We start from the raw sequence: 121,896 nt of genomic DNA on the forward strand, positions 1-121,896 counted from the left end.
TGCTATATTATGTCATCCAGGACATTAATGATAGTTAAAAAAATTTTTTTTCCTCTGAATTTTGCCTGTTTTCTCTAGATATCATTTCTTCTTGTTTGTTGGTTTTGGTCTCTGCCTTTTATGTTACAGACTCAAATTTAGTGGACTTCTTATTTATTTTGGCCACACCACATAGCATGTGGGATCTTAATTCACAGACCATGGATCAAACCTGTACCCCCTGCAGTGGAAGCGTGGAGTCCAAACCACTGGACCGCCAGGGAGTTCCCTAGTGGTCCTTAAAATGTTACTGGAAGCTTTCTGTGTATGGGCAGCCTTGTCACTTGTGGGCTTCACTGAAGGGGGATCTTGCTGGGCCGTTCACGTGAATACCACCAGTCAGGGTGTCTAGATCTTTTCTCCCCACGATGTCCTGCCTGGGGGTCTAAGTCTCACTGCAAACGGTCTAATGGCTGAGTAGAGTGGGCTCTGAGGGTCCACTGTTAAGGATATGAGTTTTTCTGGATGTGGTTTTGAGTACAGCATCTCTGCCCTCAGTTGGGCCGTGTTGAGGGGCCATCACCAGCAGCATGGGAGTGGGGAAGGGGTCTGGTCTTATTCTTAGTCCTCCCTCACTTCCACTTTTGGAGATTCCCAAAGTCTCTAGTTTCAGAGACTTTCATGGTGTGAAGTGTGTACTTCATGGGATCCCTAACTTCAGAATAAACGTTCAGATTTTAGGAGTCCACCAGATCAGTTTCCTCTTGTCCGTTGGTCCATCTGCTTTGCAGCTTCTACAATTTTGTTACTTTTATCTCTTTTTCCTCCTGTTTCTCAAGTATGTTTGTGCCATTTAGATTCCCTTTTCCTTACTATAGCGGTGCATTCATTCTTTCATTCTAGACACTATTCTAACATCTTGACATTATATCAGTTCTAACTCATTTAATCCTCACAATAGTAGTACTATCCCCATTTTACAGATGAGGGAAGTTAAATAAAGCACAGAGCAGTTGAGTTTCTTGCTAAGAGTACATATGTGGTCAAGCCAGAATTCTTGTTCCAAGCCACTGAGCATCACATGAAAGTTATGTTTCTTGTTAAGATTTCTTTTCATTTTAGTTTTTGCTATTCCCGTCTCTTTTAGTGTTCATATGAATATAACTCCCACAAACCAGGGGAAGATGGGCATTCCTCATTCGAGAGTCCCCCAGACTCTCTAGGTTTTGTATTAGTTCAGGATTGTTCCTGGTTTTGATCACTGGAAGGTCAGTAAAGGACCCATTCCCTGATGGTGCTGCCATGTCCTGTCACTGCCAAAAGCCAGTAGTTCCTGCATCCCCGTAGTGTCCCTGAGCCCTAAGCTGTAGGAGCTCCTTCAGTTCTCACCTGGCTATTTTCCCGAGGCTTGCCTATAGCCCCCATGTGGTTCAAGAGACGATCCCATCCTCCCACCCATTACCTGCAGGCAAGGCCTGGCTTTTATCTCCCATTCCCCAACAGACACACACAGCCGAGGGGCAAACTGCACAGCTAGGCTAAGGTAATCCTAATAGTTCTCAACTCGTTCCTCAAACTGTGAGTTATTCAATCTTGAATATCTCATCTGGCAAGTTGCAATTCCAGGCAACCCTTCCCCTCCAGAAAATCTCTCCTCTTTACTAAAGGATGCAATATGGCTAATTATACACCTAACCTACATGGATCTAGCCCCTTTGCCAGCTGGTTGCCTTTCTGTCCCTTAAATTAAGGATTTTCACATCCAGGGAGGTCTAGAGTCCCATCACTTTGGCTTAACAGTTAACTACTTCTCCAGGCTTAACAGTTGCTAAATCCCTTTAGTATTGGCCCCTGGCTTCTCATGTGCTATCTTGGTTTCACCTACATCAACCGAGGATACAAAACTCAGCCTCATCACCATTTTCTACAAGAACTTCAACCACATCAAGCACGTCACAATTTCTGTGGTCTTTCCTGAAGACCATGTCTGAGAGTGCTGTAGGGCTGAGGGCCTCATGCACGGCGTACAGCGTCCTATTGTCTCTTCACCCCCCTGCCCCTGCTCTTCTCTTCTCCTACCTCTCCCCCTCCCTCCCTTCTACTGCTCAGTCATTTCTTGCTAGTTACGGTCCTTTAGCCCGCATTGCAGAACATTGCAATTATTCAGTTGTCCAGCTGCCCTCCCCAGGCAGCTGCTGTGCCTGGGAGAAAGCAGAATCCATCCCCCACCTTCTCCAGAGGTGGACTTAAGCCAACCAGCATATACTAATGGCTGTCATTGGTTCAGAGATGGTGCATGGCCCAGTTCCAGCCAACAAGATGAGAGGGATTCTGACATGAAACTCTAGGAAAGAAACTTTTTAGCTCCTCTGTGGGAGGTACCTTGAGAAGCTCTCTCTTGTGTTGACTGTGAATGGGGAAATATGTAGCCTGGAAACAAGCGGAAGCCATATTGTGAGCGTGCTGAAAGCCAGGCATGGGATGATTCACACCAGGTCTTTGGTTATATTGGGCTTCCCTTGTGGCTCAGCTGGTAAAGAATCTGCCTTCAATGAGAGAGACCTGGGTTCAATTCCTGGGTTGGGAAGATCCCCTGGAGAAGGGAAAGGCTACCCACTCCAGTATTCTGGCCTAGAGAATTCCATGGGCTATACAGTCCTTGGGGTCACAAAGAGTCGGACACGACTGAGCAATTTTCACTTTCACTTTTGGTTATATCACTGAGTTGGGTCAGCTTCACTGAAAACTCACTGGACTCCCTGCCAGTGAATGCTCTTTATTTTAAAGCCAATCTGAGGTTTTGTTTTTGTTTTTGTTTTTTTCTGTTAATGTGACTTTACTTCTCTCTTCCTTCTTATTTGCCCCAGATCCAGTTTTCTGGGTTCAGCTTCTAACACAAGTGGGCTTGTCAAAGACATGGCTCATAGTAAAGTTGGTTATCCTTATAGAGAATTCATCAACTAGTTGCTTCTTATTCATCAACCAGCTGCTTTTAAATCTAAAGACAGTGCAAAAGTTTAGGCTGCATCGTCTCATTCAAGTTCTGTTTCAAGGACAATGTTTGTATTCTTGCCCTTTGGTGACTAAAGGTCCCATCTTGGAGATCTTCCCTCAAGTAAAGGGAGATGGAGCTTCAGATGATCAATGACTTTATTCCAGAAACTGAAACTGCAGGCAACCCATAACAGGCTATTCTCTAAGTGACATTTTTTAAATGTAGCTTCTCTTAGTTGGGCCCCCTGCTATATCCTTCCTACTTTACACACACACACACACACACACCCCTTTCTTTAGAAACTGGGTCTAGAAGCAGTAACTATTATCAGCTAAATTGCATATATTCCTGTTTTTTTTTTTTAATTGAAGTATAGTTGATTTACAATGTTATGTTAGTTTCAGGTATACAGCACAGTGATTCAGTTATGTGTGTGTATGTATTTGTGTGTGTGTGTGTATATATATATGTGTATATATATATATATATATAAATTCTTTTTCAGATTCTTTTCCCTTATAGTTTACTGTAAAACATTGAGTATAGTTCCCTGTGTTATACAGTAGGTCCTTGTGGTTTCAGTTCAGTTCAGTCGCTCAGTTGTGTCCGACTCTTTGCAACCCCTTTGAACGGCAGAACACCAGGCTTCCCTGTCTGTCACCAACTCCCGAAGTCCACCCAAACCCATGTCCATTGAGTCAGTGATGACATCCAGCCATCTCATCCTCTGTCGTCCCCTTCTCCTGCCCTCAATCTTTCCCAGCATCAGGGTCTTTTCAAATGAGTCAGCTCTTCACATCAGGTGGCCAAAGTATTGGAGTTTCAGTTTCAACATCAGTCCTACCAATGAACACCCAGGACTGATCTCTTTTAGGACAGACTGGTTGGATCTCCTTGCAGTCCAAGGGATTCCCAAGAGTCTTCTCCAACACCACAGTTCAAAAGCATCAATTCGTTGGCGCTCAGCTTTCTTTATAGTCCAACTCTCACATCCATATATGACCACTGGAAAAACCATGCCTTGACTAGACAGACCTTTGTTGGCAAAGTAGTGTCTCTCTCTGCTTTTTAATATGCTGTCTAGGTTGGTCATAACTTTCCTTCCAAGGAGTAAGCATCTTTTAATTTCATGGCTGCAATCACCATCTGCAGTGATTTTGGAGCCCAGAAAAATAAAGTCAGCCACTGTTTCCACTGTTTCCCCATCTATTTGCCATTAAGTGATGGGACCAGATACCATGGTCTTAGTTTTCTGAATGTTAAGCTTGAAGCCAACTTTTTCACTCTCCTCTTTCACTTTCATCAAGAGGCTCTTTAGTTCTTCTTCGCTTTCTGCCACGAGGGTGGTGTCATCTGCATATCTGAGGTTATTGATATTTCTCCCGGCCATCTTGATTCCAGCTTGTGTTTCATCCAGCCCAGCATTTCTCATGATGTACTCTGCATATAAGTTAAATAAGCAGGGGGACAATATACAGCCTTGATGTACTCCTTTTCCTATTTGGAACCAGTCTGTTGTTCCATGTCCAGTTCTAACTGTTGCTTCCTGACCTGCATACAGGTTTCTCAAGAGGCAGGTCAGGTGGTCTGGTATTCCCATCTATTTCAGAATTTTCCACAGTTTATTGTGATCCACATAGTCAAAGGCTTTGGCATAGTCAATAAAGCAGAAATAAATATTTTTCTGGAACTCTCTTGCTTTTTTGATGATCCGGCGGATGTTGGCAATTTGATCTCTGGTTCCTCTGCCTTTTCTAAAGCCAGCTTGAACATCTGGAAGTTCACGTTTCACGTGTTGCTGAAGCCTGGCTTGGGTGGTTTATCTATTTTACATACAGTAATGTGTACGTGTTAATCTCAAACTCCTAATTTGTCCTTCCTCCTGTCTTTTCTCTTTGGTAACCATAAATTTGTTTTCAGTGTCTGTGGGTCTATTTATGTTTTGTGAGTTCATTTGTATCTTTTTTTTTTAGATTCTATATATAAGTCATATCATAGGATATTTGTCTTTCTTTGTCTGGCGTACTTCACTTAGTATGATAATCTCTAGGTCCATCCATATTCCTGCAAATGGCATTATTTCTTTCTATTTGGCTGAGTAATATTCCATTGTGTGTGTGTATACACTACATCTTCTTTATCCATTCATCTGTTGATGGACAGTTAGGTTGCTTGCGTGTCTTGGCTATTGTAGATATTGCTGCAATGAATATTGGAGTGTGTGTGTCTTTTCCAATTAGAATTTTCTCTAGATATAGGCCCAGGGGTGGGATTGCAGGATTAAATGGTATTAGTAACTCTATTTTTAGTTTTTTAAAGAACTTTCATATTGTTTTCATGGTGGCTGTACCAATTAACATTCCCACCAATAGTGTAGGAGGGTTCCTTTTTCTTCACACCCTCTCCAGCGTTTGTTATGTGTAGACTTTTTGATGATAGCCATTGTGACTGGAGGGAGGTGATACCTCATTGTAGTTTGGATTTGGATTAGTCTAATTATTAGTGATGTTGAGCATCTTTTCATGTGCCTGCTGGCCATCTGTATGTATTCTTTGGAGAAATGTCTATTTTCATCTTTTTTTTCTATTTTTTCACTGGGTTATTTATTTATTGATTGATTTTGAGCTGTATGAGCTGTTTGTATATTTTGGAAACTAATCCCTTGTCAGGTGCAACATTTGCATTTTCTCCCATTCTGTAGGCTATCTTTTCATTTTTTTACATAGTTTCCTTTGCTATGCAAAAGATTTTAAGGTTAATTTGGTCATTTGTTTATTTTTATTTTTACCTCCATTACTCTGTCTAGGAGATGGATCCAAAAAGATATTGCTGGGATTTATATCAAAGAGTGTTCTGTCTATGCTTGACTCTAGGAGTTTTATAGTATCCAGTCTTAACATTTAGGTCTTTAAACCATTTTGAATTTATTTTTGTATGTTGTGTGAGAGAATGTTCTAATTTCATTCTTTTACATGGAACTATTCAGTTTTCCCAGTACCACTTATTGAAGAGACTGTCTTTTCTTCATTGTACATTCCTGCTTGCCTTGTTATAGACTAATTGACCGCAGATGCGTGTTTATGTCTGGAATGTCTATCCTGTTCCATTGGTCTGTGCTTCTGTTTTCATGCCAGTATGATACTGTTTTGATTACTGTTGCTTTCAGTATAATCTGAAATCAGGGAGCCTGATTCTTTCAACTCTGCTTTTCTTTTTCAAGATTGCTTTGGCTACTCAGGTAAAAAAAAGAGAATATTGCATACACTCTTTACTTTGTTTGAAGTCACTTTTTCTGTCTTTTTGGAGTATATATACAGATTTCACTGAGGCTTACTTTCTCCAATTCTAGGAGTTTCTCAGCACTCCCACATTGGTTTCTCATATTTAACTTAGGGAAAATATTTTAGGAGGTAAAAAGAAAACTAGAAAATAGCCAAAAGTGTTGGAGAGCACCTGTATGAATTCTGAATAAAAATTAATCAGTTTCAAACAAACATGGTTCAAAGCAGTAATGATCCCAAGGAGGTAGAATTTTCAGAGCATAGAGGAGGCGGGAGATAGGAAATGGAAGTCATCCATTCAATTTTAACAAATTAAGATTTTTTTTTTTTTTTCTGATGGCAGATATCCAAAGTCAATCTTTTTTGGGGTGAGGGAAAGGAAGGAATTGGGTGTAAAGGACTATACTAATATTGATTAAAATTAGGTCACTTTTTTAACCCCCAATTTCTTTTATTCATTAAGCGATAATTATTTGTTGATTTCCTACTACAGACTAGACGCATGTTGGGGATTTAGTGGAGAGCAAGCCTACTTCCCTGGCAGCTTACAATGTACAGACTAGTGACCAAAGAAAAAGCTCTGGCTGTTGTCCCCTGCAGCTCTGCTGGCTGTCAGCACACACCGTCTCTGTACCAACCCTGTTACCAGACACTGCCCTTGGGATGAGGGTCGCCAGACTTGCTACCACCAAAACTGCCAGGTCCTGAGACAAATATTTCCACTAAGTCAATCCCTGAATGTCAGCCAAGGCCACAGGCCCAGAGCCACAAAGTCAGAGGCCCCATCTGAAAGGAACTATGTTTTAGGCCCAGGAGAATTGGAATGAGTCACTTTTTCCTTGGATGGGAGTGATTTTAACTTCATTTGATCACCTTTCCCCCCTCCTCAACTCTTTTATCTTTAAAATTTGACTTTACTAAAACAAGACTATATATTATCAGATCTAAAAGGACCCCATAGATTGTGGAAGCTCTTAGGTATGGAAGGATAGGGAGTCTGCCCCTGATTTTGTGTTAGTTTTGCTGAGCATGATGCATGGGCTCAAAGATATGAGGTGATGATGAAGCTGAGTGTGGGACAGGAGGATAACCTGAATGAGTTGGGTGCAGTCTTCAAGCTTAAAGCACTGGCTGAGGCTGTGGCTGAAGGAAGCCTACAACTACCAGGCAAAGGATTAATTATTATTTCATTGATGAAAAAGAGTTGAGATTTAAGATTTATGAGAATGATAAGCAAATATGCTTGCAGATGTGATAAGAAAAAATTATCACTAATCAACTAATTCATATTAACTTTTTATTACCACAAAAGTAAATCTTCCTTTATAGAAAATATTAAAAAGAAATATTAAGAAGATAGAAATTACTCATAATCCTATCACCAAGTGATCATCACTATTACCATAGTGATGTATTCAGTATTTGCAAATCGTTTTTTTTTTTTTTTTCAAAATAAGATTCTATCCTGCATATTCTTTTGTAACTTGTGTGTTTTCATGTCCTGGCCTTCAATGGCATCCTTTTTGGTGGTTATGTTGTATATTCTATAGTGTGGACTTGTGACTGTTGTTCAGTCACTAAATCATGTCCAGCGTTTTGTGACCCCATGGACTATAGCATGCAGGCTTCTCTGTCCTTCACTATCTCCCAGAGTTTGCTCAGATTCATGTCCATTGAGTAGGTGATGCTATCCAACCATCTTATCCTCTATTGCCTCCTTCTCCTTTTGCTGTCAATCTTTTCCAGCATCAGGGTCTTTTCCAGTGAGTCAGCTCTTCATACCAGGTGGCCAGAGTATTGAAGCTTCAGCTTCCGTGTCAATGAATATTCAGCATTCCAATGAATATTCATGGTTGATCTCCTTTTGGATGGACTGGTTGGATCTCCTTGCTGTTCAAGGGGCTCTCAAGATTCTTCTCCTACATCACAGTTCGAAAGCATCAGTTCTTCAGCACTCAGCCTTGTTTATGGTCTAACTCTTACATCCGTACATGACTACTGGAAAAACCATAGCTTTGACTATAGGGACCTTAGTCAACAAATGATGTCTCTGTTTTTTAATACTCTGTCTAGATTTGTTATAGTTTTCCTTCCAAGGAGCAAGCCTCTTCATGATACATTAACTTAATCTCTTTTTATTGGTCACTGAGGTTGTTTCCTGTTTAACCTCACTACAAAGAGCAGTTTTGCTTTTCATTTCCAAAGATTCCTGCTTGTATAGTTTAAACAGATTTCTGGCCCTGTGGAAGGCAGAGCTTTGAATTGAAGAAGTGGCAGTTTGGGGAAACCAAGAAATCTGAGTCTACAAATTGTTTCTCTTGTCTGACTAACCAAGTTAACCATTTGCCTCAACTTCCCCTCTGGCAAATGTGATCATGAGGCTCATGCCTTCCATAATGCTGAATTTCTCAAATTCTCAGGAACATTTAGGGAAAAGTCTGCTTTGAAAGAGGTGAATAATGTGGAAGTCATGGGGCCTCTTGAGTATGGAAATCGGGAGTCCTTTTGTTACTTCAGGGATGGAATCTTGGCCTTTAAAACTTCTCTGTTCTTTCTCCATGCGCTCTCCCCCACTGTCACCATCCCAAATTGACAGTTCAAAGCTCTAGTTTATCAGATCTTATTCTCATGAAAGAGAGGGTGCTTTTTCCCCGTTAGTAGTCATGGCCATAGCCACAACCACAACTGAATTCACGTCCAATCCAAAGTATTAGTCTGTCCCAGCCCAGCAGGTAAAGCAATTCATCAGGCTGTAGAACGTCAGGACCATAAGAGACCACAAAGGTGTTCTAGTCTCCTACTCCCATCCCTACATTATAGAGGGTGATTTGCCCAATGTTATTTGGTTAATGGCAGAACTGAAACAAGGAGCAGTGCCAGGAGGCTGTGTGACCAGATGACTAAGTACTATGTCTTTGGGACAAACAGCCTGGGTCAGTCTTGTATCTAACACTTCTGAGCTATGTACTTGAGGAACTTATTTAAAATCCTCAAGTCTCAGTTTCCTTATCTGTAAAATGGGGGTGATATGCATAATACTTACTTCATAGGGTTGTTGTAAATGAGATAACATATGAAAAGGACTGATACATAATATTTCCCCAGTAAAGGTTGGTTATTATTATGATAACAAGGGTTGTGTTTTCTATAGCACTGATGCCGTTGTCCAGGACACAGTCCTAGCCCTTTACCTGATTCTTGTGTTGGAACCACAGCTCTTCACCAGCAGCTGACAGAGGAGGATTACTCTTCAGATAGAGGCTACTCTAAGTAGGTTTGTGCTTTGGAGGCCCTAAAATTAGCCTGCTCCCTCTGGATACTTCTTGCTTACCACAAATCCAGTAGCATTTGTATGGAAACAATGGAGCATGCTGCCTGTGGTCTGAGACAGAAATGTAACCACAGCACTAAAGAAAATTGACAACATTGCACAGCCTAAGCATCCTGATCGTAGCCCAGGGATGCAGCCCAGGGATGCAGCCCAGGGATGCAGCCCAGGGATGTAGCCCAGGGATGTAGCCCAGGGATGCAGCCCAGGGATGCAGCCCGGGATGCAGCCCAGGGATGCAGCCCAGGGATGCAGCCCAGGGATGTAGCCCAGGGATGTAGCCCAGGGATGCAGCCCAGGGATGCAGCCCGGGATGCAGCCCAGGGATGCAGCCCAGGGATGCAGCCCAGGGATGCAGCCCGGGATGCAGCCCGGGATGCAGCCCGGGATGCAGCCCAGGGATGTAGCCCAGGGATGTAGCCCAAGACCTGGAGATACATTAGCTCAGAAGGGCCCCTTTTCTTCCCACTGACCCCTGAGCTTGTCTGCAACCATCCTACCAAATTTCTTTTCTCTTATGTGTTTGACTTAAATTTTTCTTGGAATTAAAGACATGAACTTAATTACTTAAGACCTATAGTCAGGGTGGCATAAAGAAAGAAATCCCAGTAAAATTACTGATTTTTTAAAATCTAGCTGCCATTTATCTAGTTTTTTAAAGCAAGTCAAGTTTAGTTAATTTCTATTTTAAGCCTCATTATGTGATTTACCACAATGGTGTGGTCACTCACCTAGAGCCAAACATCCTGGAATTTGAAGTCAAGTGGGCCTTAGAAAGCATCACTACGAACAAAGCTAGAGGAGGTGATGGAATTTCAGTTTTTAGCTATTTCAAATCCTGAAAGATGATGCTTTGAAAGTGCTGCACTCAATATGCCAGCTAATTTGGAAAACTCAGCAGTGGCCTCAGAACTGGAAAAGGTCAGTTTTCATTCCAATCACAAAGAAAGGCAATGCCAAAGAATGCTCAAACTACCGCACAATTGCACTCATCTCACATGCTAGTAAAGTAATGCTCAAAATTCTCCAAGCCAGGCTTCAGCAATACGTGAACTGTGAACTTCCAGATGTTCAAGCTGGTTTTAGAAAAGGCAGAGGAACCAGAGATCAAATTGCCAACATCCGCTGGATCATCAAAAAAGCAAGAGAGTTCCAGAAAAATATTTATTTCTGCTTTATTGACTATGCCAAAGCCTTTGACTGTGTGGATCACAATAAATTGGAAAATTCTGAAATAGATGGGAATACCAGACCACCTGACCTGCCTCTTGAGAAACCTATATGCAGGTCAGAAACCAACAGTTAGAACTGGACATGGAATAACAGACTGGTTCCAAATTGGGAAAGGAGTATGTCAAGGCTGTATATTGTCCCCCTGCTTATTTAACTTATATGCAGAGTACATCATGAGAAATGCTGGGCTGGATGAAGCACAAGCTGGAATCAAGATGGCCAGGAGAAATATCAATAACCTCAGATATGCAGATGACACCACCCTCGTGGCAGAAAGCGAAGAAGAACTAAAGAGCCTCTTGATGAAAGTGAAAGAGGAGAGTGAAAAAGTTGGCTTCAAGCTTAACATTCAGAAAACTAAGACCATGGTATCTGGTCCCATCACTTCATGGGAAATAGATGGGGAAACAGTGGAAATAGTGACAGACTTTATTTTTCTGGGCTCCAAAATCACTGCAGACGGTGATTGCAGCCACGAAATTAAAAGACGCTTACTCCTTGGAAGGAAAGTTATGACTAACCTAGATAGCATAATAAAGCAGAGACATTACTTTGCCAACAAAGGTCTGTCTGGTCAAGGCTATGGTTTTTCCAGTGGTCATGTATGGATGTGAGAGTTGGACTGTGAAGAAAGCTGAGTGCAGAAAAATTGATGCTTTTGAACTGTGGTGTTGGAGAAGACTCTTGAGAGTCCCTTGGACTGCAAGGAGATCCAAACAGTCCATCCTAAAGGAGATCAGTCCTGGGTGTTCATTGGAAAGACTGATGCTGAAGCTGAAACTCCAATACTTTGGCCACCTCATGTGAAGAGTTGACTCACTGGGAAAGACCCTGATGCTGGGAGGGATTGGGGGCAGGAGGAGAAGGGGACAACAGAGGATGAGATGGCTGGATGGCATCATTGACTCGATGGACATGAGTTTGGGTGAACTCTGGGAGTTGGTGATGGACAGGGAGGCCTGGCACGCTGCAATTCATGGGGTCGCAAAGAGTTGGACACGACTGAGCGACTGAACTGAACTGAACTGATGCAATTTACCTTTGATGCCAATGCCTATATCCCAGACACCCTTGACTTAAGGACAGTTCTTGTGGGCCCCAAGGACCAGAATCACAAACCCTCACAGAGATGGGTAGGACAACTGAAAATTCCTTTATTTAAGGCGGATCCTGCCAAGCCTTTTTCTTCTTTTACTGGATTTGGGAAATAGTCTCGATTATTTAGGAAAATTTTATTTGACTTCTCTGAAGAACCATTTTAAAGTGAAGACTGGTCATCTCAGGCCAACATACTTTGCTGAGTGTAATGTAGGATTATGTTCAAGGCCATGGGCATAAAATACTACCACTGCTGGCCAAACGGAGATCATCCATTGGGTTCTGTTTTCTTTCCTCCTCCTCTTCCTCTTCCCCTACTCTTCCTTCTCCCCCTTCAATGAAATAAACTTGCATTAAATGAGCAAAATGAAAGACTACCAAACTTGCATTTTCCCACACAAAGCAAAACAACAAAATTACATGATTAAGTAAACTAAAGTGGTGAATCTACTTCTTGCTCAATAAGTACAATGCTTTGATTTCAGAAACATTTAACTTTTTTCTATGTTTATAATCTAAGGAGGGAGATTTCTTATTTCTTTCTTATGGGACTCTGGATATATAGTCAGAAAAACCTCAAGTTGTAATTTCAATTTTTCACTCTCAGTAACTGTCCAAGTTGTGGCCTAAATCTTAATTAGCCCTGGTTGATGTTTGGCCCTGGCTAAATTTGCTTGCCACTCACCCCCAGTAGTAAGCCTATGGGTGGTCACATATTAAATGAATGTTTCATTTTGTAGGAAATACTTGGGAATAAAACATCAGGATGGGATGAAAGAGGTAGGCAATGGGGAGCCTTCCTCCACTTAACAAAGAAAAGAAGAAAAAGTCCCTTTACCAGTATAAATTGATTTGCCACAGAGAATACAATAGGGCATGGAGGGTGAATAGCAACCCTTCTCCTATGTGAGGACCATTCCACCCCATGAGGTCCCTATCATGTTTATGAGTGTAAATCATATTTATACTTCTACATTTACACACAGGTCCAGGGCCCAGGTCAGTGCCCTGTTTAAAAGAACTAACCAAATGTGTTGTATGCAGCTGTATACATATGACCATGGTGTGCTCACCTGTGTAGGCACACTCTTCTGGCAAATGCAGTCTCCTAAACAATGATGTCATTAGAATAATTCTTTTTGTTTTATTTGTCCAAGGTCAAACATTCACTCTTTCAGATCACCGGTATCTTATAAGCCCGGTGCTGGCTCACGCTGCTGCAGGACTGGGACAAAGAGATGATGTTACAGTCTGGTTTCCATGGCAACAGAGGAGGGGTAATGAAAACCGAAATGTTGGAAACACCCATTCTGACAATTGTAACATAATTCAGGTTATTACAAGGATGTAACTACTAAAGAAGCAGAAGTGTCATTACCTTGCAGCTTGTGTTGGCAAAAAAGCTACACTGCACATTTCTCTAGTTGGGCTGCTAAGAGGAAGGAAACCACACACACACACACACACACACACACACACACACACACACACTCGCGCGCCTCATTTTCTGCATGTAAAATGTGTGTGTTCTTTAAAAGCCAGTGGTTGGCTGGTTTTCCGGACATGATGTGGTTGAAGCTGTCATCGTAATGGAAATTCATTGCTGTAGCTATGGTAAATCGAGTTTTCTGCCTGTGCTGAATGCATTAGTCTAATGAGATGTTTGCAGCCGGAGAGCAGGGCTGCTGGAGACTAACTATGAGCTACTAACACACGGGTGGAAGATTAGCTTTTGCAACACTCGGTTTGCATGTACTGAAAGTCATCTGTCTTCTGAGTCAACATTCCCGGCCTGGTAAAGAACCTGATCAGGGCTCTGGTGCACGAACTGTAGGTAAGGGAGATGCACAGTCGGTGGGTGTGCCGCTGACATGGGATCCTTCTCTTTTCACTGTCAGCGTGACAGGTTACCTGTTTCAGATCTCCTGGGTTGCATGTCTACCTTTATGACAAGCACAAGCATCCTGCACTGAAACTGCTGAGGCTGGCAGGTAAACTTTAGTTCCTCCTACTCAAAATACAGTGATTTCTTGGCCAGATCTCAGAGGGGGAAATGTGGTATAGAATTATATAGTTTATCCATTTGGTGTGCATACACTACTTTTACTATGCATTTGAATATGAGAGTTACTGTTTTTCCCAAATGTGAACTCAGATAATTGGTTCGCTTTTTTTTTTTGGCATGGTTATTTCACTTTTTTTGTTTTTTAATTATAAAAAATTACAGTATGTCTCGGGATAAAATATATTAGCCTAAAATTTAATGTTTATAGTCAATATGTTGTGAACACGCAAGAGTGGTTTTTAACATTGAATTTTGTTTTTTGTATCTCAGATGGAATATTTCATACGCCTTTGTGTTGGTTTTTCCTAATCTACCAGGCTAGATGAGGATACTATTTATTGCTAGTTGCTGGTGTTGGTTAGTTTTGGCAAAAAAAAAAAAAAACAAAAATACCCAGGTGATTGTGGAGTGTCAGGAACAGTTTACCCAAGTTCAAATACAGAGTCACCTCCTTCCCAGGTGGGGCTTTTTGTGACTTGAATCCAGCAGCATGAAGCTCTCTATCCAGGTTGCTTGCTGAACAGGACAGGACAGTGAATGAGGGTGAGGTGCCAGCTGCAAGGGAATCATTTGATTGATGGTTCAGGTGCAAAGTCAAAAGTTCTTTCCACTACCTGTCACAGTTTAGGAGAAGAGTTTCTGGGTTCTACAATGATACTCAAGAGGGTCGAGACAATCAGTAGCTTCCTGAGAAAGTGGCTTTGGGGTTAGTTTCAGAAATTGTGGTATTTGAGAAAGTAACCCAGTCACTTCAGAATCCACACATTTGTTGTATACTTTGTTTTTCTTCTTTTTCAGAGGAACCATTTTTGAAAACTGAGAAACATAGTTCTTTTTTTCCTCACGACTTTTTTTTTTTTTTAAATAGGCTATTTGGAGTGAAAGCATAAAATAACTTTGAAGGAATTTACAGTGTGGAAAAGTAAACTACCTAGGGTGTAATATTTCTGTGCAGCAATTTTTTGTGGTGTTGTTTGGTAAAACTAGCCTGAAAAAATGAAGCGGGTATTTGAGCAATAGCACTCGGTGAAGATTACCTAGCAAAGCAGTAGTGAATTGTCTAAACTCAAATAAAATGTGAATGTAGAACCTTCGGTTTTAGGGAAGTTGTTTGGTGACTTCACAGTCTCTATCTTTCAAACATATTTGTGACAGATATTTTAAAAAATATGAATGTACTTTCTTTATCTCTGTAAGTTGTGTATGTGGAGAGGCTATGTATTATTTTGGTAAATTTATGCCTGCTTGATTTGTGGAATTATAAGAAAAGTGAAAATTCCACAAACACCCAGTTCTTTTGTGTTTAACATGTTTAAATTTCTTCCCTGTGCCAGTTAAATTACTTTTATTTTGCTGCCAGCGCCCACTGCCCAAAACAACAACAATAACCGAAACCTAACAAGTAAATGAACAATAATAGAAAGAAAACAAGAATAAATTGCTTTCGGTCATTTATTTGCTTTTGGTGGTGTGTTTTTGAGGCAAGTGAAAACCAGCAGAAGCAGTTTCACTTTCTATAGTTCTCGGTTTCTGGGGTTTGGGGTCGCAGGGGCTCTTCCAGCAGCAGGTAATACAAGCAGTCAAGCTGCTAGAACACAAGTCAGCCCCAGGTACTGTCTCTGCTCTGAAACTTTTGTACTGAAAATTCAAAAAATAATGACTTTTTAAATGTGACATAATGTTTCCTTATAAAAATTCAAGCGATGCCCAAAAGTACAAAGATAGGATTTCTGTTTTTTTAATTTTAAACCTTAATTGATGTGAAAAATCAAAAGCAGAAACCTCTCATATTGTGGCGGCTTTTATGTATTTTTAAACCTCAATTTTGGACCTTAAACATTTCAACAAGTTTAAGGAAACATTGCTGAAGTGCCCTTTAAACAAGGGATATCCAGAGAGAAATCATCTTTATGCACACGTGGGGAGTTAGATTTTACAGGGTTTGGTAGGTTTGTTTACAGTCTGGCGCGGTGGGCGGACATATCACACATGTTCACTCGTTCCTGAAGACGCTTTAGAGCGAACGCGGGTCGGGCAGAGGTGAGGCGGGGCTCAGAACTGGCACCCTGGGGCCCCGGGCAGAGCTCCGCGGGTTGAGGTTCCTCCCGAGGCTTTACCCCTGGAAGCCGCAGCGTCACCCCGATGCCAGGTGGCTTACCCCGATCCACCCGTCCCGGAGAGAGCAGGAGACGACACCGCCTGGGAACTTAAGAGCCCAGACACCTCCAGTTTCATTCCCTGAGGCTTCTCCTTCACTGAGCCTCTGCCTTTATCTGGGGATGGTGTGGGAGAGAAAAGAAGAGAGATGAGGAAAGACTCTTTTCCATCAAATTATCGAAGGGCATACAATTTGGTCTGATATTTTGGAGATGAAGTTTGTAAAAGCAGTCCCTTTTGGTGTGAGCACATGTGCTTCTTCATTTCTGTGGGCAAATCTGACATTTCTAGGAGAGAACTTTGTGTGAGTGCCCCCTGGACATCTTACTTCTTAATCCTGCAATCTCTCAAAAGGCTTTTTTAAGATTTACACGATTTTAATGCTTTTGCTGCTTTCAAAGGCAGACAGGTGAGGAGAGGCAAGGGGGATTAAAAACAGCCACTGGGAGAAAAATCAAATGGTTTGGTACCTATATAATGTAACAGAAGCCACCAGTGTCTAGTAAATTACTCTAAATTTTAATTAATGAGTCACAAAAGCCACACCATAAGCTTTAAAAATTACCCCTTTATCAATAAGGTGATAATTAACTTTCTCTGGAATTAGCAATTCTCTCAGCCCCGGGCAGTATGCAGCCTAGTAAATTCTCTGGAAACTTGCCAATTTTTAACAATTGGTCTTTTGGCAGACTTACTGGATTTTAATTCAAATGTCTATTGTGACATTTTCTAACGTGATTCAGAGACCATTAGGATCACCCAAATTGTGGTAAAATTTCTGAAGTTTGAAACAGTGGCTCAGAGTGTTTGGATTGCCTTTGCATCTGTCGCTTTGTCGTTCTTCATTTTCCTTTTCTACCTTTCCCTGGCGGCCCACCACCCCCACCCCCAACCCTGAAAGAAAACCTCTGCATTTGCAAGAACGCCACAAGCCTCTGCTGCAAATCTCTGCTAGAATCTCTGCTGTAAATCTATGTGGTGAAGCCTGCGTTTGTTGGTACGTACAGACCAAGTTCAAGTGTTTGGCTGTGAGCCCACGTGGTTCTAAGTGTTTTTCATTGTTGTTGCGTTCATCTCGGTTTCAGTTCTGGCAAGGGTTCGTCCCTCAGTATGTCTGCAAACTCTCACCCGCGGTTTGTCCGATGCCGAGATTGACTGAGACTGATGAGAGAGCTGCAGGCCGTTTTAGATGCGCTCAGGGCTGTTTGCAGTCTGGCTTATTCTGAGCTATGTGGGTTAACGTCTGAGGACGCAGAGGAGTCCTGAGCAGCCTGCTCTACGACGAACCCTCCCCCACCACACACTCCCGGGGCTGCTGGTCACTTGCGGGTGGCATTCAGGGGCAGCCTGAGGAGGGACGCTACTATCCAGCCACAGAGGCTGGAAGGCAAGTGGTGATGGGTGTAGATTGCTCCTTCCAGGAGTCAGACCTCTCTCTTCACCCTCTGGGTTCTTTAAACGTTAGCATCGGTGGGTTGTTACTTCTCTCAGTCAAGAGGGCTGGATGGATAGGACGGGATGCTGGAGACAAAGCTTCCTGCTGGGTTAAGCGGGCAGTTCTGACGCAGGCAAGAACATTCCTCCGTTGGCAGGGTGGGGAATGGAGAGGAACAACCAGCAGAATTTGTGCATTCTGGAATAAATCAGCATTTTTCAATCTGAAGAGGCACTTTGCCACCACTGAGATAAAACACCTCTTGCTTCTTGCAGTGATTACTTCGTGGACTACTATTTTAGCCCAGAAAGGAATTTATTACCCAGTGGCAATTCTCACTTTGCATTAAGCTGAAAAGTCATTCCATCGAGTCTGTGTGACACCCTGGGAAACCGGAGTATATTCTGAGATCCACAACGGGGGTTTCCCTGGGATTGCTGTCGTTACTGTTTGACCAGTTGTGATTTATAGAAAATTGTAGAAATGCTTCTTTACCATCCCACCAGCTCAGACACGTTCTCCCTGAATTTTTATTTGTGTGTGGCAGGTGTGCATTTCTTTGCAGTCATCAGCTGCATTTATTGATCACGTAAGTGGAAGCTGGTCCCAGTGTTGCTGCTTTTTTTTTTTCCCTTCATGTTAGTACTTTTTAGGAAAGATTGCACCCTCCTTTGAGCCCTCTGGGGAAGGGGTTGGGCTGAGGAGTGGTGGCCTTCCTGTCTCCGTAGGGCATTCAGCACAGAAGCAGAGGAGTGAAGTTGGCTGGTGTGAGAAAATTAATGAGCCAGGGAAAAATAATGTCATCGCTATACTTTGAAAGGTGGTGATGTTGTCTGGTTAGCTCCATGACTGTGACTCAACTTTTGGGAGCTGAATCTTTGGTAACAAAAGCCTTTGCCCTTTTTGTCACTCTGTGCTGACCATTCTAGAGCAAAAGCCCCAATTCTTTCAAAGCAGAAACATATGGCTGAAATTCATTCTAATGAAATAGACAGCCTTTCATCAAGACGGGCACTGAACTTGGGAGCAAATGCTGATCTGGGCAAAGCAGAGGACTATACGGGTTGGGTCCTAGTCCATCCCAGGGAAAATAGCACTGAACCAAGGTAAAAACCAGGGGAGAGAGCCTGTTTCATCCCTCTTCTAACGAGGATTTGATCATTACCCTCTCTTCCTGTCTCCCTTGGCACAGTTCAGAAAGGATTCAGTAAGAGCCGACAGTAGCTCATGGCTGTCAGCTCACAGAGCTTATGGGTCGTTCGTTTTCTTTGGGAAGGAAAGATTTTCTATGTTCCCTTTCACATTTGTCCACAAGTCATCCTGAGACATGGTTGTTCTGATGAGAAAACCAGGGTGGAACGCCAAGGAGTGTGTTTTTCCCTGGTGTCCTGAGCCAGGCCTTGAGCCCTCTTGCTGGACTGACGTTAACACTCAGTGGCCATGTGTCGGGGTCTGCCTTGAATGCAGCCTTTGAGCAGACCTGGGGCTGGCATCAGGATTTGAATCCTGTTTTGACAGAGTTTTGGTAAAAGAAAAAAGCAAGAATTGAGAAAAACCCAAGGTACAAAACAACTTTGGGGCATTCATGCTTTTTGTTTTGGAGCTGGTAGTTGGAGGTTGTGTTACTTAACTCCTTTGGGTCTAACCATTTCTGAACTGTTACAAGCCAGTAGGAATCATTCTCATTCTTTGTGGCCTTCCAGAAAAGAGACTGACCTCTTCTCTTCACAGCCATTAGGATTTAGTGCCCTCACTGTTGGGAAATTATGGTGATGTCACGATTTAATCAAACCATTAGCTTTTAAGTTATGCTCTTTATCCTAAAGTGAATAACTCCTAAATTCACTTTATCCTAAAGTGAATAATAAAATGTTGGGTGAGGCATTGGATTTCTTGATCAGGAAAGAACTCCACTGTCAGAATGCAATTCTATCATTTTTCAGTCCGGAGAAACCTGTGGTCACTGGCGTGATTCATGCTGTTGCCATTATTGTCTGTGCTGGGGGGCTTTGCTCTGAGATTTGGGGGTCAACAGCCATCTATGCGTTCCCACTTCTATTGAGCATTTCCCCTTACAGATGCCAAAAGATACTCCAGCACATTTGATTTCACCACTTTACAATCTCATTTGCAAAGGTGCTTCAAGTGGAAAGCTGTAGAAAGCTTTAAATTTTGGTGCACATAATTATAAAGCATAGGAACAGTGGGGAAAAAAAAATCCATCTGGCTCTAATGCCTGAAATCATCACCTACAGTGTGAAAATATAGCCCTTGTATTGAGTGTTTGTAGTGTAATTAATACTAAGTATTTAGCATAAATAATAAGAGCAGACTGTAAGGTGAGACTGTGTTGGTGCCTAATGTGGAAATAGTTAATTGGTCCCACAGTGAGAGGCTGTACAACTGTTTTGTGTTAATGAGACCAAGTGAATATAAACTCCCTCCATGGAATCGAAGTTAGAAACTGAAGTTGGGGTGCAATGTGTGTGGTGGTGTGTGGGGGCCAAAGGTACACGATGCTTTAAATGGACTGGTCCTTTGTTTCTATTGCCCTCCTTTTAGTTATGAAGTCATTTGGCATGAAGCCAGTAAAGAATAAAGTACCTAAAATTCTCTGATAGCAGAGTAAAGAAAAAGTACATTCAGAAAAGTTTGTCTTTTACACACATTTCCCTGGAAGCAGCCCAAATCTGCTAGGATCAAGTGTGGAGAAATTGAGTTCCTACTAGTTGGCTTGTGATCAGAGTAGTATAGGATAAACTGGAAGTACAGTCATTGAGGGGCTTCCCGGGTAGCTCAGCTGGTAAAGAATCTGCCTGCAATGTAGGAGACCCCAGTTGGATTCCTGGGTTGGGAAGTTCCACCAGAGAAGGGATAGGCTATCGACTCCACTTCTTGGGCTCCCCTGGTGGCTTAGACAGTAAAGAATCCGCCTGCAATGCGGGAGACCTGGGTTCAATCCCTGGGCTGGGAAGATCCCCTGGAGGAGGGCATGGCAACCCACTCCAGTATTCTTACCTGGAGAATCCCCATGGACAGAAGAGCCTGGCGGGCTACAGTCCATGGGGTCACAAAGAGTCAGACACAACTAAGCGACTAAGCACAGCACAGTCATCTAAAAAAAAAATCTGTTTCTCTTAGGCCACTGCATTTATGACTGTACTTGACATTTTCAAGCCCAAGAAAAAATATTTCCATGGGACCAAAACTTAGCTGGTCTTTGTAGATTTCCAACAGTGGACAGGGTGGTTTAGGTGGCTTCCTGGACAAAGTTAAGCAGTGCCCAGCTGTCCTTTTGTTGAGATTTCATATATTCTGCTTGTGCACTTGCTAGATTTGGGACAGGATAAGAAGAATTTACACTGAGAATGTGGATCCACTTAAGTCTTGGACCATTTTCCAGCCAGCTCACCCCTCAGTGGAAGCCGGAAGGTTAAAATAATAGCCTAAATAATGATCTTAAGGGAAAAACATCTGACATTTGAAGGGAAGAGTTAAAAGTGAAAACATATACTCTGAGAAGTGGTGTCTAAGTGATCACCAGATTCTTTGATTGAATGGGTTTGAAGGTCTCCCTCCCAGGGCAAGCCTCAGTCTCTCCCCAGTATTTCAGAAGCTGTTGGGAAGGTTACTTGGGTTAAGGTACATAAAGTTCAAAGGAGACAGTATATGGAAATGGGCATTATAAACTGTAAAGTGCAGTACAAATGGTAATGTTCTTAGCCTCCTTAATCAATGGAAATTGATCAGAGGCCAGGAAAGAAATTCAGGCAAAGCTTTATTGGGGCCCCTCCTGCAGCAGGAGGGAGCGAGGACAAGTAACAGGTTCCCTTGCTCCCTTGCTTACTCCCTGAGGAAGGGTGAGCTGGTTGCTTATATGGGGTGAGCTGTAGGGGGTGTGTCCAGGGGTTGGGCACAGTGGGGTTTGCCCATCCCTTTGGTGATGTTGTGTGCAGGGGCCATGCATAGCACCCTGCTTTTGCTTCCAGCAGCTTTCTTTTGCTTCCCACTTTTAAGAAGGGGCAGTTGGATTTTTGGTTTTCCTATCTCATTGTCCATAATTTGCCTCAACTGCATGTGCACATAGCTATTTTTAGTCCCATGTAATTTCTTTGTCTTTTGTTGCTCCAGGAGACATTTGTCCAGGTGCAAGCATGAAGCAAAGGGTGCCAGGTCCCAGCCTATCCCAGTAATAAATGCCTGTTTCCATTTATTGAGCACCATATGCTCATGGGTGTTGAGAAAAGCATGAAGCATGCTTTATCTCATCTGTTTGATTTCACACAGTAAGTCAGTATGGGAGGGGCTGTTTTTACCTCCATTACACAGATAAGGAAACCGAGGCTTAACTTGTTATGGGTCACATGGCCCTGTGAGCCTTGCCTTCAGTTTTGAAAAGGTGATGAAGCATCCGTGTCTCTCCACCTGTGAGGGTGAAGAGAAAGAGTTCTTCCGTGCCTCAGTGCCAGCTGCTCCTGCTGAGCCTGGCTGGGCTGCTCCTAGGTCCAGCAGGTTCCAAAAAGGAAATGATTCCCTGGTGTTTCCACTTGGAAAGCCATTTTTGATCCAGAGCAAACTTTTTTTTTTTTTTTTTAAAGCAGTGGGCTCTCAGGCTTGTCAAACTCAACTCTCTTTTTTATTACAAATACTTTTAAACACACTGTTTACAATCCTGGGCTTCCCTTGGGGCTCAGCTGGTAAAGAATCTGCCTTCAATGCGGAAGACCTGGGTTTGATCCCTGGGTTGGGAAGATCCCCTGGAGAAGGGAAAGGCTACCCACTCCAGTATTCTGGCCTGGAGAATTCCATGGACAGTATAGTCGATGGGGTCGCGAAGAGTCAGACATGACTGAGTGACTTTCACTTACAATCCTGAAGTAAATTTCCCAGATAATACAACCCACCCACATTCATAATTTAAGAAAAATCAGCATGATGTCACCTGTGAGAAGGTGAGAAGAGAAATGAAGGCAGCATGACTTGTGATCACTTCCAGCGCAGGTGCCCAGATCTGGATGCTGCCACAGTGACGAGATCAGGTGCGTGACACCTGCCACCCCCAGCGCAGCTGGAACAGTGAGTGGGACTGGGCCCTTGGATAGCATGAGCTCACGCTGCTGCCAGGGACAGGATTTTCCGAAGTGGTAAACAACTCTTGGAATTGTGAACAAAACAGAGAAGAGCCTTTCCTTGATTTACATGCTGATTGAATGCCTGGGAAATATCATAGCCAAGGAGAAACACATTATGTTTACATGTAAATGAAGTTAGTTCTAGGTTCAGAGAAACAAGGTCTTCCCTTGTGTGACTCTCTAGTGTGACAGTGCTACCTTATATGGGACAGCTCCGCGCACTCAGCATCCCTGGCGGCCACCCTCCGGTAAAGATCACCCTGCCCCCAGCTGTGGACCAGGTAAAAGCATCTCCTGCACATTTCTAAAATGCCCCTTCACAAGGGGTGTTATCACCACCACCAAGCACCTGGAGGATCAGAGCCTGCCAAGTTGCCATGCATTTCACTCTCTCCTGCCTCCCCAAACACCTGATTAATTATGGCTTAGAAAGAAGATGGTGCTGTTTTGCCAGCTCCCTACATGATTACTAAGCAGAGCCATCTCAGAGATCATGGTAGGAATCTAGGGGGTAACTGACATCCTGAGAAGATGCTTTCTGGTGAATTTCCTCCAAAAACTGCAGCTTTTAAGCTAAGTGAGAAGACTCTTTCTATTATTTTTTATTTTCCTCCAGAGCGTGAGTAGGTTTTATGGTAAATACAGTATTTTATAAATACGTTTGTAGAATCATCACTGTTTTCCTGGGTTTGCTTAAGCTCATTAATTCTTACTGATTAAAGTGTTTTTTTTTTTTTTTTTTACTAGGTATCCACACAATAGCCCTGGAACATACCATTATTCCACTTTACAGACAAGGCTCCTGCATGCACCTCCCACGCCCCCTGAGATTCAGTAGCTTAAGCTCAACGTCACCCAGTCAGTGGTATATATGGTCTCAAAGGTGACTGTGCCTGACTTCAAACTGATGCCTTTGCTCCAGTGTGACCTAGCTCCTACCTTCGTTCTGGATACATGATACGCTTTTATCCATGATGTGGAAACCTCATGTCTGAGTACTTTCTCCTTCTTTGGTACACAGGAATGGGGTGAAGGAATAAAGATGGCACAGATTCTTTGACATTCCTCCCCTGGAGCTGTAGGGGTTCATTCCCTCTCTTTGACTCTGGGCTGTCCTAAATGACGTGCTAGGCTCATAGGATGAGACTTGCAGGACAGAGGCGAAGAGCCTCTGGGACTCTTGAAATGCTCACACTTGGAGTGCTGAGACACCACGCAAGAAGCATGACTGCCCCAGGGCTGCCAGGCCATGAGACACTCTGGCGGCCCTGGAGAATAAGACACCCAAGGGGAGAGAGAAAGAGATAGGATACATGGAGCCACTAGACATGCGAGTGACGATGCCATCCTGGAAGTGGATCTTCCTATCCCAGCCTCCCCATCTGATACCTCAAGGATCAGAGACAGACTGCTCAGTTGAGCCTTTCCTAAATTCCTGACCCACAAAATGATGAGACCTACATAATAAGCCACAAGTAGTTTGGAGTAGTTTTTAAGTGTATCCACTTTAAAACACATAGTGATGTCACTCTGTGAGTTGTACTGTGTGTTGTATATTATTTTTGGTGCCTAAGAGAGAAGGGTTTTCCACTTAAAAAGGAGGGTAACATTCACTATAAAATATAGTTGATTTTCCATTTGGTAGGAATTGAAATGAGAAGTTTGGTCCATATACAGTTACCATCAGAAGTGTGTGTTTTCAGGGGAGCTATTATTTTAATGTGTGTACTTAATTTTACAGTTAGCTTATATGTTTATATTTTTAGTAAAAATGTTTGATTTAAACATCAATATGACAGAGTTGCATTTTAAAATTCATTTATTTAAATAGGCTGTTTAAAGATTTAGTAGTTATTAGGTAAATATGGTACAGGAGGTATATTATTAGGGTTCTCCAAAGAAACAGAACCCAGAGGATAGATAGATAGATAGACTGATTAGAGATAGAGCTTTATTATAAGGAATTGGCAGGACATTCCCTGGTGGTCCAATAGTTAGGACTTGGCTCTTTCACTGCTATGGCCTGGGTTCAATGCCCAGTTGTGGAACTAAGATTCTGCAAGCCACACAGTGTGGCTCCCTGCCCCTTCCTCCCACTCCCACCTTGGCTCAAATGATTATGGAGGCTGAGAAGTTCCATGATCTCTGGTCAGTAAGCTATAGACCCAAAAGAGACAATAGTAGTTCCAGTCTGAAAGCTGGCCGACTTGAGACCCAAGAGGAGCTGATGTTTCAGTTCAAGTCTGAAGGCAGGAAAAAACCTAATGTCCCAGCTCAAAGGCCATCATGCAGGAAGAGTTCCCTCTTACTTAGCCTTTGTGTTGTGTTCAGGCCTTTACCACCCACATTAGAGGGAACAAATCTGCTTACTGAGTCTACAGAGTCAAATGTTAATCTTATCCAAAAGCATCAGAATAACGTTTGACCAAATTATCTGGTTGTCCTACAGTCCAGTCAAGTTGACAGACAAAATTCACCATCATAGATGTTCAGACATGACAGATATTGCAAAAGTTGTAGCTAAGGATCTAAAGCTGGCTAAGCACTGCACTGTGCCCTGCGCCACCCCTATTGAGGGTCTGAGAGTTTGGAGCTGAAATCCTTGGTGATATTGCTTAGTTCACCTATAGAGGCTGTGATCCTCTGAATCCTCCCCATAATGTGTCTTGGAGAAGTTATTCTTTGGCTTTCAGAGGAGATTTTAGATCAGAGAACGTTTTGTTGGTGATTCTTCTTCTGGGGAGATTTGAGCCACCCTTCAGACTCCCAGCTGTCTTCCTGGGAGTGGCCGTTCCCTGCACCCCCAGCTGGCTGCCCTGATTTCTGTGGGTGCCTCGGGCCACCCCTGCCAGCTCCTGCACAGAATTGCATGTCACAGGCAGCTTGGTCCTCTGGTAAGAGAGTGTCTACCCTGGCAGTCAGGGTCACTGGACATCCTGTCTCAATATGTAATGTGAAGTCTGGCTCAGTGGTGACAAGGAGCTCAGATGTGATGTATACAACGTGACATCACAGGCGCTATAATAAGTCCATGTCTCATGACCATGACGGGAGTTGGACATTTTCATATGCCCCTCTGGGCTGGGCTTGTTTGGATTATGCTGTGTGACACCATCAATTTCACTTACCCTCTGTCCTCTCTCTGTGAATTTGTGTTCAAACTGCCCTTGGAGGTGGGATGAAAAGTCCTTAGTACAACATTTCTATCTCTTTGACTTCTTTGACTTAGTTTTATAGCAGACCAGAAAATCAGAGGTGGGTACCTCAGTGGGATTGAAGAAGACACATCTTTTTCTCCAGGCGGGTTCCTGTGACTGGGGGTACTCTGGACAGCCCTTACTCACACCAGGTGCTGTAAATCAGCAGAGCCTGTAATTGTCCTCACCCTGTCTTCAGTGTCTGAGAGACAGATGAAACTTTCCACAGTGCATACTGCCCCTCTCAGTAGGACACAAGACATCCTAATATAATGTCCTGGGAGACATCCTAAGATGCTTTGTGTACCAGTTGGCGGGGGTGGGGGGGGGTGGTCTTGAAGATACAGATTCTACTTGAGTGAAAACTACTAATCTACATTTCATCCCTTTAAGTAGATTTTCTTGAGCTCTTCAATCTTGTAGTTCCTTCTTATTCTTGAGAGATTAGCCTGTTGAAAATGAAAGATAATTATTGTGGCCTGAATTTGACATGGATGTTCGGATCCATGCGGTTAACAGACTTTGCTGCAAGGAGACTGAGGTGCTCTTGCTGCAGTGTCTATGACAGTAGCAGGGTCAAACATTCCAAAGAGGTGTTCTTGTTTTCTCTTTTTTCCATCCAACTTCTCTAGTACTCTGGGTAAAATATGTCTCCCACAGATGAGTGTGGAAGCTTGCAGCTAGACTGATAAAGCAGGAGGGCGTCATTGAGGGAGATGTGCAAAAGTAAACTGAATTCTGAATATCACGCAACTGGGCTGATGTGATTTGGAGCAATGTGATGCGTGATGTTTGTTTTCCCCTGACACTGTAATTAATTCCAGGAAGCATTATAGATTGTTAAATTTTAGCAAGCAGGTAATAGAACTGTTCTTTGAAGTAAAATCAGTGGCAACAACCTAGTCATTTTACAGTCATGTGAATGAAAGACAATTACAGTTTGTGGGAACTGTCTCCATCAAGTTTGGAGAACTGTCTCCATCCAATGCAGACAACATCGGCAGGGCAGGGCGGCTTGTTTTTGGCAGGGTGTTGCTGTGAACTCAAATCACAGAGTTGATGTGTGTGCGGGGAAACGGCCAAGCATTTTCCCCATGTAGCCAAGGAGAGTGCTTAACTTGCTTTTCAGATATTTCAGCCAGTGTCCAACAGGGAATTGTGCTAATAAATATGACAATAACATTGTAATGGGACAAGAAAGGCTGACACAGCATTTAGTTAATTTGTGTTCAGCATTAGCAGGGAGCTTTGCAACCCCTGGGCAATGAAACAGGAGCATACTGGTTGACTGTAGGCATTTTAATTAGAGGTCTTGGGAATATTTCTGTGCTGTTGCAGCTGAGTGAGACCTGGCCCCACAAAGTTTACCCAAGGCGGGCTTTCCTCCTTGCCCCCAGCAGCCATTAAAAGGTCTTACCCAAGGCAAGGGCCTGGGGGAAGGGAGGAAAAAGTTTCTCTGGAGAGAAGGACTCCTGGTGGGCTGGCGTCCAACACCAATTAGCTACTCAGCTGTCAGCACCCAGAGCCCTCGATTTAACCAAGTGGGATATCACGCAACTGGGCTGCGTGGCAAAGATTGACAGAAATGGCTTGACCCCATGATGGGTCCCCAAGCATTTTTAAAAGGTTCTTTTGACTCTTGCTACCTTTTCATAATTTGGCATAAATACAATGCAAGAATAAAGACATTGTAAATCAAAAGCTGTTAGCGCACATGGCCCCTGAAATTTATGGGTATTAAGTAGAAAAAGCTTAGGAACATTTCACCAAATAATTTTCCAATCCCCCAAGGCTCATTTAAATTTCCCTCTTGCTGATGCACGTGCTCTGGCTGCCAGCGATTTATCGCAGAGGAGCACCTGAGCCCTAAGGTAGGGGAAACCAGTTCTTTGCCATCAGACAAGCTGGGCGATTCTTGTAGGGTGAGGTCAAAGCTCTGCCCAGCTGCCAGCACCACATGGGCAAAAAGCCAGGGAACCAAGAGAAAGATATGGCAGCTGCCCTCAGGTCAGTGATTCGGCCTTGAAGATGGATGAGTCAGAGAGATGAAAAGAGGTGATCTAATCACCTCGGCAGTGGCAGGGCTGGGATTCAAATCCTGGATTGCTCAGACACCAATCTCGCATCACAGCCTGAAGTGCAAGGCAGCGGCTGTCCTCAGAGATTTCCCTCAGTGACAAGTCACAGTCACACACACAAAATAGATAACCTCCAACCTAAGGGAGCAGGGGACTGAGGTACCGACCTGAATGGCTCTCTAAGAGAAAGTACAAGAATTGGGTGAAGGCAGGGAGGCCTCCTGAAGGAGGTCATCCTTGAAGGGCAGGAGACTCCCTTCTGGTGCTAGTGGATCTGACTTTGTCTATCTGAATGGCCAGAGTAAGTTTATTCTGTGTGTCTCACTCGTCAAGAAGGGTTCAGTAATTTTTTGTCAAGTTCACTAATTAACTATCATTAACAAACATAAGTAACAACACCAGTTGGTTTCTACTTCACTACTAGCAGTGAGACTTAGTGACCACCATCCAGGGCACAGCTGGGTGGTTCTGCTCCTTATGTTGACCTCTGATGGGCCCACTGCTCTGCAGACATGAATACCTGTATCACAGGTAGCTCTGGAAACAAACAAGGTAAGATGGATATAACTAGCATAATTGCCTGGCCACAGGGGTGTGCAATAAGTTGAAGCTAACGTGAGTTTGTCTTTTAGCACGTGGATTTTCAACTGAGCCCCTGTTCATTGTCTGTGAGGACAAAGTCTCTTTTTGATTGTCCTTCTGAGTTGATAGGGGGCCCTTTAAGTTGATAGCTGCTTGGAAGAAGTAGAGAAGGTAGTAGGCCTAGAACACCCTATGTGTCTCCTGGCCCTATGATAAATCGTATTTTATTCAATGAGTAAGGAAAAGAAAATGAATTTTTCTTAGATGTTCTTCTGAAGCTGACAGAAATCTGTAGATCAAGAACTCATAACTGTGGGCTTCTCCACATGAATCCCTGGGCTCTCATGCTCTCTGATCCCCAGACAATCCTGGTTCTCCTCAGAGATAACATCTGTCCATTTCAATGCCATTGTTCCTATTATAATTAGGAACATTATATTTTAGAACCAAGCTGACTTCTCATCAGGTCTCCAATATTATAGCTACCATGTGCTCTTAGATCTGAGGGCCCATATATGTGAAACTTGACGTCACTCTTCGCTTAGCTAAGTTGGAAATTTTACAGTTTAGGAGAACACAAAGTCAAGTTGAAAATATGGCTTTGGCTGGGTCTGGGCGTAATTGGGGTTTTCAGGTGTAGCTTGGCAGCTTTCATCTAACAGAAACATCAGGGCTCATAAAATCAGTCCAATGTCAGAGTTTCTAGGTACCGTATTAAATATTCCTGCAGTGGCTGCCATCCTTCACATTTTAGAAAATGAGGGCATGCTAATGGCATGATGTGTTGCTTTAAAGGCCACAGTCTCAGTTGTTCTCACAATGAGGGAGAAAAAGCATGCTGTTAAAATAGATGGTATCTGATGTTTTCCCGTCCATTCATATTTTAACATCTAATAGCAGCTCTACATTTTAGGCACTATTCTGGAATACAAGAGAAAGTTAAGTCATGGTCCCAGCCTTCATGGAGCTGATGATGATATACTGGAGGGGTCAGCAAACATTTTCTGTAAATGGCCAAGTTGCCAGATGTTTTAGGATGTGGGGCCCTTTTATTTGCAGCCCCTCAATAGTGCCTTCGCCAAGCCCCTCAACTCTCCAGTCCTCCCTCCCTCCCTTCAGCCTACTGACCCTCACTCCTCACCTTTTGCATATCCAGTGTCTCCTCACCTGAAGGACAACTGGCAGGATCTCCAGCACAGGTTGATTGTGAGAATGAGCCAAGTTCACAGTGTAAAGCTCTCACTCAGACCCTAGCTGCCTCCCTTCCTTCCAGAGGAATCTGAGAAAGTAACATCCCTCCCCTCTCCCAGGTTAAATCATTTACCCATGCCCCACTGCAACCCAAACGTCTTCTCCAAGACTACTATCCATACAGCTCTTTCTCTTGAACGTTCTACCGTCCCTCTGTCCTGTTACACTTTACCTAGAAACATACTTAGGTCTCCTCTATTTAAAGAGAGATTTAAAGGAGGAGAGTTGAGGAGGAATCTCCTCCAGCCACCATTCCTTTTCTCGTCAATCCAACTGGTCTCCAGCTACCTTAACTTTCCCATCATCTCTTTGTTAATTTCTGTTTCTTTCTTATATTTTCCCCTCTTAAAGACAGATTGAGCTGTTAGAAAAGGAGGGCTTTAGAGTCAAGCACGCTTTCCACATCACCGTTTGTAATGTTACAGAGCCTGGGCAACTTACATAGCACCAAGAACCTCATCTACAGAATGGGAACAACAATGGGAACAACTCCCTCATGAAGGGATTTATGAGAAGTCAGCCAGGAGATCAGTGAAAGGTACGGAGTCAGCACTTGGCATGTGTCAAGTGCCACTCAATAGATCTCTTTCTCCTCTACTAGCTGCTTGAGGAAGGGCAGAGGCCTCTGTCCTTGGGGGGTTAGGGAAGAGGGGGCTGTATACTGTTCTCAACAATACCTAAAACAGTCTTCTGACTTGGGGACATAGGCCTAGATGATTTTCTTTTATTAATCTTTTCCCCTCATCTTTGTTAAGACTTGGAAGAAAGCAATATAGGATTCAGGTCATGTGAAAATTCATAGGTGCTCAGGTTGATTTCATTAAATAATAAATCTACTCAATATATACTTATTCAGCATGAACTATATGTTCATCCCTATGAAAGGCCTGGGGATGAAAAGTTAGTGCTTGCCTGAGAGAAGCTCTCAGTCTTGTTGGAGGTGCAGAGAAGCGAGCCAGACAAGTCACACACACACGTCATTACCCAGCACTGAGAGGTCTGCTGTAGGAGGAGTTTCTACAAAGTGCCATGGGAGTGTAAGAAGAGGGTGGTCCTCACTGCTGGACAGGTAGGGAGTCTTGACACAAAAATGACCTAAGAAGCTTCTGGAAGGATGACTTTCAGTGTGGCAGGGCAGAGAAAATAGGTGGGAAGGGATTGTACAGGCGAAACAGTGTGTACAAGACAGTCTGTCTGTAGATCAGGGGGAACATGCTTTAGGTCTGGACTGGAGAGAGACAAGGTGAGAAAGACAGGTTGAAGGTGTGAGTCTCACCATGATTTTCCTCTAGAAACAAAGGATTAGCTTCCCTGTGGAGGGGAAAGTGGACTTCCCCATGTAAATCCAGAGATTGAGCTAAGACCAGGGGAGAGAAATTTCTGGAGGGCAAGGTTCAGCTCAAGATCAAGAAGAATTTGCAATCAGTCATATCTAGCAATGGAGCAGGTTTCTGTAGACCATGTGTAGACCCGTGGCATATGAGGGCAGCAAGTGTGGGGATTGGCTCCTCTGCCAAACATAGGAGGAATTCATAAATGGGATGAGAGGGAGAGATGAACTTGACCTCCACCCTCACCCAAACCTGCTCAGATAACCAGTGCTGGTCTCACACTTCAGGCTAGGATGAGAGCAGGGCCTCCTCCTAGGTAAGGGCTGTGTGTCCAGCTCAGCTCTGGATTGCCTCAAAAACCTCAGTTTTGTCACACTTTTTCCTTTTAAGAGATGAGAAAAAGTGGAACAGCTGGATAATATCCTCTGCTAGCAGGAGAAATATGGAGGGCTGGCCAACTTTTAAAATTAAAAGGTTTTATGTGTCTCTGTGTATATACACATATACATAGGTATAAAATATTGTGTTTGGATTCCAATATTAGGTCCTTGGATGCTTCACCAACATATTGCAATTTCAATCTGGCTCCATTTTCTCTGTCTCATTTGTACACCCTTCTGGGTATCCTGCATCTGTAAGGCTGAAATGAAACTTGAGAAGCAGAGCCCTGGACCCCACCTTGCCTTCCCAAGGGGCCTGGCCCCAGGCAATGGTGGGCACTCTGCCGGGGCTTAACTTTGTAGCAGGCTGTTGAGGGTTATTTATTTATTTTAAATTATTTTTTTTGAGTTATACAAGTTGTACACACACATGTTCATGTTTAAAATGAAAACGAGTAAATTGGTACGGAATTCACATAGCTGTGTTCTCCACACAGCAGCCAGAGTGAGTCACATTACTTCTCTGGCTCGGAAATGTCTGGTGATTCTGCATCTCAGAGGAAGAACCAACACTCATAAGTGACCTATAGCGTACTACACTCTCTGGCCCCTTATTCTCTCTTTCACTTCTTCGCCCACCCCTCCCCTCAGACACTCTACACCGAGTATCCTGGCCTTCTCACTGTCCTAGTACACCAAGTACATAATCACTGTGGGCTTCTTGCTGTTTTCTCTGCTTGGTACATTCTTCATTCACGTATCCTCAGGGCTCACTCTCCAAGTTTGAGGTATCTGCTCAAATATACCTTGATGAGAGTCTTTCCCAGGCCATCAGTATAAAATAGCACCCTAATTGCCATCAGACTTTATCCCCTTTAACCTAACTTATTCTTATAGCATTTATCATTACCTAGCTTATCACATATTTGTTTGTTTGTTTATTGCCTGTCTCTTCCCACTAGAATATAAATTCCATGGCAGCAGTGGCCTTTTGTTGTTATTCATACTGTATTCTTAGGGCTCAGAAATAGGTGCTTGTACAGTAGGCATATAGTAGGTGCTCAATAAATAGTTGCTGAATAAATGAATGAATTAACAAAGATCATAGTAGAAAGTAAAAGATGTCTCTCTTTACCCACTTATGTGCTCAAACCCATTCCACACTTGGCATTGTATTAGCATATATTTCTAGAAACTGTCTTTACATGTGTAAGAATACCTAGAGGCTTCTACTTCCAGTTAGGCTGTAAAAACAATGTGAAATATTTTTGGTCATGGGAAGCAACAAGAAAAAGCTAGAAAAATAAAATCCAAATTTTTCAATGACACTAGCAAAAAGTTGAAGGATGCAAAGATACCTTGATGAACTATATTCCAGAGAGAAATGAGCCCTTCCTAGGTGTAGCAGAGAGCTCTATCTTCCATACCTAATGGGTGGGCAGGTATAGGTAGATGCAGAAGTAGAAAGTTTCCCCAAGGAGATGCCTTTGAGCCATCTGGAAGGATAACTTTGAGTGCACCAGGCCAGGAAGGAAGGTGGGGGAAGGGATATCAGGAGTTGAGAATAGTGTGTGCATAGACAGCACTGTGTGGGGACCAGAGAAAGTTTCAGTCTATAATGGAGTAGGCCTGTAAAAGACGGGGAGTTTATAAGAAAAAAACAATTTTGGGATTTTATACAACAGTGTGTGCTGGTAGGAAGCACTAAAGGACCCCTGGGATCAGTCCAAGGTATAAACCACACCAGCAACTTTAGTAGGAAAGATTTAATATAAAGAATTGCTAAGTAAAAGATGGTTAATTACTGAGAGAGGTAAGGAGAACTCTAAAGTAGTAACTGCAGCGAACAGTAACTATCCCTAAAGCTGAAGGATAAGTGATTAATGAAGAAACTTAGAAACTCAGAGGAAGAGGCCCCTGTAAGGCTAGGATTCAGACCTCTGCCTGTGGAGAGAGTGTGTTGACATGTGTTGGAGAGAGCCTGCTTCTGAACCCAAGAACCATCTTTCGTGCTAGGAACACTGCCAGGGCCCCTGCATACTGACCCACTTGCCACCATGTAGAAAAATAAAACACTGGAAGAAGAAAAAGTCTTTCTCTTCCAGATTTGCAATGTCTTTCCAACACCGTCTGTTGACAGGGGCTAGCATCAAGCCAACTGGCAAAGGCGAAACACAGTCTGTAGAATCCAGCTCTGGTATCATGGAATAGAGCAAAGAAAGACACATTTGTTGCTGGGAAGCAATAAATTAATAAGTGGCACAAAAATACATTCATAAAACCTGCAAAAACCCTAATATCATTATCTCCCCCTTTCTAAATTTTTTGGGACAGCACCAGTGGAAGAGTGGCTTGTAGGCAGAGAGAAACCACATAGTTTCAAATATTCTCCTGGTGTTTAAGTTCTGGGGGGCTATACAAGAGTTCAATTCAAAGGTAAACAAAAAATCAAGGAAACTGGTTGGGAGTTGGGCAGATTAATCTAAATAACTTTAGGTAAACTCAGTCTAAATAAAGCTGCACCAGCAGCATTTCAACTCAATTCTAGGTAAACCTGAATAGCTACCTGGCAGAGGAAAGGGCTTGCAACCTGGAATAAACAAAAGCAGGCTAAAAATTATGTTCCATTCTCCACTATTTTTCTATACACAGTTCTCTGAAGCATAACTTTTAAAGAGAGGGAGAGAAACATGTAAAGAAGCAGAAAAAATGTCACTTATTATTGATAAAAAATATAGATAATAGGAACATATTCTTGGATGAACTCAGTATTAGAGTTATCAGATAAGTATGGATAATTATATAACTGTTATAAACATGTTAAATAATGTAAGGAAAAGAAATGAATATTTCAGGAAAGACATGAAATAAAAATAAAGACTCTGAATAATAAAATAAAATACTCTGAAATAAAAATAAGTGGAAATTGAAATTCTAGAGCTAAAAAGTAAAATAAAATACAAGATACATTACAAGATAAAATACAAAAATAAAATATAAGACATAAAATACAAGACAAAAAAATAAAATACAAGACATGCTTGGATGACCTTAACAACAGATTAGCCATCGAAGAACAAATGATAAGTGAACTTGAACACAACTAAGAAAGCAAGCAGCTCAAAATTGAAAGGCAAAGGTAAAATAAAAATTGAAAATTAATACAAAATAAAGTAGGAAAAGAGAAATAAAGGACGAGTAGTAAACAAATAGCACGATGGTAGACCCAAAGTCAAATCTTTCAATAATTACATTAAATACAAATGGACGAAATACTTCATACATATAGGCAGTAAACTTTGTCAGATTGTATAATAAAAACAAACCTAGCAAGCTGGCCCCCAGAGACACATTTTAAATATAAAACGAAGATAGGTTACAAGTAAAAGATCAATAAAATATAAATTGCACAAACATTAATCATAAGAAAGATGGAGTGACTATGTTAATATCAGACAAAGTAGACTTAAAAACAATCAATTTTATCAGAAATAGAGATACTCATGATGATAAAACAATCAAATCATCAAGAAGACATTAAAATCTTAAACGTATCTGTACCTCACCAACAGCCTCAAAGTATATGTTATAAGATCTGTCAGAACTAAAGGGTCAAATTAACAAATTCATAATTAGAGTTGCAGATTTTAAATCTGCACATTCAGGTATACTTGGTAGAACAACAAGTATAGACAAAATTTATAAAAGTATTTGAATAGCGTATCAGCCAAATTAACCTAATTAATATTTATAGAACACTATATCCTACAACTGCAGAATAGTCTTTCTTTTCAGATGTACATAGAACATTCACCAAGGTAGACCAAAAGTTGGTCCATAAAATAATAACAAATTTCAAAGGATTGAAGTCATACAGAATGTTTTGAAAGTCAATAATGGAAACATTAGGAAAGTCCTAAATATATGAAAATAAAAAATATGCTATCAAATAACCATTATGTTAAATAAAAGATTATAAATGAAGTTGTAAAATGTTTTGAACTGATGGAAAATGAAATAACACTACACTTAAGGATAAAATATTGAAAAACTTCTCCCCGACAGTTAGGAACAAACCAGTCTATCCTCTTTCACTGTTTATGTACAGTGTTATCCGGGAGATGCCAACTGTTATAACAAGGCAAGAAAACGAAATTTTAAAAAAATTAGAAAGAAATATAATTTTAAATTCACAGACAGCATTGTATATAAAGAAAATCTAAAGGAATGTACAAAAACCTTCCTGTATCTGGTCATTAGAAGTAGTTTACTAGTAGAATACAGAGTCAGTGTGCAAAAGTCAATTGTACTTCCATACAAAAGTAACAATTGGAAAAAGAATCATTCCAATAGCATCAAAAACCAAAGCATATTTAATGATACATTTAATAAAACATATGCATGATATATTTATGTATATTTTGGTGTTTGATGCTACTGGAATGGTTCATTTTCCAATTATTGCTTTTATGTAGAAATACAATTGACTTTTGTACACTGACTACACACTACTAGAAGTAAGCTACTCCAAAATGAGCAGATATCTACACCAAAAAACTACAAAAACATTTCCAAGAAAAACCAAAGAAATTATAAACAAATGGAGAGATATACTCTGTGTACATGTTATAAGACTCCATATTGGTAAAATTTCAATTTTTCCAAAATTGATATATAGATTCAGTGCAACCCCAATCAAAATGCCAGTAGAAATTTCCTTGTGGCCTAATGGTTAGGATTCTGGGCTTTCACTGTTGTGGCCTGGATTCAAACCCGTCTCAGGGAACTGAGAACGTGCAAGCCATGCAGCACAGACAAAAACAAAAAACAAAAAAAAAACTAGCAGATTTTTTTGTACTTATGTGGAAACTCAAATGTAAATTATGAAATAAACTTGAAAAAGGAAAATGAAGTTGGAGCACTCACATTACCTGATTTTAAAATTTACTATAAAGTTATAGTAACCAAAAGAATTTGGCACTGGCACCAGGATAAACAATTCTGTCAATAACATAAGATACATAGTCCAGAAATAGACTCAAATTTATATGGTAAATTGATTTTTGACAAAGGCACCAAAGCAATTCAATGGAGAGAGAAAACCTTTTGAACTAATTGTTTTGGGGATAACTGAATATCTTTATAGGGGAAGAATGAATTCTGAATCTTATATCACACCAAACACAATTGTTAATTTTATGAATCACAGACCTAAAAGCTATGACCAACCTAGACAGTGTATTTAAAAGCAGAGACATTACTTTGCCAACCAAGGTCCATCTAATCAAAGCTATGGCTTTTCCAGTAGGCATGTATGGATGTGAGAGTTGGACTATAAAGAAAGCTGAGCACTGAAGAATTGATGCTTTTGAACTGTGGTGTTGGAGAAGACTCTTGAGAGTCCCTTGGACTGCAAGGAGATCCAACCAGTCCATCCTAAATGAAATCAATCCTGAATATTCATTGGAAGGACTGATGTTGAAGCTGAAACTCCAATACTTTGGCCACCTGATGTGAAGAAGTGACTCACTAGAAAAAACCCTGATGCTGGGAAAGATTGAAGCCAAGGAGAAGGGGATGACAGAGGATGAGATGGTTGGATGTCATCACTGACTTGATGGACATGGGTCTGAGTAAGCTCTGGGAGTTGGTGATGGACAGGGAGGCCTGGTGTGCTGCAGTCCATGGGATTGCAGAGTCAGACACGACTGAGTGACTGAACTGAACTGATAGACCTAAACTGTAATAAGTAAAATCACAAAGCTTCTAAATTAGAAGAAAACAGAAGAATAACTTCACGATCTTGGGGTGAAAAACCATCCCTGGGAGAGGGCACAAAACTCACTAATCAACCAGAAGTTGCTATATTGGACTTCAATGAAAAAAAATGGCAACCAGAATTTCTGCTCATTAAAAGACACTAGTTAGAGAGTCAATAGGCAAGACTGAGAGAAGTTTTGTAGTACAGGTATTTGACAAAGAACTTGTACCTAAAATATATAAAGAACGCATGCAGCTCAATAATAAAAAAGGCAAATAACTCAATAAAATTCAAGCAAAAGACTTGAACATGTACTTTAAACAGAAGATGCGTGAACAGCCAGTATACACATAAAAAATGTGTTCAACATCTCTACTCATCTAAGAGATGAAGATTAAATGCGGCCCACTACAATGACTGAAATGAAAGAATGACGGCACTGAAAGTGAGGATATGGAAACTCACACTGCTGGCGGAGTGAAGGGGGCACAACCACTCACAATTGTTTGGCAGTTCCTTACAAAGCTCAGCATAAGCCTATCCCATGGACCAGATATTCCCCTCCTAGGTATTTACCTTAAATAATGAAAACATATGCCCACAAAACACTTGTACATGAATCTTTCCATCAAAGTTGTTCAAAATAGCTTAAAAACAGAAATAGCCCAAATGTCCATCAACAGGTAAATGGATTAACAGATTGTGGAATATTCATACGACAGGATACTATTCCACAATAAAAAGAAATGAATTACTGATACATGCAAAAATATGCTTAATGAACTCATGAAACCAGATGCAAAAGAATACATATTGTATAATTCCATTTATATGAAACTCAAGAACAGACAAAACTAACCTATGGTGATAGAAATCAGAGCAATGGTTGGCTTCGGAGGAGTGCAATTGACTGGAAAGAGGCATAAAGGAACTTTCTGAGTTGAAGAAAATGTTCTGTATTTTGCTGGGGATATATGAATTACATTGGTATATACATTTGGCAAAACTCATTAAGCTGTACCTTTAAGACCTGTGCATTTCACTGTATATATTTGTATCAATTAAAACAGATATTTGTACTTGGGAAATTTAAATTTAAAATGGAAAACTTCACTTGCACAAGTTAGCTTGAATGTAAATAAATTATTATTAAATTACAAAAAGGGCTATCAGGTTTTCTTCTTCCCAGGCGATATAGGAATAAAAATGCCTTAAAGTATAGCAAAAGACTTCTACAGAAATTCATATTCTAGTTAACATGCCACCACCGACGGTAAAATAAAGACAGTGCTTGTGCTTAGTTATTTAGTCATGTCCGACTCTGTGACCCTTTGGACTGTAGCCTGCCAGGCTCCTCTGTCCATGGGATTTTTTTAAGGCAAGAATACTAGAGTGGGTGCCATTTCCTCTTCAGGGGATCTTCCCGACCCAGGAATTGAATCCAAGTCTCCTGTGTCTCCTGCATTGCAGGCAGATTCTTTACACTGAACCATCAGGGAAGCCCAAATTGATTTCCCCAAATCCAAGATCAATATATAGTACTTGTACCGGTCTGGATAGTGTTCCCCCAAAGTTCATGTCAATGTAGAACTTCAGAATGTGATGTTATTGTCGTTAACTAAAATTCCTAGATCTTTTCCACATAGGAAACCTTTCCTGTCAAATCTCTCCTTTACATCTGTGAATGAAGATTTTAAATATTTCATCTTTTAAAGTTTCTATTTCATTGATTTGGTCTACCTGGCTAGAAAAATTTTGAATCTTAATTCTGTAATGTGTAGCATTAGCTGTCCCTCCCAGATTTGTGTCATCTGCTTTTATTTGATAGGCCTGCTTTCCGGATCCTCATCCATGTCATCAGGGAGAATGTATTAACTATTAATAAAACTAGAGACATGTAGCATGCCAGTGGACGCAACTGGTAGATTTGGGTTTTCATTAACTATGCAACTTGGAACCTGATTAGTTACAATTCTACCCAAAAGTATTATCCTCTGCTCACATTTACTATCTTGATCCATGAAATAATCTTGGGAACTTTTGTCACATACTTGGTGATATCAAGACAGCCCAAGGTTATAGCATTCCTTACTTCCACCTAATCTCTACTTCCCCATTTCACCCCCTTACCCCACCAATAAATCTAGTTAGGTTAACCCTTAAACTTTAAGGGAATTTGCCCTTAGCGAACCAATGTTCCAATGTTAGTGATGATCTCATTCTTTTATAAGAGCTTACCAATTTGTTTAATAATCAGTTTGGTAATGGATTATTCACATCCAGAATTTGAACAGTTTTGAAAATTGGGATAAAATATGCCCCTTTGCTCTTCTAGTACTTCTCTTTCCATGAGTCCTCAGAGATTTCTGATAGTAGCTCTGAGACCCTATGTGTAAATTCTTACTGCCCCAGAGGACGGGTTTGTCTGAGCCTGGAGAGATTGAGCTCATGAAAGTGATGAACAGTTTTTAATTCTTCTGCCCTGTCCTCAGGCAGCCATCCTCTCTCTTAACTCTGTGTTCTGCCATCTCCAGTTTGAAATCCTTCCCCTTCCCATCCTAAACAGAAGCAAATAGTCCCTGAGCTGTTGTACCAGTTCACTGTCACTTGTGACCGCTCCAGTCTACTTTAAGCAGTAGGCTAATCCCATCCTTGTTCTTCTTGTTCTGAAAAATAGAAGTTAGCCCAGTGGCACCCGCCCTGTACTCTTCGGCACTTTCTGTCTCTCTTCAGCTCCTTCTGTGTTTTGACTCCTGCTGAGACTTGTCTGCCTGCTTCCCGCAGCAAGTATGCAAGGTTTGTCCCAGAACAGATGCACCTGCCACTGCAGATACTTTTCCATTTGTAGGTTTGTCCCGCTCTCCCTTTGTATCTCCAGGACCTAGCACACGTGCTCCGCACCTAGTAAGTCATAAGTGTTCAATAAATATTCATATAGATCTGGATTTTCAAAAGATAAATGCTGAAAGCTAATTAAGAATTGATTTAACTGCTGTTGCACAGCCTCAGGAGACCTGAGAAGGGGAGAAGATCTGGAAAATTATCCAGGAGGCCCCTGTTTGCTGACTGCTAACCCACTGGAGAGGAGCCAGGATGAAAGTCATTATTTTTTTTCTTTTTTTGACCCTTTCTTTCACAACCCAGCAGCAGAAGGCCACAATTGTGTCACTGTGTGCTCGTCTCCCTCCCTTTCTTTTTATGAGTCAATCAAATCATATTTGCTGAGGATTCAATGCCTGCAGGGCCCCAGGAGGTCACACTAACTTTACCCAGCCCAGGTACAACATTAATAACATCCTTGATTTCTCTCAGATTGTATGCGAGGCTTCCAGACTTTTTGGTCAGACATTTTAAAATGCAACATCTCTCACTCCACCTCCAGCCAGAAGCAAAAAGCCCTGAGAAGTGACACCGCCTTGGGTCTCAAAGGCTAACATCTTGTTAACCAGGTGCTGGTTGGGAGAGGTTGTGTCTGGCACAAGACACAGAGTCTCTCTGAGCCATCACCTGTGTAGGTTTGACAGACTCTTCATCTGTGTAATGGGGGTATGTAATAATACTTGTCTTAAAGGCTCCTAGTGAGAATTTAACAAAATAATGCGTGCACATTCAGATGCTTCTTTCATCCATTTACTGAGTCATCCTCTGTTTGTTACCTTGTTGGTCGTGTGTGTTACCCTGTCTACCAGGGCCAGCGCCTGCAGCATCGCAGGCACAGATGTGAGGGAAGCAGCCGACAGGGACTGGTGGGACCTGGGATCCCGTGCTCCATGGGTGGTATGTCCCAAGGGAAGCAGGAGTTGCTCAGGGAAAACCTGAACATAAACTTGGCTGTTGTACCATGGGCTGGCAGGCCTGTTCTGCAGAGGCTTTGTATTTATGATGGCCAGCCACTGCTCCTTATCTGGACCCCAAGTGTGTGCTATGACCGCTTCTCCTTCTTCAGTGACCTGTGAGTGTCATCAAGCTCTGAGCCGTCCTGGAAGACTGAGACTGAGAATTTGGCTGTGCTCTGCATACCACAACATGCCAGAGGAGCCCCATGGAAGGTGGTGTGCGTGTAGACCTGATCCTTGCTCGCCGGCCGTGCCCGCTCCTCCTACAAGCCCCGCAATCAAAGAAACACACACCGTCCTTGTATACTGGGAAAGCCAAGGTTTCTGCCAGCCAACACAGAGGACCAAAATCAGTTTTAAGGGCTGTTGCCATTCATCTCTAAAGTACATCTTTCCTTGACTTGCAAAGAGGCGACGGCTTTGGTTCCTGAGTTGTTCTCATATTTGTATTCTGTTGAGTGCTGTATTATGCCTAGGTGGAGCCAAGGTGTGTATCTTTCTTAGACAAATGAATTCTTCAAGGGCAAACATTGAGTTGCTAAGTCTTGAGACAACTAACAAAGTTTCTTAGATACTTCAGTGTTTTGCGAAGAGTATCATAATGCAGATATCATAGTTATACATTTCTGCACTTGAAGCTGAACAACTGTGTGCCTGAAATTTTGTGTGAAAACATTTGTGTTGGAAGGATGCTGTCTAAAGCAGCCCCGTGTGAAATCCTTAAGGAATTCACAACCCTCAAGACTGCTGAGTGGATTCCCACTTCATGAGACATTGATTTAGAGAGTTGTGATTTGTCTTATTATTAAAGCCTTAAGAATCTTTCTGAGCAAAGTATTTTAAAGGAATCTAGGCCTACAGTTCACTTTTATTACAAAACATAGTCTTGAAAGTTTGCTCTGTTGATAAAGATTGAACTAGAAACAACCAAAACACCAAACCACTAGTGCTTTCTTAAAACTAAATGTAAAGTATAAATAGAGAACAAAACAGGAAATCGTGGTTTGCAAAAAAAAAGAAATAGTTGTAGCTGCCCTAAAAAGTTACTTTCCTTACACTATATACTGAGTTCAGAGCCCAAGTGACAGAAATTCACTGGTTCCACCTCCCAGCAGAGACAATGTCTTCCAGTACAAGCTGCCCTATTGCTACTGAAACTATAAAAAGTGAAAAAGTGAAGTCGCTCAGTTGTGTCTGACTCTTTGCGACCCCATGGAATGTAGCCTACCAGGTTCCTCCATCCATGGGATTTTCCAGGCAAGAATACTGGAGTGGGTTGCCATTTCCTTCTCCCGGAGATCTTCCCGACCCAGGGATTGAACCCAGGTCTCCCACATTGTAGGCAGACGCTTTACCATCTGAGCCGCCAGGGAAGCTCACTGAAACTGTAATAATCCTTTAAAAGTATTTAGATCAGCCCGTAGGTCACAGGCACTGGCCAAATAGGTGTGTTCCTGTATCTCTCCGGTCATCACGTGCTCAGTGAGTTGATTGTGTTGCCTGGTACCACTTCAGCTTTCCCTTTGCGTCAGTGCCGTCTCTTTATAGCCTACAGAGATGTGGAAATGTGTCTGGAAGGGTCAGGTTCCCCCCTTTTCCTTCTAGCAAACTCCATCGCCAGCTCCAGGCATGCCACTCAGGGCTGACCCTGGGAGACAGCTGAAGGAATCTGTGAATTTATGAATGCCCACTGAAATGGCTGCTGGTCCAATCAGTCACATCACTGGGATATTAGGTGTCTGGTCAGTGTGAATGCACACAGCTATGGCACCTGATGAGGGTGGCACCCACAGAATGACTTGTGATTTGTGGTCCTTGAAGAGTCCAGAGCACCTGGCCTGTCCTACCTCCCACATGTTAGTGCAGGTAGCCCTGGCTGCTCAATGGTTGTGCATGGCAGGGCCACTCACTTATTCTTCTCTGGAGTAAGAATTTGTAGATGCGCTAATTTATTTTTATTTTTGAATAGAAACGAAATATAAAAGGTAGGAAACAGTGTGCAGAGAAAAGTTCCAGTCCCCCTGCTACCAACTTCCAAGAGATGATTGCTGCCATTTTTTAATACTTCCTGAGATATTTTATGCATATAGAAGTATCTATCTATCTATCTATCTATCTATCTATAGATATATGTATGTATGTATGTATGTCGGAGAAGGCAATGGCACCCCACTCCAGTACTCTTGCCTGGAAAATCCCATGGATGGAGGAGCCTGGTAGGCTGCAGTCCATGGGGTCGTGAAGAGTTGGACATGACTGAGCGACTTCACTTTCACTTTTCCTTTCATGCACTGGAGAAGGAAATAGCAACCCACTCCAGTGTTCTTGCCTGGAGAATCCCAGGGATGGGGTCGCATAGAGTAGGACATGACTGAAGTGACTTAGCAGTAGCATGTATGTATGTATGCATATCTTCCTCACCTACCATATGATAACAGGCTATCTGTGCTACTATGTAAACTTAAACATTTATCTTGAAGATTATGTGCTCTTATTTTTCTTAACCACAATTCTGCTGACCACAGCAATGGCAGAAAGCATTCTATCACCTCCCTCCTCCACACAACCCAGGGGTTTGCAGCTATGCAGTGCTCCAAGTATGGCAACAGAAAGACAGACTCCATTCTTTGAGATAGCAGGAAAGATGGGAAATTCCCAAAGGAGTCTTTCTTACAAAGTTTTGCCTGGTCACTAACTGACCTGCCGTTCCATGTCTGCCTGTAGGGGTCTAACTAGGAAATCTCATTAGTATTTAAGGGCTGGGCATGTCATGCAGGGAAATGGAGGCGTAGGGATAGAAAGGCCAACCCAGGAGGCTGGACCATTAGCACAGTCCCTGCAGTGGTACTCCTGCAGGCTAGAGAGGAGGTGGTGATGCTGGAGGCAGGGCCAGGCCACCTTGCAGAGTGTGGGACTGTGCGGGCCTGTCTTGTGGGAGCTGGAGCCTCAGAGCAGGGGTGGTTTCTGGCAGAGCCTAGCAAAGCAAAGATGGTGGATGATAGAGCCCTTGGCTTCACCCGTGCCAACAGCCACCCTCCAAACTCAGACTGGCACCTCCCATTGGGCAAACCCAGCCAGTGGTCAGCTGTCATGGCAACCTTGGAAAACCGCTTTGGGTACCAGGCCTCTCATAGAGAGAATTGCTGGGCAGTGTGAAGGATGGAGCTTGAAGGAGATAGGCCCAGGGCTGGCCCACAGAATTTCCAGAGAGCTGTTTTCTATAAGGATGTCACCTGAAAGGGAAGGAAGCCCTATCAGTGTGGGGAACTTGATTTTTTTAAAAAAGAGATGAACACTTGAAACCAGGAAGTGTGTTTTGCCAAAAATTTTACTTATGTTTTAGGTTTGAAAGATTCATTAACAAAAGAAATCACTCCACACAAAATAAACAAATTCAATATTTAATAGAGGATTATTTGGCTTAATTTCAAAATACAGTCATTAAAAGAAGAGAAATAGAAACAGAAGAAAAGAGTTATAGCATATACATCACCAAATCGGGTTGACCAACATCCAGACTTAAACAGCACAGGGAAAGTCCCTTGTTAACAGCAATTGGGAATCCCAATTGGGAAAAGGTTCTGGGCGGTGCAGACACCCCATGGGTGAGACTTGAAATTGCAGTTTGGGGTCTCCTGGTTCTAATCCTAGGCTGCATACTGATATTACCATTAGTTTGCATGCAAAAATGTAGCTCTGATTTACTTTTTATAATGCTGTTTGTTTCACCTTGTGAGTCATAGGATTTCCTTAGACCCCAGGCAGGGTGGGGAGGTGGGGTTGGCCAGACCTCCAGGGGCCCAAGACTTCCAAGACCCACTCCCTTCCTTTCTTTTTAAAGTGCCACCTGACTTGCTATGCTTGCAGGCATGCACAGAATCTGGTCTGTGTCCAGGCAGATCAGAAGCAGGTCAGAGACCTGGTCTCCTGCTTCTGAAACCCAAACAAAGACTTCCTTCATGTTCATTTCCCTAACAAGGTAGCAGCCAGCACCTTCTGGGCTTGGCCTCTGCGTTCCCCTGTTCTCTCAAGTACCTCTTAGGAGCAGCTCTAGGCCAGACGGCAGTGCCGGAGTTAGAAGCAAATGTCTCTTCTTCCTGTGCCAGCTGAGGGGACTGGTGAGACCCAGAAAATAGTTGATTGATTTACTGCCTAGTCAGTAAATAATTTGTCACTCTGTAGTGTACCTATCTCTCATGCTTTCAAATGTTCTAATGTTTTCCCAAACCCTGAAGATCGGGATGTGTGTTTTCCCCACTTTGAGGTGCATATTCTCTGATCTTGCTTCATATATCTTTCCTCTTTAAATATATAAATTTTGGCTCTCTATCACCCTGGTTGCTGCACCCTTACTGGATATAAGGAAGGTTCCAGTATTAGCAAGGGAAGAGCTTTTATAAGTTTGGCCAAGGGTGGAATGGATGTGACAGTTTTTAGAATCTGCCCTCTCAGCCAACGACCAGTTACAAGGGAGTGGGAAGGCCCTTCACCTACCCAGCAGCAGAGCTGGAAGTTCTGGCTGTGGGCAAGGAGACACTCATGCCTTGAAGTCTCTATATACTTACTATCTGCATCTAGAAGCTACATGTCTGGGGATTGAGGGAATAAGTCTGCACATTGTAACCCCTCTAAAGACATTTAACAGACTCATCACCTAAGAATGTTCTGTTGAACCCACTTTTTACCTGGCTATTATGTGTGACAACTGGGGCTACCCAGTCCTTTTTGTTCCTAAGTTGGTTCCTATTTTTCCAGAACAAATTGACTTAATTATCATTTCTTTGTATTAGATATGGAAAGACATTTATCATTTCCATGTGTGTTTAGACATGGAAAGACAAGGGCGTATCAGTATGCAATCAATGGAACAAAAATACCTGTAGATAAACCCTCCCACGGTCTTCCCTGGTGGCTCAGTGGTAAAGAACCTGCCTGCCAACACAGGAGATGTGAATTCAGTCCCTGGGTGGGGAAGATCCCCTGGAGAAGGAAATGGCAACCCATTCCAGTATTGTTGCCTGGGAAATCCCATGGACAGAGGAGTCTGGCAGGCTACAGTCCATGGCATTGCAAAAGAGTCAGACACAACTTAGTGATTAAATGACAATGGCAACAACAAAACTCCCCTATACTTATTAAAATCAACAAAAGAAATATAAATTGTATTTTATTCTATTCTTACTTCTATTGCATTAAAAAAATTATAAATAGAGTTTGGTGCACCTTAGCTTAGTCTTCTGAATATCATAAAGAACTCATAGCCTTTCACAATCTTTCCAATTTACTGTATCACCATTTATTTTTGTTGATTCATAAATCGTTACAACTTGCTTCTTTGTCCTCTTAGCAGTCATCCTTGTCTGATAATAATAATATGTTCCAAGCTAATTCCGACCTTTCTCTGTCCCCCGGATATGGAATCAGCTCTCTAAGGAGTGTTGGTTTTATTTTAAGTGGAAAATAGTATCAGAGAGCAAAAAGTGAGTGCTAGGAGTGAGTCCACGTGAGTGTTGGTTTTGGCTTCTGTTGGCCCAATACTTGTGACAGAACTGGGGGGAAAAATGTATCTTAAGGGAATATACTTTTCCACTCAACGGATTATATTGTTCCGCTTCTTATGGTATGAAGCTTTCGTTGGCCAGCAAAGTGTTCTATTATACTGATATGTTTCTACCTGAAATGAAAACATTTGAATGCAGAGCTTTGACCCTGACTGTGGGCCACGAGCCTCAGTGAGATGGCAGCCTCCACAGGTTGCCAGGTGCACTCTGTGGGGGCAACGTTGTACCAGGTGCTTTGAAGTGCAGAATGACAGATGAAAGAAACACAGCCCCTGGCCTCCAGGGGTGGGCAGAAATCATTTATGTGCATGAAACAATGAGAGAATGATATCAACCATCATTTAGTCAGTGCCTGCTGAAACTAGTGGCGCAGGCAAGAGGCAGTAAGAAAGTTGAGAGAAGAGAGAGACCAGTAAGCAGAAGGGAAAGTCTCTGAAGCAGAAGAACTTGGGCCACCATGGAGAGCAGCCGAATTTTAGATAGATGGCAAGGCACATCTTAGTTGCTTGAAACCACCTCACATACAGACCTAAACAGCGTGGGGAGCCGTGGCTATTAAGGTGCATATGAGGCTGCTGGTTAAAAAAAAAAAAAGACACTAGAAATTCTGGCTTATGGTGAATTCAACTGTTGCCCCAGAACAAGAGAAAATAGGATTCTGGTTGTACTTTTAACGTGATAGTGAGAAAGGGCATGACATTAAGGTCAGGAACCCATCCCATGCAGAAGGAAATAATCTCAAGTCCATTAGGAGGTTAGAGAGCCTTGTAACTACCTCCTCTCATACTTTCAGAAACAGCAGGCAGCCATTGCCCCTGCCTCCAGTCTGGGTGGCCCACCCCTTCTCCAGGGACCACCAAGCATCTGTTGCCAGTTCTGTGCGCTTAGCTTCTTATGCTTGGAAAAGCCAGGCTCCGATGTCAACTTTTCTGTGCTTCTCCTGCCTCCACTATTTCCAACCCAGTTAAAAGAATGATTTCTTTCATCCCTGATGTTTGCGTGTCATTTAATAGGAAATCTTTGTTATACCCTCTACTCCATGTTTTATTGTTGCCTTCTTACTTGTCTGCTTCTCCACAGTGAATATCTGAGATGTGAATTATTTATTCTCATCTGTAATCCAAGTGCCTATGTACAATACTCAACACTCACTGCATATTCAACAGATGTTTGTTGGATAAATTAATAAATGAAAGAGTGAATGAATGAGTGGATATGTAACACATGCCTCAGGATTGAATTAGGTGACTCAGTGACCCCATGGGATTGGTGTATGCTTTGAATTTGATAATTCCTTGTTCTTTACCTTGGGGAAGCACCATTAGCGAGGATCTATATTTACATGTATTATATTTGCAAGGTTAACAGGGAAACTGTCATCCCCAAATTCATAGACCAGATCTTAGTTTCTCTTGGCTTCAGCTATAATATTTCTAGCCAAGCCTTTTTTTTTTTTTTTTTTTTGAGGGCAGGGTCGTGTGAGAAGTAGGAGACTTAGGAAACCAGCAGCAAATCTCTTGATTTAATATGTTGCCAGGATTTGACAACTACTTAAGAGGTTATAACTTGGAAATTTAGAGACTTGAATGTTATGTTGTTCTAGGGACAAAATCTTTTAATGTTTACTAAAACTCTTTGCTCCAAGATGACTCCGATTCTGAAGTGAACAGAGGCCATCTGTATTCACTGAAGTCCTCAAGAGAAAGCAGAGAAATTCAGAGGTGTCATATACACCTTGAGATTTTGACAGTTCTCAAATGAGTTATATGATTGGTGATATCAGATTATGTGTCCTTGGCTCAAATGTCCTTGGACAGCATTTGAGGTCTTCGAAGGTCTTTGGAGATGAATGGAAATCTCTGGGCGGAGAGCAGTAACCCAGTAGCCAGCTAGATAGAAGAGCCTGCAGGACGTGGTATCAATGTGGGTAAGGGTGGTGAGCTTGTTCTTTTAGGGGCTCAGCAGAGCACCCCATCCACCATCTGTTTGTGGATAGTCTTCTTAGCTCTGAAACAACCTTCTCTGTAATATTGGTTATAACGTCTTTTTGCCTTTTGTTGCAATTTACTTGAGATTGTTAAAGCAGTGGTCAGTGAAGTTCTGTGGCTTTGGAGCCCAAACCATTAGAAAACAAGAAAACAAAGGCCATCGAAAGAAATAAAAGTTTCCAATAGAAACTTTCAGAGAATGAGAATTAGTCACTCGTTGTTTATTTTTCCCTTTAAACTGTTTTCCTACCTATGGTTTAAAGTTTTCAAACAATGCAAAATGGTACAAAAAAGAAAGCAAAAACATCTTTCAGTATTCTTTTGCCCAGAGACCACTACTATCAGTCTTTTTGATGATTATCTTTCCCAGACCTCTTTCTATGCCTAAGCATATGCAGATTTATTTCAATCTGTATATATAAAAATGTTATGAATAGAATCATACTGTAAATGCTACTTTACAGTCTTTATAGATGCATGTATGTATTAATATATACACACAAGTATTCCATTTTATGAATGTGAAATAATTTACTAAACTGAGGCTGCTGTGAGAGGTATTTTGATTGCTTTCAGTATTTTACTATTATTAACATAAACAATGTTTGAAGAATGTCCTTAGCCTTATATTTTTGTTTTTTTCCCAGATTATCTTCTTAGGACAAATCCTTAGGAGTGATATAGCTAGAATAGGAAGCGTGCATGTATAAAGTTTGTAAATGGTGGTGGTTTGGTCACTAAGTTGTGACTCTTTGTGACCCCATGGACCGTAGTCCGCCAGGCTCCTCTGTCCATAGGGTTTTCCAGGCAAGAATACTGGAGTGGGTGGCCATTTCCTCCTCCAGGGGATCTTCCCAACCCAGGGATCAAACCCGGGTCTCCTGCACTGCAGGCAGATTCTTTACCGACTGAGCTACAGCACAGCAATAAAGTATGTAAGTGATTTTCAAACTGCCCTCCAGAAAAGTTAGCCAATTTCTAACTCTGCCAACAATAAATGGAAATGTCCTCTATACCCTCACCAACATATAGTATTGTCAGAGTTATTCACATTTGTCAGTCTGATAAATGACAAATGATACCTCAACTTGCTTTTTGGGAAATAACCAGTAAAGTTCAGAATCTTTTTTTTTTTTGTAATAACTGATTTTTTATTTTTCTCTCTTTCTTCCTTCTTTCCACCCCCTCTTCCTTCTCCTGTTCTTTTCTTTCTTGCCTTCTCTAACATAGCCTGTGCTTTTTGTGAGTTTTCCGTGTCCTTTGCCCATTTTTCTATTGGAGTGTCATTTTTATTTTAATAATTTAAAAGGGTTCTTTATATTAAACTTCTGTTGGTTCCATATGTAGCAAATAGTTTCCTCAGATTTTCATTTATTTTCAACCTTCTCCATGATTTTACTTTTCCTGTATGAAGGCATTTGTGGTCATGTCTATCAGTCTTTCCATGTCCACTTCCCAAGTTTTCCATCATATTTAGAAACTCCTTTCTAATCCCAAGAGTATAAAAATATTGACTTATATTGTCTCCAGGGTTTCTTAATATTTCTTTTATTTTTGTATGTATTAGTCTTAGATATCTCTAGGATTTATAAATATAGTAAAATTTTATTGGTTTCTAAGTGCCCTTTGTCCACAAGCCACTTATTGAGCTGTCTCCATTGATATGAAATGATCCTAAATTTCAAACAAATGAAAACTTAATATAAGTTTAATTTCTGGACTAACTTTTCTATTGATCTGATTGCTTATTTCTGTACCAGAACTACTGCCATTTTTACAGTTTTCTCCCATGGACAGAGGAGCCTGGCAAGCTATAGTCCATGGGGTTGCAAAAGAGTCAGACATGACTTAGTGACTAAACAACAGCAAAAAACACATTTTGAGCAACAGAAGGGCAAGTCTGTCCTGAGACTTGTTTTGTCTTTTTTCCCCCCTAAAATCAGTTTGGGTTTTTAATGTGATTGCACTTAATTTATAGAATAATTTAGGTAAAAATTATATTTTTAAAATACTTATTTGTCCAATGATAAACTTTTCCTTTATTCAAGTCTTATTTTGGGGCATAATTATAATTTCAAAAACTATTATTTTTATCAAATGAATCCTTCTACTTCTCATTAACTCTGTATGAAAAATAGTGAAGGGTCTGAACTTTTATCCTTGGCAAGCAAACAAGTTAGCCCACCCTGGTGTCATAAATGTTGGCAGAAAAAAAGATGACTGCTAGATCAGAGGTATTGCAAGTGGTATAATCTTCACATCCCAATCTGCTTCTCTTGTCCAAGTTCCATTGTGGATGCTTTACATGCAGTTGTCACAGCTGAGGAATTCTAAGCTTAGGAAACTCTAATGAGAGTTCAAGGTGAGTTTTGTTGAGTTAACCGATGAAGAATGAGAGGACTAAACCAGAGCAAGAGGAAAGAGCAATGTAGGCAAAGGGAACTATATGTGCAAAGTCCCTGTGATGGGAGGAAGTTTGGAGACTCTAAATAACTGGAAAAATGACCATCATACTGATTCCAATATCTTCTGGCTAATGGTACTGAAGACAGCTAGCCTTTTTATTTTTCTCACTGTAAATGATCTGTTTGTTCTGCCCAAATGTTTATAGATTTTTTTCCATTTGCTTTTGGGTGTTCTTTGTTTGTTTTTAGGAATTTTTATTGTTCATTCTTAAAGAAATTTTTTTTAAGACACATAGAAACTCTTTATGCTTGATGACAGCCTCTTAATATATCTTTGAGTATTTTAGTTTGCTATTAATTTTGACCTTATCCTTAAACATTTGATAAATTATGGTTGTCTATCATCCATAGTTACATTTTCCCTAAAAAATTTGCATCTTGTTTCCACTGTATTCTAATATTGGTACTTAAAAATAAAAGTATTCATATTTGCTATTCTTACTTTTCTTTGTTCATATCTTGGTTTTGGAAAGGGAGATTTGAGGGACCCTGGACTTTTGACACCATCTTTTCCAGAATGTCTGGATTTGTTACTGAAAGGACCATTTTGTAGATGCTTTCCTCCAGTTCTCTGAAATTGATTCCAAGAAGTTATTTTGAGACTCCCCAGTGGTTAAAATAACCTATTTAGTTTTTTAAAACTTTCTGTCCCATTACTTAAAATTGGATTTGTCTCTGTGTTAAAATGGTATATATTTGTAACAAGGAATTGGGGAACAGCATCTTCCTGATTCATGAATGAAATACAACATGTAATCATTCAGGTGTTTTGTGAATTGAGAGGACTATGAGAAGACTCTCTCCAAGTATCTCCCCAGCTACAGAGGTACTTAGTATTCCACTAAAAATACTTCACTGTTGTTCCATTGGCATGAAGTCTGTTGATCAATTTAGTTACCTGGAAAGGTCCTTCATACTCCTGAGATGGATGTGTTTTCTATAGAAGGACTTGGAAAGCAGCACAAATCCTGGTTTTTCCTCCCTCTAGGGGGAGGGAAGTAGAAAAAAAGAATCCAGTTTAAAAGATGACTGTTTTTCCTTAGGAAGTTATTCTGGCATATTGAGAAATTTGGGGATAGTTAAGTGTAATTTTGAGTAATACGAATTCTTAGGGTAAAGTACTAATTAGTTTATTACCCTTTCTTTAATCTTCAAAACCTATTCAACAAAAGGAGTTTTGTAGGACTTCTCTGGTGGTCCAATGGTTAAGACTTTGCCTTCCAAAGCAGGGGGTGTGGGTTCAGTCCCTAGTTGGAGCACTTATTTTAAGTATTTTTAATGCTGAGCATAGTAGTACAATGGGGAAAGGATTTGTACATGGTGAACAGTTACCCATAGTCCCACCATCTTTGCTATTGGCCACATTTTAGCACATTCCCTTCCACTTTATCACCACATAAAATTTTGCAGAGTTGAGATAACTTTTACCTGAAGTTTGTGTGATGCTTTTTCACTCAACCTCATGTTATTAAAAAGAGTATTGTTAAAGGCTTGTATCTAGCTGATTGTGTTATTCTGTAGATGTATTAACCATTCCCCCATTGCTTGTTATTGGGCTCTATTCATTTTATTTTTGAGAGTTTGGAAGCTGGATCATGTAAAAATGAACACCTCTGTATGCAAATCTCTGTCCACATTTTGATTGAGGAACATAATCAACTTTAATACAATTGATTTCTACTATTAAATTTATTTCATGGGGGAAAAAATGTATAACTGTTTGTTACCCAGTCAAAGGGATAGGAGTGAATGTGAGAAAAACTGGTTGTGTTTATTTAATGCTATTATTATTTCAGTTCAAAGTTGAACTAACTGGGAAGTTGAGGCATATAGATAAAAGTGTCTCCTTGCTGATGACACTATTGGTTGTACTGGTTGCTGGGAATCTGTTGTCCTCTTCACCTAGCCAGTATCCTCCCTACTTCACTATAGTCCCATGGAAATTCACTATCCTTGAAATTATACCAGGAGCCCAAAAGCACTTTAAAAGCTCCAACTAATGTCTGGCTCTCTCCTATTTGGTCTTCCCCTCCCTTAAGGGGTAGGTATGGCCAAAATCACCAAACCGGATCCATGTTTGCCTTGCAAACCAAACAAACACTTCTGTTTTTGTTTTGCTTTGTGTCTGGACTAATTCTTAGCACCTCTTCTGCCTGTGAGCGATTTGTCACTTCCTTCTGTAAGACTGGCACCAGCAGAAATGCAGTCTCAGAGGATCCCGGGGAGAAAGCGAGGCCGACCCCCACTTCACTCGACACCTATGAAGATGGCAGTTCATAACATTTATTCTGCTTCAGCTGGTTCTTTACCAGCAGTGAAGATCCCAAAGAAAAGAGGGCGGAAACCCGGGTACAAGGTATGGCTCCATCATCTCCTTTCTCCAAAGTGGGATTGGGCCGGGGCATGGTGCTTGGGCAGACCTCCAACGCAAAGTGTAATGAAAGGTTGGAAGTTGGGTAAAGACAGGGTGAGAAATAAGTTTCTCTTGATGAAGAATGTGACAGACAAGGCTTCATTGTTGCAACATGGCACACAATACATGCTGTTGCTGTCGTGTGCATTTTTACAAGTAGAGAAAGCAAATTACACCAGATGGGGAAAGTTGTAAGGCGAGCAGATTTTAGGGTCATAGCTAAACACACGTTATTAAGCTTCGCATCTCAATTAGCGTTTCAGACACTGAGCTTTCCCCTGACTGTTCTTATGAGGGCGGCTCTGGAAGCCACTTTCCAGAACTCATTTGTCATTAATTTTAGTAGAAGCAGATGATGTTCCTGAGACATTTAAATTAATAATGCGAGCAAGCTAGTGTCAAAGGATGTGAAGAATTTTCCCTAACAGAGCCTCAATAAGGGGACTCATCATGAAAATTCAGGGTGTTAATTCATAGTTTCCTGCTTACAAAAGGTGCTGACGTCAAGTTTGGCTACAAGGAGGCACATCAAGCGAAATGAAAGTCCTGTTACTCTTTCAAGAATTAATGATTTGGCGAGGCTTGAGGGGGTGGAGAATAAATTCTCTGATGTAACTGAAATCACATAAAACAACTCGAACCCGAGGGAGTGCTTCTCCTCCAAGATGTTTTTGAAGAGTCTGCTAGAGAAGAAAGATCACTGAGTTGTTTTCCATGAGCCTTTTGGGCATTAGAAAATGAGCTTCAGACATTTTCCTTTGTCTATTTTTCCTGAAATAAAGGGCTTATGTTTTCACCTTGAGATCTGAATACTCAAACCAAGATGCAAATTGGCAATTAACTCTCATATATTTAGGAAAATGTATGGCAATTATTTCCGGTCAGCAGAAAGACAAAGCTTCCGGAAGGATCGGTCATGAATTCAACCTCTGTCCCTTTGGCTCTCCATAGTTCTTCCAACTGCTGGGAAATAGATGCAGTGGGGTAGGGGGAAGGTGACTCAAAGTTTTTTGGGGGTCACTGGTTTTAGTAAAAGAAGCTTTTACTCAGCCAGCTCTTGCAGCAAAGTCTTCCATCACTGGTTCTTTTCCTAACAAAGAGAGCTTCCTTTTTCTCATGGACACACCAGTTCCAGAACTGTCTCTGTGAAGCTGGCCCAGGGCAGGTCTCTCTGCTCAGCTACCTGTACAGTTGCTGGGGTCTGGAAATGGCTTCTGGAAGGCTGGAACAGGGCAGCCCTTCTGCATGCTAAAGCCAGGGAGTGAATCTAGGAACTGAAGAAACACACAGAAAACTTTTCTCCCCTATTTGCCCTTTCTCCTGCTCCCCTGGGAGCTGTGACCCAAGAATGAAAATTACCGACAGACACAGCATTTCTGTGGCCAGGAAAAATGGAAATTCACTCCATGGAATGAGCCCAACTTTGCAGTTTTCCCGTCTCTTGAAAAGGGCAGTCAGTTTTCAGTGCTCCCAATGCTCAGAGACAACTCAGGGTAAGAAGAAAGTTTTGGGAACACTTAGCTGACACACAGCAGGTGGATCTTACTCCCATGCCTCATAAGGTCTCTTTTTTGGGGATAACAGGCCACCACTCTTCCTTTAGTCCATCTCCCATATATTTGAGGGAATTGTGGGAATTACTTCAGGCCAGCAGCTCCCAGATATCTCCCCAAACCATGGGCTTCATGTTCTAGGAAAACAGCTCCAAACCAGATGCCAGTCTGCATGAAGTCCTGACCTGTTGATGGTGACAGGAGAAAAATATCTAAGTCTTCACAGACTAAAGGAACATCTTTTATTCTGAAATATCTGCCTCTTGCTATTTGGTTGTTAAAAGTTTATAAAGTGCTGTATGTTGCAAGGCTTTGGTAATCTTAAAAAAATAAGATTGTCCTTACCTGGCAAAATAAAGTTAACAACCTGTTAAGTCTCTCCGATTTTATTTTGGCAATTTCTTAGACCCTGAAGCCCCATTTTACCATTAACAAAGTGGTTTTAATTGTGGAGAAGTCAACAAGGAAACTGTACGGTTTGATTTCATTTACCAAATGGCCACTCATTTGGGCAATTTTAACTATCTGGGATACAGTTGAGGAGCCAGAGTTGTTAAAAATAAAAACTCCTGAACAAGTGAAATAAAATTACTTGGTCTATCCTTTAAGATCTTGTACTTTATTACTAAGAAAATGCTTCCAAACCCTCCCTCAGAGTCTACTTACCTTTGTTGTAGACATATTTCTTACAAGCTTGATTATCACAGTTTAATAGCCTTTGATTTAAAGAGGAAGATATTTGGGGAAGATAGCATACACAGTTGGATACTGAAAGTATAATTATATGATTTCATATTAATAATTTAGAACAATATTATCAATGTTATAAAATAATAAATAATATAACTTATTATATCAGTACATTATCATGATATATTTATGTTAGCAATATTATCATCATAAAATGACAAATGTTGAGCCTTTGACAGGCTTTTCCCCAGGAGATTCTGAGGAGGCCCTGTTGTAGCGACTGTATCCCCGGTTTGTGCTCACTGACATTTGCCACTTCCTGCCTAGTGCTGTCCCAAGCGGCTTGGTCAATCACCTCTGTGTCCCAGCACACATGGAAAATCTCTCAGGTCCAAGTATGAGGACAAGCCTCTCCCTTGGAGACTCAAGCACAGCTGAACACGGGCTGTGACATTTAACCCTCTCTCTGTGTCTTGAGAATAACAGGAGCAAATTACAGGCAGAAAAGGAAGAGTCTAACTAGCGGTCAGATGTCAGTGCTCCAGAGTTCATGGGTCAGCCCTCCTCCCAGGGCCCATCTGGCTATGTCTCTTGGCCTAGGTCTGCAGCCACTTTGCTGGGGCATGCTCACTACTGTGAGAGCATCATTTTATGGCCTTATTGCCCCCTTCTCATCCCAGTCAAAGGAAGGAAAAACCTCTTAACATAATTTCTCCTTAAGAGCCATGAAAACAACCTTCCTTGTTATCAAATAGAACATTTACATCTCAGTTTGAAGAATCTGCTGTTGATTTAGGTTGTCAGTTCAGAGACTCCCCAAGGCCAACAGGTAGACTTTCCTCACACTTCATGACTAAGGAGACCATCGAGGTCTTTTTAAGAAGATAAAGAGAGAGGACCTGCTCCAGGGACAAACACTAGCTTCCATTCAGTAGACATAGCTGATTATAATGGTTCCAAATAGCAGAATTTTCAGCTTCTGTGTCTTTATAATTTAAGCAGGAGAAAAAAGTGATGGGTTTTTAGGATAGCCGTTTGTCCCCAATACACAATAACAGTAATCAATACTAATAGCAATAATAGTCATAAGTAACACTGAACACTTCTACATTTGAGTCTCTGAGCCTAAGCACTATATGTATATGTATTTCTTATATATCCTTGGTAGTTCCGTAGTGAGAGGAGTCAGAAAAGTGGCAGGAATTAGGCAGGAATTAATCATGCCCTGCAGTCTGAGGCCACATAACTGTCAGGTCAGGAGCACTCTAAAACTCTCAGTAGTCTCTTTGCATTATTGTTTAGAGTAATATTTATGTTTCATGATTCAAAAAAGAGTAGATTACTTTGTTCTGTTTAATAAGCTGAGAAAAGCATAACATGTAGAAAGAACATCATCCCCGAAATATTAAAAACAAATTCAACGGCTGTAACAAAGACTGAAGAACAGTGGCTTAAGGATGATAGAAACTAATTTCTCTCTCATGTTACCATCTGGGAAGGCCATCCGGGGCTGCTCTGATGTTTCCACGGTGTTGAGGACCGAGGCTTCTGTTATATCATTGCTTCGCTGTCTTAATGGGCTTCCCAAGGGGTGCTAGAGGTAAAGAACCCACCTGCAATGAAGGAGACGTAATAGACGTGGGTTTGATTCCTGTTTCAGGAAGATCCTCTGAAGGAGTGCACAGCAACCCACTCCAGTGTTCTTGCCTGGAAAATCCCATGGACAGGGGAGCCAGGCGGGCTACAGTCCATGGGGTCGCACGACTGAGGTGACTACAGCCGTGCTACCCTAAGATACAGTCTCTACTTCATGCTCTAAGATGGCTCCTCCAGGTCCCACAAGCCGACTAGTCCAGCCAGCAGAATGGGGACAGACGTAGTGGAGGACACACTGTTCCTCCTTAAGGATAAAAGCTTCAAAATTGCACACAATCCTCACGCTTGAACTCACTGGCCAGAACTCACTGAGTCACTTGGCCACACTTAGCTTCACAGGAGGTGAGAAAATGTAGTGCTGAGTGACAAGGTGATGAGCTAAAATTCAGGGATCTCATTAATTAATGAAGAAAGGGGTATGGATATTTGGGAGGAACTAGCAATCCCTGCTAAGAATTTAAAGGACAGTCTTCCATTAACTGGAAAATTAACTTTATAAAGAAAGTAATTTTCTAAAGAACATGGGTAAATGCAACATTTGGTTTTGTTCCTCCTTTTTTATTGTCATCCTTTCCCCACTGAAAAAGTGTGTGTTCTTGACACTGTAACAAGGATGTCAAATTCCCAGAAATCTCAATTATGAGAATGCTCAAGCTGAAAGTAGAAAGGATTTTGTTTATTTCAACACTTATTTAAAGCCTCTTTCTAAAAAGTGTTTTCGTTATAACCGCTGAATGGGTTTCAGTCCTTCTTTGATTATCCAGATCTTGTATTGCCTTGAGAGTCATAGTTATGAACACTAAATGTAGGCTAATAGTATGGAAGGGAAGAATCAACATCTAACTCTTCCTGTGCCTACTTCCCGTCCCTCACCTGCTGACGGTGCTTGTGATGTACCACCTGTGGCCATGAGGGAAATGACTACACGGGCACAAGGCTGGGGCCATTCCCTGGGACTGAACAGTGTGCAGCACCTAGGGCAGGGACCGTCTCTCCTGTGGTTTTTCTGTGACACCCCCACCACCACCCTAGGGCTGAGCAGTGATCAGAGGTGAGGCTCAGCAGTGGGTCAGGGGCAGTGGTATCCGGTGAATGTTTTCTGATCAGCATTTTGAGTGTAACTCAGAAATGAATGTTAGTTGGTATTTTCACTTATTTTGAGGAGTAATAGAAATGTAAACAATGAAGTTGTACGTTGAAGTTTCACGCATTTGTCAAGGATGTGATTGACTTTGCTGAATCGGATATCAGTTGGTGAAAACAAAAAGTGTTTGTTTTCATGCTGTTCACGGTGTAATGGCTACAGACAAGGCACACTTTAAGTTTAATTTGCATTTTAAGTATTTTCTCCATTACTCTCTTAAACCTGTGAGTCAACACAACAGTAAATCCAGCCCTATTTGTAGCATTTGCCAATTTCCAAGGTGTAAATATTCCCAACATGGCCAATTTCAAGGCACAAATGTAATGTTCCAGAAGGTGGAGTTGGTAAAAGATGCGCTGCAGTGTCGCTCCTGTAACTGCATTTCCACACAGATGCAGCAGTAAAATAATTAGAAAGTGGTGAGTTTTGAGTATCTTGTTGCCTTTGTTTTTAATACATTTTATTTAATTAATACTCTGTAAGTATATGCACTTCAATTTTTAATAATTGCTGTGTTTAAACACAGATATTGCAAACAACGTGCAATATTCCTGAAAATTTAACAATCATATCTTGTGAACTGACATAAGCTGCTCCATCTCGCCACTGCTCTGAGCTCTGCTATGGACAGAATGCCTGTAACTGCATGTTCCACGTCCCCCCTCTTATCTGCAGTGCTGACCCCATGCCTGCTGATGCATAGAACTTAGCTGCCTCCCCCGTTTCTGTAAGAAACTCAGTCATAGCAATTCACATACCTTTAAGTGTGTGGTCTCTACTAAAAGTTGTCAGGGTCACAGGACAGAGTGGACATTCCATTAAATATTTCACATGGATGGATCCGTTTTTCTGAATTCCACTTTAGCCAGTGGTGGTTATTTTTGTTTTCCTTTTTCTTCCTTCTGTCTCCTGATAACTCATGGAGTACTGGCTTCATTGTCTCCTCTCCAGATCCCCTCTGTCAGGAGGAATTTAAGTCATTCTTTTCAGTCCCACCCAGTCAGAATAGTAGCACCGCCACCACCTCCTCCCCCGACCCCTGCCCACTCTGTTGCACTTCACCAGTTTCGCTACCTCTCTGGGCCCAGAGGAGAATCTAAACCCAACACAGAGTTGGTGGGAGAAAGTTCCAGTATCCTCATGTTATTCCCATCCCATTTGCTCCCCTGAAAAACACAAGAGACTACTAGACCATTACCCTCCCATCTCTGAGCATCCTCTTCTATCTTCATTATTATGCAGGCAGTATATCGTATGGGGTAATTTTATTTTCCTTGAGAAGTTTGTGCAAAGATTGGTTAACTGGGATCTCAGATTTGACTGAGGGGCATATTGCCAAAGCAGGTCCCAAGGCCGAAGGATACTGGCCCCTCCATCCCTTGCATGTTTAATCTCTCCCAAGGGAAAGGAGAAAAAGGTGTGGGTAGACTCAGACAGGCTGACTCCTTGAAATGGAATTAGGTCATTGGCCACAAACTTCTTGTTGTTGGAGCTGATTTGCATTTCCAACAGGCAAGTTTTTCTCGACTGAAGTCTGAGGTTAAACACGGTCAGGTATTCAGTTTTCCCTAACCCCGCTTCCTGCATCGATGCAGAACCCTGAGGGAGTTTTGTGTGAAGAAATAGAGCGATCCTAAAACAGCAATGTGTCACCAGGGAAAGCTATGGGCAGGGACATGAACAAAGCTATCCTCCAAAGGAGTGAGAGAGGAAAACATGATTAAAAAAAAAAAAAAAGTGAAGGGAGGGAAAACATGACTTAAAAAAATAGAACCCAGTATATTAGTTTCTTAGGTCTCCTGCAACAAAATACAACAAACTGGATGACTTAAAAATTAAAAAATTTTAAGAAAATTTTATTTATTTTGAATTGAAATATAGTTGATTTACAATGTTGTGTTAATTTCAGGTATACAGCAAACTGAATCAGTGATATATATATTCTTTCATACATAAGAAAATATTTATTCTATATTATATAATATAGCTATAATATTATATAATAGTATATAATTGTATATCTATTGTAATTGTATATATTATTATATATAACAACATTAATGTTGTTGTTGTGTTTAGTCACTCAGTCATACCCAACTCTTTGTGACACTTTTGGACTGTAACCCACCAGGCTACTCTATCCATGGGATTTTTCAGGCAGCAATACTGGAGTAGGTTGCCATTTCCTCCTCCAGAAGGATCAACAGGTAAAGAATATGCTTGCAGTGCCGGAGACAAAGGAAACACTGGTTCAGTCCCTGGGTAGAATATATGTGTTTATTGTTTTTCTCTGTCTGACTTACTTCACTTAGTACGATAATCTCTAGGTCCATCTATGTTGCTGCAAAAGGCATTATTTTAATCTTTTAATCTGAATAATATTTCATTGGGTATACATACCACATCTTCTTTATCTATTCATTTGTTGATGGAACAGTAGAAACTTATTGACTCACCGTTCTGCAGGCTGGAAATCAGATCAAGGTCAGCTAGGTTGGTTCTTTCTGAGGGCTGGTAGGGAGGACCTTTTGTAGGTCTCTCTCCTAGCTTCTGGGGGCCTCAAGTGTTCTTTGGCTTGTGAATTGTCTTCCCTCTGTGCATGTTTGTCTCTGTGTCCGAATTTCCCCCTTTTATAAAGACACAGTCATAGTAAATTAGGCCCCAATCTAATGAGCTCATCTTAACTTGATCATCTGCAAAGACCCTATTTCCCAATAAGATCATATTCACTGGTGCTGGGGGTAAGGACTCTAACATCTTTCGTGGGGAGACACATTTTAATCCATAGCATTCAGTGTAATAATCTTTATCTTTTAACTAGACATTTAGTCCATTTATATTTAAAGTAGTTCTTGATAAACTTGGATTTAAATCGATATTTTGTGTATTCTATTCATCCCACTCATTCTGTGTTCCTTTTACCTGTCTTCCTGCCTTCTTTTGGATTTTTAAGTATATAATTCTTTCTATTCTACTCCTTGAAGTTTAAGCAGTACGTTTTCTAGTGTATTACTGATTGCTGTAGAAATTACAGCATGCTTACATAGTAGAGTTTTCTAAAGTTAATCTTACATTTGCTTCTTCCCAGATAATACAATGACCTTAAAGCACTTTTAACTCGATTTATCACCGTATTTGAATATTATTGTCAACATACATCTTAATTATTTTTTGTTTTTTAATCCCCATAAACAATTATTTTTTTTTTTGTAGAGTCATTTCCATTTAGATTCACTTGCTTACTTACCACTTAAAAATTCTTCATTCCTTTTCACATATCATACATCCTACCTGAAATCACTTTCCATTTGCCAGCAGTACATCTTTTAGAAATCTCTTTTATAGATCCTCTAGTGAGGAATTCTCTTAGCTTTTGTTGTCTAAAAGTACCTTTAGTTCATCTTCACTTTTGGAAAAAAATATTTTTTCTGGGTCTGGTTGTAGAATTCTAGGTTTTTGTTTCCTTGCAGCACACTGAAGATATTATCCTGTTTATCTCCTGGGGTACATTGTTGTAAAGAACTTAGCTATCCATCTGACTTATTGGAGTGTTCCCTCAAATAAGGTTTTGTATTTTTAAGCTAATTTTAAGATTTTTTTTCTTTTTCTTCAATATTGTACAATTTCATTCTGTTGTGTCTACCTATGGATTTCTTTTTTATTTATCTTGTTTAGAATTTGTTGGACTTCATGAATCTGTGTATTAGAATTTTCATCAGCTCTGGAAAATTCTAAGCCATTATCTTTTCAAATGTAACTTCTGTTCCATTCTTTCTGAAACTCTAACGTTAAAATGTCTATATTTGCCTTGTCTGTTAACCTTCCTTCCATAGTTTTTGTGTATCTACTTTTTAATGAATTTCTTCTGACATATCGTCTGGCTCACTAATTCATTCTTTAGCTATATTTGTTGTTGTTGTTTAGTCGCTAAGTCAGGTCCAACTCTTTGTGACCCCATGGACTATAGCCCACCAGGCGCCTCTGTCCATGGGGTTTCCCGGGCAAGAATACTGCAGCAGGTTGTCATTTCCTTCTCCAGGGGATCTTCCCTATCCACAGATTGAAACATGTCTCCTGCCTGGCAGGTGGATTTTTACCCTTGAGTCACCTGGAAGCTATCTTTAGTACGCTGTTAGATCTGTTTATTTAGTTTTTAGTTTTAGTTATTGTATAGAAGTTCAATTTGGTTCTTTTGTAGTTTTTCATAGTTATTTTCATAGTTTTCTGTTCTCCAGAGATATTTTCAAACTTGTCTTTTATATCTTTATATAGAATATCAGAGTTGCTTTTATAATCTCAGTCTGATAATTGAAATATCTTCAGTTTTTCTAGAGTTTGATTGCTGTGTGTTTTTATTGCCCATTCTTGCTTGGTTCCTTGCTTTCTTGTGTGTTTGAGCTGTGTTATTCATTGACTTTGAAAAATTGTTTTGGAGATTTCTTTGAGACATTTCTCCAGTAATGATTTGAGTTTGTTTTTTCAGGTAATCTGGGAGCACTGCCAGATTGGGTAATTTTTAAACTAACTTCACAGCCTAAAGTTTTCTTGGTGACCCAAGTTTTGTGAATTTGGGCTGCAAACCTATGTGAGCTCTGGCTTGTGGCAATATCTTCCCAAGGATTCTGTACACCCCCTCCCCCTGTGTCAAGGCAACTTTCCTGCGAGTCCAGTGTGGGCGTGGTGAAACAGGACAAGTTTACGGCTGGCTCACCCTTACCCAGGGGTTTTAACCCTTTGGGTGAACCCTGGGATCTAAGGCAATTCCAAGGCCTAGATTTCACCTGTATTTGGGCCCAATTATTCTTTATATTATATATTGTTAGCCCCTCCTACCTTTACTAATCTTACATTTTATCCATTGTTAGCAGTTGTTTTCAGTTGATCCAAATAGCATAGCTTTCTATATTCCCAGAAACAAAGCTCCAAAGATATTTAGGATGCCACATTTCTTCTAGTCAACATTCAAGTATGGCACTGACCCTGGTTTTATCTCAAACTCTTTGTTTTCAAAACTGGTCTAATGCAAGGTACATAAACAACATTATGAGTTGAAAGAGAACTTAGAAACCAACAACCCGGACTTCCCTGGAAGTCCAGTGGTTAAGACTCCGTGCTTCCACTGCAGGGGGCATGGGTTCAATCTCTGATCAGGGGAACTAAGATCCCTCATGCTGTGTGGTGTAGCCAAAAATAAATAAATAAATCCAACAACCCCATCCTCATTTAGGGCTTCCCAGGTGGTGCTAGTGGTAAAGAACCTGCCTGCCAATGCAGGAGACGTAAGAGATGCAAGTTCTGTCCCTGGGTTGGGAAGATCCCCTGGAGCAGGGTATGGCAATCCACTCCAGAATTCTTGCCTGGAGAATCCCATGGACAGAGGAGTCTGACAGGTTACAGTCCATAGGGTTGCAACGAGTTGGACACAACTAAAGCAACTCAGCACGCATACACTCTCATTTAATGGCTTTGGAAGATGAAGCCCAAAGGTATTAAGTGGTTTCCTCAGAGTCCCATGTGAATTGGGGGCAGGACCAGGATTAGAATTCTAGCCTCTGAGTCCTGTGTTCTCTTTCCTCCCCTGCAGTTTGCTGGGCAACATGAAATCATGTCAATTCTCAGTGTCCATTTCCCAGATGAGGAAATGTGGATGCTCATCTTCTTTTCATGTCTTCTCCCAGAAGTTCTGCATAGAACCTATCTTGTGGTATTTTGCAGGTTTACTGCTTGAGTAGTAGAGGAGGAATATTTAGAATCTTAGAGACAAGCAAGTTTTCCTCAAAGTTAACTAAGTGAGCAACAAGTAAAATGCTAATGTTTTAAACTAATGTAATAGAAATATACTATCAAAGTTTATGTGAATAAATCTAGAAGTTATCTTTGCATTTGCATTTTCTCTCTCCCATCACCTTAATTTCAATTCCAAAATACACCTGAATCCAACCAATTCTTTGTCTTCACTACTTTTACCCTAGTTCAGCCACCTATGCCTCTTGCCTGCACCATATGATAACCTCCTCAGTAGTGTTCTTTTCTCTATTTTTGTACCACCCCCCCATCTACTCTCTATATAGCAACCATACTTAACTTTATAAAATAAAAGCTAGGATGTGTGTTTCTCTGATTAAAATGCTCTAATTGTTTCCATACCTCTCAGAATAAAATCCAAACTCTTTAATCTGCTTGTATTTATTTACTCAGGCTGCTACAACAAAGTACCACAGTGTGGCTTAAAACAGGAGTTCTGGAGGCTAGAAGTCCAAAACCAAGATATTGGCAGGGACATGGTCTCTCTGCAGGTTCTAGTGGTTCTGAAGGTTCTTGACTCTTCTGAGCTTCTAGTGGTTGTCTGCAATCCTTGGTGTTCTTTGATTGTAGACCTATCACTCCAGTCTCTGCCTCCATTGCCATATGGCATTCTCCCTGTGTGTCTGTGTTTAGATTTCCCTCTTCTTTTAAGGACACAAGTCATCGGTATTAAGGCCCACTCTAACCCAGTGTGGCCTCATCTTAACTTGATTGCATCTGCAAAGACCCTATTTCCCAGTCAAGTCCCATTCACAGGTACTGGGGCTTAGGACTTGAACATGTCTTCTTGAGGGGGACAGGATTCAGTCTACAGCACTGATCTAGAAAGTCCTCATGATTGGGCCCTGACTACCAGGCTAACCTCATCTTACATCCTTCTGCCCTGCTTACAATTCCAGCCACCCTGGCTTCCTTGTACTTTGAAGAAGCCAAGCTTTAGGAGGTTTACACTGACCACTCTGTCTGCTTGGAAGGTTTTTCCCCAGGTTCCCTCTCGTTATTCAGATCTTGAAGTAGGTGTCTTTCCTTATCAGCCTACCCCAGTCACCCAGTTCCCTTTTATCACATCACCATATTTTACCTCTTAAAGTAGCATTTATCACAAAGTGACATTTTTGTTGTGTGTTTCTTGTTTCCCCCTACTATGATACTAGCTCATCAAGAACAATGACCTTATCTCCCCCATTCATAGCTGTATCCTCAGCACCTAGAACAGTTCCCTGCACATAGTAGATGCTCAATGAATATTTGTTGAGTGAATGACTACCTCATGGAATGAATTTTTTTCCCTTAAATTAAGACTTAGCTTAAATGATGCAACTTGGAAAGGGCAGCTCCTGCCTAAGCAATACTTAGGGACCATTACAAAATGTATTGGGAATATGTTTCTTCAAGGGGATCATATTCAAGTGGGTCTTCAAAGACTGGGAAGATATGGTCCCAAGTGGGTAGGTGTAGAAAATGTAGATGGGTCCTGGGAGGAAGATGGACAATTCCCTTTCCTGCTGTGGCTACAGGAACAGGAAACTTAGGACTCATTTGTATTTCTGGAATTTGTAATAATAAAAGTATAATACCAGCAGCAATATGATAATAAATGTTTACCGAGTTCTCGCTTTGCACACTTTGCACTAGCCCTGTACTAAATGTTTATACTTCATTCTTACCACATCCTTGTGAGAAGCTATCATCCTTACCTTGCCGATGAGAAAAGGCAGACTCTGAAGGCTGAGTAGTAAGACTTAGCACAGAGTTAGTGAGCGACTGAGTCGGGTTGTGAACCCAGATCCAACTAGTGCCCCACTGCATGTGCCCACTGCTGTCCTGAACTTAATTGTTTTTGGCTGTGCTGGGCTTTCTCTAGTTGTGGCAAGCGGAGGGTGGCTCCTCTCTAGTTGCAGTGCATGGGCTTCTCGTTGTGGCGGCTTCTCTTGTTGGCAGAGCACAAGCTCCAGAGTGCACGGCCTTCAGTAGTTATGTCAGTTAGTTGCCCCACGGCCTGTGGGACCTTCCCAGACCAGGGATCCAACCCATGTACCCAGCACTGGGTGAATTTTTAACCACTGGACCACCAAGGAAGTCCATGAACTTATTTTTAAGTTTGGCTCTGTTTCATCCTCTGCTGATATGCAGACAACGTTGGTCGCTCAGTCATGTCCACCTGTTTGCGACCCCATGGACTGTAGCTCGTCAGACTCCTCTGTCCATGTAATTCTCCAGGTAAGAATACGGAGTGGGTTGTCATTCTCTTCTCCAGGGGATCTTCCCGACACAGGGATCAAAGCCGGGTTTCCTGCATTGCGGGCAGATTCTTTACCATCTGAGTCACCAAGGAAGCCTCTACACATGTATATACTCCCCAAATCACATTGCATATCCTTCATTTACCCACCTCTTATTGTCAGTCTAACAAATACTCTTTAGTTAGTGCATCTGTTTCTGCCACACTTGCATATTTCTAGAAAAATACTTGAATTTTACATTCTGACCCCTTCTCCTTTAGCGTGCCCTGGCCACACATCTCAGTTTGTAAGTGAATCCCTTCCCAGCTGTTGTCAGTGGTTTTCTATAGCAAATATCTTAGAGAAGGTCTTCCATTGATGACAGCGGCAACAAGAAACTCTCCAGGCCCTTACTTTGGATCTGTGAATGGAAAAGAAAGATGAGCCGCTCCCAGATTCCCCAGCCCCTTTGGTGGAGGCTCCAGCTGGCAGGGGCCGCCTCTATCCTTCTGCTTCATCCCTTCACTATACTTTAACACAGCAAAGCACAGCCAATGGCAACCAAGCCCTGGCTAAGGAATCGCCACACCCATTTGATTATGGTTTTGAATTTCAGGTAAAGGTGCCAGCGCTGACAGCATCTGTATGGGGCTGTTGGCTTTGAAGGCCAAGGGTTGGCCTTGTCAGAGCAAGGCGTCCTGGGCAGCAAATCTTCTTCCAGCCTTATGCTGCCAAGAAAGAGGCCTCTTCTTCTTCCTTCCCCTTTGTTTTACCCAGTTTATCCTGCCAGATTCTGTTTTTAAGATTTTTAAAATAAATTATATTTTAGAATAGTTTTAGATTTAGAGAAGAGTTGCAAAGATACAGAGGATTCTCATATACCAGACACCTAGTTCCCCCTGTTGTTAACATCTTACATTGTTGTGTTACATATGTCGCAGCTACTGAATTATTAACAATCAGTTCAGTTCAGTTCAGTTCAGTCACTCAGTCGTGTCCGACTCTTGGCGACCCCATGAATCGCAGCATGCCAGGCCTCCCTGTCCATCACCAACTCCTGGAGTTTACTCAAACTCATGCCAATCGAGTCAGTGATGCCATCCAGCCATCTCATCCTCTGTCATCCCTTCTCTTCCTGCCCCCAATCCCTCCCAGCATCAGGGTCTTTTCTAATGAGTCAGCTCTTCACATCAGGTGGCCAAAGTATTGGAGTTTCAGCTTCAGCATCAGTCCTTCCAATGAACACCCAGGACTGATCTCCTTTAGGATGGTCTGGTTAGATCTCCTTGCAGTCCAAGGGACTCTCAAGAGTCTTCTCCAACACCACAGTTCAAAAGCATCAATTCTTTGGTGCTCAGCTTTCTTCACAGTCCAACTCTTACATCCATACATGACCACTGGAAAAACCACAGCCTTGACCAGATGAACCTATGTTGGCAAAGTAATGTTTCTGCTTTTTAATATGCTATCTAGGTTGGTCATAACTTTCCTTCCAAGGAGTAAGCGTCTTTTAATTTCATGGCTGCAGTCACCGTCTGCAGTGATTTTGGAGCCCAAAAAAATAAAGTCTGACACTGTTTCCACTGTCTCCCCATCTATTTCCTGTGAAGTGATGGGACCAGATGCCATGATCTTAGTTTTCTGAATGTTGAGCTTTAAGTCAACTTTTTCACTCTCCTCTTTCACTTTCATCAAGAGGCTTTTTAGTTCCTCTTCACTTTCTGCCATAAGGGTGGTGTCATCTGCATATCTGACGTTATTGATATTTTCTCCCGGCAATCTTGATTCCAGCTTGTGCTTCTTCCAGCCCAGCGTTTCTCATGATGTACTCTGCATATAAATTAAATAAGCAGGGTGACAATATACAGCCTTGACGTACTCCTTTTCCTATTTGGAACCAGTCTGTTGTTCCATGTCCAGTTCTCACTGTTGCTTCCTGACCTGCCTACAGGTTTCTCAAGAGGCAGGTCAGGTGGTCTGGTATTCCCATCTCTTTATTGTTAAATAATATCACTATTTTAATGAGATTCATTACTTTTTCCCTGTTCTGTTACAGAATTCATCCAGGATACCTCATCACACATTTAGTCATGATGTCTCCTCTGGGCTGTGAAAGTTTCTTAGACTTTTGTTGTTTCTGATGACATTGGCAGTTTTGAGGAGTATTGGTCATGTATTCTGTAAGGGCTTCCCTAGTGGCTCAGATGGTAAAGAATCTGCCTGCAATGAGGGAGACTTGGGTTCGATCCCTGGATCAGGAAGATCCCTTGGAGAAGAGAATGGCAACTGATTCCAGTATTCTTGCCTGGAGAATCCCATGGACAGAGGAACCTGACAGGCTACAGTCCATGGAGTTGCAAAGAGTCAGACACAACTGAGTGACTAACACTTTCACTTTCATTCTATGAAATATTCTGCAATTTGGGCTGGTTTGAAGTTTATCTCATGATTAGATTGGGATTATGGGTTTTTAGAAAAGAGATCTCATAAGTAAGGTGCCATTACCATCATGTCTTATCAAGGGTGCATACTATTGACATGGCTTATCACTGTGGATGGTGATCTGGCTCCCCTAACTGAGGCAGTGTTTGACTGGGTTATCTCCTGTAAAGATACTTTTTCCCCCATTTCCATACTTTCCTCTTCGGAAGGAAATCATTATGCGTGGCCTACACTCAGGAGTGAGGAGCTATGCTCCACGATAAAATACTTATAATTTTTATACAGAGATTTGTCTATTCTCCCCATGTATTTACTTAGTCAGTCATTCATTTATGTGAGTATGGAGTCATGGATATTCAATACAGAATTTTTTTTTTTTTTTTTTACTACTTTATCTGTTGCTTGTGTGGCTCCTGATTTGACCATTGAAACTCTTTCAGATGACTCCTGTGTCCCTGTGACCTACCCCTTTCATTATTTGTGTATGTAGGTGGTTTTTAAATTTAGTACTTTCCTACTTTTTGGCACAGTAAGATGATCCAGGCTCATCTTGTATGTTTCCTGCCCTAGCCCTAGAATCAGCCATTTCTCCAAGGATACCTGGTTTCTTTGATTGAAGAATGGTATTAGAAATCAAGATAGCAGCATTTTGTTTTATTTTATCCATTAAAAAACAAAACAAGCCATTAAAAAGGAAAGCAGCAATGAAAAGCAGTCTGGAGCAGGGTTGAAACACAGGTCAGCAGTGAAGAGGTGAAGTAACTGACTTACTCATATTTTTAGGGTGGAGAACTGAAATTAGAAACTTGTCTGTTGAACCGTGGTACAAAGAGTGATTTGTTGGTATTGATCCATCACCCAGTCATCTCTCCCTTAATCCATAACAGCAAATTTCAGCTCCTCATTTGTGGTTTCAAGTGAGTGACGTTCAAGGTGGCTGCTTGTCACTACCAAAGAATGCACTCATCTGCACTCGTAGGCTCCACTGCAGGAAACAAACCCTGAGAAGCATTTGGAAGACCAGCTCCTGCTCTTTTCCAGCAGGATCCAGCGTGCTCTGCGAGCAGAAAGCTCAGCAGAGTAGCCAGAGCTTCAGAGCTGCTTACTGGCTGGCTGGCTGGAGAGCCCTGTCACAGGAACCTCAGGAGCGCAGGGGCTCAGGCAGGGAGCTGACCCCACCCTGCATCCTGCCCTCAGGAGGCTTACGGGCTTCAACTCTTCACACCTCTGTGTGACCCACACCCGCTGCCTGACACAGTCATTTCCTGGGCAGCTCCACTGTAAGGACGTAGTGCAGAGCTCAGCTCTGGGTGTGATCCAAACCTGAGTCTTGATCATGAAACCAAATCTGAAGTTCAGCTTCCAAAGCAGCACAGTAGAAAGATGTGGAAGCATGATGGAGGACCAGTGGTTAACTGGGCCCAGGAATGAGCCTGGGAAGGTGTAGGCAGCATCTCCAGATTTTTCATTGATTCCATGGGTTCTCTCTTGCAGCTGAAGTCCCGGGTTCTCATGACTCCTTTAGCCCTGTCTCCTCCACGGAGCACACCAGAGCCCGACCTCAGCTCCATCCCTCAGGATGCAGCCACCGTGCCCAGCTTGGCAGCCTCACAGGCTCTCACAGGTAGGTCAGGTGAATGAACTCCAAGGCTATGATGACTTGCCCACCAGCTAAAGTTCTTTTGTGAACTAGCGAGCCACCACCGAGATGGCTCGGATGAAGGATTATAATGTGTGTTAGCTGGACAACACATAGGATGACAAAATTCTCTGAGAACATCTATTTAAATGTCTCACAGGCTGAATTATTTGCAGTTGGTTTTCAATGCTTCTTGAGTTCAGCTGGTTGCTCTGGGTGGATGGGGACTAGAAAGAGCGGTTGGTGACCCAGCCTTTTCTCTTCAGAGACAGGTTAACTTTGTACCAATAGTGAGCCTGCTCACCTCGAAGAGTTTCTGTCCCTGTGTTTGTGCCTCCAGGTCTCCTAAGGATCCTAATGTCCCCCAGTCCCACCTAGTACCATCCAGTCCAGTCAGGGTAGAGCTCTGCCCAGTCTCTCTGATGGAGTGTCCACCAGTGGACCGACAGTTCCATCCCAAGAGTAACGGCAATAGGATGGTCTATTTCTCTCTCTCTTACACACACACACAGAGATCCCGCTCATCACAAACCACCTCCAGCCCCATCCCACTTAAATTCCTTGGTGCCCTCCCCTTATTGTAAGGTAAAAACCACACTCTGCAGTATGGCCTACAAGGCCCTGCTCTAGTCTTTAGGGCCCACCATAGGATCATTGCATATTCTCTCTCCTCTTTCTGGAGTGATCTTTCCTCTGGTCACTCTCCCTTGTATCTCAGCTCAGATAGTGGTGGTGATTTAATCGCTCAGTCACGTCCGACTCTTGCGACCCCATGGACTGCAGCCCATCAGCCTCCTCTGTCCATGGAATTTTCCAAGCAAGGATACTGGAGTCGGTAGCCATTTCGTACTCCAGGGGATCTTCCCAACTCAGCGACGGAACCCAGGTCTCCCACATTGCAGGCAGACGCTTCACCCTCTGAGCCACCAGAGAAGCCCCATCTCAGCTCAGGTACTTCCCTCAAAAAAGCCTTCACTGACTTTCCTGCCAGGGTTCCCAGGAAGAGCTCTTCTAGCCCCTCCCTAGTGTTTTGGCAGCCAAGGTCCCACATCACTTCCTGTAGTTCTCTGAGTACATCTATCTCCCCTGCTGGGCCCTAAGCTCTCTGAAGCCAGGGGTCGTGTAGATTTGGTTCACCATTTTCTCTGTAGCACACTACTGCCTGGCATGAAAGTCCCTTATCAATTCGGTTTTACTGAATCATCTGGGCTTAGTAGGGGAGAAGGCAACCTGGTAGAGTGAAAAGAGCACAGGTCATGACATCAGAAAGACGTGAGTTCAAATCCCTGTTGCACCACTAATTATACTTTCTGAGCAGCCGCTTCACCACTTTTTACCTCAGTTTCTTCATTACCAACAAAGTAATAATATTTAGTTCTCAGGTTTATTTTGAGAATCAAACAAGATAAAGTACATACAATGCCTGGACTGTATAGTAGCTGCTCAGTAAAAACTAATCTTCTTCGACTTTATTACTGTTTAATCCTTCCAAAGTTCTTTTGGTTTCCTCTTAAAGTCCCTCTTCAACACTCCTCTGCACTAGTGGCCCCCAAGGTAAGATGCTCGTACCTGGGCTGGGGACATGGGGAGACATGAGAGGAGTCATTAACCTGTGGAAGAAAGTATGATACCTACTATTAATATTTCCTTTTATATCACCCTTTAAATTTTTCTATTTTTTGGTTGCATTTTAAATGTATGCAATACATTAATGTGGTTGAGAATGTCTATAACCTATAAATAAATAAACATATTTGGGGACACATGCTCAGAAGTTTTTTTTTACCAGTATGATGTATTTAAAACTGCAGGAAGGACTCCCCTGGTGATCCAGTGGTTAAGAATCCACCTGCCAATGCAAGGGACACATATTCAATCCTTGGTCCAGGAAGATCCCACATGAGTCAGGGCAACTAAGCCTGTGTGCCACAACTACTGAACCCATGGTCTAAAGCCCATGCTCCACAACAACAGAAGCCACCATAATGGGAAGCCAGTGTACTGAAACTGGAGGGTAGCCTGCATTCAGCAACAAAGACCCAGCACAACCAAAAATAAATTAAATTTTAAAAGAAAAAAAAAAAAAAAAAACCCTAAAACTACAGGGACTTTTGGTTGGGCTTACCTAAATGGACTACTGAGTGTTCATTATGCCTGAAGTTGCTGACAGAATTCTCTTTAGAACTTCATTGAATATATAGTCTTTGGAGTAATTAGCATCATGTTGATTTTTCTTTTTTTTTAACTGAAGGTTAACAACAACAACGATGGCAAACGTCAAACATTCTGTATAGCTTGAGAGCTTCTTTGGGAGGAGGAGGGAAGGTTGTTTTGTTTTTTTTAACTGAAAGATAATTGCTTTACAATGTTGTGTTGGTTTCTGCCACACAACACGAAGCAGCCATAAGTGTACATCTGTCTCCTCCCTCTTGAGCCTCTCTCCCACTTCCCACTCCATCCCAACCCTTCAGGTCATCACTGAGCATCAGGCTGAGCTCCCCGTGTTATGTAGCAGCTTCCCACCAGCTATCTATTTTACATATGGTAATGCATATGTTTCAGTGCTACTCTCTCAGTTTGCCCAGAGGGAAGATTTTATATGTATATATTCCCAGCATAGAAATACATTTATACACACGGTCCATAACTGTCTATGATTCAGATTTGAATACATCGGCAGGGACACACTTGTCTGTCTCTCCCCAACCAGGAGGCTGTCTTGAGAGCAAGCCCTGGCAGTTGGAGGTGATTGACTCTCTTGTCTCTTACTTGTCAAGTTGGGAGGAATTGGTGCCACTTTGGCCTTTTCAGCTTTCCCAAGGCCAGGGCCAAGGGGACATGGCTGTGGCATCCCACCCCCCCAGCCCCCCGGCCCGCATACAGGAGCCGCTCCAGCCTGATGTGCTTCCATGCTGAGGGCTTTGTGGGTCTGTTTCCACAGTCTGCCTCTACATCAACAAGCAAGCCAACGCGGGGCCGTACCTGGAGAGGAGGAAGGTGCAGCAGCTCCCCGAGCACTTCGGGCCTGAGCGGCCATCAGCCGTCCTGCAGCAGGCTGTGCAAGCGTGCATTGACTGTGCCCACCAGCAGAAGCTGGTCTTCTCCCTGGTCAAGCAGGGCTACGGTGGCGAGATGGTGTCAGGTAAGGCCCTGGAGTGGGCTGTCTGAGGAGGGCAATGCAGGAGACCCCGGTTCAATTCCTGGGTTGGGAAGATCCCCTGGAAAAGGGATAGGCCACCTGCTCCAGTATTCTTGGGCTTCCCTGGTATCTCAGACAGTAAAGAATCCACCTGCAATGCAAGAGACCTGGGTTTAATCCCTGGGTTGGGAAGATCCCCTGAAGGAGGGCATGGCAACCTACTCTAGTATTCTTGCCTGGAGAATCCCCACGGACAGAGGAGCCTGGCGGGCTACAGTCCATGGGGTCGCAGAGAGTCAGACATGCCTGAATGACTAAGCATGGCATCCAGGGGTGTCTCCAAAGAGGACAGCAGCTGAATCAGGCTTGGGGGACTGCGGCCAGGGTCTGTCCCCATCTGCTGGGCTCCAGGGGCCTTAAATGAGCCTGTGTGCCAAAGGGGCTTGAGGAGAAGAGGCTCCCGGATCTGGGTAAGAAGACTGGACATCTGAATCCTCTCCCTTGACTTGCCCCTTTCTCTCATCTCCACTTCCAGCTCATCAATAAATCCTATTGTTCTAACTTCAAAATACATTCAGAATCCAGCCATTTTTCATGACCCACAGTAACCACTTTGGTTCTTTCCACATCTAAGCCAGATCATGCCTCTCCTCTGCTCCAAATCCTCAACAGTTTTCATGTCACTCCCAGAAAAACCTCACATCCTTACAAGGGCTCCCAGGCCCCACGTGACCTGGCTCTGGTCACTTCTCTCTCTCTCTCTTTTTTTTTTTTTGGTCACTTCTCTTAAGTCCCCCACTTGACTCTTTCCACAGTGGCTTCCTTCTTATGTCCTCCAACCATGCTCCTCCTGCCTCAGGACCTTTACACCTGCTGTTCTCTCTTTCTGGAATGTTGTTTCTCCAACTGTCCATGTGACTTGCTCCTAGACTTCCTTCAGATTTATACTCAAATGCCACCTTCTCAAAAATCCCTTTCCTGACTACCCTGTCTGACGTATCAGCCCTTGTCACTATTTATTCTCCCTTCCTCCATTTCATTCCTTTTTCATAGCACTTGTCACTGTGCAGGGACGTGGGGAAAGTTCACGGTCTCAACCTATCTCACAGGATATGTTTTTGCTTTTATTTAACAAGAGCTCAATCCCACCTCCCATTGTCAGCACACTCCTCCAGTTTCCATCCCGACTGAACAGCATCCAGAGGGAGGGAAAGTGGTCACCACAAGGCAGAGGCAGACTTTGGAGCTCTGCCCCCTCCAGATGTTGCCCTGACAGAGGCTCTGTCTGTCTTCTCCACGTCTGCACTTAAGCCCTGGGAGCTCCAGACATTTGCAAGATGCTTTGAACCCAAGAGGAGAGCCTGGTATCTTCTCTGGCCCAGCATCATGGACACAGCCTTCATATCACCAGGCAAAAGGGAGACATCTTTCCAGCCACAGGGCAGTACAGGTGACCCTGCTGGCTGGCTAAGAGAGGGTTCGAGAGAGGGGCCTCTAATGTGGCTGTGTCCTGTAAAACCAAAGCATGAGTGTTTTACTGGACAATCCCCAGGGCTTGCAGCATGGCTTCACCAGATCATCCTGACTCAGACCTCCTTCTGGAGTTCCCTCTGAGCAGGAAACTGGGTCTGTCTTGCTGGTAACTGATTAAAACAGAACTTGGCGAGGTCTGGGTGCATGTGTCTGACCTGGGGTGACTTCTAAGAGACTCCAGCCAATGTGGGCAGAAGACAGGAGGAAGAAGAACTGCATCAAGAGGGATCCAAGAGGAGAGTCCCACTGTTAGACCTCTGAGGGCTCCTTGGCTGCTCTTTCATGATCTGAGAGCCAAGTTCTTGAACCTGGACTGCCCTCTGAGGTTGAAAGCCTTGTCCTTTTCCTGGCTAAACAGCAGAGCTCAAGACGCAGACCAGTGCTCAGAGAAAGCTCTTCCTGCACTCTGTGACCCTCCCTCTTGAGTGAATCCCACCCAGGTTCTCTGTGGCCCTGCCCTCTGTGCTGGGAGAGAAGACCCCTAACTCCCTGGTCTGCTGCTCAGCCCTTCTGTGGCCTCAGGGGCCTCAGCACTGGCGAGGAGGTTCTGCAGAGCCTGGCACCAACGCCTGAGCAGGCAGAACCCTGCCAAGTTTCCCTTGGCCGAGGGATTCCCAGGAAGGCCAGAGTGGAGTGCCTGGTCTTGGAGAATGCAGTGGCACTGAGGAGCCGCCTCCTCGATGTTGCGAAGCAGCACAGTGGTCTTCCACATTTCTGGTGGTGATGTGGAAGCCCAGCAAGGTGACGATTGCTCCAAGGTGGTTTAGGGAGGGGCTTAAGGAGAAACACCCAGACTCCCCCACTCTCCACCTAAAACCTGAGCCTTCAGACACTGCTTTTTAAACATCCTCGTGGGCACAACGTGTAGAAAATGCTGACACTAGTGCGGGCATCGTGGACCCGAAGAACTCTAACTGCCATGGTTGGGCCTCGGGCCACCCCAGAGGCTGAGGGGATCCATGTCACAGTACCACGGTCCATTCCTAGCACACCTTTTGGGGTGCTCTGCCTTAGCCATGTTCTCCCAGAGGGCTGGCTATTGTGATCTCACATATTACACGTCTGCTTCCAGGAGGTGGGATTTTTCCCACTGTGAGCTTCCAGGAATCTCTGGAAATGTGTACACGCTGATCTAAGGCACAGGCCTGATGCCCCAGACCCTCCTGCTGTGTGGTCAGTCTCCATCTCACCTAGTCTTTTAAGGTATGGGAGGTGAGCCGCAGTGCCCGCCCCCTCCCCACCCCCCACACCTCCCCCGCAAGAGGGAATTTCCAGCATGTCCCAGAGGTCAAGATCCTCCTTACTGAGCACCTTGGCAGCTCTCTACTCACTCTCCCAATCAGAGTCATTATTATGGAGTATTAGTGACAGGCAAGTGCCACTTAGAGGCCACAGGAGCTGGAAAAAACACTCCAGGCTTCCTCAGTTTCCTCATCTACATTATGGGATCATAACCTTCTTCCCACTGTCCTCACAGGACAGTCAGACGGCATAAATGAGGTGATAGACATGAAAGCTCTTGTTAAATTATAAAAAGTTACACAAAAGAAATGATTCTTTTTATTTCTAATTTAAATGGGTGTGTGACAGTTTGTTTTTCAGTTTTGAAATCACAGTTAGCTCTGGTCGCCCTGTCCCAGCCCTTGCAGTGTGCTAGCCTTTGGGATCGAGACTATAAAAGTCCAGGCTAGCTTCCACATGTGGGCACGGAAGGCAGAGCCTGGGGGAGGAAGGGAGCGGAATGTCCTGCTGGGGATCTTCTCATGTATTCCCCACACTGGAGCTGGTGTGTGAGCTTCCTGTGGCAACAGAATTCCATGAGGAGGATTACACAAAGAAACAAGTTCTCAGCTGGAGGAACTGGGTGTTTCTTCAAAATTCTGGTAGCCCTAGAGAAATTGAGTGTGATCTAGCATCATTGCAGAGAGAACACCGTTGGAGTTCTTTTATAAAGACTCCTCCCCGGAAGGCTGAATGAACCCTGAACACTGGGTTAGAGTTGGACACCTCAGTATGAACTCATTTTTATTTGAATATACATATATATCTAGATCTGGGCTTCCCTGGTGGCATGACGAATCTGCTTGCAGTGCAGAAGATGTGCAGGAGATGTGGGTTCAATCCCTGGGTCGAGAAGATACCCTGGATGAAGGCATAGCAACCCATTCCAGTATTCTTGCTGGGAAAATCCGGTAGACAGAGGAGCCTGACAGGCTACAGTCCATAGGGTTGCAAAGAGTCAGACACTACTGAAGGGACGGAATACACACGTGTATGTGCTCGTGCATGCGCACGCGCACACACACACACACACATCTAGATACAGACATCTATCAAGACCCACCTTTGATCCATGTCTGTTTATCTAGAGTTGCCTAAAGAGTGAGGGTGTGTCGTAGGGATGCAGGAGTTAATCTGCAAGCTCCCAAAAGATAAAAACTGGAGTAATTTAGCAGTAAAATAAATAACATAGTATTGAACAACCCACAGTACAAAATAAATATATTGAGTCTACACTGATATTAATGAATAAGCAAATGAACAAGTGGAGGAGAAGGGACAAGTCTTCCTTATGGAAGAATTTCAGATTATATAGGGACTGTTCCCCCTTCAGGAGGTAGAGCTTAATCCCTCCATTGCCCTTCAATGTGGGTAGGACCGTGTGACTTATTTCCCAGGAACAGAATATGAAGAATACAATGGAGAAACATAGCAAACACTTTCTTGGCCAGGAGATGAAGGTTAACATCCCAGGGATGTCATGTGTCTATCTGATGCAAGGAGAAAGGCACTTTGCCTCTGCAGTCTTCCTTCTCAAAAACTCATGTGCAAGTGAGCGTTAGTTGCTCACTTGTGTCGAACTCTTTACGACCCCCCTGGAATGTAGCCTACCAGCCTCCTCTGTCCATGGAATTCTCCAGGCAAGAATACTGGAGTGGGTTGCCATTCTCTTCTGTAGGGGATCTTCCCAACCCAGGGATCGTGGATTCTTTACTGTCTGAGCCATCAGGAAAGCCCCCAAAAAACCATAACCCCAGTCAAATCTTGAGAAAGATGTCAAACAAACCAAATTGAGGAACAGTTTACAAAATACATGATCAGTACTCTTCAAGACTGTCAAGATCATGAAAAACAAGGAAAGACTGAGAAACAGTCACAGACCCGAGGATACCGAGTTCACGCAACACGTACAGCCAGTGTGATTTCCTGAATGAGAACCTGGAACTGAAACAGGATGTTAGTGAAAAAACAGGTGCAATCCAAATAAAACTTGGTTTAAAGCACAGCAGAACTGACCACACCAAGCCCTGTCCCCCAGGGCTGACTGGCGTGTGGCTTTCTCCAGGGTCCTGCTCTGAGTAGCTGTGTCTGCTTTTCCAGTCTCTGCCTCCTTTGATGGGAAGCAGCACTTGCGGAGCCTGCCCGTGGTGAATAGCGTCGGGTACGTCCTCCGTTTCCTCACCAAGCTGTGCCGAAGCCTCCTATGTGACGACCTCTTCAGCCACCAGCCCTTCCCCAGGGGCACCAGCACCTCTGACAATGCCCCGGAGAGCCAGGAAGGCAGGATGGAGTCAGGTAGGCTTTTGCGGTCTGTCCTCTGGGGCCTGCAGGTGGTTCCAGGGGTCCCCGCCCTCCCAGGGCAGATGAGGCTGCCACTGAGGGGGCTCCTGGGAACTCTAGGAGCTAGAGGTTCCCTCCCTCTGCTAGAGGTTCATGAGCTGCCCCTCTGGGCATCTGAGGCACAGCGAGAGCCAGCTAGGACCAAGGACACCTTGATGGTCCCCACCCAGGCTGCAGTGGAAGAGATGGCTCCAGCTAGTGAGAGCTGACATTGTAACTTTTAGGCCTATGTTTTTAGAATTTAGACACTGAGACCGCATCACTCGTAATGAGTGATCTTTTTTCTTCTCCTCTAATTAAGACTCTTGGGCATTTATTCATCATTGCTGAATAATTGAAGGACTACTAAGCTAAGTAACAAAGAAATCCTGAAGAAACAAGGGCTAACGAACTGGTTACGTTGGTCCTGTCTGGGGGCCTCAGGTTCCTACCCAGGTCAATAAAAAGTGTGATAGCGTGTCTATCATGGTAGGAATTTGACCTGGCCATAAATCATATATGTCCTCCAGTGAGACTTAGTGTTTCTCCCTCATCACAGGACAGAAGGTATCCCAGGGGCTGAATGCCTTTTGTACCACCAGCCCCAGAATAGCTCAGTGTAGGAAAGTGGTTGGTGGGAAGGGCAAGGCCACATGGACAAACTTGCCACACCACTGTCTGCCCAATGGGCTAGGTGCCAGTGAGAGCTGCTCATCCCCCACATAGTGGCCCTGAGTTATGGATTTGCAAAGAGTTGAACATGAGTCCAGATTCTAGATTTCAGGTTTCAAGGATGAGCAGGCATGTTGCCTTTTTCCTTTCTCTGGAAGCAGTGTTGTTGATACATAAAGAACACATAGATAGTGAAACTGAAATCTAGCCATTATGTCATTCTGCAAACATTTGCTGACCCTTTTCCTGCTCCAAGTACCTTGTGAGAGAGACCCTGTCTTAGAATAAGGCAAATATGTGAGCTTAGGAAGTTTTTGAGGTATTGAGTGACCAGTGTGAATAATGAAAAAACCAATACATTTGCAGTTATGTGCTCACAGACAGGTTTAGAGAGTTCAGCAGAAGGATACTTATAATCAGAGTGGCTATATTTTAAGCCTAGGAGGACATCAGGAAAGATTCTTAACATAGATTTTTCTCATACAATGTCAAGAACCTTGTCTATAATTTTACTAAACTCTGAGACCTGGGAAACAGGAAAAAATCTGGCCTTTACAAAGAAAGGTACCTAATTAAATATAGCCTGTGTGAGCAGATGCTATACACTTCTGTGTTTTCTTGATGTCTCTATATATCTGAACTTAGGAAAGTCTTCTCATGTCTCTGGGCCTCAGTTTCCTGTGTGAAATGAGGGGTTGAGTTGCTCATGTATAACCTTCTGGTTCTGAAAGTCTATGAATCTGGCCTCTCCTATAAACCTTCGTTGACTCAAAAACATATTGTAAAGCTAATGTATCTTCCAGTGAATCTTGCAATGAGAACAGCAGATGACTGATTTCATTTGACAAACTCTTAAGTCATTGTTACATTGAATAAGCAATGACCTACGGGACATAATCATAAAGTCATAGAGCTCATGTCTCCCATTCTCCTTGAAATAAATGTCACCTGTGAGACCACTTATTCCCTGTCCATGGATGAAATTTAGGGCAGATCTCCTGCCTTTCCTGGCTACTTTCAGAAAACAGAATATTCTTTAGTGAATAGTTAATATGCAGGTCAGTGTGATCATCAAACTTTAAATTTCACTCAAAGATGTAACTGTTCCCCATTCCCAGCACAGTCCTGCTTTGGGCCAGTTGCCTGCAGCAGCAAAGGAAGGTATGGTTGGCTTCTCTTCATCTCCTACCTGTTGCTGCTGCTGCTGCTGCTGCTGCTAAGTCGCTTCAGTCGTGTCCGACTCTGTGCGACCCCCAGATGGCAGCCCACCAGGCTCCCCCGTCCCTGGGATTCTCCAGGCAAGAACACTGGAGTGGGTTGCCATTTCCTTCTCCAATTCATGACAGTGAAGAGGGAAAGTGAAGCCGCTCAGTCATGTCCGATTCTTAGCTACCCCATGGACTGCAGCCTAGCAGGCTCCTCCGTCCATGGGATTTTCCAAGCAAGAGAACTGGAGTGGGTTGCCATTGCCTTCTCCCACCTCCTGCCTAGTCCTCTGTTTTTGCCCCTTCTGTATGAAGCTAACAGTGATTCCAAATCCTTCCTGATCAGAGTGAGGGAAGGAGGAGAGACAAGAGGTAGGAGAGTTTTTGCTTGACTAATCCCACTGGGAGCATGCATGGGGCTCCTTGGTTCTAGTGGGTGTTTCAAGCTGATTCTTCATCCTGTGGGCTCTTGTTATTGTTCAGTCGCTTAAGTTGTGTCCAACTCTTTGCGACCCCATGAACTGCAGCACTCCAGGCTTGCCTGTCCTTCACTGTCTCCCTGAGTTTGCTCAAACTCATGTCCATTGAGTCAGTGATGCCATCTAACCATCTCATCCTGTATCGTCCGCTTCTCCTCTTCACCTCTATCTGTCCCAGCATCAGAGACTTTTCCAATGAGTCAGCTCTTCACATCAGGTGCCCCAAGTATTGGAGTTTCAGCTTCAGCATAAGTCCTTCCAATGAATATTCAGGGTTGATTTCCTTTAGGACTAACTGGTTTGATCTCCTTACTGTCCAAGGGACTTTCAAGAGTCTTCTCCCGCACCACAGTTTGAAAGCATCAATTCTTTGGTGCTCAGCCTTCTTTATGGCCCAACTCTCACACACATACATGACTTCTGGAAAAACCATAGCTTTAACTATATGGACCTTTGTTGGCAAAGTGATGTCTCTGCTTTTTAATATACTGTCTAGATTTGTCATAGCTCTTCTTCCAAGGAGGAAGCATCTTCTAATTTCGTAGCTGCAGTCACTATCCGCATTGATTTTGGAGCCCAAGAAAATGAAATCTGACACTGTTTCCATGGGTCCTTTGGAGATTCCCCCATCTCTCATCTGCATGTTCCTTGTCAAAGACAAAGGTAACTCGTCTCTGGCTGGTCAATTACAGTTCTTCCCACAGCCTCAAGGCATCTGCAGGTAAATCTCTGGCTTCTCTCTCCTGAGGCCCCCTGTGACTCCAGATAGTCCCATAGAAAGGATCTAAGCTAATCTCACTTCAGATCTGGTCTCTTAGAAACACTCACACATCCTTTGCCCAAACAAATTTAGGGCATGCAGGCTGATCTCTGCAGCCACCTCTCCTTTGTTCTTACATCAGACATTTTTTCTCATGGAGATGAAACAATAATACTTTCTGTCTCTTGAGCTCCAGGGTCAGAGATCAAGCTATCCACAGGGCCACACTGAAGCCCATGGGAACACGTGGGACAGTTTTTTTCTCCACAATTCATCTTCTATTCACCCTGCGTTTCAACCTCTGCAGCTGTGCAGGCTGCACGTGGGTGGTCCTCTACAACTGTAAAACTGGCTTCCCACCACCCCCATCTCTTTTTGCAAGATTTCCACACTTGACTCTCGTATGGGGAGCCTACTGTCTTGCAACTTCAGCTAAAACTAAAACCAAAATAGTTTCATTTTAACATCCTGTCCCAGGAACCCCGCTCCAGCTTTCCTTTCGTGATCATTGAGGAACCCCTTGCCTTGGTTTCCACCATATTCTCTCCCCTTCCAAACTCACCATGCTGAGTGAAGTTCCTGTCTTTTTTCTGGAAGTAGCCACCTTGTTTCTTCCCTTGACTGGGGCAAGTATTTCTACCTAAAGCTGATTTCCTTCCTAGTTGTCTTGGCTTTGGAAACAATGACTTCAGTTGTCATCAAGAACCTTTCCCCAGCCCATGGATGCTTTGAAAAAATGAATTGCTCCAGATCAACCAACTTTGTGGAAATTGCTCCTCATGCCCTAGGTGTTACAGGACCAAGTGCTGTGTCTAGGGGCTTCAGGGGGGGTGGAAGAAGCAGCAATGGCATGGTAGGCTCTGAGCAGCCCCCTGGCACATGTCTCTCCTACCTGTCTGCATGGGGCCTAGGATGATACCATTAAAGAGTTTGCCTTGAGAATAAGACATTGCCTCTTTAGGACTGCCTTGTCAAAGTTCCCTTGTGTGTGTGCTAAGTCGCTTCAGTCATGTCCGACTCTTTGCGACCCTATGGACTGTAGCCCACCAGGCTCCTCTGTCAATGGGATTCTTAAGGCAAGAATACTGAAATGGGTTGCCATGCCCTTCTCCAGGGGACCTTCCTGGCCCAGGGATCAAACCTGTGTCTCTTATGTTTCCTGCATTGGCAGGTGAGTTCTTTACCACTAGTGCCACCTGGGAAGCCCCAAAGTTCCCTTAAAGGATAACGTATCAAGTTATTATTACCTTGGATGAGGAATTTGTTTATTACCCACTTTCCCACCATTGTGGCAAGAAAGGCAGGTGTATTTATGAGGGAAGGGCTGGAGGTCTTTGTTGACTTAAGGCTTCGTATCCATGTCATTCCTAAACAAGATCATATAGTCTTGAACTCATTTGAACCAGATCCTGCTCTGCCTCAAGGTTGTTCATTCAAAGTTGGAGTGTTCCAGGCTTGGTGCCACACAGTTAGAGGGTTTGTTAGCATTCATTAGAGCATTTCCAGAAGACAGCACATCAGACAGTTAAGAAAATACAAAGCCAGGACACACAAGGAATTGTCAAAGAAACTGAGATGTTTGTGGTTTTATAAAGAAAAGGATGATTTGGGGAAGAAATGATTTTCTGTTTTAGGATGTGACAGCAGGTCACATGGATTTGCTCTTTATGGTCCTGAAGATATACTTAATTAACCTTCAAGTCTTGTCACTCAAATTCTGGTCAGGGAGCATCACCATCAGCTGAGAAACAAAAAGCTCAACAGCCCTCCCTCACTCCTTTGCAACAGATCCTAGGCATTTAAAGACACATTAAAGTTTGAGAAGTATGTGTGTAAGGAATACTCTCCCAGGTAGAGGACTTGGCAGCTGAATAACAAAGTGGAACTCTCAGAAGACGGCTCCCTCGGGAGTCAGGTGGCGTTGACTTTGTAAAGAACTTTGAAAAGTCAAAATTATTTAGAAGTAGATGGAGCTTCTTGGATGATGTGATCTCCTCTTTGCTGGTGACAAAAGCAGATGTCCACTTGTCAGGGCCATCAGGCTGAACTTGGACACCTAGAGGATGTAAGAGCAAGATGTCCTCCCTGGTCCCTTCCAAGCTGAGAGCCACGGCTGCGAGTGGCAGAAAACAGCCGCGGACAGTAAGAGGTGAGGGCCCCCAGGAGCCCTGTGGTTGGATTCCCCAGAAGAGAAGATGAGTATACCAAGGTGGAAGGGCTCATAGCGGAGCAGAGAGTGTGCTTCTTCCAAATCTCTTCCTCAGAGCTTTCAGATATAAACTCTCTCACCAAATGACCTTTCTCTTGTGTTCAGGGAAAACCAGCTTCAGACCCACTCAGCTGCCTGAATTCAGTCTGGACCATGGAGTTCTTGGCTTGAGATTGGGAAGTTCAGTCATTTTCCTCTATGTCTGTTAACTGACAGCCAGATGTGCATGTTATCAGGTGGAGAGCAGTTCTCTGGGTGCTTTAGGAAAGTGGAAGCAAAAAGATGGATTTGATAACATTTTTGGTTCTGGATTTGGATTTGATAACAATTTTACTTTACCTTTGAATGGTGGCTTCCCTGGTGGCTCAGAGGGTAAACCGTCTGCCTGCAATGCGGAAGACCTGGGTTCGATCCCCGGGTCGGAAGGATCCCCTGGAGAAGGAAACGGTAACCCACTCCAGTACTCTTGCCTGGAAAATGCCGTGGACGGAGGAGCCTGGTAGGCTACAGTCAGTCAGTGGGATCGCGGAGAGTCGTAAACGACTGAGCAACTTCACATTGAATGTTGGGGGAAAAAGGTCTCAGTTAAAAGTAAGCTTTAGCCAGTGCTTCTCCTCTTTGACTGTGCCCTGGACCCACCTAGGCATCTTGATGAAATATGGACTCTGGCTCAGGATGGCTGGAGTGGGCTGAGAGCCTGTGTTTCTGACAGGCTCCCAGGGGATGTCCTGTGCCATTGCTGCTTAGGAACACAAGGCATGAGAAGGTGTGTGCTGATGGAGTCCTACTCACAGAGGGAAATTTATGTCAGGTTTTCAGTGAAATACACCTGTCTACTCTAGGGTGCTGCCGCCCTGTAGAAGCATTGACGCTGAGGATGAGTTGGGTGAGCTGTCCAGGGGTGTGAGGGGGCAGAGTGGTCGGGCAAAGTGGCAGAGGTGAAAATGCCGGTGAGAAGGTTTGCCGTGCTGGGAAAGAAGGTGAAAGAAAAAAAAGAATGATGACTGGCACATTTCTCAGTGTGGCCCGACCTGCACTGGCAGGAGGGTCTCTGTTGCCTTCCTGGCTTCCCAGAATCCCTAGAAAACCCTAGGGATCCATTCTCTCAGACCCTTGTCTGCACAGCATTCCTGGCTCTTAATTCTGCCTTATACCGCTAGAGTCCGGGTCCAGACCTCATCTACCCAGGTAGACTTGAGGGCGGGGACTTGAGGACAGCCTGAAACACAAGTCCACAGTAAACATTTTACTGTCTCCAATGCAGTGTGACGTAACAGAACAAACTGTGCTCACCAAGCGTTGGGGAGATCTTCTTTGGAAACCACAAATGTGATAGCTGAAGTCTTTTGCGAGATCTAATTTAGTGATTGGTTTCCTGCCTTCTGAAGGTTTGACTTGATGGGAACAAATTGTTTACTTTTTGTTGAGGAGCCTTTTTGATACGCAAATGGTGAGGGTGGGAAATGAGAAAGGCCTTGATTCTTGACTCTTTTTGTTTTCTTCCTTGGCTGGTGGTCTTGGAGACAGGCACCAGAAAACTCTTGGAGTAACAGACATGCACAGTACCTTCTGCATACCTAGCATCTAGAAATCAAATCTGCTTCCTTGTTGAACTACAAATTTGTCTAATGTAATAGCTCTTCAAAAGAATGACTATCCGGAGAATATCTCTTTCCAAAAGGTTGTTTATTTCTAAAAGGCAATAGAGTGGTACCAAGTGGCATGAGTTCCATAATATAGAAACATCCATATGGTCAGACAGCAAATGTTTTCTGAGTTCCCTCTACTTGTGATGCCTGCAGAGCTGAGGCCATTTGTTCAAAGCCAACCGGAAAGGGAGCAGCGAGGTAGAAACTGAACCCAGGTCTCCTCCCTGGCACTTTGCTTTTCCTCCCAAGCCTATTGATAGGGCCCCATTACCCAACACCCCCTGAGTGGGGTATATGTCCTGTTTCCTGCCTCAGAAGTGTGACCACACAAAGTGGATGTTCACAAGTGGCTTGTGGTACCCTTGTGTCTCTTCTTCTAGCAAAGATGTAAATGAACAAAACAAACACCAATGCCCACTTAGCAAAATCTAGGCAGAAACTGAACTCTTGGTTGATCAGTTATTCTTTCTCTTTCTGGGTTAATATCTTGGCTGCAAGGAGTGTCTTATCCTTATTTTCGTGCCCTAGTTGCATTGTTGCTGGATGACATCCACAGGACAGGCAAAACCTATCATCCCAGACACCAGGAGAACTTCCTCATCCCTACAAAATCCACACAAAGTGGCCTGCTCCCCCAATACTAGGCATGGTTTGCGTGCTCAGTCACTCAGTCATGTCCAATTCTTTGTGACCCCTTGGACTGTAGCCCACCAGGCTCCTCTGTCCATGGGATTTCCCAGGCAGGAATACTGGAGTGGGTTGCCATTTCCTACTACAGAGGATCTTCCAGACCCAGGGATCAAACCAGTGTCTCTTGCATCTCCTGCATTGGCAGGTGGATTCTTTACCACTGAGCCACCTGGGAAGCCCCAGGCATGGTTTGACCCAGTATTTTAAATAATATAAGAAGTGATGGGGTTAAAAAAAGAGAAATGAAGGAAGGCATGTGCAGGCCAATGATCAGAATATTTCAGAGCTGTGTTCATCCTGTTACAGCCACGGGCCATGTGAGCACAATGAGCGATTTGATTTTCAAGCCGTGTGTTGAAATTGGGATCATTTGGAAGGAGAGAAGAGTATCAGTGCCAAGCTCAGTTTTAAAGAACCTTTGAGAGAGTTTTGATGGACACGTGAAAAGGAGAATGTCCAGGACTTCTTTGGCAGGCCTGTGGTTAAGACTCTGTACTTCCAATGCAAGGGGCATAGATTCAATCTCTGGTCAAGGAAGTGCCATATGCCACAGGAAAAAAAAAAGAATGTCCACAAGTTCTGCAGTAAATACAAAGGCCTTCCTGTATTTTTAGACAGATATGTCCAGGAGAAGCCCAGCCAGAGCTCTTATAGTATGGGAGAGGGAGCGATTGCCAGATTAGAATTCCTGATCTTAATTCTGCTTGTATGCCTGTATGAGTCCATTTAGGAAAAGCTATTTATTCTATTTTCAATGATATCATTCATAAAAGTATACTGTCTGTACTTTTTATTTATTTTTTCCATTTATTTTTATTAGTTGGAGGCTAATTACTTTACAATATTATAGTGGTTTTTGCCATACATTGACATGAATCAGCCATGGATTTACATGTGCTCCCCATGCCGATCCCCCCCTCCTGCCTCCCTCTCCATCCCATCCCTCTGGGTCTTCCCAGTGCACCAGCCCTGAGCACTTGTCTTATGCATCCAACCTGGGCTGGTGATCTGTTTCACCCTTGATAGTATACTCGTTTCAATGCTGTTCTCTCAGAACATCCCACCCTCGCCTTCTCCCACAGAGTCTAAAAGTCTGTTCTGTACATCTGTGTCTCTTTTTCTGTTTTGCATATAGGGTTATCGTTACCATCTTTTTAAATTCTATATATATGCGTTAGTATACTGTATTGGTCTTTATCTTTCTGGCTTACTTCACTCTGTATAATGGGCTCCAGTTTCATCCATCTCATTAGCACTGATTCAAATGAATTCTTTTTAATGGCTGAGTAATATTCCATGGTGTATATGTACCACAGCTTCCTTATCCATTCGTCTGCTTGGACGAATGGTTGCTTCCATGTCCTGGCTATTATAAACAGTGCTGTGATGAACATTGGGATACACGTGTCTCTTTCAGATCTGGTTTCCTCAGTGTGTATGCCCAGGAGTGGGGTTGCTGGGTACTTTTTAAAACACTGAGCTAAAAGGGGAAAATGTAACCTCTAAGTAAAACACTGGGTTTTGTAGAATCTGAAATAGATTTTTTACAATGTTCAGCAATTTATTGAATTCTTTTGCATTATAAGGCTTAGGTTCTCTTTCAAATCCTACAGATATTGAGGAAGCACAAAGATTCAATAATTATTGGTTAAATGAATCAATGAATGTTCCAATTAAGTTGTTGGAACCTCCCAAGGTATTTTACTTATTTACTTGGCTGCACCAGGTCTTAGTTGCGACACACGGGATCTTTGATCTTTGTTGAGGCATGCAGTCTCTTTTAGTTTTGGCCTGTGAGATCTTTAGTTGCAGCGGGCGAACTCTTAGTTACGCCATGTAGAATCTAGTTCCCTGACCAGGGATGGAACCCCAGCCCCCTGCATTGGTAGCACAGAGTCTTAATCACTGGACCACCAAGGAAGTCACTCAAGGTACTTCCAATATGAGATAAATAACCCAGTATTGAATCATGTTGACCAATTTGGTAATATTTTAATGTTAAAGTGAAACAAAAAGAAATGAAGATAATGCTCCTCTTTCAAGGTCACAAATAAAGTCATGTTGTGGATTAAAGACACCCAAAACTTGAGGAGCAGAATGATGATGGTTGTAAATCCCTAATAGGCTTTCTCCTGTTTGGGAGAGCTCTTGCTAAGAGGGAGTAAGGAGGAGAAAAAGAGGCTGTCAAAAAAGAGGTGGTGTAGACTCTTTCTTCCCTCAAGGCTAGCCTCAGGAATTATCCAAAAGATACCCCTACCCCAGCCCCATGCCTCTCTTCAAATAATAAAATCTACTGGAAATCTTTTCCTTTGTTCCATGAAGCTAACCATCCTTCAGATGACACCCCTACCCATTAGCTCCCCATGAGCCACTCTTAAACTGGAGATCATGCTGGGGACATCTGGGTCAGCTGTAGAAGGCCTTCTGTGACTCTGGCAGGCCTGTCCAAAGAGGCTCCTGCCTGTGATGTAAGAGTATGTGAGATGTGGCCATCCCCAAATCTCCAGGGCCCACAGGAGCTGTAACTGGAGACTATCTTTTGGGCTGCTCCTCTCGACCTGTGCCCTGAGCCTCTGTGGTGGGTTCTAAGGTAATAGCCACAGGTTATCCACACTAGTATCTACTGACCATGTATTAGAACTAGGAATAAAATGGTAAACCTTGTCAAGAGGAATTGAAGCAACTTTGGAAACCAGTAATCTTCTAAGATAAACTCCACAGACTTTTAGTGGGTCATTTCTGGGTCTCAGACATAAGTAGCAAACCCTTTGATTATGGGAGAAAAAAAAAGAATCCAATAAACTTCCTGACAGAGAATTAGATATTCTATAGCATATACATCCTAACTGCTATTGAATTAATAATTGTAACTTCTAACCTAGATATGCAGAGTTAAGAGGAATGTATTATTCCTTTCCCACTTGTATTATTTATATATTGCTGTGTGACAAATTACCCTAAAATTTAGTGGCTTAAAATAACATGTATCATCTTACAGTTTCTGTGATCGGGAATTCAGGTGTAGCTTGACCGTGTTCCCCAGCTGTGGGTCTCTCTCAAGGTGGCAAGCACCTCAGAGCTTGGCTAAGGATGGACCCACTCCCTAGCTCATTCATGTGGTTGTGGGCAGGATTCCGCTTCCCACGAGCCATTGATTCCTTGCCACATAGGCCCGTCCACAGAGATGCTCACAACATGGCAGCCTGCTTCGCCCACTTGAGAAATACTGGAACGCTTTCCTAAAAGTCAGGATGTCCATTTGGAACCGGAATTTGCATGGTGTCCTCTATTCCAGGGACTCCAGCATTTTCCTGATTAAGGGTCACTCTAAGTTTCCCCAGTTTCCTATGAAAGACCCAGAAGTTGTTGAAGAAACAGAGCTTGACAGCAGAAGGCCCCCCACTCTCCAGAGCCCTCCCTTCCTCCTGGAAATTCCTATAAGCCTCCGGGTGGAGGCTTTGGCAAAGCTGCAAAGAAAAGACTACAGAGAGGGAACCTGCTCTCATCCGCAGACTCAAAAGGCATTCACTGTTCTAAAGCGGCCGACGTTGGGCAAAACTGCCTTTGGGCAAAATTTCCACGAGAGGAGATCTTAAATCATAAAGAACAAAGTCTCAGGCAAACCAGCAACATTAGAAAAGACTAAGGAAGTTCAGGTGTCAGGCATTAAAATTACGGTTGCTTTCTGTACATCTCATTAGGGAGGAAAAGTATAAATGTACTTGAATGGACCTGAGGGGAGTCATAAGGTGGATTCTGAGGGCTGAGCAATCTGAACTTAGAGACAAGCTTGAAGGGAAAATCTATACTGGCTAGAGACCAAATTAATGGAAAATTTAATTGAGGCGAATGAAAGGCCAAGCCTCATAGGTGGTGCGGCCCAGTGCCCTTTGAACCAGGGAGGCTGGGACAAGAGGCCGCAGAGGGCCCTGAGGGAAAACGCGGTGAGCTTATCTGAGCAAGAACAAGGGGCGGGACCGAGCCGGAGAGAAGGAAACCTGCAGACCTCCGTGAGAACCTCAGCGAAGGGCGGCAGGAAGGCAGAGAGGAAATCTGGGGGTTGCTGACACCACGCAGTCCCTCAGAGGTCCCCCCCAGCTCCCACAGCACTGAGCACGTGCTGGGCGCCTGCGTGTGTGAGGCACCTGGTGGAGAGACGCAGCCGCTCAAGGTAGGAAGCCAGGTGTCTGAGCCGGGGCGGGCAGCTCTACCGGGACCTGCCCCCTTTCCTCTTTCTGCTTCTCTCCTTGCAGGTCTCTTTCTCTGCTTTTCAGAGCTTGCTGGCTGTGCTCCTTAGGTGGTGGCATCTGGTTAAGCAGAGGGGGATAGTTACCACACCGTTCATCAAGAGGCGGTGAAATCAGGCCGACTGTATTACTTCTTCTTCTAATCTGGGGTTCAGGGCTAGGGATCCGTGGTGCTGCCATCTCATTAAGCAGCAGAGCCAAGGCGTTCACTGGACACTGATCCCGTGGTCTGACCTTCCTGCCAGCCTGGGCAGAGTTGTGTGGCCGGCTGGGCTGGGCAGACCTGCTGGCAATCAATCTGCCAGGAGCAGAGATGACTGAAGAAAGGGTTCCCTCTGTGCAGCTGTTCCTTCAGCTGGAAAGTTGTGACTAATGTGGGGAAATAAGATGGGGAATGGAGGGTGAGTGTGTGTGTGTGAGAGAGAGAGAGAGAGAAAGAGATAGAGAGGGGGTGGGGAGAGAGAGAACTATTTAGTGCTGGGAAGAACAGGGTCTGAGACTGGGGTGTGGGGTTATTATTGCATGTAGAGATACTATTTGAAAATAATTTTGCAGATCGTGGTGTCGCCACTTTTCATGGCTTTGTTTGGTTAGAGAATCCAAGTAAAGTGCCATTAAAATTCTTTAAATAAATTAAATAGTCCAAACTCACTTAACTGTGAGCAGTTGGGTCTTGTGTCCTACATGAAAATGGGTCGGCACCCCCCAAAAGAACTCCCTGGCCACTACCGCTGCTCTTGGACTTTCTCTCCTGGCTCTTGGCTTTCTCCCTCCTGTCCCTCTGCCTCTTCTTGCTTCTCCTCAGAGGTTCTCCACATTCCAGGCACTCAGTTGACCTGGAAATTCAGCAGGCTGGGCCGTGCTGGGTGTTTGGGAAGCTGAGGATGCAGGGGCATTCCCCGCCCCCCGACCCCGCCCCAGCCTCCGCAGGGGTGCAGGCAGAGGGAGGAGTCTACACTCCTCAGACCCTAGAACTGTGTTCCCTGAATGAGGAGGCTTAGACCTGGTGCAGATTCAGGAGCAAAGGGGTATCCTTTGAGGCTGAGTAGGTTTGAACTCTTCTGGAATATTCTTTGGGCTTCCAAGGTGACTCAGTGGTAAAGAATCCGCCTGCCAATGCAGCAGACATGGGTTTAATCCCTAGGTCGGGAAGATACCCTGGAGGAGGAAATGGCAACCCACTCCAGTATTCTTCCCTGGAGAATTCCATGCACAGAGTAGCCTGGCGGGCTACAGTCTCAGTTCAGTTCAGTCGCTCAAGCATGTCCGACTCTTTGCGACCCCATGGACTGCAGCTCACCAGGCTTCCCTGTCCATTACCAACTCCCCGAGCTTGCTCAAACTCGTGTCCATCAAGTTGGTGATGCTGTTCAACCATCTTATCCTCTGTCATCCCCATCTCCTCCTGCCTTCAATCTTTCCCAGCATCAGTCTTTTTCAATGAGTCACTTCTTCGCATCAGGTGGCCAAAGTATTGGAGTTCCAGCTTCAGCTTCAGTCCATCCAATGAATATTCAGGGCTGATTTCCTTTAGGATGGACTGGTTGGATCTCGTTGCAGTCCAAGGGACTCTCAAGAGTCTTCTCCAACACCACAGTTCAAAAGCATCAATTCTTTGGCACTCATCTTTCTTTATAGTCCAACTCTCACATCCATATATGACTACTGGAAAAACTTTAGCTTTGACTAGACAGACCTTTGTTGGCAAAATAATGTTTCTGCTTTTCAATATGTTGTCTAGGTTGGTCATAACTTTCCTTCCAAGGAGTAAGCGTCTTTTAATTTCATGGCTGCAGTCACCATCTGCAGTGATTTTGGAGCCCAAAAAAATAAAGTCTGTCACTGTTTCCACTGTTTCCCCATCTATTCGCCCTGAAGTGATGGGACCGGATGCCATGATCTTAGTTTTCTGAATGTTGAGCTTTAAGCCAACTTTTTCACTCTCCTCTTTCACTTTCATCAAGAGGCTCTTCAATTCTTTGATTTCTGCCATAAGGGTGGTGTCATCTGCGTATCTGAGGTTATTGATATTTCTCCCAGCAATCTTGATTCAAGCTTGTGCTTCATCCAGCCTGGCATTTTGCATGATGTACTCTGCATATAAGTTAAATAAGCAGGGTCCCTGATGTACTCTTTCCCTGATTTGGAACCAGTCTGTTGTTCCATGTCCGGTTCTAACTGTTGGTTCTTGTCCTGCATACAGTTTTCTCAGGAGTCAGGTAAGGTGGTCTGGTATTCCCATCTCTTTAGGAATTTTCCAGTTTGTTGTGATCGACACAATCAAAGGCTTTGGCGTAGTCAATAAAGCAGAAATCTTTCTTATCTTCATTACCCCCACCATAGTTTGGTCTCAGGGCTACAGTCTATGGGTCTATGGAGTCGCAAATAGTCAGACACCACTGAGCGACTGAGCACACATGGAGTGTGCAGAGGATTCTTCAGGCTAACAGGCAGACTTTTTATGTAGCAGCTGGGAGAAACCGTAGTCCACAGATTAGCCAAGGCGAAAAAGGCACACCAGTCTCTTGAAAGTTCCCAAGACACCAAATCCTGAAAATGTGGCAGGCTTCTGTGAGAGCCATTTGTGCCTGTGCCTTTCTAGTTAAGCACACTCTTGTGGTCGTACAAAAGCAGATCAGTCCTTTTTCGGGAGGAAAGACTTAATGATTTACAAGTGGCATCCTTGGTGTCCTGGATAGAGGCAGGGCTTATAGAAGAGAAGTACATTAAGTGCCTCTTGTTCACCCTACTGTGCGGGTGTCCACAGCGATGAAACAGCTTTAGCTAGAGGCTGGATTGTTGCCTCCTGTTTAATGAGAGCTGCCAGGGTGACAAGACAAATCATTTCAGATGAGAAGGAATTTTCTCTCTCATCTCATGTGGGAGAAAAGGACCAGGACTGTGTTAATCTGTCAGCCCTCTGCTTTGCCATGAGTCTGTGTGCGGGAACCGGATCTTCACAAAGTACTCTCGCCAGACAATCCCAGGTCTGCTGGCCCCATCTGGTGTTCACTCCCCAGTCATCCGAAAAACTGCTTGAAAAGTGTAGTTCTGTCTCCAAGGATAGGTTTGGTCCTTCTTCTTTTTCAAATAGTCATTTTGTAACAAACAGTTCATGAGCCACACTTCACTAAATTCTTAAACTACTAGAAGTTCTGCTTACCTGTAATTCATCTTCCCTGTATGTTGGATGGCTTAATGGTTTTAAGAGTATAAACTGTATGTATCCAGCAGTCATCTTTTTAACTGAAGGAATAGGAACTGGGGTTAGATATAAGGAAAAAGTTTTAGGCAGTGAAGTTTGTGGCATAATGACCTAACTGTGAGGAGACTGTAAAATCTCTTTGGGCAAGCTTTTAAATAAGAGGCTCAGCTATTTACTTTGTTTTCCTGTTCAAACACCACCCCTGCCTGAAGAGAGAATTTGGAGTGAGCTCAAGGCATTCCTCCGTTAATTTACCACCTTTGCAATTTTTGCTTTGTTTGAGGAAACCTATAGAAGTATTTACTCAAGATATTCCTTTAAATGGATTCGTTTCTTTTAACCTTAGCTTTTAGTCATCTCAAGTAGTGCTACCTTATCAGTGGAAACATAGTTTGATGGGTTAATTATATTTTATTGCTGTACAGTAAAATACATGACCATAAAAAGATAACATTCACCAGTTTTTGCGTCTTCCAAAAAGAAACATGTTCAAGTCCTAACTGCAGACACTTGTGAAAGGGACTTTCTTTGGAAATAGGGTCTTTGCAGTAATCCAGTTGTGATGAGGTCACACTGGATGATGGGTGCCAATCCAGTGACTGGTGTCCTTATAAGAAATTTGGACACAGATTCAGACACAGAGGGACAATGCCATGTGACAAGAGAGGTAGAGGTTGGAGTGCTGTGTCTGCAGCCAGGGAACACCATGGATCGTTGGCTGTCACCAGAAGCAGGTAGAGGCAAAAAAGGATCTTTTTCTAGAGCCTTTGGAGAGCATGACCCTGCAAACACCTTGATTTCAGACTTGTAGCCTGCAGAACTAGGAGAGAATAGATTTCTGTTGTTCGAAGTAACAAGATTTGTAGTAATTTCTGCAGCCTTAGGAAACGAATACACCTAAGTACCACCAAGAATCAGCCCCTGGTGGGCCAGTGGGACGCATTTTAACACTTGAGGAAATGTTGGGCAAGGTGTTCAGTGGGGTCCTTTTCAGTCCTGTGGTTGAAAGGTGGCCTTCACTGGATCCGTTATTTCTACCCTCCGGTGTGATGTAAGTGTCAGCACCCCTATCTGTAAAGGTGAGGAAAGGCTGTTTTAATTGGGCTGGAGCAGATGCATCTCTTCAATTCTGCATTGCACCCTGGTGTGTGTGCCTGACCGTGCTGCTCTCTCCCGGGCTTCCCGGGAGCTGCAGGCTGTGCAGGACCGTGTCTGAGGCTTAGTGATCCGTCTCCACGACTGTCCACCTGACCGCCTTCAGAGTGACTGGCACAGCCTTTGCAGGTAGAGGGCTATTGTTTGATGCTCTCTCAAGTCAGTATTATTTTATGATGACTTCATTTGGATCATAGTCCAGAAGCTGACTTTTATTACCTTTGATCTCACCCATGGTTGTCAGCAGTTTTTAAACCAATACAGTCCACATTCCCTTGTTCCGCATCTCCACACGTTGTCATAGGAGAACAATATTCCATCTGCATCTGTATTTTTCAGCCATAGTGCAGATTGGTGAATTATCTGCATTCACTACTGTAGACTGTTAGACTTCCATAGGCATATTTAATTTGGATTTGAAATATTTAACAAACAGAATAAAAGTTTTAGAGTTTTTCATTGTTTGTCACGCATCTGCATGAAGAATTCATATTTAGTTCTTTATAATCTGAATTTTAATGCATCTTCTCTGTAATAGCAGCCTTAGTGCCCAAATGTCTACTTAATAAATATTTATTGAGCACCTTCTGTATGCCAAGCACCATGCCAGACACTATGAGTAGCTTCCTCACATACATCAAAGCACCTACCACTGGGGACACAGAAAGGACTAGTATCCCAGACTAGGAATACTTTCTGATAAAGGGAATGGAATGGCAGCCTTGCTGCTGACTGGCTAGGAATGTGCTGGCCATATTAGTAGATTCTCAAAAATGTTTATCTTCCTCTTCAGCACTCCATTCAAGAAGCATCCTAGTACATAGCTTCATAGCCAGCTCCTTCCTGCTGATGTCTTCTGGCCATGAGGGATGATGAAATGGAGGCCATCCAGGCAGAGGTGCGGAGTTCCAGGTTCCTGCAGACCTCTTGCAGGACTGCATTAGCCACAAAACGTGAGCAGAGGGCACGCGTGCCTACCCTTTGCTTCTCACGTCCCTGTGTGCTAGTGGCCCAGCAGTGTCGGACTTGACTGCATAGCACTCTCAAGAATGTGTTCACAGCCAAACACTGAGGCCTCTGCAATAAGTTTTTAAAAATAGCTGTATTGAGGTATCATTCATATATCATACAATTCACCCATTTAAATTCAACAGCTTTAGTATAGTCACAGATTTGTGCAGCTCTCGCCTCAGTTGCAGAACATTTTCCACACCACAAACACAGCACACCCCTTAGCTAGGACCCCCAGCCCCACCCCGCCCCTGCAATCCCCAGGTCCTAAGCAACCACTAATCTACTTTTTTGTTTCTATAGATTTGCCCATCCTGGACATTTCATACAAATGAAATCATTTAATATGTGATCTTCTGTGGCTTGGTTTCTTTATTTAGCATAATATTTCAAGCTTCATTCACACTGTAGCATGGATCAATACTTCATCCCTTTTATGCCTGAATAATATTCTGCTGTATGGATATGCCATGTTTTGTTTATCTATTCATCAGCTGATAGTTAATTTGGGTTGTTTCCACATGTGGCTCTTATGAATAGTGCTTCTGTAAACATTCATGTATAAGTTTTTGTGTGGAAATTTCATTTCTCTTGGAAATATATATACCTAGGAGTAGAATTGCTGGGTCATATGGTGAACTTATTTTTAACCGTTTGAGAAAGAGCCAGGATGTTTCCAACGCGGTTGTACCATTTTACATTCCCACCAGCAGTGTGTGAGCGTCCCAGTTTTCTCTGTGTGTGTGTGCTGTTGTGTCTGACTCTGCAACCCCATGGACTGCAGCATGCCAGGCTCTTCTGCCCTCCACTGTCTTCTGGAGTTTCCTCAAGTTCATGTCCATTGAGTCAGTGATGCTATCTAACCGTCTCATCCTCTGCCACCCGCCTACTCCTTTTGCCTTCAATCTTTCTCAGCATCAGGGTCTTTTCTAATGAGTCAGCTCTTCGCATCTGGTGGCCAAAGTAGTGGAATTTCAGCATCAGTCCTTCCAATGAATATTTAGGGTTGATTTCCTTTAGGATTGACTAGTTGGATCTCCTTGCAGTAAGTAAAAGGGACTCTCAAGAGTCTTCTCCAGCACCACAATTCAAAAGCATCAATTCTTCAGCACTCAGCTTTCTTTATGGTCCATCTCTCACATCTGTACATGACTACTGGAAAAACCATAGCTTAAAGTACAATTGATGTTTACATATCTTGTATTCTGTAACTTTGCTGAATTCGTCTCTTAATTTCAATAGTGTTTTATTGGATTCCTTAGAATTTTCTACATAAACAGATAGTTTTAATTTTTCCTTCCCAAATTAGATGCCTTTTCTTTTCCTTACCTATTTGCCTTGGCTGGAACCTCTAACTCAGTGTTTAATAGAAGTAGCAAGAATAGAGACATCTTTGTGTTGTTCCTGATTTTAGGAGAAAAAGTGTCCCGTCTCTCACCATTAACTATAATGTTAAGTGTAGGGCATTTTGTGGAATGCCCCTTTTTTCAGTTGAAGGAAGTTCCCTTTCATTCCTAGTGTGTTGAATGTTTTTCTCATGAAAAAGTGTTGGATTTTGTCAAATGCTTTTTATGCATCTATTGAGATAATCATATGATCTTTGGTTTTCATTCTATCAGTGTTGTATATTACATTAATGGACATCGTCATGTATTACAGTAATGGACGATGTCTTGTATTACATTAATTGATTTTCAGATGTTAAACCAACCCTGCATCCCTGAAACAAATCCTACTTGATCATGATGTATAAGTTATTCTGTATGTTATGGATTTGTTTTGCTAGTATATTGTTGAGAATTTTTGTACCCATATCAATAAGACATTGATCTCTAGTTTTTCTGTGATGTCTTTGTCTAGTTTTGGTATCAGGGTATTGGTGTTCTCATAGAATGAGTTGGGAAATATTCCCTCCTTATATTAGTCTGCCCGGCTTCCATAATAGAAACCTCATACTCGGTAGCTTTGACTTTATTTTCTCATGGTTCTGGATGTTAGAAGTCTGAGATCCAGGTGTCATCAGGGTTGGTTTCTAGTGATACCACTCTTCCTGGCTAGTGGGCAGCCACTTTCTCTGTGTCCTCACATTGCCTCTTTGTGCATGTATATGAAGAGGGAGACACACTCATGTCTCTTCCTCTTATCAGTACTTTCTTTTTAATCAGTCCTATTGGGTTGACGTCCTACCCTTAAGACCTTAATTAACCTCAGTTATCTCATTATGGCCCCTCTCTCCAAGTATAGTTGCCTGGGGGTGCTAGAGCTTCAACATATGAATATTTGAGGGGGACACAATTCAGTCCATAGCACTCCATTTTTATTTTTTGCAAGACTTTGTGAAGAACTGATTTTAATTTTTCTTTAGATGCTTTGTAGAATTAATTTCTGAAGCCATTTAAGTCTGGGATTCCTTTGTTTTTTGATTACTATTTGATCTCTTTATTTGCTTTAGGTTGATTCAGATTGTCTATTTCTTTCTGTCAGTTTGTCCATTTCTTCTAATTTACCTAGTTATTGGCAATAATTATTTGTAATATTTTTTAATAATCCATTTTATTTCTTTGAGATTGGTGTTAATGTCATCTCTTTCATTTCTGAATCTAGTAATTTGAGTCTTCTCTTTTTTTTTTTTGGCCAATCTAGCTAAAAAAGTTTGTCAATTTTGTTGATCTTTTCAAAGAGTCAGGCTTTGGTTTCATTGATTTTCTCTATTTTTCTGTCCTCTATTTAATTAATTTCTGCTTCAGTCTTTATTATTTTCTTCCTTGTGCTTGTTTTAGGTTTGGTTTGTCCTCCTCTACCCCAGTATTTTATTGAGGAAGATTAGGTTATTAATTTAATATTTTTCTTTTTAAATATAAATATTAACAGATATAAATTTGCTCTAGGCACTGCACTGCTTTAGCTGTATTCCATATGCAGTGGTTTTTATTTTTAGGCAAGCTCCATATGCATCCCCATATGTGAGAAGACCTGCTAGTTGCCCTAATTAAATCAAGTCTTTATCTTTTAATACCTATATTGTGGGAGTAATCCATACTGGTTTACTGAAGAAGACATCTGGATCTCATGGCCCCAGATGTGCTTACTTATTGCCAACCTTGGGGGATCCGTTGGTTTTTCTTACTCTAGTCACTTTGGGGATGTCCATATCTGTTTTTATCATGTGTAGTATTTGGATGGTTATTGATGGGGTTACAGATATGATCTTGTCTAGGGTCAAGAAGAAAAGGAATTGCTGGAATAGTTTCTTCCTCTTTCTATCCCTGTAATTCCTCTAGGTCTTGTCTTTCTGCACAAAACAAAACACCCACACCATTTGAATAGCTCACAGATAGAGTTCAACAGGCTGTAAGAATGAGCTTTAAAAGTGTAGAAAGTCCTTATCTACTTGGGTGAGGGAGCTGAGGAGGAGGTTGGCAGGCTCTTCAGGCCCTCTACTCTCTCTGTACTTTAGACGGGCTCTTTCTCTCTTATCTGCAGGGTTTGGGGAGGATCATGGGGCCATCCAGATCATCATTTATGTCCCTAGCTTGTTCACCTTAGTGGGAGATTAGTGCTCTCATGGGTACTGGGACTGAAGGTGTGGGGAGGAAGCACCGTCACAGCTGTACCAAAACGCAAGCCGAAGTTGTTTCTCCTGACTCTGGGACACCGTGACTCTGGCTTGATCTCTCCCAGGAATCTTGGGCCAGGTGAGGAAGGCAGTGGTTAATGGGTGAAAGAAGAGGGAGCTGGGAGATTCCAACAAGCTGGCAGAGACTCCTGGAGGAGCAGAGCCATAGAGGGAGACATACTTTTGTTTGAATTTTATTTACACGTCATCAATAACCAAGATGGTCCCATTTTCCTTGGGACACGAAGGGTCGCATGTACTAATCCCTGCTAAAGTCTGCTTTGTTGGTGAGCAGGTGTCATTCTGCTGAGAGCTGAGCTACTGGGGTGTATGCCTCAGGGTCCATTCCTTCTCCTCTGTCGTCCCCACACACAGTGACACCCATGCTGCTGGGGAAAGATTTTCCAAGACCCAGAGCCTGGTGGCCTCCTGACTGCTCTCTAACCTCTGATTTTCTGCTCTGCCTTCTTGCCTAGCAAAAACAGTCAGCACCGAGGAGTGCCTGGTGAACCCTGCGAGCATGAACCGCTACGGCCTGGACCCCTCCTCCCCCACCTTTAGTCACAGGAGCTCCCTGCCCACCTCCTCTTCGCTGTACTGCAAGCGGCAGAACTCTGGAGACGGCCACCTTGGGGGCGGCTCAGCCACCACAGTCGGTGGTCCCCGCACCAGCCCCATGTCCTCCGGAGGCTCCTCGGCACCTGGGCTGCGGCCTCCTGGCTCCAGCCCCAAGAGGAACGGGACCTCTCTTGAAGGAAACAGATGTGGTAATGTAACGCATGGGCTGGCTTCCCCATGACCTGACCTCCTCTGCCCTTGCCCTGAGACCACCAAGTACAGAGAGACTGAGGACTGTGGCTGTTTGAATGTGGGAACACAGGGAAATTAGACGTTTCCACAACCCCCTTTGTGGATTTTTGTTGTTCTTGAAGGCAGCTGACTTCAACCTTTGACCCCAAGCAAAGACAATGGTGTATGAGAGTAGGCTAAACTGTAGGAATAAGTAGAATCCAAAATGTACAGTGGCTCAGCTACAATGGAAGTGATTATAGTTGGTGTGTGTATCACAATTCAGAGACCCAGGATCATCCGTTTTGTGGCTCTGCTGTCCCCTGTGGCCTCCGTGCCCCGTGCATCTAGCAGGTGGATTGGGTCGGTAACTGGCAGTTTTCGGCCGCTGCTGATTAGAAACGTTCCTTCCTGATGCCTGTTTCCTCCTGTGGCGCTTTGTCTCCTCATCTCTCATGCTTCCTCCCTTCCATCTCAGAGCAGGAGCCAAGTTCTCAGCTTCATGAGGTCTTTCACTCCAATTCGAATCCTCTGCAGCCCCAGAAAAGCGGCCTGTCTGAGGCATAGCCTAAATAGCTATGTATTGAGCACCTACTATGGGCCAGACACTCTCCACACATTATTTATGACTTGTATGAGTTATAAATGAGCCACCAGGGAAGCCCTATTATTATATCAGGTGTATATTATTATTGTAGGCATTATTAGATTCGATTTACAGACAAAGCATGTGAAGATCGACAGGTCAGTCAAGCATTGAGCCAGGATTTGACTTCAGCTGGCTCCAAAGCTGGCTTTCAAAACTATGCCTGGGATTTTCACATGCTCAGTGGGCTTCAATGGGTCCCTCTGAGGTTCTAGCGGAAGGCCGGAGGGGATGGGAGCAGACAGGACTCCAACACCACCCTCTTTAACCAGGGCCTCTTCACATTTGCGAAGTGGGGTTCTTCATTTGTGTAGCTTGAATAGCGCTTGTGCAGCTAAACGCATGTGGAGACCATAGAGGTAAACCATGCTAAACTGAATGGCAGTAGATTAAAATAGGAGAGAAACTCCTGGCCTCCTTACCCATTTGTCACCTAGCAGCCAGCTCGGGTGCCGCCGCAGACCCTCTGGAGGGTTATTAAGTTTTCCCTCTGCCCAAAGAAGTGCTTGGTATTGCTCTGAAATTGCATTCCAAGTGAAAGCAGTCAGTATTAAGAAATCATATTTCTTTAGGAGGGTTTGACTCAAGTCATAAAACTGGAAGGGACCTAGAAATGGATTTTCCTCCATGGTGCTAACCTTAATGGTTTAAACCTGCAGAAATCAGAAACTGGTATGAGACTGTGTGAGAAGGTAGGTATCAATGATGTGACAGACTTCTCAGTCCTTTCCCTCACGTGAATACTTACCCTGGACTACTACTGTCTTGATATATTGTCTCTGCCCATGGACTCAAGGGATGTATTCACAGGACATATTTTCCTGTTTTTTGCTGATACTCAGGTGAAAATCTGAGAGCTCACCTCTGTCTCTCATCCAAGATATAATCACTAAGAACTAGTAATATAAAAAGGTTTTGGATAACAGGAGATGCTGTAGAATTCCCAACTGCAAGTGCGTCTAAGCTTCAGAATTGAAGTGACTTCAACATTGTTCTTACCTTACCATTTACATGCTTTCCATGGGTTCAAGTTTGATCTATAGGGTATAGCCTTGGGTGGTGCATAGAGAATGATTCAGCCAGAAAAAGAAGAATGGGAATGGCACTCGATGTGGGGCAGGGGGTAAAGCGAATGAAGGTATAGTAGGGCTTATTCATTCCGAGGGATGAGAAGAGTTTGTGCAGGGACACGGACGGAATTCATGCTGGGAAATTTGGGGTTCAAATCAAGCAGATTGGGCTTCCTTTACTCTGTGGAAATCAGACATTTCTGAACAGGGACGTGAGATGGTGGCCACAGAACTCAGGAATATGAATCTACTGGCCACTATGGAATGACGTGTAACAATGAGACTAGCAGCTACCTTTGATTAATTCTTCCTGCTTAATGCTTCACATTATCCCATTTAATCTTCACAGTGTGGTAGGTATTTGACTGTGGAGGCAACTAAGACTCAGAGGGATTTTGGTCAATCCTGGCCAGCACTCACTCATGGCGCACAATATGCTTATCTAAGGTCTGAGGGTGGAGCTGTGAGCAAGACAGACACAGGCCCTGTTCTTGGATGGTTTCCAATTGCAGAGAGACAGACGGTTAACAAACAAAACCGAGGGGCCCCTTTTGGAAGCCGATGGGCTTCCCTTCAGGATGCTTGTCGTCAGGCTCCAGCCCAAAGCCACAGAATCACATGATTCTTACCATACTCTCGGGAAACAGGATGGAGAACCTGAAGCCCACAAAGAATAAGATGATCAGGTCCAGGAAAGGGTTGGAAACCTGGCCACTGACTCTCATTCACTGCGCTTTGCACACAGACACGCTGATAAGGCTTCAGAGTTGTGAGAAGGTAGGGCCTTCGTGTTGCCCAGGACAGGCTGTGGTTTGAGGGGACCTTGGCGATCCTTCCCAACTCCTCATTTCCCAGCAGAGAAGCACAGAGACACTCACACAGTGGTGGGTGGAGGGGCCTCTGACTCCTGGCTCATTGATCCTTCTCTTCTTTCATTGGACTCTATCATGAGCTAAAAAGTGTCCTCTGGATTGAGAGTGAGCAAAAGGAAATTATGCGTGTGCTTGTGGGCCTGTGTGAGACAGCGTCACACAGGCAGCCACAGGTGGACCGGGCTGTGAAGGTGTCTGGCATTACTTTACATGGATTCATAGTCATTCCATTCCTGGTAGCTGTGAATTCAGCATTAGAAAGAGCCACCACCATCTTCATCCTACATCCATTCACAGCTGGGTTTCACTCACACATGTCTCCAGCAGCACCCAGGGGACAGACCCGACCGCGCACCAAGTTCTCCAACTAGAGAATGCCTCCCTTTCACAAAGGCAATCGGCAAGTGCTTTGCACACTCTGTTCTTTTAGGAACAAGAATTTTTTCGCATCCATCATGTCTGACCACTGTGCAGTCACATCTGCCTAGCCTGGCTATGTCAGCCCAGACCCATGTGTCTTCCTGACAGCCTGACAGCAGCTGGAGGGACTGTGTGGTTATTATCTTTGTGTGAGCATGGCAGAGACTGGAAAGCTCCCTCTCTCCCTCCTAGAGCTAGTTCGCTTTGGATTCCGAGCTGGTCTCTAGGTATGACAGCTTCCTGCTACTCTCTGTCTTGCGTGACTCTAAGGCCCCTCAGAGAGGAAACATGAAAATGCCCACAGCTAGGACCAGGTGCCAGGAGCAGAGCCACTTTCCCTCCACACTCATTGCCTGGAGAGCCTCACCCTAAAGACAAGCCAGACCCCTTGCTCAACCCCATGGCTGTGGCTCACGGAGAGAGCCTTTCCCTGGCCTTGCTCAGAGCACCTTAGGCTCCCATGGACGGTGTTGTGAGTCGGTCTGGTGTTTTCCCTTCCTGTCAAACATGGGAAATTAGATTTGACCTCTGCTCTGATCACTCTAAAAATCATTCTTGGCACTGAAGGCTTCCCGCCTTTGTAATCAGAGCATCTATTATCACCCTGATTACTGCCGACACTCCGATGGGGCAGGCTCCAAAGGCAAATGCGATTTCCGTGGTTCCTCCTCCCCTTGTTGAGTGCAGATGTCCTTAAATGCAATGAAATCATCTCTAATAAGCATGCATCCGCATTCAGACAGCCCTGGGGTGCATTAACAGTTTCCTGGCAAAATGCACCCCCCACCTTATGCCAGATCACCTAAGGGGACCTTTTCAGGTCTAACAAGGGAAAGGCAGGGAAAATCTCAAAGAAAATCCAATTCTCAACCAAACCATTGTATTGAGGATAGACACGGAAACGTGATAATGTACTTTTCTCAGCACCAATGCAGAGCTGTGCCCTTCTCAAGCACATTGAAAAGAGGAGGAAAAAAGAGACAGCAGAAAACTGCTGCACCCTGAGATTAAAGAACATAAATGGAAAAGAAGTCTTCTCAACTACAAACTTAGAATTACTCTGTAGGGAAGCTGCTTCATTGTTCAGAGCCTGAAAATAAGATTAAGGATTACACACACAAAGCTTTTGTGTAAATTACTAATACTGTTTTTGTGAAGTGTATTGATTTGTTTTATATTCATTGAACCCATATTACAAATATATTTGCTTGGAGCCATGGAGGAGTCAACGATTATAAACCCTGTAATGAGAGGATTCTGGGCTTCCCAGGTGGCACTAGTGGGAACCTGCCTGCCAATGCAGGAGACGTAAGAGACATGGATTTGATCCCTGGGTTGAGAAGATCCTCTGGAAGAGGGCATGGCAACCCACTCTAGTATTCTTGCCTGGAGAATCCTGTGGACGGAGGAGTTTGGCTGGCTACCATCCATGGCGTTGCAAAGAGTCGGACATGACTGAAGTGACTCAGCATGCATGCATACTATGAGAGGATTACATTTTTCACCAAACTCTTAGCCTAGGACCTGGTACAGAAGAGATGCTCATTAGGTGTCTATGGATGACTAGGGGGAAGATGAAAAAGATCATCCTCAAGAATTTAAAAGATAACTGGAGGTTACAGGCAAGCACATGCATAATGGTAAGACCTGGTACAAAAGAGATGCTCATTAGGTGTCTGTGGATGACTAGGGGGAAGATGAAAAAGATCATCCTCAAGAATTTAAAAGATAGCTGGAGGTTACAGGCAAGCACATGCATAATGGTAATACTAAGCAGAATGTGGAGAGCATCTTTAAGAGAAGAACAAACAAAGATTTGGGGGTTAAAAGTAGAGGAAGGTGACATCCAGATGGCAGGACACGGAAACGCTGCCTGTGAAGGGGTCTATCTGGGCTTTGATGGCTAGTAGAACTTCTTTGGAAAGGAGAGAGGATAAACACCTTAAGAAGAGGTGGCAAGAATACACAGAAGAACTATACAAAAAAGATCTTCATGACCCAGACAATCACAATGGTCTGATCACTCATCTAGAGCCAGACATCCTGGAATTCGAAGTCAAGTGGGCCTTAGAAAGCATTACTAAAAACAAAGCTACTGGAGTTGATGGAATTCTAGCTGAGTTATTTCAAATTCTAAAAGATGATGCTGTTAAAGTGCTGAATGCCAGCAAATTTGGAAAACTCAACAGTGGCCACAGGACTGGGAAAGGTCAGTTTTCTTTCCAATCTCAAAGAAGGGCAATGCCAAAAATGTTCAGACTACTGCACAATTTTGCACTCATCTCACATGCTAGCAAGCTTGTGCTCCATATCCTTCAAGCTAGGCTTCAACAGTACATGAACCAAGAATTTCCTGATGTACAAGCTGGATTTCAAAAAGGCAGAGATCAAATTGCCAACATCCATTGGATCATAGAAAAAGCAAGAGAATTTCAGAAAAACATCTGCTTCATTGATTAAACTAAAGCCTTTGACTGTGTGGATCACAGCAAACTGTGGAGAATTCTTAAAAAGATGGGAATATCAGACCACCTTACCTGCCTCCTGAGAAACCTGTATGCAGGTCAAGAAGTAGCAGTTAGAACCGGACATGTAACAACAAACTGGTTCAAAATTGGGAAACGACTACGTCAAAGCTGTTTATTGTCACCCTGCTTATTTAACTTATATGCAGAGTACATCATGTGAAATGCCAGGCTGGATGAATCTCGTGCTATAATCAGCAGGGATGGAAGAGAGGAGATCCTTGCGAGAGGCATCCTTTTAAGAGCTTCAGAATAATTAAATTCGAGGAGCAAATAAAAGACAGGAGAGATCACTGAGGTTTCAGAAGCATGAAGAGGAGATGCTGCTTCTAGGGAAAGAGGATGGATTAGTTTGGGACATGCCAAAAAAAACCCACCACCCCCAAATATTGCCTAAATATTGACTCCCTATTCTCTTCCTCCTTCACTGATCCTGCACCTTTTAATCTGCCCTGGGGGAAAAGCATTTATGCCACAATGCAACTCATGTCCCTGACCAGCATGGACCAGGCACAGGACCAGGCTCCTGTTGTCCAGGATCCCCGTCTAGTGGGGAGGTTGGAGTGAGCGCTTTGGCAGAACCGAGGGCTGGGGAGGTGCTCAGTGTGGGCGCAGGGTACGGACCTCTCACAGACAGGGCTTCCAAGACCATGGCAGTAGAGACCCAGGACAAGCACCGAAATGCGCCCTCCATCCTACCATGTCATCTCAGGGTGATGCCAGTGAAGTCACATAGGACCTGATGTCACTTTGGCATCACAGCACTCCAGAAGCCTATCATAGGGAGCATTCTCTAGCCACCAAGGCCTGGGTCATGGGAGGCTCGGGGTCCACGGAGACAGAAGTGATCAGGAGGGGTCTCTGAAGTCTAACATGGGTCAGCGTTTCCACTGCTGGAGGAAATCCCTCTTCTAGTGCTCTCCTCTGTATAGATGTGGGGGTGGGGGCTGCCTCTGGGTGCCTCACTCTGTCACAGGAGATCACTCAGGCCACCTTGGACTCAAGGGCCAGGCAAGGGGGCAGGCGGCAGCAGGTAGGCATCGAGCCCAAAGGCCGCAGTCTAATGGCCTCTCTCTCTGTGCTCTCCCCTCCAGCCTCAAACCTTCCTCCGGACAGGCAGGATGCCCGGCAGCCGAGGAGCAGGAACCCTTCCAGCTGGTCGGTGGAGGATGTGGTCTGGTTCCTGAAGGACGCAGACCCGCAGGCCCTGGGGCCCCATGTGGAGCTCTTTCGGAAGCATGTATGCACCGTGGGGGCCTTGGGGGTGGGGAGCGTCTGCACTACACCTTGGGGGTGCCACTCGAGGGAGGCCAGAGGGGACCACAGGTTTCTCAGAGCAGAACAGCCACTTAGTCTTACTCTGAAAGCACGTTTGTCCCATCTGTGCCCTCACTTGGCCTTTGTCAGGAGTCCTGTTTTCTCGGCCGTCTATTTGTCTGTGCATTCAGCAAACATTGGTAACACACCTACAACGTGCCAGCAAACTAACAGTGCCTATTCTTAAGCTGCTTTGAGGATTAAATGAAAAAATGCACATAAAGCGTGTAGCACAATGCCTGGCTTGAAGATGGCCTTTGGTTAGCAGGTATTTGTATCGGAGATTCTAAAATATATAAAGATGGTAAATTTTTTTCAGTGGTAATAATTAGTATTTTATCTGCTAAGCCTACTGTGTCATGGTTACAATTGTTGCCGTAACCAGTTACCACAAATGTAGTAACTTAAAACCACAGAAATTTATAATCTTACAATTCAGTGGGTCAGAAGTCTGACAGGGGTCTCTCTAAGAGAAGACCATGGTGTTGGTGGGGCTGATATCTTTCTGGAAGCTTTAGGGAGAATTCATTTCCTTGCCTTTTCAGCATCGAGATCCACCTTCATTCTTGGCTCCTACCTCCCCGTCTTCATCCTTGGAGCCAACAACACCAAGCTAAGTCCTTCTCAAGCTGCCAGCTCTTTGGTTCTTTCTTCTGATTTCCTCCTCCACTTCTGAGGACCGTGTGATTGCATTGTCTCCCTCCCTCCCTGATAATCCAGGACATTCTTCCTATTTTAAATGTAGCTGGTTAAGCAGCTTAATTCCATCTGCAGCCTTAATTACCCTTTGCCAGTTAACCTACCATATTCACAGCTTCCAGGGACTAGGACGTAGACCTCTCATGTGAAGGAGAGGAAGCATTCTACCAGCCTTACCATTTTTTTTTTCTCCTTCTCTTTTATTTGAAATGAAGATCACAAAAATCATACACTCAGACCTGGAGAGGATCGTCATCTAACCCAACACTCATATTTTATTAGGGATATATTTGACCTCAGCTAACAGTGGGGTGTTGAGAGGAAGGACCACAGAGGGATGATGTTTAGACAGATCTGAGGGAGGACTCTGGTTCCCTTCCAGCATGACAGGAGTCAGCAGAAGTCTAGGCAGTGGGTAAAGAGAGAACATTAGGCAATGAGGCCCCTGGGAGGGTTCACAGATGAGCTTTGCCATGCTACCAAGGACAGTGTGAGTGACACAGAGTAGGTGCTTCTCTGGCTGAATGGCTGGTTGGTTAGAGGAACGGAAGGGGCTGATAACACTTGAAGTTATGTGAGTCCTGTGCTGTGCCTCTTCTTCCCAGCTGAGCACCTAAAATCTCCACCCTTTTTCTCTAGTGTTCTGAAAGTAGCACTATAGATGAAGGAGGAAGCCCAGCCGTACTAAGTTTGTAAATTCAACATGCAATCTGGATGGGTTACCATTTTCAGAGATGAATGGGAGCGATTTCAGGACCTCAAAGGATTGGCTTCCCCTTAGTATGTGTTTGTGCTAAACCCTTGGATGAAGCAGGTGCATTCTTTAGTTGTGTGCCACCTAGTATTATTGACAGGGTCAAAAAGCACCTGAAATCCCTTTTAGACTGTCATTAGCAATTTGATAACCAGCTGAAAGCTGGTGGGCTTACCAAAAAAGAAACCAGCGATTAGGATGATGAATGGAAGTCAGGCCCTTATACCAGCACCTGGAATGGGAAGGGAACCACTAGTTTCAGGGTCTCATGAGATGATACTTTGTCTTAGTCAGTCCAGGCTGCTGTAACAAAGTACCATAGACTGAGTGGCTTATGAACAATGGCCATTCATTTCTCAGTTCTGGAGGCTGGAAGTCCCAGGTCGGGTTGCCATCAAGGTCGGCTTTCAGTGAGAGCCCCCTTTCAGGTTTTGGACTGCTGTCTTCTCATTTCACGAGGACACTAATCCCATTCAAGAAGGCTCCACCCTCATGGCCTATGTACTTCTCAAACTCACACCTCCAAATACCATCGCTTGAGGGTTAGGATTTCAACATATGGATTTGGGGAGCAGGTGGGGAGGACACATTCAGTCCACTGAAGCTTTCTTGCTTCTTCAGCCCTAGATTGGATAAAGTGGTAAACATATACATAATATTGGGAATATGGCTGGGATTAGGTTAAATTCCTTCTATCAGGAGAGAGCAGTAATATGAAAGATCCACGGTATCAGATGACCCCAGGGAGAATGTGGGATGAGGAGCACATAGCATTTGTGGGCTTTCATTTATTTTTTCAAGATACTGCCATGGGACTAGGAGAATATACATCTAAGTAAATCCATATTCCCTTACCTTATTTCCTGAGCATACTCTTAACCGTGGCCACTGTTTGATTACTTTGACCACCTCCTGGGTTTTCTCTTTTCTCATCCTGTTCCACCAGGAGATTGATGGCAATGCCCTCTTATTGCTGAAGAGTGACATGATCATGAAATACTTGGGCCTGAAGCTGGGGCCTGCACTGAAACTCTGCTACCATATTGATAAACTGAAGAAAGACAAGTTCTGAAGGTGTTTAAAAGATACAAGCAAAGTCCAGACAGCAGAATCTCCAGACCATCTGCCTTACCACCATCACCACCATCACAAGGACTCCCTTCTGAAAAAGAACTGTCACAAAGACTTGGTCTTTTTTTTTTTTTTTTCAATAAAACTTGTAGGTCTTGACCTTTTAAAAAATTCAACATGGCCCTTTTGAAAGTTTCCTCTGTTTTAATGATTTGCCAAAAAATTAACAACAAAAAATGCCCATTATTTTTAACATTCCTAGTTGGTTAGTTCCTCTTAGGGTAGGTCCTGTTTTTATAATGAGAGTTTGGGGAACTGAAGGCTGTCACCCAAGGAGGACCTTGGAGATTTCCAAGCATGTGGGAAGAACCTTTGTCTCTGCAGGCTCTGTGGGGATGCCCACCACAGCAGCCCCCCATCTTTAACTCTGACCCGGAGACCTATCATTGTGAACCTTGCTTGATTCAGCTCTGGAAGCTGTCTTCTGAGGATAAATGCCTCACCTTGCACTATCCGGAAAACTTGAATTCTTTTGCTCTCTGAAAGAGAAGAAGAAAAAGAATCTTTTCTATCAATACCTAGTTATCTGAAGTACTGTGTTGCCCCACTAGGGGGCAGACTGCCAATGTAATTTCAGGACCCTCACTGCAGCAGCCTGATATTCAGTACCCAGTGGATGAATTAGGGTTTCTGGGAACAAGATCTAGCCTACACAGACACAGAGAATTTATTCCACAGTCAGCACCACAGATTGCAATGTGGGAAGAAACCGTCTTCTAGAAGGTTCTTGTTCATAACCAGTCATTATCAACTGCCTGAGATGCACAAGCAGCAAAGGCAAAAATTTGGAAGCACGCTCTTCCCAGATGGGGCTTTGGAGTCCCTTCCCTTCCAGAGTCCTTACTGAGGTGTCGATGTATTGGCGCGCCAGAGACTCTTAGTGACATTTAACCACAGCGTTTTTTTCAAAAAGAAAAAAGATGCCTCAACTAAGCTTTGAAATCAGAAGGTGTTGATTTCTAGTCACACTGTGGGATTATATAGCTGTATCTGTGGCTAATTTTAATAATAATAGCATGTACACAGACATGCTATTATTGGGTTTAATTCAATTTACAAATCGGTTTTCCTTTCTCACTCTGGAATAATAGAAAAAAAATTGATTTCTACCCCTTTGCAGCTGTGTCCAGGGAAGGGCAATGAACCCACAGTTTACTAGGCAGAAGGGCAGCCGCATCTCCATTCTTCTTATCTTTTCCTTTCTCTCTTTTCCTGTCTCCTTTTTACTTCCTCTCTCACTGAATAGGGAACATATCTTCAAAATGAATTCGCCTTTGCCATGGGCGTATCCTCTTCTGTAAAAAAAAAAAGGAAAGAAAGAAAAAAAATCCATATTGTTGGACGTGAGGAGATGAATGCTAGACTTTGTGTTCCCTGGGAGGGGGAGGATCAACGATAACTCCAGACCTCCCTTGGCCCAATGCAGAGCAGAAAGGGCACACCATCTTCAGGATGCAGCCTGGACAGGTGTCTCACTGGTGAGCAGAGCAGGAGGTTAAGTGCAGCCTCTCACCCCTCTGTTAGGACTTCCCTGGTGGCTCAGTGGTAAAGAACCCACCTGCCAATGCAGGAGATGCAGGTTCAATCCCTGGGTCGGAAGATCCTCTAGAGAAGGAAATGGCAACCCACTGCAGTATTCTTGTCTGAAAAATCACATGGATAAAATCCCTAAGAAACCTCCCATGCCATGCTCTTAGACCCATTTTAATGAGTGATATCTGAGAAAGCACATCAGAACAGAATCCTTTTTAGACAAACAGTGGCTGACTTAAAGTGTGACAGAGAAGGGACAAAGGAGAACTAAAGGACAGAGGAGAATGTCCTAAAACTACCCACGAAACTGAGCTTGAGTTATCAGGCTACGGAAGAGCTGAATGTCTGTCAGTTCCGGCCGCTGACTAAACTATCCTCAATCAGGCCTTGGGACAGTGTCTTCAAGATTTTGAAGCAATAAATTGACTCTGTTCCTCTAAGTTTGCTCATTGTGAAGTGCTCACAGCTGGTCTGGAATTAAATAGTCTCCCTCAGAAAACCATGGGGAGTGTATATATTCAGAACAGCCAGTATGAAAGCAGTGAGATCCAGAAAAATTCCACAACAACCCATGTTCCTCACTCCAAGCCCTCTGAGACTTGTGGTGCCTCTTCCATCAATGTATACCCCGTACGCTGTTGTTGTTTAGTCGCTAAGTCATGTCCAGCTCTTTTATGACTCCATGGACTGTAGCCTGCCAGGCTCCTCTCTGCATGGGAATTCCCAGGCAAGAATACTGGAATAGGTTATCATTTCCTTCTCCAGGGGATCTTCCCAACCTAGGGATCGAACCCAAATCTCCTGCATTGGCAGCCAGGTTCTTTACTATTGAGTCACCTGGGAAGCCCTGTACCTCATACAGAGACTTTCAAAACTTTCTACCATTCTTGCTAGTGCTTCCCTTGGCACAAAAATACCAACATTGGTGCCACCAAGTGAAAATCATCCTCAGACAATATCGAGGAGATACTTGGAGGAGTTTTCAGGGGAGAGAGATTTTCCCATCTTGAGGAGAAAACTGGGTCCATGTTCATGTGGATCTGCTCTCACAGAGGTGCTGTCTTATTTTGCTTTAAACTTTAAGCAGGACAGATTGCTGCAGCCATGATATTTAAGGTTTGACTTTTTAAAAATCTCATTACTCTTAAAATGAATGCTGCCACATCAGAGAATAACCCAGGGAGGAAATTCTTCCTTGCCTGTTTTTACACTGAAATGCAATTAGCCAGCCAAATTATTGTCGCCAATCCTGCAATTATAATTAATTTTCACCCTTTTCAAAAATCTTGTCAAACCAGGCAGATAAATAGCTTAGCAAATGTAAAACATGCCGGGCCATCTCCTCTACATGGACCTTACCGAGTCAGGCCATGTGTATCACTCTAATCTGAATGGGAGCTTATTTGGGGGGAGGCCTTGCACTTGTACAGATGTGGTACTTGTTATTCCATGGCAGTAGCTTCGCTTCAGGTTGTGGTGAATAATGATAGAGTTTTGCATAATTTCAAATTAGAGTGTGTGTGCGCGCGGGCGTGTGCGTTCATGTTCGAAACATTTCCAATTATACTTGTCTGTTAAACACTTAAAAAAAAAAATCTTAGACAATTTTATTGCCTAAGGCATTTAAAATATTTTATAAAGCACATTATTCCTTTTGTGAAGATTTTAGGTGAAAGATGTGCATTTCATGTGTGTGTGTGTGTGTGTCTCTGTGGGTACGCGCGTGCGCGCACGCAGGCACATGCGTACTTCTTGGCAGCGCAGTGGGAAGAGCCTTTGAAAGTGGCTGGGAATGTGTCAGCTCTTGCATTTGCTTTGTTTCTAATGCCTTCCCAGTTTCGTAGCACTGAGGAAGGACCCACCCCAGGCAGCAGGGTGCACCCTGGAGGCAGCTGGGGGGCCGGTGCTGGGGTTCTAGACCTGCCCGCTGTCAGGCGCTGACTGGGCCCGCCCAGCCAGCGCAGGCTCTGCTCCCCGTGACTTGAGAGGACAGGCCTGGCCAGCGGGCCCGCCGGGCGGGCAGTGGGCATCCTGAGCGCCTGGTGCGGTGCCCGCCACGGCTCCACGCACTCCGTCACTTCTCGTCAGCAGGGCTATCTGCTGTTTTCCTTTACAGCAGGAGAAAGGAGTGGGACGCTCCTCAAGAGAGACAAAGAGGATAGTAAAATACACTGGGAAGGAAGACCGAGCTGAGGTAGGTGTATGTGAGGAGGAAACAGCAGGAGAGGAAGCCAAAAGTGACTGTCTTAGAAAGCGGACAGCACCTCTTCCAACAGGCCCAACTCTTTCAGCTACAATTACCTATTTTTGTATTTATGTGCTGTATGGAATATGGAATACTTCTCTTTTTTAATTAAAATTATTTTTTTTATTACTTTCTGAGATGGTTTTAAGGAAAATTTTATTATAGCTCTGAAGATGATTGGAAATGCCCAGAAGTGACCAGGGACTCAAATTTAGTCATTGTCAGAAGGTCTCGAAAGATGGAGACACTTTGTTTTCTTTCTAAAGAACCAGACAGGTTTCCATCCATGTGAGAAGGTGAGTTGTGATGTTTGCTCTGACCGGTGCTTTTTCAGCTCTTCTCTGATGGGCTTAGAGGCGGAGGAGAGACTCACTTTCCCCCCTTACACCTCAGATAACAAGACAGAAGAAGGGGAAGGAGGAGATGATTTTTGGTTAGGGAGAGGGATGAACGCCTGTCTGTGGGCGGGGTTTATCTGTAGTTACTAACACACTCCAAGAAGTAACACAGTCCTGCTGTAGTCTTGCCGCATGCCGCAGCCCCAGTGGCAGAAGGCTGCGCTGAGAAAACGGGTGCTGAGCCCGGCAGATGGTCAGCCATCTAGCGGTGCGGAGAGTCCCGCTCCCAGCTCGTGAGGTCACCCCAGTGGCTCCTCTCGCGTGGCTCCCTGCCACACTGCCCCGGAAAGAGGGCTGGGAGCCCCCGCTTCCAGGGTGCCCTTCCCTCCAACCTTTATCCTAATCGAAGACGATTCCTTCACGGGCAATTGGAAGCTGGAATTTTTTGGAAATGTAGCGTTTACTTGAAAGAGAATCGTTCTTATTTATTGCCACTAGTTAAATATTATGGAAACATGTCTGCTAACAATTTGCTTTGTGTAATTTGTTCTAATGCTAATAAGCAACAGCTGGGACACTTCCTGTCGTGAATTCCTTTGTGGTTACAGTGGTATTATCACACACGGACTTCACCAAATCGCTGAACTTGAGAAGAACACTCACTCCGGCTCTCCCAGGCTGCAGGAAATTCCCCGCACTTAGAAGCAGTTCTGGGCAAGGCATTTTTTTTTTTTAGAGGAGGTTGTGCTTTTCCTTCACTCCCTGCTCCTGAAGAGGGCTGCAGAACGGTGCTCTTCAAGTCCCACCTAGAGAGCCTGGGATTCTCCTCCCTCTCAGCCATGAGCTTGATCTCCTCCAGAGGAAACACAGCAAGCAGAGCTAAAGAGTGACACCTTCCTCCAGGTCCGTGCACGGTGCCCAGAGTGAATACAGAGTAAAGAGTGAAAAAGGCAGTGGAAGGTGGTCTTCTGTCCACCTCGTGCGGGCTGTGCCTTCCCCGCCGGGCTTCCATCAGCAGACGAGGCCCAAGAGGGGTGGAGATGCGTCCAAGAGCCAAGAGCTGCTCAGAAGAGGATGACGTGATGACAGCAGACAGTGTGGGCATCTTCCCTCTGAAGGGTCTAGACGCACCACTCAGACTTTCTCGGGGCTGCCAGCCCACCGTTCTCCGCTCTGTAGCTCCACCGCAGGACCTGAGCCTTTGTGCTGTTTCCTCATATCAGATTTTTGTTGTAAAGGCCAACACAAACGCCTCCTATTGGATTCTGTTTTGGAACATAACCAAAGCCTTGCTTCTCCACTATGAAGTGAGCCTTGCTCTCTATGAAACAGCAGACCCTCGCTGGGTGTCGTTTTACAGTAAGCATATGTGACCGGAGGCTACCTCCACCACAAATGTAGCATCCTTAAACCTCAGGTGGGCCCCACCTCCCCCTCCAGTGCTGGAATGCCTTCCCTACACCCCTGAGAAACGGCTCTGCCTGACCACTTCCCATTAGGGGGAGTTGAGTCCCATAGGAAGTGGCTTATTTCTCTGTTGGACGGCTCTGGTTGTGAAAACGTTATTTCTCAGGGAGACACAGATGTCTGTGAATCAGACACAGACGTTTGAGACGAAGCCAACTCTGCAATCTTTCTCTTTTCAACAGAGCTTGTCCGTGCAGTAACCACACCTATAATACAAATTAACATTGGCAAGTAGGCCCCAGCCCCACTACATTAGCGTAGAAGAGTAGACACTGTGTATAAATGGGGGACTCAGATAGGTCATGGCCATCAGATTCATCAGGCCTGTCAGGAAAAACTATCGAAATTCTTGTGGCCTCACACACACAGAAAAGGGTGTCCTGGGAGAATCTTTAGTGTAGTTGTAAATCTGGCTGTGGTCATATAAGCATGTGAGTTATAAAAGATTGCATGAAAAAAATCTGTAAGTCCATGTTCCTTAATAACTGGAAAAGACGTGGAGGTCCTGTCTCTTAACTGTACTCACTGGTGATATAATAAACTAAGGAAGCTTTAGTTTAGCCAAAAACAAGTTATAATTGATGACAGAAAAGTAAACATGGTCTGTTGTGAATTTAAGCAAGAGTGATGGAGTTTATGACGCCAAGCCCAAGCGGATTTCGTGCTTGTGTGTGCATGCCCTGACGACTGTGTATTTGTGAGTTAGTGTGATAAGAGGTGGGGATTGGGGAAGGTATGAGGAGAGATTGCAAAAGGGAGCTTTTGCTTTCTAGAGCATTCTTATTCAGGAGAACTATCTAGCAATGATTTAGAAATCAGATCCCAAAGTAACATGTAGTTTATGTAGTTTGCTTAGATAAAATTCTGAATAATGGAACAGATTCTCTGAAAATATTTAAAACTTGGTATTTGGAAAAAGTAGCTACCATCCAGCACCTTGCCTCGTGGCACCTGCCGTATAAAAGTTACCTCATTAACATTCATCCGCTGAAGGAAGGAGTGCTTGACTAGTTTCCGTATTTTATTCAAAAAGTCACTGATTTCCTTTTTGGACACCATGTCTTTACTGAAAGGAGAAGTGCTGAAGAGAGGAGGCCAAAAGAAGAGCTGAGGCCTTTCGTTTCCTCTAGTTCCCCAAACGCTCAGGGAGGTCAACCCCCCAGCTGTGGACTCCTCACTCCTCTTTTCGTCTTAGGATCTCACATTCTCACTGGCCTATCAGAGAATAACAATAGATTCTTCCCAGCTTTACTGTTATGACATCTTTTCCTTCTCAGTCCACGATGGCTCTCAGCTCTGAGTAGGGTTTCCGTGGGCCGGTTAGTCACCCAGGGACAGTCAGGGTCCCCGGGAGTCCCTGGGCATGTCCCCTGAGCCCTGCGCTCCCAGTGCCTTGCTCACCGTGGAGAGGGCAGGTCAGCAGAGCCGGCAAGCCCCCCACAAGCCACTCTGTCGTCTCTTGATGGTGGCCCAGCTGGGAAGGCACACCCTACAGGAGGTGGGTAGGAGGCCACCTTCTCCTGCCCTTTTCACTCTTCACCCGTCCTCACCCCTTGAGGGCCAATTTGGAGAGATCAGGGGCTTCTTTTTTCTCTCCCACATAGTTACACAGGAGCATTGATTATAGAACCACGAGACTGACTTTTTTTTTTCCACAACCACACCAAATTTTGGAGTGTTTCACTTTCAAAGAAATCAGCTCAAAAGCCTGAGCATCTGTCCCAAGGATGTTGTCATTGCTTAGAATATTTCTAGTGCATCTCTTTTGGGGTCATCTTTAGAAGCTAGAACACATTCTTTTCAAAGTGGAAAGCCCATTGTCGTCACTGGAGGGTGGATTCTTTTTTCTTTTTGGAGTCAAAGGCATTGGGGTCATGTCTGCACAGCAGCGCAGCTGATCCACTTGAGGTGTCAAAAAGTGTGTCTCTATACTCATCAGTCTGTCTTTTCCTCATGTTTCCTTACTGGATGCAGATGGTCTGAACAATAACAGACACACCTCATTGTTAGCTTGAATATATCAGTATAAGGAGCTGTACTGCAGAGACTGCTTTGGCAGGCAACATCACCTGGATGAACATTCAACATGTTCATTGTAAAGCTCGTTTGTCGTTCGCCTCTGTATCTCTAGGCATCGTAAGCTCAGGATATTGTGAGTGTCCTACAACCCCAAATAGCAGGGGAACTTGGAGGAAGAAGCCTTGGGGGACACCTGGACAGCTCACCTCCGGGGGAGAGCCTTCTCCCAGTGGTTCTCACCACTCTGGAGGCAGATTACGGTGCAGTGCCATGAAGCCAGCCCTCCGAGCTGCCTCATGCCCCATCTCCTCATCTGGAAAAGAAGTGGGATCCAGATGTCCTTCAAAGGCATTTACAGCTATTACTTCAACAAAGGTCAGTGGGGCTGTTGGCTCCTCCGTGTTCTGTTTTACGATTTCCAGCTTCTGCCTCTCCTCCTGTCTGACCTCGTCTAGATGTTTTCTCATTCTCTTCTCTCACTGGCCCCTTGTGGTTGTTCAGTCACTCAGTCATGTCTGATTCTTTGCGACCCCATGGACTGCAGCACGCCAGGCTTCCCTGTCCATCACCAACTCCCAGAGCTTGCTCAAACTCATGTCCATCGAGGCATTGATGCCATCCAACCATCTCATCCTTTGTCGTCCCCTTCTCCTCCCGCCTTCAATCTTTCCCAGCATCAGGGTCTTTTCCAATGAGTCAGTTCTTCCTATCAGATGGCCAACGTATTGGAGTTTCAGCCTCAACATCAGTCCTATGGCTCATCCTCAAAGCCACTGAAGTATCACTGTGCTATCCTTTCTCATTATCTTTACTTTCCATTTCTTACTTTCTTCCTGCCTCTGTGTTTCCATTCCATCAGCTCCAGTGCCTTGGGGGAAAAAGAGGAGATGGAGAGGGAAATAAAGAATTAACAAGTAGCCTCTTCCCCACCTAACTGGGCCATCCTGACCCTTGCCTGCCTCCCACCACCTCATCATTAGCCACCTACAACATTCCTCGGCTCTGTGGTGCTTCCGGCCCAATCTCCACCTGTTCATTCCACTCCTCAAGGTCCTGCCCTCTCAATCTGTCCTTGAGTTTGGGAACAAGAGCCCTGTCCCTTTTAATGGCTTCATTCTGTGATTCACCCTGACATCTCCCTCATAGGCCTCCTCAGCCTTCTTCCAGCATCGGCCCTAGTACCCACCCCATCAGGTGTCCCTCCTCTTTCAGCCCCGAAGGTCAAGAGCCAAGTGACCTGGAGCCGATGGGACACACACACACCTCTTGAAAAGCATGAGTTGTTTCTCCCAGCCATGCTGGCTCCTGTAGCCTGCATGGAGTCACTCTGCCCTCCAGGAGCAATTCAGGCCATCCTACCATTCCTCATAGAACATGTAGCTTTGTCCAGACCCAGTGAGCACTGACTGCAGCTCCCAGCAACCAAAGCCAGGCCAGGGTCTCCGTTCAAATAAGGAGGGCGGCCAGGATCAGAGGTGAGGCACAATGACCTACATCAGAAGCACTTCTAAGGTAAGGGTTGTTTTTAGGCATTTACAAGTCTGCTGAGATGTTTGCAGTGTTAAGGGGCTTGTGTCTCAGTAGGGGAAGATGACAACATATTTCCCAAAGGAAAATGTGGATTCAAGGAGGGAGAAAGGCAGCAAAATTCTGGAACAAGGATGCTCTGTCCCTGGACTTTATCTAGCACTGTCACACCCGCTTAGGGTTTTTCTAGAAATCAAGCTTGTTTCCCTCCACAGGAACCAAAAGTGTCTGTGCTCAAATGTGAAAGAGTTTGGAGAACTTTGATTTCTTTCATTCTCCACTGTTTACTAAGTCACAGTACTTAATTTGCTGTCATCTTCCAGCTATATGTTGGATCACATGAGGATTTTAAAGAAATGAGCTTGTCTTATCTCATCTTCCAGATCTTTTGAAATAGCAGTTATCTTATAGAGTGTATATTTTCATTTTATAGTTACCGGTTGATTAGATTATTTCTCTCCTGTATATACATAAAATAATTTTATGAATACAAAGATTTTATACTAAAAGTACATCTGTAGATAAATTGACTTTTTATTCTATACACATGAAAACTAAATAAATAGATGAATTAAAATCATTTCATCATAATTGTATTCTGTTGCAAATTTTTCTCCACATTGACAGTGAAAACTTTTTATTAAGGTCTGTTGTAACATCACAGAACATCGGAGGCTAAAAGTTTTGTGTTTTACTACTATGCTAGATTGTGATTATCTGACAAGGCTCTAGGTAAATAATGAGCAGTTCTGAGTAAGTGGAAATCTATGTGTACTAAGCTCTCGAGATTGAATGATGATGATTGAAATGTTGTGCCTTTTGTTTGGTAAGTTGAGGGGTTTATATTCAGATTCTTTCTTTCAACTCAGCCTTAGTTAATTTCACATTTCCATCTCCTTATTCTATGTCTGGACCTCAATATGCCAACACAGGGGACCCTCTGCTCTCTCCACCTGGGAGACTGACTGCACCTGCTCACTTTCTCTGGTGAAGTTCTGTTTTTAATGAAGGTGCAAATAGGCCATCCCCTCGTCTCAGTAAGAGAGAAACAGGATTGACTGCATCCCTTTTCTCTACCTAGATGGTCTTTCCTCCCTTCTAATGAAAGATTGTGAAAGGGTACATTTACATGCATATTCACGTGAGTGCTTGTGATTGAGTTTGAAAATTTGAGGCAAAGTTCATCCAGCATTTGCTGGGTGATGGAAGTTTTTGCAGCATTTGTTTGTGCCGAGACAAGTGTGCAAGAAGGGCCTGGTGTGTGCGATGCAGATACTCTCTCATTACTTGAAAATCCACTGTGCTTTTACTTCTTATGGTCAGAAGTTAATTCTGGAACATTACTTCAACTCCCTGCTTTATTTAGAAGCATGCAAGGAATGCAGAGCTTCGATTAGGAAATGGTGTTGTCTTAAGATCTGGCTTTTTTTATTTTTAAAATATTAATGGATCTAAATTTGCAGACCAGAAATCAGTGAACAGAACTCATTGTAATGGGGGGGAACAGTATTTACATTAGAGAGAGTAGTAGACTCTATCACCTGGGGAAAGAGCGGCTCCTTAATTTTTGCTCTTTGCAAGCATGATGCAATCAGTGTTTCCTGACACTGGGACAATCCACTCACCTCAGAGTGTTCCTATGTAATTGTGTCACATAATGGGAAATTGTAATAGGCAATTTGGTTCTGTAATTCAGTTTGCAAAGCATGCAAACATAAGATAACTGGGTTAAATGCAATAAGCATTACACTAAGGTACGAAAACATGTGGGGAGAAAAGATGCTGTGTCCATAACTTAGAAAGAACATGAATTTTATTCCTCATGTGCCTCAAAGTGTAGAGCTTATTAAAGTTATTTATCCTCTAGTTTAATTTCATCACATATTGTCCATACAGATGCATTATCTGTGTATGAACATACCTGGTTTTATACCGCACATATTTATAGTTTTTCTCTTACTTGTAATATGCAGGCTCCAATGAACCGCATTCAGGAGTGAGTTGATGTGCTTATTTCTTACAGTGTACAGTGCATATGGACTATTAACAAATAGACAAATATATCCTACAAATATGTAGGACACCATGTCAAAATGTTCTTTAAAATTTTCAAAACCTTTTGGTTATCTGTAACTTTTTGCTTTTGACAATTCTTTCATTGTTTAGAGGTCTATTTTTATTGTATTCCTTTAAATGGTCACTGTAGGTACACGATAGATACATACAGTTTCATTACATAAACACTACTGGCCTTAATGATTTTAATATTTTCAGGTGCTTTTCCCCCCATTTTTGATGCAGTATTTTTGTTTTTTCTAGCACAGTGTATCATTGACCTGGGATGGTTCAATAAAATTTCTAAATCCTAAGATTCCAAGACAATGCAGTATTTTCTGTTCATGCTGTAAAAAGTATTTCTGTATTTTTAATAAAGAATAGAATTTCTATGAGCCTCTGTATATTTTATCTGATCAACTTTTTAATGTTCACTACTATTACATTAGGACTAGTTCCTGTAAGTGGATAACAAGGAAAAGTCTTTCAGATGAAGGCTGTTGACAGCCAAGACCCCAAAGGCCCGATTCACAGCTGTCTGGGAAGCCACTCCCACCGGCTGCCTGCGGCCCAGCCCCACAACCTCGCAGAGGGACTTGTTACAGGAGCCTGGGGGTCTGCT

The 121,896-nt window shown here is 43.4% G+C and overlaps 1 protein-coding gene across 8 annotated transcripts; it reads left to right on the plus strand.

Moving 5' to 3' along the window:
• The first annotated feature begins 13,524 nt into the window (after positions 1–13,524).
• Positions 13,525–121,664, plus strand: SCML4 (Scm polycomb group protein like 4). Of its 8 annotated transcripts, XM_061131835.1 has the most exons (9): positions 13,525–13,709; positions 13,813–13,905; positions 53,275–53,489; positions 70,553–70,682; positions 73,639–73,839; positions 78,751–78,945; positions 100,344–100,634; positions 107,284–107,429; positions 109,906–121,664. In XM_061131835.1, the coding sequence occupies exons 3-9, from the start codon at positions 53,334–53,336 to the stop codon at positions 110,029–110,031; spliced, it is 1,245 nt and encodes a 414-aa protein (XP_060987818.1). In that variant the 5' UTR covers positions 13,525–13,709; positions 13,813–13,905; positions 53,275–53,333; the 3' UTR covers positions 110,032–121,664. The 8 variants fall into 8 exon arrangements, with proteins under 8 accessions (XP_060987818.1, XP_060987817.1, XP_060987820.1 ...); XM_061131834.1 differs by lacking the exon at positions 13,813–13,905 and having other exon boundaries at positions 13,525–13,748; XM_061131837.1 differs by lacking the exon at positions 53,275–53,489 and having other exon boundaries at positions 13,528–13,709.
• The last annotated feature ends 232 nt before the right edge of the window (positions 121,665–121,896 follow it).

Source organism: Dama dama, chromosome 28 (genome assembly GCF_033118175.1).
Source record: "Dama dama isolate Ldn47 chromosome 28, ASM3311817v1, whole genome shotgun sequence".
NCBI classification, from domain to species: domain Eukaryota; kingdom Metazoa; phylum Chordata; class Mammalia; order Artiodactyla; family Cervidae; genus Dama; species Dama dama.

Excerpts from the sequence above, each read along its gene's own strand:
- SCML4 (XM_061131834.1), top strand. The coding sequence starts at position 53,334 with ATGCAGTCTCAGAGGATCCCGGGGAGAAAGCGAGGCCGACCCCCACTT. Across the intron at positions 78,946-100,343 it reads GGAAGGCAGGATGGAGTCAG|CAAAAACAGTCAGCACCGAG; the intron begins GTAGGCTTTTGC and ends CTTCTTGCCTAG. Across the intron at positions 100,635-107,283 it reads TCTTGAAGGAAACAGATGTG|CCTCAAACCTTCCTCCGGAC; the intron begins GTAATGTAACGC and ends TCTCCCCTCCAG.